Source organism: Zosterops lateralis, assembly GCF_965231275.1.
Source record: "Zosterops lateralis genome assembly, chromosome: 2".
Lineage (NCBI taxonomy): Eukaryota > Metazoa > Chordata > Aves > Passeriformes > Zosteropidae > Zosterops > Zosterops lateralis.
In genome coordinates, this window is record NC_139763.1 from 73,311,057 (window position 1) to 73,451,619 (window position 140,563).

The 140,563-nt window shown below is 38.6% G+C and overlaps 1 protein-coding gene across 7 annotated transcripts; it reads right to left on the reverse strand.

The window, feature by feature from the left end:
- Nucleotides 1-15,431: 15,431 nt before the first annotated feature.
- ZMYM2 (zinc finger MYM-type containing 2) lies at nucleotides 15,432-107,629 on the reverse strand. Of its 7 annotated transcripts, XM_083854710.1 has the most exons (26): nucleotides 107,507-107,629; nucleotides 90,332-90,393; nucleotides 87,950-88,070; nucleotides 86,326-86,827; nucleotides 85,965-86,058; nucleotides 81,299-81,584; nucleotides 78,337-78,502; nucleotides 77,315-77,527; nucleotides 63,503-63,653; nucleotides 62,628-62,743; nucleotides 56,248-56,364; nucleotides 55,515-55,665; nucleotides 45,613-45,785; nucleotides 39,436-39,601; nucleotides 38,606-38,640; nucleotides 35,770-35,899; nucleotides 35,487-35,602; nucleotides 34,579-34,750; nucleotides 32,977-33,078; nucleotides 30,931-31,025; nucleotides 29,782-29,950; nucleotides 28,715-28,866; nucleotides 24,656-24,770; nucleotides 23,342-23,593; nucleotides 22,857-22,977; nucleotides 15,432-20,431 (listed from the first exon to the last, which is right to left on the reverse strand). In XM_083854710.1, exons 4-26 carry the CDS (start codon nucleotides 86,815-86,817, stop codon nucleotides 20,239-20,241), a joined length of 3,777 nt encoding a protein of 1,258 aa, XP_083710836.1. In that variant the 5' UTR covers nucleotides 86,818-86,827; nucleotides 87,950-88,070; nucleotides 90,332-90,393; nucleotides 107,507-107,629; the 3' UTR covers nucleotides 15,432-20,238. The 7 variants fall into 7 exon arrangements, with proteins under 7 accessions (XP_083710836.1, XP_083710833.1, XP_083710834.1 ...); XM_083854707.1 differs by having other exon boundaries at nucleotides 85,965-86,824; nucleotides 87,980-88,070; XM_083854708.1 differs by having other exon boundaries at nucleotides 85,965-86,827; nucleotides 87,980-88,070.
- Nucleotides 107,630-140,563: the final 32,934 nt, after the last annotated feature.

The following is a 140,563-nucleotide window of genomic DNA, read 5'->3' on the forward strand; positions in this document are numbered from 1 at the left end:
CATTTTCCCCCTCACTCATTATGGAACTGATCAGTGGGTATCTTACTGCCTCCATGGACCAAAAGGGGCAGACTTACAGAATACATCCCTGCTTGACTTGCAAACATTTTGTACTAGAAAAATAACAAATTACTGTCTGTGATATGCACAGGGAACTTGCTTGTATTTAACTGTTTTCAGCTACTGGCAAAGAATGAAAACTTTTTCTTACGGGGAGTTCCAGCCACTCTCCTAACCAGGATTTTATTCCTCTTTGATGTTGCAGACAGACCCCTCCATCCAGCATTTGGCAAGTGGGATGGTCTTTTGACCACTAGTGGTCAACTGAATTTTTAAGCTCTGCTTTCCAGGCTAAAATCCCTAATTTTTACATGTAAGAAATTAAATTCTGTCTATTAGTGTCAAAATGCAATTTATCAGCTGTCCTTATGTGTGCATCAAACCTGGATAACTCCAAAGAGGAGAGCTAAAGGGTTAAATATAACACAGAGTGGTCACCGAGCAGCTATTTTCCCTTCTGCATGGAGTGCTGTGTTATCACTGCTGCCCAGAGATAGGCATGAGTGACACAGTGAAGTGGGCCCAGGAAACATAATCAGCTTCATGTCCCTTCCTCCTGCAAGCTCAGCTGCTCTGTTTAAAGAAAGACTGCAAAGTACAGGACACCAAGTCAGAAAAGCACATTCTGAGTATCAAAAATCCAACTGATTGTTGACTTGACTGAACATTTTCCTGTATGTCTGGATTCATGTCCTATGGAAAGGAGTTACAAACTGTTGGTGTTTGTCAGCCCAAGGTTTCTGAAGGTTACTGCTCTGGCTGGATTAACCTTTTCTAGAAATGACCTCCCGCCAAGACTAGATTCACACTGCAGGCAAGCTTTGGTGCTCACTGCCCTTCTTATGAAGTAAGTGTAGTACCTTTCTTTTGTACTGACTTTCCTCCAAAATGATTCCCTAGCATTTTAGTGCTTTGTGCTCAGTGTTAATCCAGCAGCTATGAAGCCTCACTTCTCTTAGCAATGCCTTCATGTTAACCTTGAGGAAGTCCTGTCACTGCCCAGTACCTCCCTTACGTCATCTGCAAAAGGGACCCATGACATTCATCTACCTTAAGAAGTGCTTTCACATCTGTAGATGAGAAGCTTTATGTTGTACAGAGATACTTTCAGTCACGGGAAAAGACGCTGAACTTTTAAGAATGGACTATGGTAATTAGTATAAGCTTTCTTTTATATGCAAACGTACAACAACATTTCAAATTAAGCAAATGTGATTTAGCAAATTGAATATGATGGGCAAAATACAAGTCTTGCAGAAAACAGCCTATGAAAAAATATATTTCTAATCATAACACTGCTGATTCTGTATATCACTTCATCCCTTACTACAGCTCTAAAAATGTCTGCCACGTGTCTGTAGCTTCACTAACTAGCTAAAGACATCTTGAAGTGTGCCATATCATTCCATGACAATTAACATAGTCATCTCTCTTATGAATTATGTGTCAACAAGTCCCTAAGACATAAGCCAGGGTAATTTTGGAGAAAAGACCCAAACTGAGGAAGAATTTGAAGACCTGCCATGAGCAATGGATGTTCAATGTAACCAAGAAAGCACCAAAATGTGGCTGAGGGAGACAGTGCCACATGGCAAAAGGAGCTGACAGGCAAACTTGTGCTTCTCCAGGCTTTTTTTGTCCATCCTGAGAAGGAAACTCAGTGTGTTACTGGTTATCTGTATTAACTGTTGTCTCATGCACCAGAAAACAGCAAGAAACTTCTCACATTTTGAAAGACTGCATTTTGTGGGATCTGTCGAGAAGGGAGGTCTTATTTTTGAGGAATCCCTATGTCTGGCATAAAATCCAAGCACAATGGCTTCATGAGACTGGGACAACTAACACAGGCAAAAGGAGCTTATGGTCATGTCTCAGGGGGTTACTGCTGAAAATGTATTTCAAGATGAAGACAACTATTTTTATAATGTTTAATTTTTTCTGCATTCTTAGCCTATCTTTTAGATCCTATTAACACTGCCCCAGAATCTTTCAGTGGGAAATATCTTCCTATAGTTGGTTTCAGAAAGCAATTGCAGATGGTCATCTGTTTTTGGAGGATCTCAGAAAGTGGAGAACAAGTGCTTTGGGTAGTCTTGGACAGGAACTAGACCTTGGACAGGATGGCACTTGGGGGACTGGCACCTCTGGGCTGTGGAAGTGACTCTCTCTAGCCTGCAGCAACAGAAATGGTGCCCAGCTGTTCATCTCCCCAGTCCTGTGCAGATGTTGACAACTTGTTGACAGTGCTAGCGATGAGGTCAAGCACTGAAAGTGCAGCAACACTCAGTCCTTCACTCATTCTCCTCCATTATGCTGACACTTGAGAGGGAGTACTCTGAACTGGTGTGGATGGAAGAGGATGCTTCTGCCCTGTGAAAGAAGGCCTCAGCATCATCAAATTGCTGTTCCCAGTAGACAGCAATTTTCAGCTTTGACAGAGCACTAGAGGGAAAATGATAAACATAAAGAGAGAGATGAAATGTTTTAGATCTTCTTGGGAAGTTATTTTAGCATTGGATTCAGATGGTAAAATATGTTTCCTTTGATGCTGTGCCACATAGAGAGGATTGGAGATGATTTGTCCCAGATCAAACTAGTAGATGCTGCACAGATCTGACTGGTGTGCTGCAGCCACAGGCTGATGTTAAACTAGAACACCAAGAGAGGCTGAGGGATGCAAGGATGAATAATGCAAAGACCAAGAGATGCAAAGACACTGAAAAGATGCAGTGATGAGAGATGTAAAGACAGCACAGATGACAAGTTGGATGCCAGCACATGAGGTTTGGGAGTTATATTGTGGCTACAGTCCAGAAAAGAAGCTGTTTCTTTCAACTTTACTTTTGGAGAAAGAAAAAAAAATCTAATGAGATAAAAAGTAGGCTGTTGTACCATTTTATAATTTTCATACCTAAATATCATTTAACACTATTGTGACTACTATATTGGCCTCAGGCAGGTTTTAAAATAAATGTCTAAAACTGCTAGAGACAAAACAAACAACATCATTAGGGCAATTAGCACGAGCTGTCCTGGCATTTTAGCACTGATTTACTTAAACATTGACACCGCAATCTTTTTGTTCGTGTCCTGTACACAGGGTCTCTGCTGCTAGGAAGATACTTTTACTGTTGTTCCACTATAAATGGGCTTCAAGTTGTTCAGGGAAATTTTTTTGTCCTTGACTGATCTTCCCTTTAGCTCCTTGAGGCCTTTCCAATTTTGTGTTTTCAAACACAAAAAAATTTCCATGTTGACCATTTAGATGGGGCACTGTATTGCAATGTTCTAGCAGAATTGTCTTTAGTTCAGTAGTAAATCATGTAACTCCAGGATGTGGGAAACTGCGGATGTCATTTCTGGTAACACACAGTAGTATCCCTTTCTTCTTGACCTTAATTTCCCTTTCCTTCTAGCACAGTTGTGTGAAAATGTTTCTGATCTGAAGCCACCTTTTGAACTCCTGTTGCTGTCATCACTATAAAGGAGGCACAAATCAGTGAAGCAGAGAAAGTACTGTGGGCACAGCAATCAGCAGCCACATTCTTCATCCCACCCATGCTTTTTGCAGGCTTGTCCCTCAAGCACGAAATGTTGCACCATGCTCTTGCCAGGTATTCATGAAATAATGGTAGAAAGGGGCCTCCATCAAGAAAAAGCCTATATGGAAAAGGCGAATATAGCTGATGTGTGAACCGTATTTCCTGGCTGCAGAGCTACAGATTTTCTGATGTGCAGCCAGGTCCATGTCCATCTTCTCTGTAATTCCTGTTTCATCACAGACATCCTGTCTACAGTTTCCTATCTCCAGGCAAGACAGTAGTACTCTTGGATTTCAGAGATATCATGTGCTAACTTGACATAATGGTTTTCTCTCTGAATTCTGGCACGCATGAATGTTAATTCGTTGCAAAGTTTGTAAATATACTCTTAAAAGTATTTGATTGTAGTTAGCATAAAAGACAGCAAGAACTTAGGGGAAATTTTCCATATATAATCAACAAAAGAATGATTTTATGGTTGTGGAACTAGAGAAAGGATAAGACACAGGTTTAGACTCCAGCTTTGCTGCTGGCTCCCTGTCCAACTTGAACTGAGTAATTCATTGTCTTTCACTGCAGAATTACTGCGTTTTTCTTTCCTTTTCCTTCTCCTGTTTTGTCCTGATTTCTCATATTAGAAAAGTCTCAACTTTGTAATTCTCTTAATGTGCATTTATAAAGATTGAATGTGAGAGGACACTGAGGTGCAGTTGTGTTACTCGTAATTACTTTGTCAGTCTTATGCTTCACTTGACAAGAAAGACCGTGCTGCAGAACACCCAGTTATACTCTGGTTTGATTTGGTTTATTTATAGTTCTTTAACAGGCTTGGAATAGCAAGAGTCAGCAAAAGCATGTAAGCAAGAAAAAATAAACTTTTTCTGAGGATGTCTGCCCACCTTGTCCACTGCAGCAGAAAGGTCATAGCTTCAGAAGGAAGTTGTGTTTGACCATTTGACAAACTTCTGTGATGAGTGGTTTGTAAGGAGGGGCACGGAGCAGTGGATGTTGCCTACCTTGACTTCAGTAGGGTTTCCAACACTGTCTGGATCTGCAGACAGGGAGGTGGATTGAAAATTGCCTGAACTGCTCTGGCTGGACCCAGAGTGGGGTGACCAGTGGGAGAAAATCTAGTTGGAGGCAAATAACTAGTGGTGTGACCCAGAGAACAACAGCAAGGTGTATCTTCTTAACATTTCCATTAGTGAGCTGGATGGTGGAGCAGAGTGTACTCTTAGGTTTGCAGATTACACCAAACTTGGAGAAGTGGCTGATAAACCACTGGTTTTTCTGCCATCCAGGGGAACCTTGATAGGCTGGAAAACCAGGCCAGCAAAAACTTCATGAAGTCCAACAAGGAGTGCCAAGTACTGCCCCTGGGGAGGGACAACCCCAGGTACCAACATATGCTGGGGAACAGAAAGCTGGAAAGCTGGAAAGTTTGGGAGAAAAAGACGTGGAGATGCTGGTAGACACTAGGCTGAACATGAGCCAGCAGTGAGCCCTCTCAGCAAGGAAATCTGATGCTATCCTGGGCTGCATTGGCAGAGCACTGACAGCAGGTGACAGGAGGAGATCCCTTCCCTCCACTCAGTCCTTGTGAGGCCACACCTGGAGTGCTGAGTTAGTACTGGACACCCCAGTACAAGAGAGACATGGAGTTACTGGAGAGAGCCCAACAAGAGGCCACAAAGATGATGATGGGATGGAAGCATCTGAGAGAGCTGGGACTGCTCAGCCCGGAGAAGACTCTGAGGGATTTTATCAATATATATGAATATCATATGCAGAAGTACAAAGGAGGTGGAGCCACAGTCTTCCCAGGGACAAAAGAGGCAACAGGCACAAATTGAAACACAGGAGGTTTTCTCTGAAAATTGGGAAACACTTTTTTTACTGTGAGGGTGATTGAGCACTGACACAGGCTGCTGGGAGGGGTTATGAGGTTTCCATCATGTGGAGATTTTCAACAGTCACCTGGGCATGGTTTTGGCAATCAGGTCTAGATGGCTCTGCTGGAGGAGGAAGTTGAACTAGGTGGTCTCTGGAGGTCACTTCAAGCCTTTCTGTGACTCTGTGAAAGGCTGTGAAACAGAACAATCTCTGACAATGCTTATATCATCAGCAAAGATCCTGTAACAGCAAAGCCAGACAATAGTAGGCAGAACTTTCTTTCAAAAACCAAAAATGTAGTCACATGCAAGCAAGGGTTAGTGCAAGAATGGTGACATGTTCTTATTTATGAACCTGAAGCTCTGGAAATAGAAGAAACTTATACTTTGTCACTGCAGTGTTGTTCCCCATAAGACACTCCACTATGGTACATCTGTTCCAAATTTAAATCTCCTGGTTCATACACTTCTAAACCATTTCTTACAAAACCATTTTACAGCACAAGTCACAAAGATTTTTTTTTTGCCACTTTTTGTCTTAATCAATGCACTTTAAACCTGTGAAACCAATAATGTCCTGGTGCTGAGGTTCCAGTGATACACAAGGTCATTGGGAACAATCAGTAACTTTATAGCAACATTCAGGTAAATTCTGAATATTAGGGAGCAGGGTGAGGAGATGAGGAGTGCAGATTCCTGCTCCAGAAAGCTGAGGAATCAGGGCTGTGCAGTACAGAGGGGAGGCACAACAGTGTGGTTTGGGGTGGCAGAAAGCAGAGGAAATTATAGCAATGCTTTTGTGCTTCCAATCAAGTCTTCTAAACAATTTGAAAGGCCATCCAGAGAGATTCTGTCCCCAATCTTATCATCAAATAAGCTTACCTGGCTGCTGGGTATTTGAGTTAAATGAGTGCTTCCCACTGATACTCCCACTACCCCCTGCCAGGAGCTACTGACCTTTCCTAGTCCTATGAATTAAACTAGGTAAGAAATGAACCGAATTAGTCAGGTAAAGCAGGGTATATTCAGCAAATCAGCTCTGTGGTCTGGGGCAAGAGTTCTGGGGTGGCTGGACAAACTGGCCTCCACTTTGGTAACCATGATTTCTGAGTGATGATAAGGCCCTTAATGCCTCACCATGTTCTATTCAGGTACAATTCTTTTGACTGTCTTGAACACCAGAAATATTTTGTAATATATGTACCTAGAATACTAGATGGACAGTTGAAGATACACCAAAATTTATAGTATTTTCACACTTTTCCTCTGACATTTTGGCATGAAACAAAGTCTATCACTTAAGAAAATTATATTTAAATAACCATTAGAAATCATTTTAGAACAGAACTGCAGTTAACTTTTGTATTTGCATTTTTAAAAACACATCTTGAATTAACTTTTAATATTTTTTTAGCATAATAACCAAGTATAGTTTTCACTTGAACTCAGAGATGCAGGTGGATACTGACTGCATACCCCCATTTCAGGGGATAAATCTTCATGTCCTGAAAAGACACTTGTTCTAACCAAAACCATCTGGAAACACTTGCACTTATTTTAACTTCAGTTTTTCCTGGTTGTCTAAAAAGATCACACTGTACTTGCTTAAACAAAACATTGAAAAATGCAGTTGTCATCCATTCTATTCCTCCTGTAGCTGAACACTTTGTTGTTTTATAATAAATGGTGACATTAGTTCATATCATGTGATTAAAAAGGATTCATCACACATTAGAGCCCATAATCGCAGCCTATAGTCTCATTTTAACATTTCTCACTGGCATATCCTACTTGACCCTGCTTACTGCAGCACTTCTATTATGCTGTCTAAAAGGACAAGAGGACTGAACAGAAACAAAAATGCAGGGGTGAACATTGCTTTCACACTCACAGCTATGTGTTCAGTACTGTTATAGCTCTCAATGAATAGAAGAAATCTGGAGTCTGGCCAACGCCGCTCGATAGAAATCTCCATCTTCCAAAAAAAATGCCCTGATGTGTTTAAAACATAGTGACCAGCTAAACCAGTGAGCAAGAATTTTCTGTCACAGAACTGCAGGACACCACTGAAGACAACCTGATTTAATACAGTATCAGCTTCATGCTTTATACACTATTCCTGTTAAGTAGTGTTTATTTTTTCTTGGCACACTGGTAAAGTGTGATGAGGATAAATATCAAAAGGTTGAAGGTTACTGATTAGATCGTTTTGTCTAGGTTTGTAATAGGTATGCAGCATTGATGTATTGCTTAGGAAACTAATCAAGATGTAATACAAAAATGCACCTTCATGGGTCAATTTTGTTACAGATGGTATGCTGATAACAACATGAAAATGGTTTTCATGTCTTTATTGAGTGATCTGAACAACTCAACCAATCTTTCTTGGTTTAGCTCTTCCTTTTGCTAACTTTCAAGAGATCTGCATATCAAACCAACGTGAAAATAAGAGGTAGTGAGCTGTCTGAAGCTGAGAAAACACTTTAGCTAGAGATGAACCATGGGCAGGTCTGTGCCAAAGGCTCCTGGGGAGGGGCAGGGAGGCTGCTGCTGGCACTGCAGGGCAGGCAGCTCTCCCTGCTGTGGGACAGGGAAGGAGGGTTTCACCTCCAGCCCACGAGATTGGAGCCACAAAACACCTGTTTGCCTTGTGTTGCACCAAGAGCTTGGACATTTCTGCTTCTCTGCTACTTTCACTTAATTATCATAATTAGTCATGTCCACACTGCTTTGCTATGGCACCCACCTGTCCATGGCAAACCTGCATGAGACGGGGCTGGCTTCAGGGTACTGTGGGCAGTGTTTTCCTGGTGCCTCAGGGCTGGGGATTTTGTCTTGATTTTTTTTTTTATTTAGCATGTTTAGAATAGCCTTACAGCAACAGGTCCAAATGAAAGGCTGAGTACATGGTGTGGCACAGTGGTGAGGCAGCAAACATCTCCCTGCCCTTGTACCCTGCTTCTGGGCATCCATCTACACCTTTCTGAGCTACACCTCTGGCTCAGCCAATTTAATTCATCTTCTGAACCAAATCTTCTCCAGCTTTGCCATAATTCAGGTGCTCACTGATGGCCAGTGTCTACCCAATGGCATTTCTCCTTCCTCAGGGAAAAAAAATCCCAATCAATCTGAATCACAGCACCTCAGTTTCTTAATTTTAAAACTCTGCTCCATGGCCTATTGCTCCTCTCTCAATTGCTCGTGTTTTCTTCTGTGATGAAGAGACAGTCTGTCCTAGTGGCCTCTTTTTCACTTGGCAAAAGCAAGGTAGCCTCAGGCTTTCCCCAAATCTCTCCTAGCCCTTAAAAAATGTTGTGTACAAACTCCCTTGCACAGAAAAACCGCACAAGACATTCCAAAGTTTTATGTCTCCGATGGGGGACATTGCTCAGTTTTTCAAATTTAAACAAAATCTTCTCTGCTCATTTTGTTTTCCTGCCAAGGACTTTTTTTTGACATTGTTTGACATATTTTTCATTGTATCTTCTAAAGTTCATTTTTCAGGACTGCCTTATAGTGGATTTCTTTTAATCTTCCAGCATGGCTGATGATATGCTGCCTTTGCACAGTTTTCACAGTCCTCTTTCATCTCAGCTCTCCTCCTATCCAGATCCAGTCCCTTTGGCTGGTCAGCTGCTGTCCTATTTTGCTCACACCTAGGCCATGGAGCATGCATAGGGTAACGTGAATAGGATCTGGTGTGGGAATCAGTGTGTCCATTCCTGCACCTATCAGAGGTTCCCTTCCATGGGAAAGCAACCTGCCCATCAAACCCAGATCCTTTTGCTGGCTGCCACAGAGATCAGCTGTTTCTTCCAGAATCCACTCCCACTGGTGCTATTTTACCACTGAATTGGCATTTATTCAGCAAAAGTAATAATTAAATAGTTAAATTATCATTTCCAGCACTTACAGAGAGATATTTACTGTACTATCCAGCCTCCTCATACTCTGTAGCAGCCAGGTGACAAAGGGAAATTTGGTTAGTTTGGTTTTCTGGTTTTGATTTTGTTTGCACACAGTCATACAGGAAAGCCACAATGCGGCCAGCTCAGGAAACTCAAGCTCATATGGGCTATGACAACAACCAGATGAGATATGGCCATCAACACAGAAATAATCCTCTAACAACCCTCCATGATAGTGGTACCAAACAAGTCAGATTTCTTTAAAAAGGAGATTTCTCTTCTTCTATGCAGCAGTGGGGGAAGATGTTGGAAAACTCTTTTAAAAACTAGCACAATAGTGCTTGATCTCTATATCCGTGGTTAATGCTTATTTTTGCACCATATGTGTTTAGTACAAATGCCAGAGATTAATGTGGTTTTGTATTAACTCCCTACCTCTGTGACTAATAAATCCTGTGCCAGTTAGAGCTTCCTTATTTACCTATATCAGTCATTAATATGTACTGGCAGATGACTTAATTTTGAAAACAAGCATAGCGTGCCAAAGCAAAAAATGATAAGAAAAGTGCATAATGACCTGACACATATTTGAGATACTCTTAAGGAGAAAAGATTAATTTGAAGATCTGGAACCATGAAAAGGAAACTTAGGGAATGGGATGTTCCCAAACAACCACCAAAGACCCTCAAGGGACTCCTACTTGTATCCAAATAAGTCCACAGACATAATTAGCATATATGGACGTATTCAGGAAATGTAATGAATGGAAAATGTGATAGAAATGTAGAGAATATGTACTGGTTTCGTGAATATAACCTGGTCTGTTAGGCTGCTGGGTGCATGTTAAGTGGAGTGATTCCCATACACCCAGTGGTCTCCAAGTGGACGTGGTCTCCCAACACCTCTCCTTCCATGCTGAGGGATTCCGTGATGAAATCATCGCTGCTTAGTTCAGTCCTCCTCCACACCAGGTACCCACATGCCCTGTGGCTGGGGGTGGCTGCAGGCCTCCTGCAGTGCTCTGCTGCTTGACTTAATTTCTCTCTTGTCTGTCAAATTAGAAAGAAAAAGGTGCAGTGTAAAATTCCCACCCTCTCTGACTGCTTTTAATCGTGTATTTTTGTTTGAATTTATCTGGTTAACGCTGGCTTTGTTTTATCCTGCTTTATTATAGTACATTGACGTGCCTGGAAACCAGCTGCACTGAAAATAAAGTCCAGAAAAGTAACAGAGCTGAAATTAGATAATTATTGTCCCTATCATTCTTAAATGAAATAGATGTTTTTCTTAAAATCTTTTGCTTGTTAACAGCACTACATAATGATTGTATCTCGTTTCACTTTAATATGAAACCCTCTGGGATGTGCATTGTCCATGTTCCTGAGTTTTCACAGAGTTAACAAAAATGTGGTTACACCAGGCTTTCATTGTATGTGGTGTCAGGGATGTGCTGTGGGCTTTGTTGGGCACTGGCTGTGCACGTGACCGTCTCAGACACCTCACACAATGGCAGAAAAAGGCTCTCCTCTTGTCAGCAACACCAAATTTGTCAAAAATAGAGAAAGGAAAAAACTTCAAACCATTGTCTTCTGTTGGAAGAGCATATATTTTACTAAAAGATCTGATATATCATTTGTCTTTTAATGCTTTTTTGCCTCAGTGAGGAACATGCAATGGCTGCACTGTGGTCTGCTTTCTCTCATGCATCAACAGCTAATTCAGCTGGCACTGCCACTGAGAGTCTTTTACAGCACCCAGAACACTAAACAACTAAAAATTAGGATGAAAATTACTACGAACTATGGAGTAGCATTATATAAGCTACCTGCCTGCTGACATACATTGTTTCTTCTGTGAAGATGACATACAGACTTCTAACTTGACATATGGAAGTCAAACCTGGCAGAGACTACAGTAGTATAAGGCAAAGTGTTAATGTTCCCTTTTACAGGGAAAAAACTGATTTAATTCTTACTGTAACTGAGAATCACCGTAATATGCCTGCAGATCTATGTACAAAGCTTATGGAAGTCATTGTCATTGCTCTCCTTTCCTGTGGCCACTGGGTCAGGACCTTTCAGCAGCAGGTAATACAGTTTAAGAAGGCTAAAAGACAGGTAGCATTTTTGTATTTAAGAAATACTATTTGGCACTGGGGAAATATGTAATTATTACGCAAAATGCTTAGTTTGAAAATACTACTTTTTGTCAAAAGAAAAAAGTTGATTTGTCTCAGGTGTGCTATATGTGCTCAGAATTCACTAACAATTGTAATCCCACTGGGAGAAACTGCTTAGAATCATGGAATAGTTTGGTTGCTCAGAGCCCCACCTCACCTGACTGTGAATCTTTTCAGCAATGAGCTATCCACCACCTCTCTGGGTAACCTGTTCCAGTGTTTCACCACCCTCATCATAAAAAATGTCTTCCTTACACCTAGTCTGAATCTACTCTCTCTTAAATTAAAAACATTACCCTTTTCCTATCACTACAGGATCTGCTAATTCCCCCCCTGCCCTCTTTTTTATAAGCCCCCTTATGCTCTCCTTAAGAGCTTTCTCTTCTCCAGGCTGAACAACATCAGCTCTCTGTGTCTTTCCTCAAAGGAGAAGTGGTCCAGCCCTGAGCATCTTTGTAGTTCTCCTCTGGACTTGCTTCAACAGGTCCATGCCATTCCTATGCTGAGGACCCCAGAGATGGATGCAAACCCAGATGCTCATGGGCTGAAAATGATGCATGAAAAGATTTTCTGTGCCTGATCTTCCTGTTATATCTAAAAAAGGTTTTTCTTAATAGTTGAAATACCATCTTGATGAAAACTTTGCGTTTTCTTGAATTGGACCCAATTACCAGGTACCTTGCTGGGCATCCTGGGCTAAGTCCTCCCTTTTGACCCTGGCAATTCTTCACCGGTCCTAATCACACAGAGAGAAATGACAGGACCTTTTATAGAGTCCAAACCAGGACTTGCTGTAGTCACGGTCTCAATTTCCAGAGCCAGTAAAGCTGTTTCAAAGGCCTTCACCCCTGTTTTGGTTACCTTCATCAAACAGGAAGTTTGGATCTACTGATTCCTCTAGCAACAGTCCAGCAGTGACTTTCATGAACTAGAAATGACAAATGCTCATCTTTAAAACCTTTCCAAAGAAAAAGCAACCCCAGCCCTTAAAGGTTTCCTAGAACTGTCCCTGGTTACCTGAATTTTCTGAAAGATACAGTTTGGGAAGTTGAATGCTGATTCCGCCTGGGAAGCTGAGAATCCCACAAAAACAGGTTGCAGCAGAGCTTCCAGAGCTGCATTCGGATGAGCCAGCTTATGCAAATTCCCTGTCCCTCCCAGTACTCCTAGACTCTGCCAGGACCACCATAGTTAGGGAAACTGACAGGGTTCTGCCAGAGGCATGATCAGGAGTTCTTAGGCATGACTGGTGCAGCTGCCACTGCTTCACCCCTTGCGACTGGGGCATTTCCCAGCAGGACATGGGAATTACTCTGCTAGTGAGAAGCAACAGGAGCAGCCAAACACCAGAGCAAACACTAAACTGGGCTAGTGTTTCCCAGGAGGGGCACATCTGGCATCAGCAGCAGCACCTCAGCCCCCAGCCTCCTCCACCAGACCAACTGCAGCTCCCATTAGTGCATCTCTAGTATGTGGTGGCAGTGAGAATGACAAGAGCAATGAGAAATCTTTCTCCTGATAATTTTCACCTCAGAAGACAACAGCAGTGAGACACAACTCCCACTTAACTCAAGAACCTCCTTCCTTATGCTGGTAACAACTGTGCCTTTGGGAAGGCAGAGCATGAAACAACTCATAGATGATCTTGTTTCCACAAGGCTCTTTTTGCTCCCCTGTTTCTCCCTGCCCTGCAGCAATCTGTCCCAGGATGCTGCTGAAGGAGTAGGAGGCAGAATACTTGCTTAAAACAAACAAACAAGCAAACCAACAAGAAGTGTCACTTTCTTGCATTAGAAAAAAAACCCAAAACAAACAAACAAACAAACAAAAAAACCCAAAAAAACCCCAAAAAAACCCCAACAACAACAACAACAAACAACTCTACAATATTTCTGTGACGGTGCAAATTCTGATGCATAAATACATCCACCCTTACATAGAAGCAGTGTTCCTCCTCTCTTGAGATCCCATCCCAATGGATTTCTGCACAGTAACAAAATACTGTGAAGGAGAAATTGCTCTTTTTATTTCTTTTGCTCAACAGTTTGTTTTAACATCCCTTGCTATTCACTTCCCCCCTACTGAGCTCAACCAGTTCAAACTGTTCAGCCTTGCTCGCAGAAAATCCTTTTCACATCTTTGCTCTGCTCAGTAAGTTCAATAACTGCAGCACTAAATCTGGTCCCTTGTGAAACTGACTGCAGAGCCACCAAAGAATTTCAGAATCACACAATATTCTGAGTTGGAAAGGACCCACAAAGATCATCGAGTCCAGCTCTTAAGTGAATAGCCCATACAGAGACCAAACACATGACCTCAGCATTATTAGCACCATTCTCTAACCAACTGAGCTAATCCCTGGTATTTCACAGGATTCTCTCCTGTTCTGGCAATATATTGAGACTCACCACTATATATATATCTCACCACTGGCCTGTGATTCTAGATTTAGTTGATGCTCTCCCTTGAGGGTGAGGTGGAATTTTATTATAAGAGATACTTTCTCCCTGAAGGTTCACAGAGATGACTGCTTCAGTAGAAGCTGTCCAAGATACAAGAACATGTTTATGAACAAATCTGTCCATTGCTAAAGGTGCCTGGGCTCCTGTCCTCCAACCCACCTGAACCAAATGGACACACTGGCAGAGAATTTAAAGGCCTTTTCACTTCCATCAGCTGACATTAGGACCAAAGACTGCTCTTCCTCCTGTTCTCTTTCAAACTTGTCTTTCCTTATTTCTTATGTTTTACAACTTTTACCTTTAATCCCTGCTGGTCACTGATACAGCCGGAATTCATCAGAAGGGGAAAAAAAGGAACAAAAAAAGCTTTATTTCTTAAGTTAACAGAAAACAGATTATAAATCCTCCTGTATTTATTATTTTTATTACCACAATAGAATTGTTACATACTAGTGTGGATATCACATATAGGGCTGGAGAAAAGACAAGCAAAAAATATTTTAAGATATAATGAGGGGGGAAGACTTTTGGAATTTTTTTTTCCAGAGGTACTGCTGATGATTTTGCAATGATAGTGAGCCTCTTCTTTTGTCTTAGTGACACAGCTTTATCCTGAGCTGAAAAGCTCTCTCTTCACTTCCAAGTACAGTATTTAAAGAATATTAATTAAAGACTAGAAATGCAAATACTTACACATATTGCCTCGTATAATGCATACTGAAAGCAGAAATAACATTAATGACTGGAAGTAATCTTCACAACTTACTCAGTTAACATACTAAGAAATAATTTTTCGTATTTTAAACTGGTAAAGCACTTCCAGTGTTTCCTCACAAATGAAATGTCAGCAGTTTAAATTACACATATGACATTGATGCTCCCATTCCTTTACCTAAAAGGACACAGAGGTTTCATGTTTTATGAACCAGAATTTTTGTATAAAAACAAAATAAGAGTAGGTACTCTCAAGTACCTAAGCACATTGTACATGACTCAACCCATTAATGCTTTGAGCACTTCTACAGTTCTAGGAAGCTTTCAGCTCTCACATCAGGAAGGAAAGCAGCAGCATTGTCCCCTGCCCCAAGGCGGGGTGGCAGCCAGAAATGGCCCTCACCAAGAGCCACACGCCACCTTCTCCAGGAAATGCCACATTTCAGAGAAAGAAAAACTCAGATCACGTTCATGTCTCATTCATACTCACATAGCTGGAATTCGAAGAAGTTGAGTAAGAAACCAAGGTTGAGTTTGATCTTCTCATTTTCTATTTGCTTTTTGTGAACATCTGTAGAAATTGCTCTGCTCAGAAGTGTTTCCAAGACTGGCACTGACACTTGTTTGCCTGGGTAAAACCATGCTTCATGAGGGGAGCAGCAGAGTCCAGGCACTCATGCCATAGCTCTTCCTAGCTATGACAAAAAAAGGGCTACCTTATGGCTCCTTGCCAGTAGCCACCTCTCACATTCTCCTGCCAGCAACAGAGGAAATGGCTGATGCTGTCCTTGAAGGATTTTTCCAAGAACTGTTATCTTCAAAGATTTTCTTCTTTTAATTTCACATACCAAGCAAAACAAAACAAAACAAAACGGCAACCACAAATAAAGCAGGATGGTGGGGGGAAGGACACTGAAGATAGAAAAACATGTTACGAAACAATCAGAAGTGCTGTAGTACACCTCACCAGTACTTGGGACACAACACAGAGAGTTAACTGCATCCTGCCCTACTCAAATTATGCACTTGCAAATGTGCCATGCATGACTGCTGTATCAGTAGCTTTATTCCATAAAGATAACCAGTTCTTGGGTGAGGAAACAATTTTTCAGATATATGTATTTGGAAACACCAACACACCAATTTCCTGAAAATAAAATTCGTCAGACTAAACCCTTTTAAACCCTTTAAACCTCTTCCACATCCACCACAAGTACAGGAATTGTTGGCTGAAAAGCTTTGAGCGAGGCTACATGGGAAGTTGTAACAGGTGTCAGAAGCTCAGAAGGCCTCACCAGAAAGTACACACCAAACATGCACCTTTTAAACTCTGCTAGTTGTTCAAAGTGGACATGGTCAATCTTTTCTGTCCTGTGTCAGACACAAACACCAGCCTGAGTTACAAAGCATGTGCCCCATCACATGCTGGTCCCAAGTGCTGTGGCTCATGTGCTGAGGCTTTTGGGTTCCAACACTTCAAATTCAAAAGCTGCCAGAGGAAAGCTTTATTTCTCACTTGATAAATGGGAAATTGCCACACATAACTGAGCCCCTGGGGACAGCAGGCCACACTCACAACCCTCACGAGATACACAAACCCTATGCTTTAGTTCTAACCCTAAACAAAAGGTAGCTCAAATGTCAATGCTTCCAAAACATCATTAACCTTTGGCATCATAATCCAGAGACACGTTTCACTTATGATGGCCAAACATCCTCTTACATCTCAGTAACCTAAACTCCCACTCCCCTTACTCTGCAACACACTCAGTCCTGCACATAACGTGTATTATATAATGCACAACATGAGTGCAATGAACGGAAACGTGTTTTAAAAAAATGGAAATGAAAAAAGTTAACTGCCGCTCCTAACAGTAACAAAATGGGAAAGTAGAACAGAAAAAACTCCTCCTATATAATAAAAAAGGTCAGCAAAAATGGGTATGGGATGAGTTCCTACCACTACTCGTGCCTTTTTCTCTTCCATCTCACACACCACCTCCTTGTGAGACTGGAATGTTTATAGACTACCTCTTCTCTTTGCCCCACTGATTTATACAGCTTCTCATGGGACAGTCAGAGATACTAAGAAAACAAAGTTTACTGCACTGTAGAGTCCCACTGTGAGCACTTTAAAGGTAATTAATATTGTACACATTGAAATTATTTCAAAACCACAATCTTTTGTTCAATAAAAATCAACTGTTGTAATTTATGCTTAGTTCCCTAATTACAAAAAGCTGCATTATTCTCATTGACCAAACACAGTCACAGATAAAAAAAGATGAGCAACAAAGTAAATTTATTTTCTGAAAACTGCATGAATTTTTCACTTTCTCACACTGAACTGTATTCTCTGTGTAATTCTCTTACTCCTGCTAACTTTCTTAGTGTATTAAGGCCACTACTTCACCTGGGAATTGTTCAAAACTTGATCTGACAGCAAGGAGATGCAGAGCACGTGTTGGGACGACTGGAGAAGTTCAGAAAACCTCACCAGGACTGGAGTGCAGGGCTGTGTGTGGACAGAGCGGTGTAGTCCCCACACTACATTTCTCAGGTAAACTCTGCCAGAGCTCACAGGAATGCCCTCAACAGCCAGGGTGCCACTACACACCCTCTTAAGGGGGAAAGTGAGGGCAGGTTTCTTTGACACCTCACTACCTGAAAGCTGTGTGCCTGTGTAGAACCAAGCATCATATTTTGTCCTGCACAGCATATAATTCCTTGACTTCAACTTTATTCTACTCCAGCTGCTGACCGTTCTGCCAAAGGAAAAAAAAAACAACCCAAATGATTTGCCCTGAACTCCTAATTATTATAAAATTGCATATCTTTATTTTTTTCAGAACTAAGGTATTTTATTGCATTTTGCATCACCATTCAAATTTAGGAATAAAATGCATACATTGAACCATGATGCAGACTTGACTGCAATATCTCTGCAGTTTACAACGTTCAATCTGAACACATGAACCACTCGAAAAACATTATTGCTGATGATGGAATAGCTCCATCTTCTGGAGCAAGTTATTTTCTTGACAACCATCTTTGTATTTCCAACATGGATCTGTATGTAAAAATGTCTATTTCAAAACCCAACTTGTATATTTTTACTGATGGTAGATGAATTTTGGGTAGAAAATTGAAAGAATTTACAACTATAATGTGGGTTCTGATAAAATTTAAGAAGCATTATTTCTTTCTGGTGCTGAAAATGCCTACAGATTGTTGAACATGCCATACTAAAGACGGACCTTACTATTTAAGAAATAGCTGTAATCTGATGTTGAGACCAAGAATTTAAAACTCTTGCTTAAGACAAAACACTCAACACATATACTTAACTTTCGGTTTCACATTAAAGGTTTGCAGTTTTACAAATGTGTGTTCGTGATTAAACACTCTTATCATCAGGGAACAATTGAAGCCTCTGCTGAAGTCCCTGAAGTCTGAACTATAGACAAGGGGCTGCAAGTGATCCTTACTGCTATTTATCAAAACACTTAAAAGTTACGTTTGAACAAAATATTTCAAATTTCATTTTTCGCAGGTAATTAGTAATGATCCCCATATGTAAATTTAACTTATGGTCAAACTAGGTGTTAAAAAAGCTGGAGAGACCAAAACAAAACAATGACTACAATTCCTGATTTCATCCCTTTTATGTATAATGGGCATATTCTATAGCTGCTGCTTGAAAAAAACAAGTGTTAATGAACTAAGTTTTTAAATATTCACTCACAAAGGGAAAGGTGCATTGAAGCTGTTGGTGATCTACTCACTGGTGCTGTGTTGTATTTCTTGATTTCACAGGAAGGCTAATGCCACCAAAAAGAAATGAAAAATTAAACAGGTACATTTCCATCTCCATTTGAAATAGTGGTATATCTAAAATCAATACATACTCACAGACACGCCAGAATAGCAGAAATTTAAATAAACTTGTTTAACAAAACAAAGCAACTGAAGCTTTATTTATCTATATAGAAAGATGCATCCTTATGTGCATTCTTTTAAGCTAAGAAAAATGAACAAGCCATGCAGCCCTTGCAAGAAATAAATCCTCAGGTGGTAATATATATACATAGAAAATGTCTACTTTAGTAGATGATTCCTCTCAACAGATAATTAATGCCATTTCGGAGAGACTTAAGCTTATGAGTACTTTATAGTAGAATATTCTACTACATTTTTTTCAGTACAATAGCAAAACCATTGCTTGAACCACCTTATTGTTTTCATCATTTAAATAAGAGCAGGAAATAAAACTTTAGTTTTAGCAGTTAAACATGTGTCTGGAAATCAGATTACTTAAGTAAAGTAAGCACAAGGAAAGGACTTAGAGCAAATGAAAGAATTTTTCTTCAAGAAAAATTATCTTTCAACTTGTTGCAACTTCACATCTCATATGGCTTTTCAACGGAGGCATTAGTTAAAGAATCTTCCCACCCATAGTCAAGTATTGACTGTATTGAAATACAGCAATGCAAAGACAAACGGAAGTTAAAAATTTAGCATACCATATTACTTCATGTAATATGGCACAGAATCCCTTTCTATAAGGCTTAAAAGGACAAATTTATATTAATATGAGGTACTGGCATTTATGATTGAAAAAGTAAAGATGAAAAAAGGATTATACAGCATTGTCATCAGACATCTCTTTTTTCCTTTTCCTTTTTTTTTCACTTTCTTTTTGATGGGCTTTTGGTTTTAGTTTTCTTTTTTACAAAATACATGTCTTGATGACCACATGCTCTAAGCTTATATTCATTTATTTTTACATATATATTTTATTTGTAGGGGCAATTGAGAGAGAGTCACAAGTAACGAAAGGACACTAGTTTTTAATAAGGGCAACAAAAAAATGTTTTCACCAGAATAGATTCACATTACAGTACACCAATATTGACAGCATTCTCTTTTGTCTATTTTTGGTACATAAGATGGAATCTCTCTACATAACCTTATAAGGCTTCAGTAACTAAAAAGTAAAAAACCTATTAGTTTACAATTCATTTAAAAATTCTGAAAGACACAGCAAGTTCTAAACTTTAGTAGTGCTACCCATACACAAGCATCCGGTTTAAGAAGCCATTAAAAGAGCCTCCTCCAAAGGAGCTTCCAACAGCAGAGTTGTGCAACATGGATGTATTTTACTACAAGGGGAAAAAAAAATTACACATGGCACATTCTCATTCATATTTTGCAATGTAAAAAGTTACAAACATACCTAATCAAATAAATAATAAAAAAAGAATCTGAAATGTGTTTGTTATGTATCCTAAAACCACTACGCAGGATAATGGAGACTTTCACTCACAAACTATTTACATGGTAATACCCGGGTGAGGGTACACACTGCTACAAAACTCATAAAACAAAGGGTAAACTTGAAATGTTTTCCATAGTAAAGGTCTAGCAGCATGACTATATCTAATGCTGTTTGTTGCCTTGACAGTTTTTGGAAGTTTGTTTTAATCTATGTCTTCATCCAGTTCATAATTGTCTTTATCATAAATATCTTTTACTAAAAGAACCCGTACAAGCATATTTTCCAAAGTGTTGCGGTCCAGTGAAGTGGCAGTGTACCAGATGGGGCTCTCCGCAGACACAGAGCAATCCGGCTGCAGGTAGAACATGTCTGTCCTCTGATTCAGATTCTGTGGGCTGCAAGGAGGAAAACACAGGGGCTTAGAAGCACAGCCTCATAGGACAAAACTGTATGTCAGCAGTTTCAACAGATTGCTCAAACACCTGCAGATCCAGGTCTTGCTAAACCAGAAAGTGCTTTCCATGACTTGCAAAGACGCCCAACACTAATTATAACACCAATTAAATCAGTAATTGCTCACACAATTGTTGGCTGATGGAGATACCTCTGAATGTAGAGCCTGTAGACTTGAAAAGTCAAGGATGGTAGCTCTGAGATGCACAGAAATCTAAGCAGCTAAAATCCTTCCTCCTCCTACTTTATTTAAAAGGTTGGTTGTTACAAACTTAATCCCATAACTCCTTACCCACTATATTAAGGAGTTATATGCAGCTCAGAAACATCCTCTAAGACACTAGAGAAGACTCCTTTCAGGAAATTCTAGCAGTTCACCCATTTAGGCAAGTCTTAGAAGAGAATTTTCAATTCTGGATGAGCAAGTAATCATTCAAGCTCCCCCCTTCACAAATATTGCAGCCTTCAGGAGTCAACCTTATTTCATGTTTCTTCAGTAAAAATAAGGATTTTTACCAGCTCGCCTTCCAGAATTGGTTGATAAGCTTTCAGGTGTTGCTCTTCACCTGCTGGAATGATGGTTGGAATGTTTTCCTCTCATGTAAATCAGATTAAGGGCCAGATAAGAAGTAAAATATGGTTGTTTAAAATAGTCTAATAATTTAAGTATTTTAATCTCCTCCCTACTTTCTTGAAACAACAGTATTTTTATAGGACTAATCAATCACAGAATCATGGAATCAATTAGGTTGGAAAAGACTTCTGGGATCATCAAGTCCAATCTGTGGCCCGACACTCCCATGTCAACCAGACCATGGCACTGAGTGCCAAGTCCAGTCTTTCCTTATAGGATGGTTACTCCACCACCTCCATGGGCAGCCCATTCCAATGTCTAATCACCCTATATCGTGGAGAAATTCTTCCCTAATGTTCAACCTAAACCCCTCATGTGCAGTTTGAGACTATAATGAGACAGTAATAGTGTTTCATAGCTGTGAATGAAAATATCCTGAAATTTCAGCTACAGCTGTCCACTAGTTGCCAAGTACATTTCAAACATCTGGCATTACCTAAAATTTTACAAATATTTTTACAGTGTTAAGTATTCCACTAAAATTATTTCAACAAAATTAGAATGAGGAGAAACAGTCTGCTGCTTTAGTTAACAATGGTGACCAGCATCTGCAGGACAGCATGGCTTGAAACCACATCCTAACTGATGCTCCAAATGGGTTTAAGAGCACTCTTTTTCTCAAAGAAGAGATGTTCCTCCTAAAGAAAAAAAAAAATTACATGGTCTCTCCCGCAGTGACTGTGTAACTCAGTCCAAAAATCCAACATTGACTTTTTAATGACAAATTCTTTCCAATTCATGAAAGTAAAGAAAGTAAAGGCGAAATCTCGCTGCAACAACCAGGATCAACTGAGTTTATGAAAAACAGGTGGTTGCATTATCAGACTATAAGCTACTCTTCACTTGTTTCTCTGTAATATCACATGCTCATGCTTCTGCTGATGCTGTGTGTGAACTCTTTCTGCACCTTTAAGACCAAGATGCCATTTCCTAACACACATGGAGTCTCATGCCTAATTTATTGTGCTGTATATACCAGGTTATTTTATTTCTTTGGTATCACTTGCCCACATTTCCCTTAGTGTTACATAAAATCTGCATTAAAATCAGTCACTTGAACAGCTGTTACAATTAAGGAAATGTACTTTCCAAGAAATCTTGTTTTCAAGCTTCCAAAGCTCTTAGCTAGTAAATTAATTTTTTTAAGAGTTGCCTAAGCTTTTTTTTAATGTCATAATTTCTGCTTCCTTTCTTCCTGCACAATTACTTGTGGAGATTGGAAGGAAACAAGCTATTTCTAAATACTGAGTTACCACCAGTAGTAGTTTTCCTACTACGAAATATTTTAAACATGCTTCCACACTGGGTACCTCAAAAGCATCTCCATTTCAGATGCCTGGTAACTTATAATGAAGCAAGTCCATTGTCTTAATCCAATTTTTAGTGAAGAGATGGCGACCTCACAAACAAAACCTCCAGCAAAACCCACCAGATCCCTTGTTGGCAATTCTCTGCAGAGATACTTGGTATTCCCAGGTAAGAAAACTGAATTGTATTGTCATTCCCAGATGGAGCCCTTGATAATTAACACTGAAGTACTCCACTGCTCCCACACTTTATGCACATCTTGTCCAGATACTGAACTGGAGCTTTCAATACTTTTATTCAGGTATTTTTCAGAAGATTTCAGTTCATTCCCTTTGCTTGAGCACATTTCATGTTACATCAGAACGGTTCCTTTCTGGACCTGGTTTACTCCAGACCCTGTCTGTATTATCCTGTATCACACTTACCTTTTAGACAGATAGCACTCAAACATTTTCACAGGGCATCTGGCTGGATCAGATGTGTTTTCAATTTGTTCAAATACTGGCACATCATCTTCATGTTTTCTTTTTCCAGTAGCAATTTTATCTTTAAGAAAAAAATCAACAACATCTAAGCTGTAACCTGAAATTATTTTACATTTTTCAGTAAAATTCCTATAAGCAACCCACCAAATATCACAAGGCTGACACCAGAACTGTGCAAATCTGCAAACTGGAAATGCCAGCCACGGCAAAGTCACAGCATTTCACATGGAGACAAGTGGGCTCAAATTAACTCAGACACCCTACAGTCCCCATGGACCACACACTCCAATTAAAGTTCTGGGAGCTGAGAGCTGCTAGACTTTGTATGCAAAGGCAGAGCTCTGGCTCTTGGCCAGGTGCCCAGGTGTCCCTCACCAGTGCCATGTGGATGCTCCTGCAATACTAATTTTGAACTGCCATAGTACCTTCATTATCCGCTCTGCACAGGGAAGACACTTGATATCGAAGACAAGCTTTGCTTTCCATTGTTAGAGGGTTTTTCTTCCACTGTCTAAAAACAGTGCCAAAAGAAAGTCTTAAGTGCTGCTCCACTGTTTTCAGGCCAAAATATTTAGTGTTGAAGTAGAACAGAGTATTCAAAAGAGCAACAGGTGAATGTGATCCTAGCTGCTTAATCCTCCAAAGGTAATCTTCTTCAACTCGAGAGAATATTGATCCTTGGAAAAAAAGAACAGTAGAGAAATTACAGTGGGTTAGCCCATGAATTGTCAAGGTGCAACAAAACAAAACAAAACAATCACTTTTTTTTTTACTGTGAAATATAACAAAATGGTCATGACAGAAACCACTGATAAACTTACTTATTTACATGTCCACGCTCCCCAAACCCACCTGTTAAAGACACTCACTGTGAGAGTCAATGGGAAATACCAGTACAGGCAGTTTCAGAGAGAACACATTTCTGTTTAGTTACAAGAGCATTGCTGACATGCAGCTCTCTCATGCTATTTCACAGAAATTAATGTTCAGTGGAGTAACCTTAATTCCATCATAAAAGGCATATTCTTTTTAAGGCTGCCAAACATTGTACCTTCTTCTTATTGCTAAAGGATATCTCACTTGGAAAGCAGTCCTGGACCATAACAGGATACAGGAAGGATATGGAGGCTCTCTGGGCTGTACTGAGAGAAGCCAATATTGAGAAGAGAAAGCAAAGAGTCTGGCAAGGACAAGCCCTCACTCTCGAGAGGATTGTGAAAAAGACTGAAGAACAGTTGATTCTGCAGCTCAGCATCACCACTGGTCTGCTGGGAAAAATTTGCTTTCTCCATGAACTGATTATCTTTCTGAGCAGAAGACTCCCAGCAAAGAGTCCTAATCCAGGTGAGAAATTCTAAAATACATCACTTGTTAGCCCAACCTATATATAGTGCAGTGCCTGCCTGCCTTCTTCCAGCTGGGAAAGAAATGGGGTAAAAAGTAAGTTCAGCTCAGGTAAAAACTACAGGTCAAAGGGCTTTATTTAACTTTCTCTCCTAAAAATGGATAGTCAATTTTAACAGTCAGTGGCAAAAACAACTCTCGTAGCATGGATTACCCAGAAACAAGACAAATAAAAACAGCTACAGTTTTAAATTAAATCTTAGAAGACATCTGTGTAATTCTTCATCAACTACTATTGCAATGCATAACATACATACATACATGCATATACATATATATGCACACTTAAGAATACATAACTATTAAAAGATGAAAAACATACAAAAGGAAATTACCATCTGGAAGTATGCTTGGTTGCCAGCTTCGAAGGATTTTATTTAATTCCTGTTCAAACGTCTGGTATATTGGATCAATAAATATATTGTCTTTTCGATTACTTCTATACAAATACTACAGAAAAGAGAGAGACACAGTATTTACAATTCCAGATTAGAACAACTCCCATGCTATAGGATTATTTTTTTTTTGTAACTGTGCAAGCATTGTACTGAAAAACAGTATCTAAAGATAAAGCTATGCCACTTTTCCAATATCTAACAGGTAACAGTTACTTTCAATATAATTGTATGTTGTAAATTTCTAACTGGGTAGGAATCATAGTTTAATTACAACTAACATTTTTTCTCTAATGTATCCTGTGTGCAACATTGTATCAGTGAACAGAGAGTAATTAAAAAACCCACAAACCACAAAGAGCTAATTTACCTTTTGCTCCACCTAAGCCTTCAAAAAATCCCAAAACAAACCCACATTTAGCAAGAGTCTGCCCTTCTAAATGAGAACCCCAGACAGTAACAAAACCATCTTCAATACAGAAGTGGGAAAGAAAACCCAAAACAACCACCCATATTATTTGTAGCAATAATACATAGCAGTGCAAGAAAGATGACAGGATGGTGCAAGGCACTGGCCTATTCTGCAGTCTAATTATCTTACCCCTCTTGACCTTACAGACAGAAATTATTTTGCACCTTTACCAAGAATTAATGGCTGAGGACTAATATTTGACATTATTCCCTCTGGAGACATTTCTAAGAAAGGGAGGACTGGCTCCTTAAACTTTCCACTTCAGCATTATCTTTCCAAGAACATGCCTGTTAGTGAACACAATAGAAGTGACAGACAAAAACTGCATTTGCTTCTAGAAATGGCATCTATTTCTGTACCCATGCTTGAAATCACATTAAATACAACACTTATTTGTAATAGGTGATCACGGTTCAGTACTTCCTGGTTTCCTTATCTTTGCAGTTAATTTTGTAATAAGGGAAAAGGAATGAACACGCTTCCGACTGGTTTTCAAAAATATTTTCCTTTAGGTAACTATTTTATATGATAAGTTTAACTAATTCCTCAAAGCACAATATTCCCCCACATGTGCTTGTTTCTACATACACCAGTTTTGATTTTACAAAGCAATCCTAAGCCAGATTATACAGTTTACTACAAGCTTCATGGCATTCACCCCTCCATTCCCTGGCACATTTTTCCTCCATGTATTTTCCTCTGGTTCGCGCTAAACACTCACACTGAATGCTAGCAGTGAAAATGAAAACTGAAAACTGGTTCAAAACCAATCCACAGACAAGCCTGTAAGAACTCAACTTCTTCTTCCTGGTTCACAGTAAGTGTTGACTAACCCCTGGCATCCCCAGTAGAAGCCTGGATCCCCCTGGACCACCAGCACCGCAGAGTCTACAGAATGATGAGGTTGGGTAGTAGGGCAGACTCCAACCTATTGCCCAAACCCTAAACCTTCATTCCCAAACACAATGCCATGCTCTGCTGCTCTACAAACCTTACAGGTGCAGGATGAGCACAAGCCATTCCCACCTGAGATGAGCAGTACTGCAACTGCAGCGCATAGGAAGGAACTGGATGTGCCTCTGAATCCCACAGCAGAGAACAGGCTGATTCACTGTCCACAGCGATTTTGTTTGTCTGACTTTCAGACAAATATCTGCCAAACTCTATCAGCCTGCTCAAACAACCCCATTACCAGACATAAAAAACAAGAAAAAAAACCCAAACCAAATCCCAATAATCCCAATTAGCGACAAAGAATGAAGGCCATGATGCAACAAAGGAGCACTTCAGGCTAACATCTTCCTCTACATGAGCCCTCTCCACCAGATGACTGCCTGATCATGCAGCAGCCTTTATTTCTAAGTGTGATATTCCTCAGGATCACTACTTCAGAGTTATCAAAACCATTATTGAACCACTTCTGTCTGAAAGCAGAACAATTTCATCAGCAAATGAACCTGAACTGAGAAACTGCACCATCTGACTCGGGGACAGTTTTATGGTGCTTCCCTTAGGAAAAAGTTATTTTACAAAATTAAAAAAAAAAAACCAACCAAACAAGAAAACAACAAGCTTAGGACTTGACAACTCCTGGTCTCAAACCACACTCTATCCATGAGGAAAAGCTCCCGAGTGTGTATTTAGCCACAATGAGTGAGTGCAGTAATGCAAGTGAAAGAAGAACATGCTTTCTTACTAGCCTACACTCCACTAGTTCCTACATTCTCTTCCTTTGAAGAGAAACTTACTCTAAGATAGCAAAATATTAATGATCTTTGGCCCAACTTTAAATGGCATAATTTAATCTCCTCTGACCCATTCCAAGTTCAACAAAGCCAACACCTTCTATGCAGTAGCAGACAATTTATTGTCTTTCAGGGTTGGGGTTGTGAGATGGAAAGGAATAAGCAAACTCTAGAAGGCAATGGAGTTTTATTGTACATTGTGACAACTACATTGCATTTACTGTACCACTAGCTTGCTTAAACACGTTTCTTCAGAAGAGTGGTACACCCCCAAATATTTGCCAGTAGCACACAGATGATGGCTGCAGCCCTTCACAGCTCATGTTTCTGTCCCTCACTTGCTGTCTGCCTTTGTGGAATGCAAACTCATCAGAACACAGCACATCTTCCTATCAGTCTGGCCAGCCAACGAATCGGGGGGCTGTTCATGTTGCCTGAATTAAATACTAGACACTAAGTATAAGCAATAAAATTACTTTTAAGTGACCACATGTTGTTCCACTAACGTTCCAGCATTGTGTAATATGTCTTAGGCCTCCTGATAATTGTGGTTGCCACATAAACTTTGGTTATGAAGAGCTGAAAAAAGGCACTTTATACACAACTAGCTTTCATGACTGACAAAATAGACTACATCAAAGGTAAGAAGAAAAAGATTTAAAAAAATATTATTTGAGGTCCATTTTATAAACACATACTTCCCTCTGTGGACTGTTTATCTGCTTAACATGAGCATTTTCAATTCAACAGAAAGGTACAGAGAGACAGTGTATCATGCAAGTGCAGAAGCAGAAAGCTAGCTCAATTTGAAATACACCTTGTAGCAATATTGACTAAAGAGCCACTGACTAAAATCAGTGTTTGCCTCTCAAGTTTCAATGAGGAGGCAAAGGTAGCAACTTACTCTTTATTTTTGCATACTTGCAACACAGGAAAATTACTACTGTACTATTTATTTTTAAAATATTTCAACCAAAAATTTTGTTAATTGATAAAAGTCCTCTGCCTCAAGTATGGAACAGTTTAAGTAGAACTGCAAACCCTGTGAGCAGCTTGCTTTCCACAACATACACATCTTTTATTGCCTTTTAACTTGAATGAAATTTTCTGTGCTCTCAGCTCTGAACACTGCTTACTTTACCTATGTTTTGGCTTATGTAGCAAAAATTAAGACAGCTCTCTCTGCTTAAAAGATAAGCTGTGGAACAGCTTCTCTAATTAGCTAGTGACAGGTTATTGCTTTCACATACATTACATCTAACCTGACTCCTTCCTATCTTAACTGTGTGTAATAGTCAATACAGCAGAGTTTCCTGCACTCTATCCTGCCTGCCCACAGTCCGCAGTACTCAGTAAAGTAGACCCTCTCCAAAAGACATTTAATTTAGGTTGCTTCCTGTATGTGCTAAGGAACTGAATTAGTAAAATGCTTAGAGATCATGCCTTGTTTAATTCTGTTTTCATACTGGACATCTTTAGCAAACAAAATGAAGCACAGAATTTGAAAAGACTATGTAGTTTTTGACTGGGTTAATTATTTGCTTTAACCCAGCAAGAAGCTTAAAAGTATTACAATACACCAATCTGAGTTTTCAGGATGGGTCTGCAAACTCATTTCCTACACAGACAGCTTTCTACAATGTGATTACCCAGCAGCCTGATCACAGCCATGTATTAAGGGTAGCTCCTAGCCAGTAAATCCATGTTATCTCCACTCTTCTACTGAAATGGGTTACAGTCAAATCAGCAGCTCCATTTCCCATCTCTACAGCCTCTACTAACCTCCTGAATTCCAAGACACAGATAATAGATGCTGTCAGGTGCATAGTTCTCTCCATTAGGCCTTCGAATTTCATTGACAAAATGTGTCAACCCATAGTTTAACTCAGCTGAAGTATGTGATAATAGATCTTCCTTTAATTTCACAGACTTTACTGTAAAATAGAGAAAAAATGCTACATTATACAACAGAATTGTCACACAGTGAAGGACGGGGTATTTTTAGTCTGAGAACTGGGAAACTGGCTTGATGTCCTCTCCATTAACCAATGAATGAGACTAAAATGTACTAAGCAGTTAAAATGTTAGGTCTGTATTAAAATAATCAAGGCTCCCACAGGAAAGTCTAGTTAACAAAATACAGTAACACCTGCTAACAAATATACTGTCATGCACAGCTCAGGATGACACAGAGGCAGCCCAAGATGCTGAAGTGAAGCCAGTGGTGTAGAGGGGCACCTTCAGGGGAAAGGGCAGTTTCCAAAGGTACAAGAGCACAGCAGAAGGGTGCTGAGATCCATGTGGGAGTTGAAAAGCAGCAGGAGTAGCAGCAATTCCCCTTTTCCCTCACAGAACAAACGTGTACAGAGAGGAGAGCTGCAGAAAGAGCAGCATGGTTCCTGGGGATTGAAGGCCACCTTGTGCCAGATCTCCACAGCCAGGTAATGCCAGTCTCAGAGGAAAATCTCCTTACAGGACAAAGACTAGGGGGATGTCCCTCCCTTGCCATTTGAAAGCCCAGAAATGGTGTGAACTCTGAAGTGAGTTAGAATATGAGGAAAAATAGGATGCAAACAAAAGATCAAAATGGTCACAGAAAATCAGAATAGCCAAGAAGGTGCTGTCCCCTAGCTTTCACGAGAATTGTGAGAGCCAGCATTTTGAACCAAATATGAAAAAACTAGAAAAAAAAAAAGTTTGGCAACGCTGTGGTAAAAGAATCTCAGTCATGCTGGGACCATTAAGGACATGAGAAGAATTCTATCAAAAATTCCAGCTGACAATCACACATGTGCAGCAATTTTCCCTACCAGGTAGAATCTGGATGGCAGATTTTTGGAGTTACTTACTTGATTTCAGCTCCTCTAACTCTGGAAGCCCATCGTCTAAATAGCGAGACTTTACCCAGTGCTTCCACGCATTTACCCCGTACGCGTATTTGAACGGGAAGCTGCACTCGGAGTTTTCCGAGCTGTCATCATGCGACTGGTACTCCGACACGGCTTTCCTCTTCACGCCCTGCCATGGGAACACAGGGGTTAATGCCACCAGCAGTGCCACCAGCAGGGACATAGAACCTGGCACAGCCAGCTGCAGGTAAAGTGCACACTGAACCTCAGGGCACCCACAGGATTTCACTGCGTTAACGCACAGGGAGCTAAAGATGAGACAAATCTGTGTCGCAGGCTCGACTTGTAGGCTCAAATAAACCCATCAATGGAAAAGCCTGCACTGGTTCCAGATTAAAGCATGCCCAGCAGTGGATATGGGGATAATGTCCAGTGGATAACAGCAAAAGCTCAGACTCCAGATTTGATACTAGGAAGACTCATTTATTATTAGAAAGCCTTAGTAGAAGTTGGCTGGTTCTTTTAAAGCTGCAACATCTACTTCAGTTACTGGAACAAGACCATTTCAGCTTTGTGCCTGGCATAGGAAACTATTTCTTGGTGGTGTCTGGCTAAATAAAAGACTATGGTTCATTCATATCCAATGTGTAAACTAAGATTGACTAAAATAAAATCTGAGAAAATTACAAGCAATAAAAGATTTATTTTTAAACTCTTTTATAAAGGAAATGCTATGGCTCCCATTATAAACCATGGTTATGTCAATGTTTTTCCATCTTACTATCAATTAAACCAAGACACCTTTGTTCAAAGTAGAAGGTAAAACAGCATTGCTAAGAAAGAATACAGTAGGTATATACACAGTGGCACATTTCATCAACAGTTCTGCCACTGTGCAGCAAAAACAGGACCAAAATTAACAAATCACACTCCTATCAAATCCAACAGTCATCTGCAACAGACATACTACTGAAATAATTTTATTACTTGAAATGTATCAGTTTATGTCATGAAGACAGGACATTAGGTATGAGTAGAGAGTAACAAACTGTAAATCAATATGAGAACTAGAAAAAAGAACCCTGGATATTTTTTCCTACATAAATTTTGTGTTTTTCTTTATATGTTTAATAGCATGAAAAAAATCACCTTCTTTTTGGACCGAGGCCTTGGCTGTTCCTCATATTCTTCACCAAAAACAGGAGGTAACAAAAACTCATTTTCCGTATCAAGCTCCTCAGTTGCTGAAAATACATTAACAGAAACTTATTTCTAAGTGTCTTACAAGTAACACTGCTTTGAAAAAAAACCCAATTAACTATATTGCTTTGCCTTAACAGAAGGTGTCCACAAAGGCACACACATAAATACAACTAAACACTGGAATTTGTTCACAGAGGAAACAAACCCTTTTTTATATTCAAACCAAGGCAAAGCTGTCAAAAAGTTTATTTCTAAGTAAGTTTCAGAGGACACAATGCTCAACATTTCAGGTATTATCTTAAGCTGCTAAGGCAGAATTCCTTATCATAGACTCTTACATAATGTTTTCTGGCCAGGCTTTCTTTGGTACTAAAAATTCTTAGGTATGGTGAGAATGAGCAGCTATGGTTGGAAAAAATACAAATTAACTTAGTACACGCAGCTTTCTTCGTGTATTTAGATTATTTCTATTCATGTTTTGTTATTTCTTGTAGCACGTTACACTTGGTTAAAAATATTAATATCAGAAGGCAAACTCCTTCAGTGAAACTGGTTTTAGTCTATATTTATACAAGTGGTGGAGGTTTAGCTCATGAAGGATATTACAGGTAAGTTTGGTAAGCAAATGTATGGCAATATGTGAAAATGCTGTTTATTTAACATTTCAGGGGTACTACTGAGGACTCTACTTCAGGCAATGTTGAGGAATGAGACAACATTTGAATGCATTTACTGTTGCAAGTCCCACCTTTATTTACTTTATTGAAGATAATTCATCCCTCATTTAGCCATCAAAGAATGTTTTCAGTCAAAATTGAATGCTCTTCTGACAACCTGATTTCACCACCTTATTCCTTACAACAGCTTTCCAAGCGGTGCAGATGAAATAAGCACTTACATGCAGAGATTTCAGAACTCTGCTCCAGACTCAAAAGCAGTCCTTCTCCTGATACCACAAAGAATCTTATCTCAGAAGCATTTCAGTATAATCAATGCCTCTTACAGACTGCTTCTACTTAGTACTCCAGCTTGCTCCTTTCTTTTCTTCTATGTTTTTTCTAGCTCATGTACCCAGCTTTGCTTATAAAGAGGGTTAAAAATCTAGTATGCATCTGACTAGTAAACATCCCAAGATTAAGGTCAGACTAACCCTCAGGCTCTGTCTATAAATTAGGCATAGAGCAAACTGGGCATCTACTGCAGATATCTACAACACAGCACAAAAGAAGTCTGTCAGCTCCTACAGAACCTGCCCAGGTGAGGTATGAAGATTATGTCTCTAAGAGAACTTACGTAAGAGGGACTACATGTAGTTACATGTAGTAACTACATGTATGTAACTACAGCCAGAGGCTTTCTTAGATCTTGGATTGACTGGGGTATGGTGTAAGGAAACAGACATTGTTCCCTGCATTCTGTGGAGTGGTAGAAAGTGTACTCTATAGCATCGAGAGTTTCTTTCAAGAAAGGTCTCAAAGCAGTGATGTTTTTCCCTGCTAATTCAAATAATGCTACTGTTTCAAATGCAGATATGGACATTACCAAGATATTAAAAGGTAACACAAGTGGTGTGCAGCATGCCAAGTTGCAATTATCTAAAAAACTTGAGTGGGAAGTTGACCCTTTAGTAATTTCTTCTCTAAACCATGAAAACACCTGGTGATTGAAGAATGCATTCATTACATTTTCCATGACACATGCCAACTGAGTCCTTGAGCCTTCAAAATAACTTTCCTAATTCCATGTTCAAAACAAATGATGCAGCCGAGTTCTTTGCAAATTATTAACTTCCCCTTTTCTTTGCATTATTTCAATTACTTTATTTAGAACTAATTCAGAAGTCCCTCAGCTTACAAAGGCATGGCAAAGTTTTACCTAACTGTCAGTCAGGTGGATCCTGCAATCAAAAAAAGCTCCTCTGAAAGGTGATTAAACAAGGTGCAATAGCTGCCCAAAGTGTCACAGTACTTATTAAAATCACAGAAGAATTACCTCTTGGAAAGTCTATTTCAATATCAAGGTCTGGCTCATATGGAACATCAGGCAAGCTTGTCCGTGACTCTGAGTTTAGGATATTTGAGTCAACTATCACGCCTGTTTAAAAGAAAAGGAAAAAAATCTCATTATTTTAACCAACACATGGATTAGCCAAATGGTGCAGATCTATAATTTTAGAAGCTGAGTTGTTCTAAAACTGATTGTTCTGCTCATTAACATCTTATGCTTTCTTGTTCTTGGGAGCTCAGATTTACTTCTCCAACCTGATTTCCTTCAAACATAACAGATACTTACTAGCTCATTGTTCTTCTCCACGAAGGGGAGTCAGCAAAGAACACATATAGAAAATCAAATACTGGTGAATCTGGGTCATATCAACCAATTCCAGAGCTCAAACAATCTTGACAAACCTAACTATCTATTTTCCTACCTGATTGTGTCACAACAGAACAGACTTTTAAGTCTACTTTTTTAGGATCTGTTTCTCAAATAAGGCTGCAGGCAGGGAGAAACAAAGCTTGAACTCTCTCCAACGTCTGGCAAACACCAATTGCTCCAAATTCAGTCCTCTGCAAGTGAGCAAGCTCTGATCCCATACATCTGCTCATTTAGCTAGATGTGCTTCACAAGAGAGAGCAAGAAACTAAAAATGACAACTTCGCAGTGCTACCAGAAATGTGCAGTTTCGGTAGAAGAATGGCAATAGATTGGAATACAGTAAGCCTCCTGGGACTGCAGCTCCACTCATTTCCTATATAATGAGGTGCAAAGTGTAAGTTTATGTAATTTGTTAACAACCTTTCAGATCTCTGTTGAAAGAGCTTGGGAAAAACCTTCAAAATTTCATCTGAGTGAAGGCAAATTTTCCTGGAAAGATACAGAAAAGACTTGAAGATTTGGGCAAGCAGAGCCAGGAAAGAAGAGCAAAGAAACATAGGCACTGAGAAACTAAAACTACAAAGTATGTAGGACTTTTTGATCTTCAGATATAAATTTTTATTATGAGAATAATGTGTTGGTTGTTGCCCAGTAGTGCTTACTCTAAATCATGGGCTTTTCAGTTTCCCATGCTTTGCCAGAGTGCACGACTGAGAGGAAGCATGTCCAGAAGAGCTGAGCTGCAGTGTCCAAAGGAGTATCCCTTAGCACACAATGTTCAGTAGATAACTGGGAGAAGTTGGCTGGGAACCACCAATTGCTGCTCAGGAACAGGCTGGGCATGGGTCAGTGGGTGCTGAGCACCTTTACAGTGCATCACTTAGTTTTCTTGTCTTTTATTCCTTTCTTCCCTCTTTTAATTGTATTTACTAGTATAGTTAGTATTTTATTTTGTTTTGTTTCAATTATTAAAGTGTTCTTGACTCACAAAGTTTACTTTTTTTCCCAAGTCTCTTCCCCACCAGGTGCGAGGGGAGTAAGGAAATGGCTGTGTGGCACTCGGTTGCCACCTGACTTAAAAGTACAATGGTACTTAATATAAGACCTCAATGCCAGCACTGTTGTACTCAAACTTTCCCTAAAATAAAAAACCAAACCCAATCCAATCCTTCCTGTCACGCACATCCCCCAGCACTCCAAACTCATCAGGAAACTCACTGGTCAAATCAGAAGCTTCAGCTTTTCCAACATGTTCAGGTACAACCCCCGACAAGTTCAGTAGCTCAGCTTCCAGAGGATCTGAGGGCACTTTTCCCCTCAGCTCTTCTATTGCTGCAAGGATTTTCTCAGTGCTATCCAGAGTAGTGGGCAAAAAAACTGGAACTGGCACCTGTGCGGACAGGGAGGTAGAGGTAATTAGAAAAGAAAAAAATGCCACAACAAAGCAATCAACAACCAAAAAAAATTTCTATACTCTTCTGAAAGACAGAGTTGATACAGATTAGAAACAAGTCACTCTAGTGTGAGCTAAGGGAAAATGCTGAGAAGTTAAAAACCCAATATGAAGGAGCTATGAACAGAAGGGAAAGCAGGAAAGGACACAGGAAAAAAAAAAAAAAGACAAAATATAGCTGGTCAAAGAAAGAACAGAAGAGTCTTCAGAACTTCAAAACTGCCTGATTATAACCTCAGACTAACAACAATTTGTCCAGACTAACAGTTTTGACAAATCAGCATCTTGTTTTAGTGGCTTGTTTTTTCCTGCTGTTTATCCAACACTCTGCCATCCTTTCACAACCTTTTCAGCTTCCTTATTACAAGAACAAATCTTGCTGTTAAAGGCTTAGTCAGCATATTCAGCAAAAGCAGACAAATCACTCAGAACTGTTCCTAAAAAGCTCAGTGGCACAAGATTTTCACATGGAAGCAGGAAGACATGTCCTAGAGAACAACCCAGGAATCAAGTGCCACTGTCAGATTCTAATGCTTTTTCAATAAATAGTCCTGCAGTACCCAGTAATCCTTTATTAGATGGACCAGAAGGAGAACAACCAGTAACACAAGGTGGTCCCACACATGCATGTGAATGGATGCCAATTTTAAAATGAAGCTGAAGTCTCACTTACAGGAACAGGAACCATGGTAGGAACAGGAACATTTTGACTATACATGTTCATAGGCACCGGAACATAGACTGGTACAGGAATAGGCACTGGGACATACTCTTTTTTCCACTCATTTTCTGTTAAAAGAAAAAGGAAAAAGGCAAATACTGCCAGGTATTTAAATATATTTTATGCCTGCCATTTAGTGGAAAAAAAAATCAGAATATTTGCAATATGTTAAAAGACACTAATAGTAAGGAAAAAGCTACAATAAGGAAGTAAGTTCAAGCAGTTCAGGAGTTACCTGTCTGACAAGATTTCATCTGCATATGAGGTTTACAGTATGTGGCTTTTGTCATTGTCAAAGGCTTGCAAAGAACTGCTTTGTTCTTCATTTCTCTGTTAGGTGTTGGAGAAGGTGGTGGAGCTGAGCCCTGCAGACAAGCAAATAAGAGAGTGTTGTACCACACTGATTCCAACACAAATTCCTGACTTAAGGTAGTAGCTGATACTTCTTATAAATGAGATACTGAACAGGAAGCTCACAGAAGCACAACACAGAAGCACCAACTACTATTCTCTAACTGCAAGCTGTTCTATGTTCCTAGAATTGAGCTGCCACTGCCAGGATCATAACAGCAGTTTTACTTCACTCGGGGCTAGCACTTCTGGCTCATTTTCCTTTTTTTAAATGTCCTTGTTTAGGTGAAAGCATCATTTAAGCAATTTTATAAAATATAAAATAATTTTAGCTGTAAAAAGAGTTCATTATGAGCAGCATGAACAAACTTTAGGCTCAAGATCTAACCTTCTTGAATTATGCCACAGTTCAAAGATCACTTTAAAAAAAAAAAGTATTTCTGAATGAAAATTCTCTAAACACTTTTTTAGTACCTGAAGTATGAACTTCGTGCTCCCCCTGCTGGCACTAAAACAGTGTCAACAAATACCGGGGAACATCCCAGAATGTTTAAACTGTGTCCTTACAGTCAAGACGTAAAAAATCCTGTTCCAGATGTAGTTTTTGTACCCTAGTACCTCTTTTAGAACCTGATTTGAGAAAAAAATTCTCAGTTCTATTTGGTCATATGTAGCAAGACTAGTCCCATATGTCCTTTTGGATATGGAAGGAAAGCCCAGTCCCAAGAAAAGCCCTACCACGTGTACACTCCCTAAAATGCATTAAAAAATACTGTGTTACACATAGCTTTGACACAATCTTTACAAATTTATGGACTGAATTAACATCACTAAACATAAAAACCTAAAAGACAAAGCCTAGCTTGTCTGATGTCTCTAGTGACCTAAGCAATTTCCTGTTTTTTTCATAAATATATTTATATTGTCATCAAAAACTAACTAAAATCTAAGATTTCTCTTTTATGCCCATCTGCATTTAAAAGTCAAGTCTCTCAGACCTTCCATGTGACAAACAAATCAAAACAAAACTGTGTTTCTGTGGCAGTTTGACATTAGGGAAGTGATTTTTTCAGGAAGTTATAGTTAAATCAATTAGTGACCGGTTTTGAAAGTGATAGCTACTCTAGCCAATAGAGGAATTATACATCTCTGTGAACACACAGGATTAACAACCAGGAGATCCTGGGAAACTTCCCTTCTCCTTCCTGCCTTGGAAGAGGTAACAGGCCCTGTGGCAGGGGGAAGCCAGCCCTGGCCAGCTGCCCGCGGGGTAAACAGGAGCCTATAGATTAAAATCCAGCTAACTTTAAAGCCTACCCATATAAATGCTGCTAGGGGGAATGCAGAAATCTAGTTATAGTTGTAGACTGATATAACTGAGATTTAACAGAAAACTTTGAACAGAGGAAGACAGAAAGTGATGTGAAACCCTTTGCTCCCAAAGAAAAGGGAAGCCTCTGTTCCTTAAGATGAAGATGATTTTTGGAAATAGAAAAAGAGAACCTTTATTTTATTCTAAAAAAGGCATCCTTAAACAGTACCCTAAAATAAGCAAGCATAACCCATATGCAGTGTCAGAAAAGCTGCTAATGGGAGGGACTTCACAAAAGCAGTTTCCCAAGCAGCTGTTTTTGTGATAGTTAAGACCCACAAGAAAATTGTTCTATGTTGTCAGTGGAGAAATTCCATAAAAGTTCTAAGAGAGACTCCTTTCCTAAAGAACTGATGAAAGATTATTTTTAAATAGTGAAACTAACTAAAAATCACAGGTTTTGTCTCTTTATATTGGGAATATACACAGTTCACAGTGGGAAAGTGAACATTTGTGGTGGAGGAAAAATGTTTTAAAAGTTACATTTTAATTCTCATTTTCTTCTTTTAATGTGTGTTAATAAAATCTTTCTTTATACCTTTAAGATCTAAACCTGCTTTTGCTTCCCTCCTAATCCTAACTCAGAAAAAAAAGGAGAGTAAACACTCAAACCACTGCACTAAATTCAGCAAATAGAAATCAGCAAACATGAAACCATTACAGTTTCAAACAAAATACACTAAGCTAACTGAAAACAATATTAATAGTAGTATTTCTGACAAGCTGAGACAAATGGAAACTCAGAATGAAGGCTGCTGCTCCATTGATGATCCCTGCCCTTCCAGACAGCAATTCTGCAAAAGGTTATGCTTCCCTACTCTGCAGCCAAGTCAATCAGACCATGAGCACCTAGAGAATTCAGCTCTTGGGAAGGATAAAATTTAAGAACTGAAGATTTGTTTTCAGCTTTTTAAAGCTGAGCTACCACCTTAATATCCCAGCAGTGAAATTCTCTTCCCTTTCTATACTCAATAAATACAGCTGATCAGTCTAAACATATGAAGAAGGCACATGGCTTATTGATTAACTTTTAAGCAACATTTATATGCACTATAGATGTAAAACACATGGTAGATGATGTAGTTTCCCAGAAGACACTGAAAAGAAAGTATGAGTATTTGAAATTTTTATTTCACCTACAGATGCGGAAGAGACTAACAAGCTTCATAAATTTAGCTTAGAATCATTCAAAGACACCAATCTTTGGGTTTTAATAGCATCCCTCTAATTCACTGGGATCTCTCATTTTAAGTACATCTAATTATGTTTTAGAGAGGGAGAGAGAGAGAGAGAGAGAGAGAGCAAGAGAGCGAGTTAGATATGTGAGTGGTTAAATATATATACTTACTGTTATTTTTGTCCGGGGGGTTTGACAGCCCTGATCTAAAAGTACAAGGAAACACTTTTAGAATTTTTCCCTTTTTCAAAATCAAAGCAAATTTCAATAAGCAATTCAAGGTAACACCAATATAACATTACGTCAAGAGAACTGCACACAAGACTTTTCCTTCATGGACATCTCCCTACTGATCTCCCTCAATACTCCAGTATTGAGCCTTACACAAAGGAAAATGATAAATCAATGCTTTAGTCAGACGTGAATACAGCCTCTTTCAGAAAAGTAAACACAAAACCATTCAAGTATGAAAATGGCTATACAAAGAAGCTGAGTTACCATACTTGCATTAATTTAAAAGCTAGTTTGCCTGACATCGCATTTAAACCACACAAACATATATTCGGTGCCCATCAGAAAATTTACACGGTATCTATTGCCAACAGAAAGGAAAAAAAAGGCTATGTATTCCCCTTATCTAGAATCTTTCACTGTATTCTCATTTCCATTTCACTTATTTCCTTTAATTTCATTTAATTTTTTTTTTTTCATTCCTAGTGCATCTGTTCTCTGTGACCAAAAGGCATTTTGAGAGGTGTTTCCACAGAGTAATGACAAACTGGAACACAACAAAAGAGGAAAACATTTTCTGTTCCCGTGATGATACAGCACTAAAATGACACTTAACCCAGAACAGCTCAATGCCACCTCTGATGATAACACAGAAAAGGATAATCTCTAATGCAGTTTATTACAACAAATAAATAATTCATGTAGCTTTCAATTTTTCATTGAAAGGAAGCATCTGGCTTGACACTTCCCAGCCCTGAAGCAGCACCTACCATAGTGCATGTTCTCGGGTCCTTTCTGGGTGGCCAGGTTGGGCTCGTTCTGTTGACAGTAGAAGCGGAGCAAACAGTGTTGATCGCAGAAATGCTTCATCTCGCCGCGCCACTGCACCTTCTCTTTCAGGGCTCCTTGAGACTTACAACAGTCACACCGTACAGCCTTAATGCAAAGAAGATTGGCATATTTTTAAGGAGGCCTTGGGAAAAAATTACTTCTACATTTTAAAAGGCTACACTTTCAAGAGTACTGAAGATTCAGTACCACTATACAGTTAAGTCTCGTTTACGTACAATAGTTAAGCTACCTTCTTTTTCAATTGTTTGCTGAGGGTTAGCACCCAGAATAAATCTGCTTTATTAATTTGTCACTATGTAAATAAAAAAAATTGCTCACTTCTAAACAGTCATCAAAAAAAGAATTTTGTGCATCAATTCAAATTAATTTCATTGAAGGATTCTGCAAAATAACAGCAGAAAGTGACAGACTTTTTAATTATATTACTGAACTGAGGACAATACAAGTAGTTTTTTCCAACTCCAAACTCTGGCAGTTTTTTTTTGTTTTAAAACAGAATAAAAAGTTTTAAGAAGTTTTTAAAACTCATTAAAAAATCACTTCTCTAGGTATTAAATCCACTTTTTTTTTAATATTTCCATTATTTTAGTAGTTTGGCAACAGTTTTATATTCCAATTCTTTAGTTCATCCAAGTTTCTCTATGATTTATAAACAACAATTTCTCTCAAAGAAAGAGGACTCTCCCAAAATTTAGTTCACATGTAACTTGGAAACTCAAACATTAACATAATTTATCTTTCATGAACCTGCATGTTATTTTCAAGAGGCATCACTAAGACAGACAATGCTTTTCTCCAGAATACATTCTACTGCATTTTATCTGCCATGCTATAAATTATCTGAACAGTGGCAGCCACAATTTCACATCTTCAAGTAAGCAAATAATTGTTTGCACTACAGCTTGCCTTGATATTGTTAGCAACCTCCATCCTAAAGAGCTTAAAAATGAAAAATTTTAAAGATGCTCAGGAATCCAAAGTAAGTCAACCTAATAATATAGCCGGAAGAGGGAAGTTATAATATATGCAACATAAAACATTAATACATAAAACCATACAAAACATTGCAGTTATGCACAAGGCTCTGATGGCTTAAAAAAACAAAACAAAATGAAGTCCAACTGCAGTTTTTGTGACTCCAAAAAAATATGAACAGGCCACTTAGTTCAAATTTTAAAAATAATAAAATTTTTAGTTTCTTCCCTGTATTTGAACAGTTCGGCACCATTCTCTGGCAGTGTAAGAACTTAAGCTCTCTGTTGTAATTTTCAAGTATTTAAATATGATACATACAAAGACTTGTTTCTAACAGTATAACCAGCTTGAAATTGGGAACAATTAAACTGCAGCTTCAAGAGCACCTCACACTGAGCAGCAGGTGGCTCTGGAAGAGCAGATATTTCTCTTCCTTCCTCTCTGTGAAGGTAGCAGCAACAGTGCTTATTCACCTGTAGGGCACACAAGGTCAGAGACCTTACAGCACTGGATTATCCCCATCCTCCCTCAATTTTTGTTGTATTTGTCAGTTGGACTTGCAACTGATGCTGATCCGCAGTTTCTTTAGCAGATCACCTCAGTGGGACAAAAGAGCAAGTAAATTGTATTCTTAGAAGGGAGTGGGGAAGAAGATAAAATGTAGAGTGTTGCCAAAATAGTGTAGATTTAATCAGTTCAGGAAAGCTGTGAATTCACACCTTTAAGGCAAATGCAACTTCCAAAGCCACCAAAAGACTGAAATACCAGTAGGGGAAAAAAAAAAGTGTAATTCACTCTAAATTTAAATCTCAAACCCACCTAACACTGATTAAGAATGGCAGCTGACTCACGTACAGAAAAGCCCATCTATTCTGACCTGCTGCACGCTGCTTGACTATCAAAGCACCACTTTCTGCTCATTTTTCTCTCCTTCAGAGAAAGAAAAAGGGGTCAAAACTTGTCAAATCCAGCAACTACAGCCTTCCTACAGCAGGGCCTGTTGTGATAGGACAAGAAGAAATGGTTGTAAATTGGAGGGTCAACTTAGATTAGATAGAAGAAAGAAGTTTTTTAGAATGAGGGTGAAACACTGGAACATGTTGCCCAGAGAGGTTATAGACAGGGAAACTTTAAGGTCAGGTTGGATAGGACTCCAAGCAACTTTATCTCATTGAAGAAGTCCCTGCCCATTGCAGAGGTGTTGGGATTAGGCAGCCTTTTAAAGGTCCCTTCCAACCCAACTATTCTGTCATTCTCTCATTCCTGCATTCTCAAGCCTCTCCCGGTCTCCTTTTTCATTTAGGCTTTAGAATAACTATATTGTTGTCTCTCCTGAGCTTCTACTAAATTATTTAGGTTTGAAAAAAATAAATAAAAAATTGGTTTGCTTGCGCATGGAAATTATCATTCCGCAGGAAACCTGGGACTCTTTTATAGTGACACTTCATTTCCTATCTCTACATTTGCTATACTTTAATTCTACTATTTCCATAATTCTACTTCCAGTCAGTGTTATACACCATTCCATGTACTCAAGTTTCCTGCTAACTGCTTGCTCACCCACTTCCCTAACCATCAAATTTTATTTAAAGTGAACACAAATTAATGATTTTCAAGACATTTTATGATCCTTCCTTCCCCTCCTTTTCATTTCTTTTAACCTGGGATACTGGCACTAAATGTTAACTAAGCTCCAAAATAGCTTCTTCGAGTCTGCTTATTCCTGTGTTCCAAAAAAGCCCATCTCTGCTTGCTGTGCTTGCACTGCACAAGTCCTTTGCCACTCAGGACTTCTTTTTGGTACATTACTTTTCCCATTATTTCAACATGTTCAAATGGGCACGGTGGTAAGTATAAATCACTAATATTTGCCCCAATTTTGGGTTAAAGAATAAAATTTTCATATGCAGGGCATTTATTTACATTTTTAATCCCTCCATCACCTGTTCCTAATGCTCTCCCAACAGTTTGGACTACTATTAACTTGACCTAATCTTAGCTGTCTATTCCAGCTTCAATTGCAGTAAATAGAAAGCAAAAGATGTTCCCAGAGAGTGAGTGATTATAAGAAAAAGAAGATCAACTGTTCTGAAAGAGTACTTACTGGAGTTTGAGATGTCTAACTAGAGAATGGCTGAATTCCGACAAGAGAAATTCCACACGGCTGTCTTGCTGTCTTTACCACTTTGATTAATGCTGGCTCCACTTTCAAATTTTACCACTGCTGACAATCATTGCTGAGTTCACTAGCAACAGTAATTTTTCTTTGTCTTGGACTGTAGTTCCCTACTTCCTACTTACTCTTTGCTGCAGACTCCTGACCCCCACTGAATACAGAGTCATCATTGCACATGCTGAGTCTAATCAATTCTCCACTGTAGCCTCGCATGACCTGTGTGCACTTCAGCTGTAGTACTGTCATCAGTGTTTCTCAGTGTGTATTTAAAGAAACAGGTTTCTGTGCTGTTCTCAGAACTGTATACTCTTTTCCAAGGTAATTTCAATGCTCTAATATAACACCAAATTATTGAAACTGTCATCAGACATCAGGCTACTAAATAATTTATACTGACATTTCCAGGCATTTCCTGGATTAACATCCAAACCACTGCAAGCAAATTTACAGGAGGAGCCCTAAAAACTTACGGAGCTAACCTCAAGATCCAAAATTTTGCCTCTTGTCTCAGAGGTGCATAGAACCCATAGGGTAGAAATTTCCTCAGAACTTGGCACCAATTGGTAACTGCAGCTGCTGCCCAACAGATGATCAAGATTAAAACTATTCTTTTATATTTCACTGCCTCATATTAGGTTTAAAGGACTCTTATCTAGCTAAGTCTAATGAACTGTTAATACTTCTAAATAAGCTGTTGTGCTTCTACCATTGCTAACTTCTTTTGGCTTTCTGAGAAGAGAATTTTGGCATTCAGGGAAGTGCTCCTGAAACAGCTGATTACTTTAAAAGGTTACAATGTTTTCCAGGTAATACTACATGAGAAAGATGTGTCCATAAAAAAAAAGTAGACAAAGAAGATGGAGACAAACACTTGTTTAATGAACACAATGATGGTGTTAAAACATTACTAGGTTATTACTACTTATTTCTCTTCATGTATACATTCACTGAAACTCCAAAAATAACACTGAACATCGTATAAATGAGACAAAGCTCATACATACGTAACTATTCTTTTAAGAAGCTAACAGACAAAACAGCTAATGAAGTACAAATTCAGAGAACGGTCCTTATCTATTCTGCCTTCCTATGTTTTGATCATTGTCTATTTTGGCTAGGTAAGAATACGAGCTAACAATGCACTACCAAATCTAAGGTATCTGGAGTGACTTCCATAAAGTAGGAGAAGTTACCAGAAAGGATGTAAAGAAAAAAAAAGAGAATTCTAGCAACAGACACAATTTCCCCAAAACCTATGATATGTCTTTCCCATGTAATAAATCTCAAGCTTTTTAATCCAAACCTCAATTGTATTAAGGCTTTAAGAAGCACTTGAAAAAAATTACCATCAACAGTTCTTCATAACGGAACCCTAGTTCCACTAGCAAGTGTAAGATTCAAAAAGTAGAAATATGTAACACTTCAACATGATCAAAAGTATCAAAAGGCACTAATTACCAGCCAATCTGCTTAAAACTGCCTTTTTATAACATCAGATCTAACATTCCTTTAACACAGTACCAACAGCATTTAAGCAGACTTCATGGGCCTGTTATTACCTCATCCCATGAATCAGGATAATCTGAAGTCTGAGTTTTCAAGTGGTTCTCAAAGCTGAATCACAAAACAAGCTTCCACAGAAGCTAAGGTACATGAAAGTACTTTGGTATGCACACCTCCAGACTATATGCTTAGCTGAAAAGATTTCTAAAGCACACCGAAGATTTAAGTTTTCTAACAGAAGGCACTTTTTTCACAGGGACAAATTTCATCCCATGCCCCGAGTTTTAAGGCATATAGACAGATTAAGTATTACTGTATGAAGTTAATATTTCTGTTAAGAACTCTGCAGCCAAGCTTTGTCACCCTATTTTCATATGAGACAAAAGAAACACATTGTGGTGTTCAGTAGTTTTCTTTTAGGGATGACTAACACGACCCTACATACATTACTCAAAATAAAGAATTTACAATGTTTGGCTGTAACATTTCTGGAATCAGACATTCCAAAATATCAGATATGTCTTCACATTCAGTTCTTTTATGGTAGGTAGATCGTCTTGAATTACAGGACTTGTATCTAGCCCTCTAACATTTCAAGTTTTTTACTGCCTTCCAAGCTGTGTGCAGAGTTTTGGTACGGTGATGGATTCTGTACTGTCTTTTTTGCAACTGCATCCACAGTGTAGTTCTTGTTTTGAAATTATCAGTGTAGCTTTCCAGGGCGTTCACACCAGAGATCAAATATTTTATCCATGGATTTAATCGCAGGTTAAACCCAGTCCAATTTCATCTTTTCCTTTCAAAAAATGTAAACAAAAACCTCTTATTGTGAAGTCTGTGCTGGTTGTGCTTCACAAGGCAGTTAAGCTTCCAGATACATACAAATAGATGCCATCTGTTTGATTAAAACTTTTATTAGAAATCCATTTGGTCTTGCTTTTTCCTTTGGCATCCTTTCCACTGGGGAATACTGAACAATCAAAGCCTCTGCAGTTCAAACTGTGAGAGAAGGGAAAAGGCAAAAAAGGAGGCAAAAACAGGAACAAGAAAAACTCTGCTAATGTCAGTGAACTCAAGGTATCCTGCTGCTACTAACAGTGTTTTCAACATTCTGAATAAACATCTAAGAAGTTTTGACAAGAAAATGTGGTATTAACTGAGAAAAAAATTGGAATTTTAAAGTAACAAATATATATATTAATTTTTTTTTGTTTTCTGTAACTCAAGACTTCTTTGCCAAACGAATTAATAAAATCAGATAGAAATACTGCTCTAAGTTCTACAAAAACTCAAATTATGAACTTAATACATTTGCTTATTCTAAAGCAAATGCTTTGCTGAAGTAAGCCATATTTGCTGCACAGTCCTTGAGATATCCTCACATGTGCATTTTTGGTTTTTTTAACTGTGGAGCTCTCGTCAAAAATTCTGAGTTACTTGCCTTGTAGTACCAGTCCTGAAATTTTTTACAGCACTCTTCACTGCAGAAATCTCTCACTACACCATCAAGTTCCTTAGTTGCTCCCTTTTTGCACAGCTGTGAGCAGTAATTACAAGTAACACATCTCAGTCCTAACCGTCTTGCAAAGTCTTGTTTATATAGCAGCTTGCAGCCTGGAAACAGATTTTAAACATTAGGAACAAAGTAATTTTTACAAAGAGATATCACAGTTAAGAGTTAAATATCGAAAATTAAGTGAATACAACAACAGCTAAAAACTGGGGCTTCAGACAAATTCAGGTTGCACAGTAAGGCTATTATTTCAAGACATTTTTACCCAAATATCCTTCCTATAAAACTCTATGGTTTCCTGTGATGCCTGCATCTTTTTCAAAACCCTATGCTGAATCTTTGTTTATCAAATCCCAGAATGAACAGTCAGAAAAAACCCACAATTTTCTTTTAATACAGACCCACCCAAAAGCATTGACTTGGATTTATATTGCTGACTTACACATACTCAAAATGCCAGAGGTCTATACAATGCTATCTACTACAGAAATACCTATCTTCATGGATAAACTTAATTTTATTACTACCTTTACTTATATTAATAGAACAAACCACTTAAGATAATTCATTCATATTTAAGAACGATAATATGTACAAGATGACCTAAAAACTGCGGAATTTCTTAAAAAAATGTAACTGTAAAGCAAGTGATGGTCAGTAGCAAGAATTATGCAATGACAGGAAATTACAAATGAAATTTATGAAGAGTTTGCATGTAATTATTATTTTAAATTCCTTTTCACTTTGGGGTAGAGGTGTTGGCTGTTGTTTTGTGTTTGGGTGGGTTTTTGGTGGGTTGTGTTTGTGAGGTTTTTTGTTTGGTTGGTTGGTTTGTTTTGGGGTGAGGGTTTTTTGGTTTTGTTTTCTTTTACTATGCAGTCATAATTTCAAGGTTGCCATAATGACAGCTATACTCTTCCATTATCTGATCTTCCCTCAAGCAAACTAGAAAAGACATTCTAATATATTAAATGCATTAAAAGATGAATACTGTAGCTATTATATAGGCTATTTTCACAATATATTGTCTTTAAATGACCTCAAATCCCGTGTCTGTTCAGCTGAAGCCTAAATCATATACTGTATAACTCTGTAATTGTCCTAATTTTATGGGAGAGAACAGAATGAGAAGATGAAGTAACTGTCCATATTGAACACTGGAGGGACAAGATAACATTTACAAAGACCTTTAATCTAAGGTACTGCACCTGTTTTTATGATCTACCAAATATCACAGTACCACTAAAGACCAGAACTCAAGTCTCCCAAGTGTCCACTCTGCTAGGACACAGATATAACCTAACAGATGCAGACTTCTGTATTTCTGATAAGTTATGAAACTCAGTATGTAACATACATGCTGTACTTCCTCTGCCATACAGAATATAAAAATACTATAATGTATTCAGTGATTTCAATTATGTGACTTCTGCTGTTGTTTATTAGGATAGAATTCATATGTGAGAAACTGAGATACTATTTTTAAATCACTAAAAGCACAAGAATGCAAATGGAAGATGCAGCAGACTGAATCGTCCAAAAACAAAAGGTTATTGAGGAACTTTATCTCGCAATGCAGCAAGCTTTGCTAACAAATTAAATTTGCTAGTAATGTCAAAACAAGACATTTATAGAATATTGTACAAATAAGACACTGTAGGCTTAAAGTGGTTTTTTGAGGTGGTCTTTTTCTTTGGGGCTTTTTCTTTTAAGTTCTTTAACAACAGAATAAAGAAAATTACTTGCACAGATGGAAAGTGCCATATCCAGCAACCATCCTTACAGTGCAACTGATTTGGACTTTAAATACATTGCTTTGAAGGAAATAACAATCCTAAAGATAACAGTGTGTGCAAGCTATTGGTTAAAAAAACCAATTAAAAGCAAAATTTCTTGCCAGTATTTTTTCCTGCTGGCTGCATCTCTCATTATTACATGGAGCATCATATTCTTTCCACTTCTTTAAAATTCTAGAGATATCTTAGTACCACAATGTAACCTCCTCTTCAGCTATCTCTTAGAAAAGCCACCCAATGCTGTATAACCCTTTCAAAACTATAGACTAGTAGTACTACTCTACTACCAACCAAGCAACCTATGTCCACCTGGCTAAATAGTTTACAAAAAAGAATGGACAAAATTGACTTTTTTTTTGGCTGCAAAACTACAGGAAGTAAAGTAGAAGACAATGCTGCTGTTTTCTTTAAAAAGTTATCAGGTAAAAAGTTTTCCACAGACAAACATCTCCCACATCTCTGTGACTCATAAAAAATAATGGTCAGTGAACAGTAAGGGGAAACAAAAATTCAAAATTCCAGCCCTTAAGACCTAAGAGCCTGGAACACATGGGGGTTTTTACAGATCACTGACTGCAGGGCTTCTTGCTGAAGGAAGTCTCTACAGAAGATAAAAAGCCCATTTTTATAAAATTTTAGATATTGACAGTAGATTTTTACAACCCTAAAGACTGCTAAAGCAGAATCTTTACAAAGCCTTTCTTTTGCAGCATCATGAGTAAAACTCCACAGATTTGTCTGAAACTCTTTATGTGTTTGTAATAGGTGACTTAATCTACAGAGCCAGGAAAAATTTGGTTTAGCTTCAAGACCTTGTGACTTCAAACAAAGAGAACCCAAAATGCCTTTCTTAGGTCCTTGGCATTCTGCAATCCATTACATTCTCATTAAAATGCTATGGTTTTGACTAGAAGAGTAAGACTTTGCATGGGAAAAGGTACTTGCCTTTGGCAAAACACAACTTGGTCTCCTGTTGCACAAGAGAAATCCTGAATCAGCATAACTGTAACACCCATGCTGGCTGTGTAGATGTGACCATAACATGAAGTGAGCTTTGATTTACAACACATTGTGGATGAGTAACACAAAAAGCACTGAACGTCTGACCTTTCTAATATCAACACTAAAATCTTGAGGGGTTATTCAGCCTAATTCCACTGGGGACTTGGGATTCATGAGTATAAGCACTGCCTAAAACAGACAGCTAACAGTTCCAACATTTTGAACAAAAAAAAAGAGAGAAAAATCTCAGTTCCTCAAGATACCTACTACAACATCAGACCCACAAGTTACAGTGTGATTAGATGGAAAGCTCTAGTGCTTCGAAGTGCCTCAGAGAAAACAGCTCTTACTTAGAAAGAAATTATAAGAACAGGTTACTTGGCTCAACCTACACCAGTCATTAATTATAGTCTTTATTAAAGTTCTAACACCATCTCACAAGCTGGCTGTCTCAGAAAGACCACTAAGGACCATCTTCAGAAGTATCTTCAACTCAAAATCTGAAGCTAACAAAAACCAAGTAGGTGAGTATCTGATAACTTAACATATCCTTAATTATGCTGTTAGTATTCTGGCTTCCAAGCAAATCCCAACACAAAACCTATCTCTTAAGAGCTCTGAATTTTGGTTCCCCACATAAATGGTAGAGAGAAGAAAACGACTTGAACATACAAGAGAAGATTGCTGACAAGACAATACCCAGGCAGTTCCTCAAAACCTTTACCTCAGGGAAGTTCCAAGAGAGACTCCTTTCTCTTTACAGATCCAGGAATTGCCAGGTTCAGCCCTGCAGAGTTGCCCACGGCAGAAAATCTGCTTCACTTGACTGACTGCAGACTTAGTGCAACTAAGCTACTAAAAACATGATCTTATTCTACCAGCAGCACCCACTTGAATTACAGGAAGTTCAATACATTTCTAAATCAAGTAGCTGTGTAAAAAGGAATGCTGAACCAGAAATAATCTTGAGTCCTCAACACCAGTCAGTCCCTTTTTACCACAGGGCCTCATATCTTTTATAGAAAGTAATTGTTCCATCCTGAAAGAATTAGTTTTTTACCTCTGAAAGGCCCTCCTTACTAAACTACCTTTATCTTTCAAGTAACATGCAAGATGTGTTCTCTCATCTTGTAATAACTTCAACTGTTATCTGTTCTAGAGAAGAATAACAGGCCTGTAGCATCACAAGCTACATCTTGGAAGCTTTCTGGAGCTACATTCCATCCAGACCTTTCTGCTCTATCTCCCTCTGTACTGACTCACATGCAAAACCTCTTCCATAAGTACCCACACTGCTATCACCTGCTGTCTCTAGATTCATAATAAACATTATTATTTTTAGGAAAACAGATGCAGTGCATCCAAATTCTGGGTCCTGCTTGGATTACTGTTAAATAGAGCCTACCCTCTTCTGTGTAAAGAGAAGTTGCATAACCCCTTCCTTGTCTTCACTTTAAGAACCTTTTATAATTATTCAATCCAACTTGCATACAACCTTAGTTTATCCTACTATTTCCTGATATTAGGTACTATTTCCTTCCATTCTCCTCCCTCCTACTCCAATCCACTTACTCATGTTTTGCTTATTCTTTTCAGGTTGATAATTCTTTCACATTAGTAGGAAGCCTCTTTTTAAGCCTTCTTCTTCTTCTTGTGCCATAATCTCAGCACATTAAATTGCATCACCCCTCATCTGCAACAGTCAGTGATGCCTTTGCTCAAAGAACTATCTCAAACCTTCTCTTTAAAAGACACAACAGTGGAATTAACATTGAAGAATGAAAATCTAACAAGGACCACTGACTAGTGTTGAACAACGCACAGCGTTTCACTTGATATTCTTTGCCATGTTACAAATTATCTCTCCACAAAGAAAAACAAAAATTTCAAAACTCAATACATGTGCAGAAAATTTAAATTATACTACTTGAACACTATCAATGTTCTCCATCTAAAAATGGAAAGGAAGATAAACAATCTCTTCCACAGCATAGTTCTCTCTTTCCATTTCTCAACTGAAGACTGTCAGAAATACCAAAATCCAGGTTAACAAGTTAAAACTGTCAAGCAATTTCAGAAGAGATGAGTCCAAGAAGCACCATTTGGAAACTACATCTACAATGAGACTCTTCCACAAGTGGAATACCACAAGAATCAACTGTTCACCTGTTCCATGTGCATTTGTCTAGGAAGTGCAGAATTATGTTTTCCTTCAGTATAGCCAAGGGCTTTCTCTTGGTGCTTCTACAGCAAGGGAGCCTGTTAAATACGTCCTAAGTGACTTGTCAGAATTGACTATGTGGTATCTTTTACCTTAACTCATTTTTATAAGCAAAAAGTATTATTTTAGCTTTACAGTAACAAAACATGTTTGGAACAGGCAACTGTGTCTCAAAGCTTAAACATCAGACTACGTCATCAGATTACATGGCCTGAACAGCCATGGCCATGCCCACACCCTCTGTGCCATCAGAGTTCCCTAAAGAAAACTGCCATGGCTCAAAGAGATGCCAGGAATGTCCCATTCTAACTTCTGTCCACAGCAGTCAAAGGAGGTCACAATGTCTCAGAATAGCCCAGGCATCTCTAAATACTCCAATATTTCACTTCTACTTTTCTACTAACTCAGTTTGTAGGAAAGGAGTATCCTGCAGTAACAACACGACTCTCACAATTGTGAACAAATTTTTTTATGGATCATGCATTTTGAAGTATTTAAGACATGTTCTGCTTTTCACTTGTCCCTTTTTGCTAGGATATCCTATGCCAGTACTGAATAAAGCTTCAAATGCAAGTGACAAGTAAACTGACTTTTCAGATTAGAATTCACCTCAGGAAGAACACTGCCAAAAGAAGTGGCCATGACCAAACCAAAGTAGGCACCATAGCAAGATCACATTATCTCAAAAGGCAGGCCTCTATCAAGAGCTGTAGAAAGGGACCAAGCAGCTCTGTGAAGCACAAATCCAAAAGTGTGTAAAAGGGTGATTTCTTACTGTCTTCAAAAATTTCTGTATGCTAGCCCAAATTCTGTACATTTTATTTTAAAAAGCGGTATCAGTGCCTCTAAAAAAAGATAGTTGCTAACGTAAACTATTAAAAAAGCTGTGTTTGAACAGTTTCTGTAGCTGTCACTTTAAAAATTATGAGACGAAACATCAGGAGTAAGAGATTCATGCAGGGTTGATGGCAACTCCCCTTGTCTAGGGGGACAACAGCAGCTCAGCACAGCAGAGCCAGTTCAACTCTTCCTTGGCCCATCCAGCACAGAAGCCCAGTAACTCTAAGTCTTAGCAACACTTCACATCACACATTAGATTTTACATAATTTTTTTGCTGTTTCTAATAACAACAGGAATTGCTATAAATATCAGGCAGTATCCTAATTGAAACACTGTTATGTAAGCACCTGTACAAAACTTAACACCTGTGTTTAGGTTCTCTCATTATCTGTAATATTTTCATATAAATCTAAAAATTAATCAACTACTCATTTAATAGTATACTTTACCAAACAATCCACTGTGCAGTACTGGTTGGGAAAATCCACAATGCTTTAACTAAAAAAATCTTCAATGCTTTAACTGAATATACACCTTTCCTAGAGGAAGGTACAGTTACTTAATTTCCTAAATTTATTTTTCCACTTGTCTATTCTACAGTATTTTAAGAGGTTATCTCTACTTAGACGTAACATCAGAGACTTTTTCAGAGAAAACTCAATGTCTGCATTGAGTTTCATTTGCAGAAACCATAATTTCCAGAAATTTATTAGCAGGCTATCAGTGTGACAGCTGTCTTTTATCTGCATTATCCATTTGAAAAGAATTCCCAACCATCAGATAACTGAGTTACTCCAACATCTTAATGACCTTCTCCTTCCTAGAAGGAGACTACCAGACATGAATCAGTGTTATTAATATTTGCATTATAAAATAATTAACCCTATGTTGTTTAAGTCATAGTATTTAGTTCTACTGGAAAGATGAATTAAGTAAATCTGCAAATAAAATAAAATAAAATTATGGTGATACTCATCATAAAACACTTTCATTGCTGGATTGCCGAAGACTAATTTGTTCTCCCAACCTCAGAAGGAATATATATTAACAAAAATAAAAACACACCCACTCCCAAAGTACCCCAAATCCAGTAACTTGAAGATTTCCTCATGATTAGAAACTTGTACAGTCTATCCTCGATTGTCACTCACGCAACTAGACATACAAAAAAAATCCACAAGCTACTTCTTACTTTAGCATATATATCTTATTTAATTTAGATACAGATATTTTGGAATGCAGCATTCTAGTGGCAAAACACCAGGACAGCCTCAGCACCAGTGGAACAGATTAAACTCTTTCATCTATTCCATTCAGGTTGTTCATCCTCTCCATATAGCATCCAATTTTTAGACAAGAACAGAAAAAGCATCCTATACTGCATGAAAGAATTAATAAGCATCTTTAGCACAAAATCTAGGTCAGTTCTAATCACACCTTATTGTAATGGAGGTTTCAACTACATATTTTTAAGTGTCTCAAGAGAAACGCATAAAAAACCAGAGCTTGAATAAAACCACACAGAAATACTGACCCAAGAGACTTTAATGTGGGTGCTGGGGATTGTGTGTAAATATACACATATGTACAAGTGTGAAAAAAACCCTCAGGTATGAAGAATGGGAAGAGCAATGACAACATCCTCAGTACTCCAGCTGGGCAGCTGTAAGCAGTCCAGAGATATTTGTGGCTGATCCTATATATGCTTTCAGATCAGTTTGCACAAAGATGAACTAGGAAATACCATTGTAGAAATTTCAACATGTGTTTAACTTCTGATTTTATCTAGGAGCCTTTTATAAACACTCCCCTGAAAATTCCCCACGTTTTCCCTTGAGAGTTCAATTTCTTCTAAAAATGCCAGCAGCTTTTGTGACTGTGTATGTCTGGCTATTCCTTCTCAAACTATGATACACTGTCTTCTGTTGAAGAATAATTGCATGCTCAAAAAAAAATAATCTGTGTTGGTGAGGTTCCTTGAACAATCTGCAATATCAAAACCAGGATGCCCTCTACATCCAACAAGTATTTGGTACACGTACTGGTTTTGTTATTTCATGAACAGTTGGACATATATCTGGAACGAGGCTTTGAAATGAATGACAAACCAGTGTTGTTTAGGTGCCTGGAAAAGAGGGAAGAAAAATCTACCATGTCTGATGATGCAACTTCAATTTATGAACTTCCAAAAGTCCACCAAAAGTCCTGGCCCTGTCCTTCCCACATCAGAGCTAAGCACTATTAATTCTTCAATTGCACTATTTCTGCAGCCATTGATGACAACTGATGGTTTTCCTTGAAAATAAATGGTCCAGTTTTCCTTCAGAATTCATGTCCAGGTCACTGGTTTATTTGCAACAGGAACACATATAGCTCCTTGTCATATGCACCACAAAGTAGACCTCAGCTACAGCTGGCAGGTATGTACTGTTCTTATTCAAATTATGATCTACTCAGTGGTGCTTTTGACCATCCTCTCTCTACTACAGTGGTTCAGATCATCATAGTAAGCTGATAAACATTGTCTTTACAGTAACATTTTGCACATTCACCCTCATAAACACAGTATTTGCTCTTAAGCTGGCAGTCCAGCACCTGCAAACTCAAGACCCACACTAAGACATCTGGGCAACAGATTCCCCCCATTTAGTATCTATATTTACACAGGAGAGACTGGTTTGATTTCTTTTCTTCCTCAGATTTTCCAACAGGAAACAAAAGTCCTCACTTCAAGCCTCCTCATACAGAACTAGTAATGGCATAGCTGGCATTATGAATCCAACTCATTTAATTGTGACAGCCACCCGGCTTTAAAATGAGTGAGTCAAAAATATGGGCAGCAATAGAAGCAAATATTTTAATCTCCAGAAAAGTATCTTGCTCTTGTTTGAATGCATCCTGTGGAATTGTTTCATTCACAGAAACAATTTCCAGCTAGAGTTTGCTGAGGTATGCGATGATACATTGTAAGGCTGGGCCTTAATTTGTCTGTTTTTTACTCTCCAGCTATCAATTTGCAGTCCAGAACACCACATTCCATTCTTCAGAAACTTAAGACTGCAGAGTCCCGAGCTGTAAGGGAAAGGCATGGAAGGAAGACTACCTTCAGCCCTGCATTCCAACCCTCTCCAGCTTAACAGGCTCCTCCTACAAGTAAACTCCCATACGTACTATTTAATCTGCCCGAAGGCAGAGATCTTCCAAAGATCTTATCAAATGATATTGGAAGTGTTGTTGTTATAACTAAAGAAAAAAATATTCAGCATATTTGTGAATGACAGGTCATCCAAACTTGTAGGTAAACTTCTAAGATCACAATTAAATACCAGTATCAAAGGAGAGCTCACCAGAAGTGGAAAGGATAGGTCCTTGTTAAAAATCAATTTTGCTATTTCTATTAAAACCATGCTTTAATGCAACTTAAAAGAATCCTAGGCTCACAGGGTTCCCTTTTAGCTTGTTTTCTTTTTGAAAATTCAAGTAATTACTCAAGCAAATTGTAGTGACAGTAATCAACACACAGCAACAGGCATCATTCAAGTTATTGCTTAAGTAACCAATCTAAACCAACACAGAACTACTGCTTCAAAGAGAAAGCTTGGTGTTCATCAGTGCAGTTAATGTTGTATATGCACTACTGCATACATTTAAAAAAAGAATGTATAATTTTTTGTGCATGTGTATATATGCATATGTATATATATATTTATATACACACACATAATGTTAACCTTAACCTGGACTAAGTGGTGAAAAGCTCTAGAGGCAGCTCAGATAAATTTAAAAGTACCTGCACTAATAACAACAGGTACAAACTCTTCAATAATAGTAACGAAGAGACTCCTTGTTTAGCCTCAAGTACAACAGAATGAGTTGTTACCTTAAATTTTAACATTATATATAAGCAAATAAAGCCAACTGCAGTAGAACAATGACCAGTACCACAGGAAAAAACCAAATACATACATACCTTCACTGCAAAAGGGTCTTTTGATACCAGAGAAATTCACTGTTTCATGGAGCGTTTTCTCTTCCTGACAGTATTCACAGTATGTAACTATGCAGTGCAGTTTCTTATAATCATCAGAACATGCTCTGCTGCAGAACTGATACACTTTGTTCTAAATGCAAAGTTGCAAAGCATCGTGAATAAGGTTAACAGATAAAATCTTACAGTCTAACTAGTGCAACTTGAAATAATAGTTGCCATTAAGACAACTTACAAAGTAAACTGAAGTGTGAACACGATTAATATACGACTTCTAATGCTAAAAATTAACAGATCCCAGTTAAACTGACAGTGCTACAAATACTCACAATTTCACATGAAAACACTGAACAGAAAATATGCCACTCAATCTCAGCATACCCTCTTTAGATACTTCCCTCAGTTCACTTCTCAGTTTCAGAAGTGTAATTATGGTCTATCATGTCTACAATAACTGAAGATGAAAGCAGATTTCAGACCTACAGCTGATCTGAGAAAATACATTTTTTTAAAATTCCACAGATACTATTTATGAATAAAGATTTTGCTTTTATCCATACTGAAATTAAATTATATTCTACAGAACCAGGTAGATGTTTCTGAACTTTTTACAAGAAATTTCAGTACCTTATAGCTAGAAAAACTGTATTAAAGTTCTAAGTTTAAACTTTTAAACACATCATCATTTAAGAATAACACCAACATCCCCGCTTACCTCCCATTCCAGTACTTCTGGTTTTGAACAGAAAGAACTTTTGCAATAATTACATTTCAATTGAATATCACTGGGAGAGATGAACTGACCATTTGTTGAAGACTGAACACTGAAAGTCTGAAAAACATAAATACATATACATACATCACAAAAAAAAAAAATCAAAGTTACTTTTAAAATACGTTTTTTTTTCAATTAAGCTTACATTGACTGACAATTTAGGAGTTTATTTAGACTCAAGAGCATTTCTGGCAAAAGAACAGCAGGTTGGTTCTTTACCTTAATTCCTTTTCCCTTGTCATCTCAGGTTTTTCAATTTTGACTCTACCCTTACTTCCACCGTGATTACTTTAAGTCACATGTTTTTTACCTTACCTTTCTTATGCCTTTTATTTAAGGGTGAACACATTTTTTCGTAAAAATGAACAAAAAGTATCCCCAAACTGAACACTTTTGTTAATCACAAAACATGTATTTTCAGATAGATATACTTCACAGCTTGTATTATTTTGGTGACAGAGAGATAAGACCAACAAACAAGTATTTCCAAAGCTCAACCTCACCAAGGCAGATTATCAACATCTTATGTAAGCATACGACATAAAAATACAACTACCAAAGTAAAAAGCTTTTAGCAAGAAACCTCACATCTACTCAGATTAAGAAAAAACTAGCTAACAGTCCTAAGTACCCTCAATCCCATGGCAGGAAGATACAATTATCCACATAGTCAGCCCCTAAACAATCCGGTAGTTGAAAATTGAGAAAAATACTAAAGACTGCACGTGTAGGTATGAGAACTTAATTCTGTAACTGAGTAATTTCTTTAATGCATTTCTGTGGCAATCATTAGGTAAGAGAACTCAATTATACAATACCTGTATCTTTCAGTATGTCTTACACGTACCAACAGAACACAGAATATGGTTTTGTATATTCCCTAATTAAGCAAGAACTACTGGTGTGTTACAGTTGTGATGTTCAAGACAAAAATCTGAAGTACTAATCATAGACACTTGAAGAATCCAGGACAAACTTCTTAAATCTGTCTTCTCAACAAACTTTCCCATACAATTTACAACAAAACTAATATATTTAAAGACAAATTCTCTTCAGACAGATTTGTTACTACCTCTCCACTGTGTAACAGTGAAAATCCAGAACATTTCTGTTACAAGACACTTTTCTTCAGACTCTCATGTTAGTAAGGGTTCGCCTACACTAAAAAATAAATAAAAAATTATGCTGAGACTTATTGGTGATATAAACCCTGATCTGTGTGGGCTGGTACTGTTGAGTGCTAGCTGGCAGCGCAAACAGTATCATTTTATGCAGCTGCATTAATTCTGTATCAAGAGTTTGCAGACATTAAGTTGTCTGCAATGCATATTTCTCAATCGCAGGCAGGACATGAGAACCAAATGCCAGGCAGCAGAAAGATGACACCTGTACCTCAATGGCTCACTGGCCTATAACAACTTATATATAACTTCTACAACAACTTTTATCTGATGCCTACACACAATATTATCATATTTCTCCCATGATATCCAGCAGATGTCCCTGTGGCTGAGCAACATTTGCTTCACTTTGGCTGCTCAAAATAGGTGAAGATTTGCACAAACATGAGAACCATAAATGCATTTTTAAGTGCAAGGTCCAACCTGAACACTTCTGCATTTGCAGGTGTCTTCATAGAGCAAACACCATGCTTGACACATGCTGCTCTGGGGCTTATGGAAGCCCCGGAAGCTCTCACTGAAAATGAAAAGTAATCAAGAATATCGAGCACCTCCAGCTCAGGAATTACAGAGGTGTAAAGAACTAGCAGATGTGACAACTTGTACAGAAACACTGAAGACAGAGGGAGGAATGAAGATGAAATACACTGAGTGATCATCAAATGAAAAGCAACTCTTATCTTTCACATATGTAGCTACCTTCAAATATGGGATCCAAACACCCTATTGTGAAGACTGTAAGTTAAAAGTAAAACGTGAATTTTTGTTGTTTTCTGAAGTATGCCACAGTTACCTTCTTTTATTTCTTTCCATTACTGTTTACTGGGGTAGAAATTCAGACTCACAAAATCTAGAGGGCTGGTAATAAAAAATAACAAAAAGCTAGAGAAGTGAGAAGAGCAGTTTGAGACTATTTAAAATTAGAATTTGTTTTAAAGGAAATTTACCCACAACTATAGATTAAACAAATCTAAGCTATTAAGCATTATTGCTTCAAAAAAAAAAACCTCAAAAGTTATGTTTTTTTATCATGAGCTCTTCTGGTTAATTAAATATTTTTCCAGAAAAATCTGTAAAAAACTGAATTCATATTACTGAATGTTTCAAACCAAGCAGAAGATGGTTTTTAAATGAAGTTAATCAGAACATTATTTTGTATGCCCCTTTAAAGTTTCAATTATCCTGCCTACAATTAATAACTGCTTCTGCATAATAATTTGAGCCAAGATGACATGCTTGTAGTGTTTTCCCCATCTTGCTTTGCTTCTAACTTAAAAGGTACTTAAAGTACCTTTAGGAATTATTTGGGACCATAATTATACACAAAGAATAATAAAAGAAAAAAAAAATCATACATTCATTAAAATCTTTCACCAGTCACGCTGAACACGAAGTTTTATCTATGCTATGTTGTATCAAAGACATCTTTGAAGTCATTTACCTATGTTTGTTCCTCTGAGAGTCTGCCTTGAATAACAAGAGCATGGGAAGTGTAAGCAAAGCAAAAAAACCTATGTCAAGCCCTTTTCAGGCTTCAATGCAACCAGCTCAAACTGCTGTAAGTTGCCAGCTTAATAATGAACACTAGGCAGGCCGAGCCCATGATCTTCTGAAAAGACCACCACAGCAGCACAGCTTCTGGCCTGCCCCTGCCATGGCAGCATATGTGACAGAGGGTTACCCTTGCTCACAGCAACATGAAATCAAATTGTGGAAACATTTCTGTACATAAGTGTACATGTGGAAGAGCTAGTAGGCAGTCAGACTAAGGTCAGTTGTTTTTTCCAGCTGAGAAAAAAAACCACCACCTTTGGAAGAATCAAGCTGTCCTTAATGCACATGAGAGAAGCACTTATGAGGAACCTTCTACATGTTCTCATTCACTAGGACTGTTCCACAAGCAAAATCAAGGGCACTAAATCAAACAGGGAAAGAAACAAACATTTCCCTTGCACTCATGCACACACAGACCCTCCAGTCTGGGCATGGAAGCTTCAAGTATTTTTATTATTATCAAATTTAGAAGAGTATTTTTCTGCATACACACATGTGTGTACAAGAAAGAGATGTAATGTATATAGCCAAGAACACTTCAAGGCACCATCACAATGGCGAAAGAGAACAGCATTAGTGAATAATCAGAGAGAGAGTCCTGCTAAAAACCACTGTACTTTTAATTCTTACCCATACTGGTCCAACAATTCTCCAGATACATCCATAAATTGGAAGCAAAACCCAAACCAATTAAAGCTTTAGCACAAATTTTTGCACGGATTTGTGTTTTGCCACATAGCTTGTACTGTCGGACACTTACACAGCTGCTAAATTTAGGAAGAAACTTGTATTACAGCCTCCACGCTCACAATAAATAATCAGTAGTTTATTTTTCTCTTAACAGCAAGATCTTCAACTGATCCAGTAAAAGTACCAGTACCAACAGTGATTTAAAACAGTACACCTTGGGAACAGTTCCATCTTCAACTCTGCAGTAACATCCTCCAAGACGGAGTGTGGAAGACGAGATCCAGTCCCATCATTTTACCACCAACTACTAAACAAAAACCACATAAAGCAGGCTGTTCTCTCTCTATCACTCTCTTTCTTACAAGATCAAATGCTCTTAAAGACTGGCTGCTCAAAGGAGAATGTAGATATGGACATAAACTATATAACATGCAGCTCAGCTAAATCTTTCCAATATTTCAACATATTAAAAAACAACTAGCTAGAAACAAAAGGTTATTTGGAAGACACAATTATAATCAATCCTGAAGTTCTGTAAAACAAACTTATCCAGTTGTAAACCAAAGAGACTAAAATACTTGCAGAAAGGAGGAAACACAGCCCTGAAATAGCAATTATTCTGTTCCAAGAAGGATAACCCATGAAGAAAAATGTCTAGTAAGAACCAGCACAGTAGGAAAAAGGGATGAATATGAAGTCAGAAAATTAAAGCAAGAGTTATCTCCATTAGTAAACACTGAAAAATATGGAGCACCATAGTAAATGGACCATTTTTTCAATTTAGGTTCAATACATTACGTGTCACTTAGGTACAAAAGAAGTCTCAAGGGATCACCTACAGCCAGTGCTCACATTGTGGTATACCATCCTTTCCACGTAAATACTAAATGAACAGAACAAAGAAGCTGTTCTCATATATTCAAATCCAGCCTTATGGTGAACACATTTTATTTTTCTACACAGTGACTATACAAAAGCTATCAAAAGTTAAAATCCAACAGTGCTGGTTGAGCAAACTACTTGTAAGCAACCCTTACAAGGTGTAACCTACCCACTCTTGGTCTTTACTGATAACTCACAGACTGCAAGGCTGCTTCAACTAAACTCCACTGCAACACTGAGAAGAGATCTACGTGCAGCACTGAGACTGCCACAGAAGCATGAGCACAAGGACTCAGTAAGACCACAACCCCACAACCAGCATCAAATGATCTGGCAGTTCTATTCAATACTGTTGCTCAATGTTGACTTATGTGCAAATCCAAGAAGGCTGAAGTTGAATTCATCATTCCCTGGCTGTATTTGTTCCAAGAGTTCTTGGGGATGCAATTAATTGTAAAATCACATACAATAAAATAGATATTAAATGAGTTTGCAAGAAGTACTACAGGTCTGTCATTACATACTAACCATACACAGGTATTCTGTTAATCAGTTCCACTGACAGACACCTGCCTATTTGGTTATGATGATGTCCTGGGTTGTAGTGTAGAATGTACACAAAGTATTTATTCTATCACCATCTTCATGAACTGTTAAACCAAGTGGGGCAGTGCTCTAGTGTTTCCAGGCCCCCTTCCTTTGGGCTGTGTTCTGTTAATGGCCCATCAACACCTTGCCCATGAGTCACAGGTAACTCCCTCCAGGAGTTATCTCTGTTTAATGGGCCATCAAGGACCCACTTCACACTCATCATCCCATTGTGAGATGCTCTGCCCAGGGGGAGGAGCCAAGCATTCTCACCTGGATATAAGCTGGGATTTGGGACAGTACAAGCAGCCCTTACCTACTGGATTCCCAGAGGACCAGAGCTACCAGACCTTTCTACAGGATCACTGCTTCAGGAAGAGCACCTCATCTGGACTGTTTCCACCATCCTGCTCAGGTTGTATTCTGACTCTGTCAGTGGTCCTTTGTGTTACTGCATTTATTTTATTTTTACCTTTTTACCTTTCTTCTTATTAAATTGTATTTCTGACTGGGAGCCTCTCACTCGTTTGGCTTTTCAAGCCACAACAGATGGAAAAATGGAACATGGCTGCATGACAGAGGTCCTACCCAGGGTATATTAAAGAAGCAATTAAAAGATCAATTTGCTGTCCAGTCCATAGAAAACAGAAATATTCAATGACAAACGGGAAAACCTGGTGTGGGTGTAACTCTTCGACAGACATGAGGAAGCAATTATCAATTATCCAGTGTGAATCTGGGAAAAATGTTTTTACATACAAAAATTGAAACATTCTTTAAAAATATCCTTTGATCACCAAGAGATTAATGGCTATAACACATTTCATTTAAGCTTGAACCTTAATTCATACTGAAAATATGATACGTTCAACAAGCAGAGCAGCCTCATCCAGAGTGCATGTCATTAGCCTTGCAACCCCCCAGTTTCTGGCCACAATTTAAACAGCTAGTTTTGTCCATAAATGAAATGGCTGAGGCTCTAACCTTACATTTCAGAACTAATCACTCTTCTCCATGGCAGACCTTTGTTAGTTCTACATTCAACATGAGAATTTAGTTACTGTGTTTAGTACAAAAGAGGCTAAACTTGTTGATCTTCAATGCAAAACAGCAAGGCTCACATCCATGAAGAGGCTAAGGTGGTAAAAATAAGATGAGCAGTGATACAGCTTTGTGTTTTCTAACAATATAAAGCAGAAATTGGTTGTTATTATCCAATTTCGTAAGTTTAAGACAGCAGCTAGTGTTATCATTATGAAACAGCACTTTGATCAAAGAAGTTATGAGCCAGGTGCACCTACTACGTAAACTGTAACTCTCAAGTATGTATATATATGCAAGCAAGTTAGTTAAATATTCAAATACTTAACATAAACACAGGCACACAAAAATTTAGGGAGGAAAAGATTTAAGACAACAGCTAACCTGAAATTTAGCTACACAACTGGAACTGCAAAAGTTGTACAGTTTTCCATCAGGCATTGTGGCTTGATATTGAGGTAAAGAGTTTCGCTTACAAAAGTGGCAAATAATTTCCATACCTAAAAGAAAAACGTAGTTTACAAACAAAATAAACAGAAAAAATAGGGGGGAAAAAAGGAGTGTTATAGGTGAGCCCTTTTTAGTTTTTCAGTGTAGAAAACTAAGATTAGTCTGTTTTCCAGTCAGCTTCTACAAGTCACACAAAACAAAAGAAATTACAGAAGTCTGGACAAATACTTTCACTAAACATCAGTACTAAATATGAAAACACCTTCTTCCATAAAATTCACTGGCGCATTTTCAACTTTGAGTTGAGATCTGCTTTGCATACTGAAGAACGCACGTTTTGAGTTATTTACCCAATCAAAAACTTTACCTAGAGATTATCTATATGCATTGTAACTACCTCCCTTCTTATCCATCTCCTGTTTTACTGGAAAAAAAAAAATCCAGGGTGGGATTCATATGAGAATTCAGAGAATATTAATTCATATGCAAAAAACCTGCACTATCATCTTGTGACACATCGGAGCACATTATGCTTCAGCATTTTTTCACAGAAAGCCTTAAGACAGTTGAAAATTCTTTCCAATATCTCAAAAAAAAGAGGCCAGTGAGGAAAATTAATCCTCATGGGTCCATTTACTGGTGTTCAACAGAAGATGTTTTTTGGGATTTTTTTTTAAGGAAGTTAAAAACGGTGAAGTAACATCCGCATAGACTAATTGTAAAACAAATGCACCCACCCCCCCAGTGTTCAAACTTCTAAAAAAGTCTACTCTTAGTAGTGATGAAAAGCCATGATCCTTTTCACTTACTTTGTGATTTTGCATATTTTGATTTGTGTGTGTTCATGCATACAGTTGAGCAGTATGGCTCCATATATCCATTAGGTCCTATGCACTGAGTCATGTCAAAAAACCTGCACTGAGCTCTGCAGCCAGTACAAGATGTTAATTGGCCACATTTCTAAAACATAAAACAAAGCAAAACAATCAGTTAGTTAAAACTATGCTTGGCTTTTGACTTAAATTATGGTCTTAAAAAGAAAAAAACAAAACAAAAAAACAGGTTTTGTTTCTGTCACCTGCTCCCTCATCAGATCCTTCCTATATTAATTCTCCTGATCATTCTCTCAAGAGCATTCAGCATTATGGTTGGGTCTTCTGCTCCTAGGGAAAAGCCAGCTAAAACTAACCTTCTGTGTAAAGGCACTCACATACATACACATCCCCTTCAAAAAACTCAAACCAACCAAACCATCTCAGTCCCATTCCAAACCCTACCTTCTGCAAACTGAACTGTGGTAAGAGTATGCAACAAGTAGTGCTGAGTTGAAGAGTTTGAAAGAACTCTACTCCTCTCTCCTTGATGGGACAATAGTTTGTAAGGAAAGGAACAGGAATCTCACATGGCTAATACGATTCACAGAATGGGTAAGCTTAGAAAAGACCTTTGGCTCAACCTTTCTGTTCAAGCAGGGTCTTCCTAGAGCACATTGCACAGCATTGCATCCCAGATGGTTCATGAATATCTCCAGTGAGGGAGACTCCATGACTTCTCTGGGCAATCTGTTCCATTGTGCAGTCACCTGCACAGCAAAGAAGTTACAAATATGAAGAATAAATAAACTTTTGGGAGAAGAAAACTGTATCTCCAATCCTCCAGGCTGGAGGAACACAATCCAGAGTTTCTAGACTCGATTTTGACATCTCTCAACACAGCAGTCAGTCCATCAACAGTTTTCCACAGAATGGAACAAATGTTCTATAAAAAACACAGAAAAAGCTGCACAGAGCAGAACTACCAATGACACAGTCAACATCTAAAATCAGTAATTCTGATGTGCTACATATATTACATATACCAATGTCAGGCAAGTATCTCACGCACGATAAAACAAGTTTCAGAAAAAAATATGTAGACACCTTCTCTGCCCATAGAAATAGTATCATGGTCTTGATGGTGACAGACAAAAATTCCTCGCCAAAAATGACGGGCCTCCTACTAGACAGACTCTCGCCTTATTATGTATTAGAAAATCATCACTTAGGCACTTAAGATCTCTTCCCTTCTAAAGAAATTATTCTGGCACTCTCTTCCTCTTTCCCTGTTCTCAAGGATGGAAAGGGGAAGGAAAGGCAAAGCACGTTTCGTAAGTGCTTCACTTCATTCAGAGTGAGAGAAGCTTCAGAGGATATCTTCGCTCTTCCTATTTTTCAGTACTCAAATTTGAAAACTAGTTATATCCAGTCTTACATACAGCTAGGGATCACATTCATGGGTTTATAATGTCATCTTTCCTACACTAAGAGCATCCACATAAAAAACATACAAATCCACATGCCTGTGACACAAATTGGATGTAGCACTTTGCAGAGACCAGCAAAATTTCCACACAACTTCACAATTTCCACATGCTGTTTTGATGAAACCTTTGCTGGGGATTTTCTCTAAAAAGCAGTACCAAGTACCTGTCAAGATATCAAGCTCCTACCTAGAGAGGGTATAAAACAGGACTCTAGGGTACTTCCTTCCTGTTTTAGCTTTTTTTCCATTTACCTTTAAACATGCTACTCATTATCTTATCAACATCATCTTCCTAATCAGCCACAATATTGACAAAATTCACACTTAGTACCAAGACCAAAATGTAGCAGTTATGTTGTTCTGTGAGTTGCAGCTATTCTGCTGAATCATTCATCTCATCTGACAGGCTAAGAAATAAAAGCAGGCCATCCAGAAAACTCTGAGTTGGACTACTAATAATACAGGAGGCTACAATTTTAAAAGGGCTTGATTTTTTGGAATGTGTTAAATGGACAACCACCATAAAAACTGGTTTCCACAAATAACCTTTGTGGCTCCAGAATAAACCAAAATGTAAATCTAGAAGCACTGATGCAAATATACTGACAAACAACTTTACTAAGAGCATTCAGCAATATAATCAGCAAACAATGCACAGGCAAATTAAACTTTCACAACTTCCATATGCAAAAGAGAAATTCAACAGAGGTTACAGTGACTTCGAGAAACAGCAAGACAAAAGTGTAAGTTTTAATAAATGTAATAAATACAAGTTTTATAGTAAACAGATTGGGGCATAATTGGAAAAAAAATTGTGTCAGCAAACTACACGTTTCAACAAAAATTCCTTGAAAGCAGAAATAGGTTTTGCTAATCAGCATCTCAAATACCTCATCATTTAGGCGATATCAAGAAAGGATCATGCACACTAAGGACAGTGCAACAGCATGTCAATCACTTCTGAATTTCATGTCTTCAAAACTGTTTACTGACTTCACCCCATCTCTTTCAGATTTAAAAACAATAAAGCTTTTTATTCCTATCTAATAATAATCTAGCAAACCTAGATCTAATTTATCAAGACTACAAAGGATAAGAATTTCCAAAAAACATGCCAATTATGCAGCAGATTCGGTGGGTAGGAGCAAAACTGCAATAACAAAGCTCTCATTTTATTCTCGTAGTAACAACTAAAAAGAATATTTGAGCATTTCTGCAATATTAGAAATTCAAACATCTTGTTACACAAGTGAAGATGACAGGGCATGGTGGAAAAAAAGAAAATTAGAAGGCCCAAATGTTCCTTAAATGTATTGCTCCTAAAATGTTGTAATCATCATCTCCCTCACATTAAACATTTTTCTTGCATTTTTATTACTCTTTCCAGCACTCCCTCAACTTCCAAGTTCAAATAATAAAGCCATTTTAAAAAAATTCCAAAGAGTACCACAGTATTGTTAAAAAAAGACTAAGGCATACCTCAAAGTATTTAGTAAGTATTACACATCTCAGACATTTATTTTAGAGTCTAACTCAACAACTTCCTCCACTGACAACATCAACAGAGAGCCTCACTAAATCTCTAGTTTTTGAATACCCATAATGCAAACCGAGAGTGTTTTTCTGTTCGTAAGTATGAAACTTCCAGATGAGACTATCAAGTTTCTCAGCTAACTTGTATTTCTACTCTAAACTTCTTCCCAACATAATCTCTTTCATCTCTAAGAATCTGCAATATTAACTTCACTCTGCAGAAAAAGTAACATTTGAGAATCCTTTCTCTCGAAGTACCCTCCTCGTTGCCATAAAGAAAGAGAAGATTCACTAAAATAAAGGAGAGCTACTGTAAAACAGAGGGTCAAAGAGCATTCTTCTGAGGTAAAGATTTTTGGCCTGGAAACAAGATAGCTTAGGAGAATAATGATAGAACCAAAAATGGTATTATGTAGGGCACTATGGATCAACTGCTCAGTGTATTTTCTAATATAAACAACTATAACAAATCACATTAATATCAACAGAAATTTGAAAATAAACAGGAGACAGCTCTTCATGCAACAAATGCCAGGGAAGCAGAACCTCTTACCAAAGAGAGTCATGGATGGAAACACTGTACGCATTCACAAGGAGACTGGACAAGCACTAATTAAAGATTTGCCAATAACAGCATACAGGAACATTGCATCAAGTTCAAGGGGTGGCCTGACCTCTAGAGAGTCAGAAGTTAAGTGAATGCTTAGAGGAAAATATCCTGAGCTCTTTCTGAGGTCTTACTCTCTTCCACGTATACCCACTCACATCAGTGCAGGAGCTTCAATCCCTGATGTGAACCATGATGACAGCTTTCTCAGGTTCTTACTACAGTACATATTTAATTTAATATTTTAACCATCCTCAAGGTAAAGTGGGTGTTTAGAAAAGAAATTAAGCAAAACATTAAAGCTGTGCCAATGCTGTTGATATTTCATGGCAGGACACAAAAGATCTTTTCTGGTAGAGGAAAACCAGAACAAAATACCAAAATCTTCACTAGCGACTAAGTAAAAAGGGAACACAAAATGCAAAAATTTTCGAGTCTTTATTTTAAAAATCATTGCTTCCTTCTTTGTTTCAGAATAACAAAATCACAGAATCATATGGACTAGAGGAGACCACCTGAAGTCAAGTGCAGCCTCCTGCTCAAAGCAGGTCCAGAGGTGTTTGCTAAGGATCTTGTCCAGTCAAATCTGAGCATCCCCAAGGACAAGCACTCCAAAACCTCTCAGGAGGATTTCACCATCCTTATAGGAGAGAAAAAAACCCAAACAAAACATACAAAAAAAAAAAAAAAAAAAAAAAAAAAAAAAAAAAAAAAAAAAAAAAAAAAAAAATTTAAAAAAAAAAAAAAATCAATCTACCAACCAACCAAAACACAACAACAAAAAACAAGACCAAACCACCTTTTTCTTTATGTAAATAAGTTTCCTCTTGTTTTCAAGTTGTGTCTCTTGCCTTTTTTCCTCCCACTGCCCAACTGGTTTTAGAATTCACGTTTGTCTTCTTCAGTCTCCTCCCATTAGCTAACTCATCCCTCTTTATGCTTCTCAGAGTTGAACAAAGTAACCTCTCCTGAGCCTGTCCTACTGTATCAGGTACTCCAGGCATCTAAGCAAAGTGGTAGCTCTCCACTGAACTTCCGTCAGTATGACAATGCCTTTCATTCTGTCAAATCCAAAACTGGCCATTGTACTCCAGGTGCACTCTCAGGAACAGAAGGATGGGGGCACCATGGGGGCACAAAATCACCTCCCCTGTCCTGCTGGCTGTACTCTTGCTAATATAGCAACAGGTTGCCCACATGAGCTAGGGAGTTTGCATCCTTGGAGATACTCAAAACCTCAAATGGATGTGGTCCTGGAGGACCTGCTTCAGGTGACACTGTTTGAGCTGGGAGTGCACAAGATGACCTCCAGAGGTCAGACATTTTATGAGACAACCCAGGACCCAGCTGGCCATCTTTGCTTCAAGGGCACACACCTAACCCCAGTTCAGCTTCTCCACCAGGACACCCAAGCCTTTTTCTCTAAAGCTGCTTTCTTGGCAATTATCTTCCATTTCAGACCTAGTATTAGCTTCATCTTGTGCTTCCCCATGGTATTTCAACAGTAGAAAAATATGCCTCTTGACAAAACCTGCACAGTCAAACTAGCTGCAGCTTCAAGTTTCCTTCAAAGATGAAATTAACACAAAACCAATCTGCAAGAGAAAATATCAAGCATTTTCCTCCCATGTGCCAACTCACATTTACAGCATCCTATAAAAACATGTGCATTTGAATACTGTAATTTCAAGTAAAACTGAAGTTAAAACACAATCAAATTAGTAAAGAAACTGTATCAATTACCAAGTGTGGGAACTGACAGTGGTCAGAACATGGATTCTTCGGCTCCAGGCAAGAAGCTTGAAGCCTGTGGGAAAGTCAAATACAGAACTCTCTCAGTTTGGCCTGGGAAATCATAAGGAGGAACCCAAAACAACTTTGTAGATATCCTCCTCCTGACGACCTGGTATTTTTCCAACTTGTTTACTGGTAGAGATGTTTACAAAAAGGTGGTGCCCTAAAGGACCAATCCTATTCATTGTACTGAAACTGTATTAAAAGGATCTGTCTTTCAATAAACTTTGCTACAAGCCCTCAGAAGAACTGGAGTTCTACGTGTTGTTACATGAGCCATCCTGAATCCTAACGATAACCAAATATAAATAAACTAAGCTAATCCAGAAATAAAATTCCAAGAGAATAAAGGCCTAGCGCCCTCTGAGGAGAAGCTTGATGCACAGCAGTCTCACTAAAACTCCCCTTCACTACTCCATCTAGAATCTGCATTGAGATGACCTAATTTTGGCTAGATTCTATTGCATATCTGACCTCTTCCAAAGAACAATGTCTGTAGTGGATGAAAAAGCCTGAATACTCTTCTCACTTTGTTTAATTCTAAACTCACTCATTCTTTCATGACCCTTTGTATATCCTTGGAGACTTAATTCTAGAAGGTCTAATTTATTTCATGATAGGTATCTCATGACAGGTAACAGACATTAAACCATGTGATATGAAAATTCTTCCAAGTCACTAGTTCTAAACATATTTCAAATATTTCTCCTGCTCACTAGGATAGTGTTCAACTCAAATGGGCAACTACAAAAGCAGCTACCAAAATGTAAGACTAAACAGACGAATGTGACATATTCCAGAACTGAAGGAATTGTTTCAACAAAAATACTAATTCCTGGAAATAAAATTCACTTAGAGGGTTTTTGAGGAATTTTTATTCTTGCCACTATAAGCAACTATGACTTTAGAAGGAATCTTGACCTTCCTTTACATCTTACTGAAAGGATCACGTAAGCTGAAGTCTACAGCTCCTGTTGGATGTACCCTACAAAGAATAAAGATCAAACTCCAAAATTAATTATCAGAGCAATACCACAACTTCATGGCATATTAGAAGCCTCATTTCTGTTCACAACTGAAACTAATGAAAGCCTCTGTTCTTCAACCTCCTGACTGCATTAGTACTTCAATAAAGCTATTACTGCCTTGAATCTAGACATCTGTGCTAGACACTTTTATTCTTAACTGAAGAGAAAGGATTATCATCTGCTTCATAGGCCTTGACAAGCCTAAGAGAGCATAATGAAGGACATGCCAGCAGTGTAAGAGAGCATTCTTGCTACAGCTTCTCCCATGCAAGGGCCAGTCAACAGAAAATATCAGAACAGCAGCTGATTGCTACAATGCTATGTAGCAGCCCTAAGATTTGCCTCCAGTTAAAGGAAATGCTTTGTAGTTACAACTCCATGGTAAAACAGATGTTAATACCTCTCAATCCAGGCAACCTCCCTGGTAACTTCACGGAATTAAGAGGTTTGGACTAGAATTAAGAAAAACACCAGGAAATTCCAGGACAGAAACATAGCACGCCTATATTCAAACAGAAGAGAAGAAGAAAACATTTTCTCTAAGCAGAAAAGCAGATCCACTTGCTACATGGAATTCTATGATAACAGAGATCCCTCAGAAAGGTGATCAACAAAATAGCAGCTAAACTACTTCAGATCCATTTAAATGAATGGTCTGATGGATCCAGAGGCAACACACATGTCTAAAAAAAGAATCAGCAGAATCTGTAACAGCAAACAAAGAAAAACGTGTATAATTTATTTTCTCCTAAAATATTGCATCCAAATCATCTCTCCCCCAATAATAACAACTGTAAACTCTTCCTCTAAAGCATTTGCCCAAGTCTCAAGAGCAAAAGATGAAGCAATTACTTCTCTGGGCCTTGAACACCCAGTGATGTATGTCTACATTCCACCAGCTGAACTCTGCAAACAACTAGATCAATAACTTGTCCAGTACTTTTCCTTGGCATCTCCAACTGCCAGTATTCTGTCTTTTTGCTGGTTTTGTTCCCGCTCTCAAGACATTTATCTTCCTGTCTCTGAGAAAAGCAGAGCTGAAAACATCTGCCTCAAAAAGCAAGTTACTTCTAAATTAACTGAATGTTTCATCTGTTTCTGTTCTGCCTTTTCTCTCTTCCCCTCAATCCCAACCAAGTAATTACTCCAGGTACACCAGTGTATGAATGTGGTTATATGCATCATAATTATGACACCTAGTCATGCCACCTCCTTCCTTCCTCTTTCCAAGAAGCTCCTGTGCTCCCACACAAACCAAACCTCACATTTGACTGCCTTATGTAGTTTTCTTCAGAATTACAAAGTCATTTTAACATTTCTGATGGACCCACCTAATTTCATCTTCTAAAATATCTACATAATAGTATTCCGAATAGTTATGATAAACTATATTCAGATGTCTAAAGAATCTGGTAACAGTTTTTATTGAAGAGTTGCGAATTCTACAGTTGGAAGACAGACATTTGAAGAAGAAATGGCAAAATAAATGGTTCCAGAAAGCAGGAGTAAATAAACAATAATAGAAAAGGTAGAACAGGATAGTTTCTAGGACTCAATTTGCATCAGAGATGCAAGAAACTTGGGGTCGTAAATACCAAGAGGCCTCAAAAAACCTCCCCATATCACTAAGCAGGAAGAAAGAGGAAATTATTATTCCTTGGTTAATAAAGATTTCTGTCTTTTAACCATGTTAGATGGGATGAAAAACATCTAGCTATCTGCATTTGTATAAGTGTGCATAGTATGAGACAACAGTATTACCAGAGATTACTTAATACCAAACTGAGTATTACCTGAACTAAACAGAAGTGGTTTACTATATGAGGAAGAAATTCCACTATTAAACCACAGTTTGATCTGGCTGAAACCACAGAACTTCTCTTTAAAAGTGACCAGAATTAAAAAAAAAAAAAATCAAATCAATACTTTTCACATTTTAATGTAAGTGGGCTGTTCAACTCTAGCAATTACTGACTTTGTCAAGAGTACTTACTCCTGAAACTTGGAAATGAGTTTATAAAACAGTAACAACAGCAGGAAGTGGTAGATTTTGTAGTTCATTGTAATATCAAGATAAAAAGGAAGACTGGAAGGACACCCTGTCTTACTAGCAAAGAAGCACAGAAAAAAAACCCCAGACACTGCATGGCAAAAGACACAAGACAAAGCTGAAAGCCCTACACACTTCCACTGAAGTGCCAAGTGACAGGACATTCTATCACAGCATTTGGTGATATTTAAACCAGTAGATAACAACACACTTTACAAGGCTAAGTACAAACTCTATGCAAGCAATTAATTGCTACCTGCAGAAATGATATGCATATTGTGTACAGTGAAGGCTCTTAAACCCCTGCACAGGATAAAATAGACAAATGAGTTTAGAGTGTTTCACAAAAGCAGTTCCTGGGCAAAGAGCAGAAACTGAAGAAGGAAGCACAACTGCCTAGGGTGCTGTTTTCTATTGCTTGTAAGTGAACAGCTTAGGGACATGGCATAGCACTGTTAGTCTTGAAGCACGTTGAGTAGTAAGTCTTCATCTAATCAAGATGTAACCACATGCACTTTTAGTCAGTATTGAAAATTTTTCCATTAGATGGAAAGACACTGCAAGCATCCTCTCCAACTAGAAAAACTCCCATTTGGCTTGCATTCATTCAGTATCACTTCCATCCAGAGGTATCAAAAAGGCTATGAAGAAATAACTAGAGCTCCTTTCTCATCCCTTCACCCCCTCATCTCCTTTATGGCAGCAGATGAAGACCATTACTTCAAGAAGTCCCCAAAGGAAACAAATCCCAGGTCACATTCTAAGAAAGATTTTAGTTACAGAAGCAAAGTAAAAAAAGTAAAGGAACATTTTTAATGAGGAAGGCATTAAATACTTCCTTGGTAGAATCAAGAGCACCACAGACTGATCAGGCAAGGAAGCAAAATATTTTTAAAAGCAGACGCAGATGCTGCTTTAGCTTAGTTGAAAAAGCTCAAAATTAAAAGGTATAGTCGGTTACACAAGTTAAGTCATAAAGTCACAGGATATTCCACTTGCTTCTTATAACAAGGTTGTCAAGCCTGTACCAAAATCCAGCAAACCAAGACACAAACATGGGAAGTATTTTGAAAAGGAAGTTAACTAATTTTGTGGAGACAGAAAACATGCAATAGTAGCAGAAACAAAAATACTGAAACAACCTAGGTATGTGCTGCATGTGGTTAACATCTTTATGGCAGGCACATTTGAGGTTACTTCCAATTTACTGCACAAATAATTTTCAAATGAATCACTAAACTAATTTTTTTTAATGCTTACATTTTCTTTTTAACTATACAAAATACCTGCTCAAAGAAATAAGGAATTTCAGTATTTGTACAATAACAGACAATTTTAGTCAGCTCCCGTTCAGATATAATTTCATTCTCTTCTAGTGTGGTTTGTTTGGGTTTTTTCCATTTTGTTTAGGGTCATTCTTTAAGTTTATCTTGACCCTCTACATGTGAAGAGTTTGAACCTCAGTGCAACAGCTGGAGTGCATAATCTAGCAATAATAGTCATCTTCAGATTTTAAAAAATTTAAACACTTCAATTAGTTTTTTCTCACAATTTATCTAAATTGTCACAGCTGCTTTATTTTTTTGAGAAGTTATTTTATCATTGTTTTATCTTTTTTTTTTAAAAAGCTTGACTTGCACAGCTGTCTTGACAAATGGCTGTTGTGTCATAGAGAAATTAACTTGCTCTTGCATATAAATACAGTGAACATCAGTTATGTTACGCCTATTTATTATTTCAGAAATAATTATTTATATTTTGTACCATTTTAATACTAAAAGACACCTAATCTTGGCAATCACTTTTAGGAATGAAAAAACAACAATGACCTCTCAGAAAATCAAGACACATGATGCAATATTAAAAATTATGTATGCCTCATTTTTAAAGCAGGTTCTAAAACTGATACATAAGAAGCTAAGTGCATCCCATCACCTTGAAAGGTGACTTTTGACATTTTGAGAAAAAAAACTACTCTTCATCCCAGGAGCAACAATGTTTCTTACTCCCAGGAACAGTCTAAAGCAGATGAAAGGCACACTTTTCAGCAGATGGATTACTTGCAGTAATCCAATTACCTGTCATTCTGAGTGCCACTGTAATTTTTATTACCCACAAGTTTAATTTTTTCATTCCAAGAAAATAAGAAAAAGAAGTCCATAATGAGTTATGGAAAAATTGTGTTTAAATCAGTGTAATATTTATTTTTAGAAACTGTGATTAGGTATATAGATAGGTACAAGTAATAAGGAGTTTTCATTTATTACTACTACAAATGTATAGCTGTATGACATTACAATATAAACTGCTTAATACAAAGCTCATACCAATAAGACCTATTTATTTTACAACTGTTTGTAAGAAAACATTTGCTAAAACTCTTTAGGTGACACACAATCATTAGTTGTACAACACAATGCTGGAATCAAATGACATTAACTTTTCTGTATTATTTCTTTCATTATGTTTATTTCAGTATACAATAATGACTCTACCCAAAAATCTCTCCTTCCGCAGTTCTCCTTTAAAGCAAGATCTAGTAATTTTCAAGGAAACACTGTTACAACTGAACAGAACAATCCATAATTTACCAATTGTGCCCCAGTGGGTTGTCAGTGGCTTTTTCCAGTCTAAACTTCTTTTCTAGAATACCAGAACTCCTTGAACATACTCAGCTCAAAAAACTCTAATAAACTTCAAACCTAAATATTGTATCAACAAAATATTCTCAACCATTTGTGCCCTGAGCAACTTTGGACACCTATAGCATACACTAGAAGAACTTCCACTTCTGTAGTTTGACTTTCATACACTCACAGAATGGTCTGGATTGGAAGATGACCTAATTCCAATTCCCTCTGCCACAGTCAGAGACACCTTCCACAAGACCAGGCTGCTCAGGGCCCCATTCAATCTCACCTTGAACACTTTCAAGTACAGGGCATGCACAACTTCCCTGAGCAATCTGTTCCAGTGCCTCACTACCCTGTACAGTAAAGATTTTTTTACCTTAAGATCTAATGTAAACCTACTCTCTTTAAATCTAAACCCATTTCCCCTTGTCCTATCACTAAACAGTAATAGTACTATTGTACTATTATTTGTAAATAGCCTTGTCCCATCATTCCTGTACGCTCCCTTCAGTTACTGGAAGCTCAAAATTAGGTCACTCTGAAGCCTCCTCTCTCCCAGACTGAACAACCCCAACTCCCTCAGTTCTTCCTCAAAGAAGAAGTTTTCCCTCCCTCTGATCATCTCGGTGTCCCTCCTCTGGACCCACTCCAACAAGTCCTCCCTCTGTGCTGGGAGCCCAGAGCTGGATACAGCACTACAGCTGGATCCACCACTTTCCAATTTGGAGGGAAGAACATTGTGGGGAACAATGTCAAAAGTTTTACAAAAGTTCAGATAAACAACATCTACAGTCCTTCCCTTATCCACTGCTGTAGTTACTCCATAACAGAAAGCTACTTGGTTGGTCCCACAGGATTTCCCCTTAAAAGCTTCTCTTAATAATAATACCCCAAACTCCTCACACTCAGTGAATATCTGAAATCTATCAGTTAAGAACTACACTTAATCAGTATTCTTGAACAGATGCACACAAGCACTCAAATTAAGCTTCTCACAGCCTAGTATAGTTGCACAGTACCACATATTTTGATAAAGGAATTAAGAACTTGCTTGTATAAAATCTGCTGTTAGAAGCGAATGAACCAAAACATTGTGTCTCAATTTTAAAGGTTCTCACAGTAATGCACCAACTTGACACTACTTGTGAAGATTCTTTGTACTGCAAACTGCTCCTCCCCTCCAAATCAAACCAGAACATACAACTTGCTACCCATATTCTTCTCAAACACCTATCTAAACATAAAATACAACAATATGTAAGCAAATACAGTATGCTCTGACAAAGTACAAATTTTATCATTCAACCTCAAAATTCCATGTTCACTTCATAATTCCATGTGCAGTGTAAGTTATACTGGTTGTATGGGAATGTCTCATTTCAAAGTTAATCTCCTGTACTTTTGTTTCTTCAAGAGACAGTATTCAACGTTTCTTCAAGTCTTTCCATGGCTTCTGGGCATGCCTATATTTTTAGTAGCTTGAAAACCTATCCTGTCCCTTTTGGTACAGCTGTGGCAAAAAAATAATGCTCATGTTACGTTTCCAGTTAGGCTGTTTACATACGCATGTTTCCAGCTTTGCTCTTCACACACACAACAGCCATCCCCAAAAGCATCAGAGCTCAGCATCCAGTGAGACAATATAAGCACACATGATGTACATTAAAGAACTTTACAACACAGCACTTCAGTGTCTCTTCTCTTGGACCACTGGTTTCTTAAAAAGAGAAGAGATGAAGAATGAGCCCTGAGCAATGTGCAGCACTGGGGCCACTCACATATTCAAGTGCACATCTCAAAACCAGAAACGTAAATTTCTTGCTAGTAAAACAGCACTGTCAGAATACTACCCCTATAAACTCAAAGCAGAACATACCAAGCAAAAGAACACAAATAATAAAGCCCCCAAAATCCCCATATTACATATTTTCCCCTGAAATATTTAATATTTCAGCGCTATCCTATTATACTATAAATACTGCGGTTAATATCTAAACCTTCTAGCCAGCATTAGCAACAGTTCAGAGCTAAGCTGGCTCCGCAAAATGTAAAAGACTTTAGCATCAAGTTTCTTAATTTGAAATGATTTTTAAACATAACTACTATCTAACAGTCTTAAAAATAAACAAAAAACAAACTAATAAAATGAAAGTATAAAATTTAACACATGGAAGGATTAAAGTAATTTTTTGAATCCTGTGCTGTACAATGGAGGTGAGACATCATGCAAGTACACAGCCAAACTGTCACCAATTAGAGCCTTCTCACAGCAATGTCCTGTCTGTATGTTCTGCACACTTTTTAAAGTTTCAACTGCATACAAGTGAGCTTTTATATAAAAAACCCCCATAACTTAAGGACCAGTAATGCCTTAGTGGTGTGCTTGTTATTAATATACTTCAGATACAACCGACAGAAAAAATAGACATTATTAACAATTTAATTATACTTTTGTTAGTAATAAATAGATATTTCTATTACAGCAGCATCAAAAAGAGACAGTAGTAAAAGGTCCACCGCAGATGGTTTTTTCTCACTGGCATTAATTTTGTTTTTCAAAGTCTTTGTTACTTATGTGTTCTTAGGAGAAGTAAACCCATGCTATTAGTAACAGCATAAACTTAGGAACTATTAATGCTTATTTAATTCTGATTTATAGGTAAAGAAGTCGTTACCTGCTTGTATTCACCAAGGCAGTTCTGACAGCAGAATCTTTTCTGCTGACCATCAATAGTAAGGACATTGTTTCCAGCTCCTTTACTGGGCAAATACTCCCCACAATGCTCACAGCAATTCATTATTAAACCATTTGCCATCCTGTATCTATTGAAGCAATGGTCACTGCACAGCTTATGAGTCATATTCTTAAAGCTAACTTCGTGACGAATCTAAAAAATAGAAAAAAAAGTATTTTATCACTAGACAAGCAAAGTTGCCTGGAACTAGTAGACCAACTCCAAGTCTTACATTCAAATAACTATCTCACTATCTCAAAAAGACCATGAAACATACAAGTGGAAAGGGATGTTTCTGTTGTCTCTAAAGTTCTAAGGAAAACACTCTTATACTCATCTACCCTTTAGCCTGGAAGGAAAGACCAGAGGGAAGGATGTGGTAACTGCACACAACAGCAGAATGCCAATTTATGCAATTTGATAAAATGGCCAATTTACAGGTGAAGAACCTGGCATATGAAGATTGGTCAGATAATATGCTGTGTGAAGCAGCAGCCTGAAACAGCTGTAGCCTGAGCTCAGTCATCAAGAAAGCATCAAGAACAAACACATGAGAATAAATAAATTTATGAGAATTTGAAATTACACATATTCTACCAATCTCTAAAACCATCTGCATTACCTTTAAAAACCAAACAGTAAAAAAAATAGGTAATACACTGAATCTTGGCATTTTTTCATCAGCAATTCTTTTATGTGAGAGATCTAGGTTACAATTACAAGATTCTATGCCTCATAGAATGTATTATCAGCAAAAGGCACTTCAAGTTTCTGAAACAAATTTCAACCTATCAACTTTCTCCCTTCAGCTGCTCAGCTGCTCTTTGTGAATATTAGGCCTCCATATTTTAATATCTCAAAATACTGAAGATTTGACATTTTCTTCTTTTCAGTTCTCTTATTTCAGTATATAAGCTATTAATATGTAATTATTGAGAAAGACAAAAAACAGTCAACCAGACCTCAGTTAGTTTACCACAGATTGTACATCTTGATTTATTCAAGGCTCCTTTTGAGGGATTCTGTTTATCTTCATAGAAAGATAAACATGACGTACTGCAAAACTCCTGGAAAGACTCACTTGAATCTACTTGAGCAACAATGGTACCTTTCATTGTTGTTATATCTCTGAAATAAAAAATAATAATAGTTTTTAAAAGCTTATATATAAATAAATATATAAACAAGAACACTTCACATGTTATAAGATTCATTCTTCCTCTCCAGGCTTACATTTCAAAACAGTTTTTTGATTGTAAAGTTGTTAATCACAGGATGAATACTAAGTTTGATAATATTTTTACAACTACTGTAAGTCAGTTTTTACTGGGCAAACCCCTTCTTTTTTCCATTAGCTTTGAGTTATTTTTTCCCATTAAGTTATTCTAGAACTAAGCAGTACTAATGCAGCATTAGATGTCATTATGGCAAACTCAATTTTATAGAAAAAAACTAGCACAGCAAATTTGAACTAGCCATTTTGTAATGGATTTTCCTTTTAGACAAAAGATATATGTAAATTTCATATGAAAAATTCAGATTTTTAATAAAAAGCACTAAATGGGCTCGTTTGTCGGTACCTCCATCATTTCCAGTATTAATGTCAGGACAGGCCGAGAGGAAGAGACAAAGTAGTTTTCTCATTTCTCAAACTTCTAAACAACCAAAAAACTTAGAAGTCTAACATACCTAGAAGTTGTATCATCCAAAATTTACAAGTTAATTCCATCATCCCTTTAAAAAGTTTCAAAGCATCTGAGCAGTTTACGCAGTTGCCCATGGAATTGTGCCAATTTGACACAAACCAGAAACCCAATCATCAATAAAAGTAATTTGAAATCAAATAAACCTGGTTCTAACCAAACAGACTAACTCAGTCCCAACCTAATACATACCATATATCAGCAGAAGTAAGGAGAAGAAATAGAAGCCTCCTCCTTTGCCTTCTAAGCAAAAAACCCCACAAAAATCTAAAACCTATTACTGACATACAGGAAATGCTATTGGGCAGAATATATAAAAAATTTGATTAGGCACATCTGGATCACCAGTTGGAAAACACATGCCTCACACACACATACCTGTAAGTTTTAAAACTAAGACAGGTAAAAAACACTAGGAAAACAGGGAAAATGCAAGCAGACATACTTCTTTGAAAATAAACTTGTCCAGTCCTGATATGAACACTTGCAAGCTTGCCTTCTTCCATCAAGGGCAAGTCAGCAGAGCTTGGCTTCCCTTTGGGGAACTACTAAGATTTGTGTCAGGGAGTGCTATCATTCCTGTTCTGCAAAACAAAGGCAGAGCTCCCGCCCTGAGGAGCTTGCTATTTATGTAGTTACAGAGGAGTCCAGAGGAATGCAAGAAAAGGGATTTATAATAAAATGCCCACGAATTTTGAGTTTTCCTGTTGGGTTATACAGAGGAATAGTGCCACAGAGGAACAATTTAGTGCATATACTATCTTCTATTTAACTGTGATTGAGTAAAAACATCTTAGAGGTGGAAAAGCAAAGACTAACAGCACCTCAATAACTGTCAAAGGTGACTTCACAAAGATTCTCTTTAACCTTAAAAGCTACAAATAAGGTGCTTTCCTCATCATTCAAAAATAAAGCCTCTTCATTTAGGGCAGTTTTGTATGTAGCCTCTTGCAACACAGCTCAAGTATCTCCAAAGTGGCTAGAGAACATGCATTTAGCCACGATTTCAGTCAGGCAAGATTTGTCAAATCTTCATCTTTATAGATCATGCAGGTAGCTGAATATGGTAGTCACCATGTTATGTCTAAAAAAAGTAATAGTGTATAAACACAAGCCAAAAGAAAAAGCAAGGATTACTTTTAACTAGCCCTGTAGAGGGAACGGTTCAGAGAATTTGAGCTTTTAAACCTATTTTAGAAGAGCTAGAATATTTTACATTTTCTAGGTTTTCAGGGTACCAAGATATGAATTTGTCAATGTTTTCCATAGCTTATTTTTACTGAGTGCCAAGGAAAAAAAAAAAGATCAATGGTTTGCATTTGAATACTAGTCATTAATCCAGCACACTGGACAGTGATGTAAAAGGTTTTTTCCACTAGTTTAAATCTGTGATTGAGCAAAGACTGCGCTCTCTGGAGCACACACTAACAAAGGCAGTCTTTATTGCAAGCCTTCTTTAGTTCAGAAAAAATCCATCCTTTACCCAGTGTCACTGCAGCATGTACCAGACTGAGAATAAAAAAAAAGTGCAAAAAACAGTAAACAGTACACTGAAAGAAAAAGATAGTAAATCCAGTGTGTACACTTTACACTACAAAAACACAATTACAGAAGACTTATCTTTGGCAATTTCAAGTCTGGCAAATCATGAAAAACTACAAGTCAAACCTAACCAGTAATTTAGAATTAGCCACTTCTAGCTATGCTTTTTACTCCCTCTGTACTGCCAACTTATGGTATCTTCAGCTACAAAACTGCCAGTTGCCCCACTTGTGGGGAAAACCTAAGGCTATTCCTATCCCTGTATGACCAAGAGTGGAAGAACTCCAAAGTTTCTTCCGGATTCTTGCAAGTATTACTTTCTCATCCTTTTAAAGCCTCTTGATTTTACATCTTCATCTATTGAAATGAGTGCTTTATAAGTGAAGTATATCTTGTCACAAGGTATGCCACAACTTGGACACATTGTCTAAAAAAAAAAATCATTGATTTTTTAGTGTACTGGCTTTCAATAAAACAATATCCTCTACTCTGAATTCAAGAGTGAGTATTATTTTGTTAGACACAGTGAAGTCAACATTTCCAAACACTAAAGCAACACTATAAAAAGTACTTATATAATCAGATTTTATATCATTAATGGAGCAACTCTGATGCATGCATAAGAATCTTAAGTAATATCAGATTTAGGTGCCAAAGTAAAACAAAATACAAAACTCACTTTCTGCACATGACACAAAGTTTCTTTGGAGTGGGTTTGTGTGAAAATGATGAGAGGCAGGTAGTGGAACAGAAAAGGTGAGCAGATCCTTTCCGCTGATATGCAGTCTGTCCCTTTTGTAAAGGCTTTTTGCAGTTTGCACATGTGACTTTAACCTGCTTAGAAGGCTGTTGCTGGGCAGAAGGCTGGAAAATTTGCTTAGGAAGTGATGCTACAGGTGACAAGGAATCCACACCTGGTTGCTTCTGATTCCTAGGAAAGGAAGCTGACTGGGATATCCATGAATCTTCAAGACAAAAAACCCAAACATAAAAGTAAATAAAGAGACAGATATATGTATACAGAATAATATTCATAGATGTATGATCATAAAATTAATTTTCCTGTGGGAATGACCACAGAATAAACGTATTTTAAATTCAGGTTTAATGTAAAATATCCTGTTTGATGGTAGCACTCTCCATTGCTACAAAGCTTCAGAACATGAACAAATTTCTTGATGGTCCCATACTACATCTAGTGACAGGTTTTGCAGACTTCAATTCACTTGCACTGAGTTTGAAAGCTGGCAATCTTATCCTCAGAAAAACAAAACTGTGATTTAAAAAAAAAGAGACCAACAGGAAACATGGAATTTCTAAACTAATGCTTGAGAAAAACTCTGCAAATTTAGATCTGGAATTTTCATTAGTTATTTTGTTCTAAAGCTTTAACAAGCATCATGTGTATACTCTCAGTGATAAACGCCAGAACTGGCTCCTAGTCCAGCCTGCAGGCCGAGATCTATACTGCATAGCACTGAACTTGCAAAGTCATGAGAGATAATGCCTTCCTCAGTAGAAATCAATAAACATAGAAAATAATATTTCGTTAAATTCTAGCAATACACAGATCCATGTCCCCATGTCTCAGACTCCACTAGTTTTCTATCTGTATTTTTGGAAAATAAACTACCATGGAACAAAGTAATCTTTGCCCTTTTGTAGCATAATCTGCTACAAAACAGGAATGTAATGTAACAGGAATGTAAGCAAAACACTTTTTTCTCCAAGAAATACATCTATAAAGATCATATGTTAGATTATATGCTCCATATCTTGGTCTGGACCAGAAGATACAGATCTGGGGAGGAAAAGAAATCCCCCAACAAAATGTCATTTCTAGTCTTTTCTCTGGAATTCAAGCTTTTATTTTAAGTGATTATCATCAGAATTTAGAAACGTTTACCTTCTGAGGGCTGCCTCTAGTAATACATTACTTAAGCATGAATTAAAACTGAATAGAACCAATTTTGCATTATAAAAAACATTTGCACAATTTTTCAATAGTGTGCCAGTTACACCAAATACTGCTACAGCACCTGAGACTTACCTAGCCTTGAATATCTTACTGCAGTGGTTCAGAGTATTTCTGGAGTGTTACCACAACTAATACTCAAATATAAGAAAGATTATTTTAAATTCTATGACTTCAGATAACAACAATAACCTACAGACATGAAGAACCACCCATACCTTATTCTTAAGGGTCATTATTTTGGTTCATAATCATTCATTAAAATAGAAGGAACCTTTTCCTCCTATTTTCTGCATTCCTTTATTTCCTAAAGGACTTTATTAACAACATATTCTTATGGATAGCTTTAAAAATCCATTTAGGGACAAAGAATACTTAGTGCAAGAAACAACATACATTCCTTAGCAGATAAAAGATAATTTTCTGGTGTGACATTTTAGCTGTCAAGGATTTCCGACTACTCAAGACAAGCTAGAAATTTACCTGTTGTAGTGCTTGAAAGTAAACAGAAGACCTGGAATGAAGAGGTGAAGGGAAAAAGACACAAAACAAAACACATTTTTCTTTAAAGCATTGAAGATGTTTACCTTTGAGGGCATGAATATCCTTACTGACAAACTAAGAAGCTACAGAGTGCTTAGAATTAAAATTAACTTTAAGTGCCCACCTCAAGTTTTTCCATACTTCAACTGCTTCAAATATATAATATCCTGGTAACACCTTAACATCTCAAAACATTTGAGATACTCTTTTCTCTTAGATTTCAAGTGAAAGCACACTGCCTCTCTTATCAGGAACGCACAGCATATAAAATAAAGCTACATCTGTTCGTAATTCCAGTAGCTCTCAACTGCCACTCAGGAAAACTTGAGTTTGCTTGCTACTCATTTGGGTGTGAAACTTTCAGCAGGACTAACACCTAATTAAGGTAGATATTTTTATCTCATTAAGGTTATTTCCATTATTCCTTATTTTCTTAAGGCCTCAGATAGCCTCCCTCAATATTTTGTTGCATTTCTCCTGCCACAAACATACCAGAAGAACATCTAAAGATCTTGACTTTTTTTTTTACTTTCTCCATATTCCAGCTTCATAGATACCCATTTTTATATTATGCCCTTTCTTCACATCTCACTTCTCAGCCATGCTACCTCCTTTGCTTGAAGTTCTCTACAAAGGATCTGTAAAATCCAGTTTTCATGTCCTTGAACTGAGGTGTATCACACTTCCTTAGTTAATTCCTGGCGAGTTTTTATACATCACTACATTATGTCTTCATCCTTCAAGTTTCTACCTGCAATTCTGTAATGGCCAAGTTTATGAGACTACGCAGTTTTAAGTTCAACTGCTTCTCACTGTTATGGCTTTTCTGGTTGTTCCCCTTCTTTCTTGCTCATTCCTGCTCCAAAGTGCTGTAAGATTATCCTTTCCTATCATTTCTACTATTTATTTGCAATCTTATCTTGCAAAAATTATATCTTTTTTTAAGAGCTGAAAAAGATGTGTCAGTACAACTTGGGGCAGAGGTGGGGAAGAAGGTAGTACTGAAGTTCTATGGAGGTATGCAGCTCCTGAAATACACTGAGCTACACATATGTTTGCATTAATAACCTGGTTCAGATCAGGGAAACTGTAAACTGCATCCTCAATTTAGTTGTTTGCTCTTTCTCTAGAGAATTTTTGAAGCACAAAAACTAGATTCCATTGAGAGAAACAAAACCTAAGTTCCACTCCAAAGCACACCTACATGGACTTCATCTATCTGGATGTCTCCTGAGACCTTTGATATGCTCCCCCACAATGTTCTTGCTGCTGAATTGGAGACAGGTATTTGATGGATAAGGAATTGGCTGGATGACTGCGCCTCAAGAATTACAGTTCATGGCACAATGTCCAAGTGGAAACCAGTAACAAGCTGTGTCCCTCAAGGGTGTGTACTAGGACCAATATTACGCAGTATTTTTTTTCAACAACACAGAGAGCGAGATTAAGCAGACCCTCAGCAAGTTTACTGGTAACACCAAGCTCAGTGGTGCAATTGAAAAAACCAGAGGGGGATAGTATGCCATCCAGAGGGAGCTTGATATCCTGAATGAATGAGCCCACGGAAACCTCAGAGCTCAACAAGGCCAAGTGCAAGGTCACTCAGGGCAACCCTCAGTATCAATACAAACTGGAGGCTGAATGGTTTGAGGGCAGCCCTGTGGAGGACCGTGGGGGTAGATGGAAAATTGGACATGAGCCAGCAACCTGTGCTTACAGACCAAAAAGTCACTTGTATGCTGCTCTGTGGTGATTCTGTCTCTCTCTCTTCTCTGGTGAGACCCCACCTGGAATACTGCATTTAGCTCTGAGGTCCCCCGTACAAGACAGAAATGGGCTTATTAAAGCAGGCACAGAAGAGGGTTACAAAAAGTGACAGAAGGCTTGAACATCTCTTCTGTGAAGAAAAGTGAAGAGAGTTGGGAGTTGCTCTGTCTGGAGAAGGCTGTGGAGACCATATTGCAGTCTTTCAACGTAAAAAGGGGGTGTTACAGAAAAAGATGCAGTGAGATTTGTTAACAAGACCTGTAGTAACAGTACAATAGGCAGTACTTTAAATTGAATGAGAGTAGGTTTACATTGGACATGAGGCATAATTCTTTTATGATGGAAGTGGAACAGGAACAGGTTACCCAGAGAAGCTATGGATGCCCCTCTGTGAGTGTTCCAGGTCAGCTTGGTGGGGCTTTGAGCAATTTCATCCAGTGGAAGATTGTCCCTGCCATTGCAGGGTGGTTGGATGAGGTGATCTTTAAATGCCCTTTCCCATCCAAATCATTCTATCATAGGCACTCCAATGCTTACTGGGGACATCAGACTCTAAATAAATGTGCTGGACCGAAGTTTCTCTGTTACGCATCTACTCCTTCATATAGAGAAGGGATACCCACACAAGGAGAACAGACTAACACTGCTCCAGAAGAAATCTTCCGAACATATATGTAAACACAGAATCATCTAGGTTGAAAAAGATGCTTAAGATCATCAAATGCAATCATCAACCTGCCACTAAATCATGTCCCTCAGTGCCACATCTACATCCCTTTAAAATACCTCCAGGGTTGGAGACCACTTTCTTGGGCAGCCTGTTCCAATACTTAATTATCCTTTTGGTGAAGATACGTTTCCTAATGTATTATGCCACTGAGCGTATTTTATTCTAGTCACAGATAAGGTAGTGCTGGTCATGAAGAGAATCAAGATCTTTCATACATACTAAGCTATAAGACTAAGCAGTGCCACTAACAAAAATACTCTACCAAAAATTCTATAATCAATTTATTTCACATTTTCAGCCTTTAAGGAAACATTCAAAATTGCAACTTACCCGGATTATGATGGGTCACAGATTCTCCATTTTGAAATACATCTCCAGCCGCGTTCATTCTACCAGGATTGAAAGGTCCTACACCAGTCTTGGTCTGTGAAGTCAAAGATGGGGTGTATGTTTGCAAATTAACACCAAAATTATCTGCCTGCAGTCCGTTAGATACATCTCCCGAGCTGGCATTCTGCAGTGACGTTACATGTGTAATCATTAGGTTCATGTCACGCCCGTCAGCATCATTTTCTAAATGACCACAACTGACAGAGCTCATAGCACCTCTTTCTAATGTAGTAACATTAGCAATCTGAATCTCAGAGTCTGGTTCTGTGGTTATACCACTATTACCTATTCCTGAATTTACCTTACTTCTTGAAAAACTGGAAGGTGAGAATTCCATCTCGTTGGTTCTGTTTTTACACTCTGGAAGTCTTCGATCGTTAAAACTGGAAGCATTCTTCTCTTGCCCTTGATTTGTTTCAATGTCTTCTTCATCATCAATAATAATAGTTTCACTTATACTCCCCTTTCGAGAATTTAAGTCTTTTGGAGAAGGAAGCATTTTGCAATCATTTCCTTTAAGTTCTTCATTTTTAGATGATGTAAATGCAGTGTTCCTTTGGTCTCCTACCAGCGACGTAGAGTTTTGTGGAGGTTGTATAGGTTCGATAAAAACTACATCATCATCATCTTCTATGGGCAAGTTTTGGAATTTATTAGGTCTAGAAACTAAAGAACTTGGTGGCCCTCCAAATGTATTTCCTACATTTGCAAGACCTGCTGCCATGGTGGTACTCCCTAGCAGACTAGGAGTATGTTCAGACAAGTCTAATCCTCCCAGAGGACTCGTGTCCATTCCAGATCTGCTGTTTGAAGAAAAACATAAATCAAGAAAAAAAACACATCCAATTTCAGAGTAAGACACAACTTTCAAGTAACAGTTCTTTAAAATAACTACAGAATTAATAGTTCCAGCTCTTACTTTATTCTCTTCCAGAGGTAACATGAGAAAAAAATTCAGTTTTTCTATGCTTTTCTTTGAATGTCTTAACATCTGTTTACTTTCTAATCCTATACTAGCAAAAAATGCACCATCACTACACATCACAATGTTTTATCAATACATACACATGCAGGAAACTGAATTTTCAGTGCTATTTATTACATGATCCTCATCTCTCAGTCCCTTTCCCACCCCACATATGCGAGCAATGATCTTCTAACACTGCTTTTGTTAGACTGCAAAGCAAGATCAAGAGTTAGGCACACAGAAAAAAACCCTGAATTCCTACTAAAATTTGGACCTATTAGGAATGTTAACAACTTTGAAATTCAACTGATTTTCCCCCAACTTCACACTGCCAGAGCTCCTTAGGTAGCCAAAAGACGACTGGAACAAAGAAGTAAGGAAGAGACATATAGGAAACCCCTGGACATGACAGGAATATATATATTATTGAGCAGCAAAGAGTGGACAGCAACCTCTCATTTGTAACCACTACAGACTGGCAGCTCATTTGAAGTCCTGACTTATTACCTCATGCTCCTGCAACTTTCAGTGACTTTGCCTTATTTCTTTTAAGAGCAAGCAGTGTTTATTCAGGCTACTTCCCAACAGCTACTTTGCCTAGAGAGATCTGTTTGCTTTTAGTAATTGTTCAGTTTGGGAATCTGTTCTTTGTAACTGTCAATTCAACCATGAATTAAAAATTATAAAAGTCAACCTGGATATAATCAAAGCTAAAAGACCTAAGATGGCTTTAAAAACATCTCTACTAAAGATCAGCAAGTTAAGCTGATCTTGGTATAATACTACAAGAAAAACAGAGACATAATTATAATTTGGGTATGTCTTTGAGTGTACACTTATGTGTGACATTACTGAGTTTGTGTGGAAGGTTAAAAGTAGCTATCTGTGCTTTTATATAAAATCGTCATACAGGAAAGTAAATACAAGAAGTAGAAATACCCTGCTCATCTATACTTACCCATCCAGAAATCCACTGCAATCTGTTTACCTTAATAAGTTGCTCCAAGCACTTTTATTTTCTTTTCTGTGGGGAAACTGCTCTTGTACCAACTTGCTGCCTTTCACAAAAGTACTGTGGTCTGAAACAGGGTTAAAACAAACATTAGCTACCAAAAACTATTTCCTCATCTCAAGCATCATCCGCCAGCTATGTTCCTTAAACCAACTTTATTCTAAATTTACAGTTTAAGTTCAAACCTGACTTTCAGCACTCATACAGTAAGAGAGAATGTGAGTCTATTTGATCCCTGCTGTGAATAAACCAGCAACAGTAGTAATACTGTTTGAGATCTTCTGCTCTGTCACATCACATTTCCAGAAGGCTTTATAGAGAGGAAAAATATGCCACATTTGGTAAGAAACAGACATACATAACTGCAATTAAGTAATCAAACAGTAGAATTAAGAAGTATATCTGTAATAGAATATTAAGGAAATAAATAATTCAAGTAAATTGAGTAATCGAGAAGAAAAATTTTAGCAGCTACATTTTCTTCTTTTTTATCAAGTCAACCTCCTTGCTGCCTGTAGCAGAACACACTATGCTAGAATTAAAAAATAAAAGGAAAACTACAGGACAAAATCAGACCCACAATGCAATATAAACCTTACACTGGTAGTATTTTTCCACTTGTATATATGCACTGCAGTGATACTTAGCACAGATTCAGGCATCCATAGCCTGTATTAACACATGTGATCCCTCACAAGAGACTAAAAATGTTTAAAGTTCAAGCATCTGTTTATTCTTCAGGTTTTATAACAGCCATTAGGTTTTCCAGACTTGGCAGGTTTTTTAAGAGAGACCATCAACTTATGTAGTTATCTACTGTTTGAGGACAGCCCTTAAAATCCCCAGACAGTAAAGATGCCCAGAGAATAAAGCTTAAATAGTCTTCTACACATTTATACTATTCCAGCCCTGCTGTCCATTAACTGAGCAGGAGCAGGGAGGGCAGGACAAGGACCAAACAGTAAAGCTGTGAACCACCTTAATCCTAGAAGAGAGGCGACCACCTTTTAATTCCTTCCTATGTTGGCCTTAGAGTCAAATGCCATTATGTAACAGCATTAGAACCACAATAAAGGTAACACTGAATTGAAATGAAAGAAGGCTTCTTACAAAAAAAAAATTGTATTGTCAATGTAGTTGGCTAGTACCTCCCTGGAAATCAGTCAGTTACACTGAAGATTAATTTAATCCAATATTCTCTTTTACTTTTTCCTCTAGGGCCGAAAAAGTTAAGATTTTTCTGCATCTCAGATTTTGCTGAAAAGAATTAATTCCATTTTTAAAGTTTCATAGGTTTATTCTATGTATTTTCTTTCTCTACGAGAACAAAAGCATCACAAGCACATAAAGCTTTTAATGAAGTTTTAAATATACTTGAACAGATGTCAGCAGAGAAAAAATGAGGCTATGCCAAGACTACACCCCAGGCCGGATTCAAAAACTTTATGATTCCTATTTTCACAAATCCTTACTAGAAAGACAGACTTGGGCTGTATTACAGTACATGCACATAACATGTAGCAAAGTTAAGACCCAGAACACGTATCTTTTTGCCTAAATCTATTTACTTTTTCCACAAAGCTCTTAGGTTTTAATGAGCTGTACCGTTAAGTATTAAAAAAACAAGAAAATTTTGTGTTTAACTACTAGTGCAAAGTCATAAGCATAACCTGCATATATTTCCCTGCAAATAGCTCCTACCTCTCAACAACAAAATTACCCATAAAATGAGCAAAATGAAGTAGCTTGTTTTCTAGAGGTAGGAACAGCAAGGAGAAACAAAAGCCACGTAGGCATTGTCACAGTCAGTATTTCTATATTAAAAAAAAACAACAAAAAAAAGTGATTTAGCAAAGAAATAGGTTTAGAATGGAAAACTAGGAAAAAACATCTCAAAACTGGTGACAGCAAAAGATGCTTTACAATAGAAATACAATTGGTAGAAAACCATGAGATTGATTAGACTGATCACTGGATGAACTGCTGAGATTTGGGGGGGAAAAGCTAAACTGAAACAGAAGAAAAGCCCTAATCAACTAATAAAACAAACCCCAACTTAATAAAAACAAAACCAAGCAATAATAAAAAAAACACCTCAAACAAAAAATTCCATCTAACAACAACAACAAAAAACAACCCACAAACTAGTGGGACCTAGTTTGCAGAAAATGCAATGTTCAAAACTGCTGAAGAATAAGCTCAAGGCTTTGTGGTGGTACACAGACACCAAAATCCCAGCTGGATGGAAAGAGAAGCACTACCAATATTCAACAGCCCTTCCTGAACCAGGTCTTGTGTGTCCCTCTTAACTTATGCTACATCACTCACCTATTAAAAGCCTTCACGCTGAAATAAATTACAATCCCATTGCTTTGCTCAAGGCTTAATTCCTGGAAGAAGAAAGACAAAATGCAGGCACTACTTTAGAATGATGACAACTACTACAGCTCTTAAAACAGCTAAGTAATACCTGCAGCATCAACTCCACTGATGAATGATAAGAGAGTTAAATTTATCATGAATTGCAGAAACCCAGGTGAGGTGTATGACTACCGCAAAAAATAAATAAAAAATCAATTGTGCTTTAACAAAAGCAGAAACTGGAATTTAAATGCCTTTACCAAGTGCCATTAATAACATGTGGAATGAATGTGACAAAATATCAAAGTCACAGTTATGTACACAGGGAGCAAAACCACAAAAATCAAAAAGTCACAGAAATCTCACTAATACTACAGAGTTCCACCAAAACAGGGCATTGGAAACAGACATCCAAACTGGGGCCAGCACGTACAGATGCTTCCATATAAAGGCTGTAAGCCTAACAGCAAAAAGAAAAAACTTTAAAGACTATTTTAGAGATACTGCATAACTGAGACATCTCCAAATGTGAAGAGATAAAATTTAGGAGACAGTATCCTAAGACACAAATATAGGAACAAAAAGAAAGGGGCTTATTTGCCTCAGCAAAAGAATACTACTGTCTGCTAGAGAAGGACAGTAACATAACTAACTTATTTACCTCAAGAGTTACTGGGCTACATTTCAATTGCACATCCCAAGCAGAAGAAACAGCCCATTAATGGTATACTATCAATCACTTCCACTCAACAGTGACACCATAGGTGAGATAATGGCAACGAGACTCCAATGTAGTAACTGAAGATTTAACTACTGTTGTGCAGACTAGGGGGGGAAAAGCAAAATCAGCCCGCCACCAAATGATGGGAAAAATTTTTACAACACAACCAACTTCAACCATCTAGAGAACTCTCTGAAGAGCAAGCAAATCCCAGTCTAACTCTGAGCCACACAACACAGTTCAAGACGGAATTATCCAGATAGCACTCCAGAAAAGCATATTTAAATTTCCAGGGGAATAAAAAAATTAAAATACAAAAAAAACCTCATTATTTCAACATCTGGCTTCAGAAAGAACAACCTCAGTGGGAGGAAAATAAATGGAGCAGCCACAACAAAAGCCTTGAAAACATGAAGGCCATTTAAAAACTCACTGTATTATACACACAACCACCCCAAAAAGACTCCAAACACCCCCTAAAGACTACTATCAGAAAGTCTCTGACCTACAAAGGTGCTGGAATTGTACTGAGGGGACATTTTATCTACATTTCATATACCTTTTGGTTAGAAATAGGCTACTGATGTACATCACAGCAATTCTTGTCAATTTTACAATCATTAACATTTTCCTGAAGTAAAAGAATATCCAAGACACTTGAACCAGAAAACACAGAATAAATTCTTTGCACTGATGTTCAGTAAGAAAAAGATCAGGGAAGATCACATCTAAGCTCTCTTTCTACGGGTCAGGTCAGAGGAAAAATGTTGCATCAAAGTGCTAACACAAGAGGATTTTAGAACAAATCACTAGGGCCATGTGGCAGTCACTTAAGATTTCTAAAGGCAGTCAGCAATTTTTTATTTCAGTATCTGCAACCAATTACTTACGCAGAAGGTAAGAACAATTACTCAGACTACAGTCTTATCTCTATCACTAAATAAATGGATGGAAACTACCGCTGAATAAATACACAAAAAAAGAAGTGGGGGAGGGGATTAACACAAACTTTGCAATGAAAAGGTAATGTCTCACAGGACCACTGCCAAAATCTTTTTACTTCATAGTCAAATTTTTGAACTTCATAGTTCAAACGTTTGACCAACCCTGATTAAACTGGTATATCCACAAAAGTCTTCCAAAAGGCATTCAAACACCGTACTCAGTGAAGACTGTGGAAATTATCTATAACAAAGATTTTGAGAAGAGGTTCTCTGGGGAATTTGTAATTATTTGAAGAGAAAAATATCACATGTTGTTTGTTGTTATCACAATAAAGACAAGTTACTACAGGGGTTCCAAAATAAAATAACACAGATCAACACATATATGTAAGTCAGCCAAAGAGATAGTGGCTCCCAAAATGAGTGCTTCCTCATCATACAAACTTATTCACAGCAGCTGAAAACACAAGCTGATTGTAAAGCAGTGTGGCAGGCAAAATCACTAGTGATAAATGCAAGATAATGAACAGGGGAAGGAATACACACCATTTACGATCCAAGTTGTAACTCTCCCACTCTTCCAAATCAAAGCTACTCAATAATCAACAACCAAAGAGGAAAAAAATAAAAGAATCAAATAAAATAGAACACATTTGTTACTACAAAAAAAACCATACTTCACCACCACCTCTCTTATCATGAAATGTTCATATCACTCACTTTTCAGAGAAAGGGAAAAAATGAGTTACATGAACAATTTATACTCATGGAAAACACCTCTCATTGAAAGGAAAACAACTCAAAGAAGATTCTAAATTTGAAAGAATAAAAAAATGCATAGATGGTAAGAGTTGCCCAGTGCCTTACGAGAACAAAAAGGTGACAAATTAAATAATTAAGAAGCTTTAATAATCTATTGTGCATGAAAACATTTTCTTCTTAATTGGGAGAATCACTCCTGTAGAAGCTACAGAGGTTAGAAACACAATCAGTTCAAAGAGTGACTGGGCAAACATGAAATAAATGCATTGATGACTTAAATATAGTAGTTCAAAGTAAACTCTACAGAATTCTTTGCCAGCCAGCTGAAAACCAGAATGCACCTGCAGAAAAATCAGGCTATAACTTAAAAGCTTCTATTCCTAGACATCCCTCTACTGCAAACAAGCTACCCAATTATCTATTTGCATAGTACAGCAATTACCTTAACTGTCTTGGTTTAGGGCAAATTTGGGAGAAAACCCCCAAATAGAATCCCTCCAGGAAGCAGACTCAAATGGCGAGGGCCACAGCCAGCCTAGGAAAAGAACTCCTTCATGGAAAAGTGGAAAAAACTATTTATTTAACAAACAAAGTGCTCACAATCGTAAAGAATGAATAATATGAAACAATAAAACCTGTAATTCTGGAGTGAGATGGCAAACTGAGAAAGCCTTTGCTGTGGGTGTAGCTTGACTTGGTCAGTCTCTTATCTGTCCCTCCAGAGGTTCAGGCCCCAGTGGGACACAGGTTCAAGTTCTCCGGTGCTCTTCTGGGTTTTTCAGTCCAGAGCAGGTTTAAACAGTCTCAGAAGAAGGCAAAAAAAAAAAAAAAAAACCCAGTCTAGGAAGCTTCTTTGCCTCAGCTAGCTAAACTAACTAAAAGCGAAAGATTTCTGTCCCACTGCTGTCTGTGCTTCAGCCGAACAACACCCTCTGGAGAAAAAATGCACAGGAGTGAACCCTGTTTTTCCAAACAAACTGCACACTTCTTTCTCTGCTTTGCTCTCAGAACTAGTCTTAAAGGCACAGAACTCAATATACACCACACACAGAACAGACAACTGGGGATACAAACATCATAAAGTCACCCTAGGACACCAACCCAGGAGTAATAATAATTTTACATACAAAAGAAATATCACCAGCCTCATGGAAGCTCTACCCATTTACCCAAAAAAACCTAAATTTCAGCCTATGGCTCTCAAGCTGACTTCAGCTGAGGGATGGGTGCCAACATTTTGGTAAAAGGTTTGAGACTATCTGAACATGTGAGGCTATTCAGTTCTAATGATCACTTCTGACCCTGACATTCATTTATTTGACTGTAACATCAATTAATTCCTTAATTCAGCTACTTTCTGAAGTTCCTATTTTTTTTTTACAGAAAATCACTTGTTATCGCTTGACTTTCATTTTGTCTGATGATCACAAGCTCAGTAAAGACTATCTGCAAAGCAGCTATCAAGAAGCTCTTTAGCTTAATGTCTTGCTACAGCTCAGGAACACTCATTCCCTACACAACCAGATGCAACGCACATACCACAGCTTTCTTGGGGTATGAACCACCAAACCAGTGGCTGGCTGAATGTGTGCCACAGCTCACCCCAAAAACAATGAAAACCACTCCAATTAAAATCACCCAAATGTAGCACTTTTTTACTGCGAGTGAAGCCAACTAGTAACGCAACTATAACCACATATAAGAAGTGAAAAGTGCTAGAAAAATACAAGTAGCCCAACATTTTTAAAGGGTTGTAATTTAAGCCAGCTTTAAGCTAAATCTGCACGCTACTACTACTGCAGTCCCAGTTTGGGCATAGTGAACAATATATAGTGTGTATGGAGAGACTCCTACCCATGTGAACAGAACTCCAAGTTAGAGACAAAGCAGTTGCAGGGCTCTTCTGAGTCACCACACATAAAACTCTTAACACTGGCAACCACATAAAGCTGTTTTGGTTTGTGGTTTTTTTCCTCCTTATATCCTTCCTGAGGGGTATTCAGTCAGCAGCCTCAGCTTTTTATGTTCAGATATGCCTTGGATGCATGGTAGCTCTGATTTACTGTTAACTTTTACATCTCTAATGGAAGTTTTAACACTTCTGAAGGTCTGCCTCGTTACCAGGTCCACAGTCTCACTGCTATGCCATCATGTGGCACAGCTGTTTCTGCAACCACACACATAAACCAGACGAAGGAGACTTTTCTGCTGGAATCCTTTCCAGCCTCATCAATCCCCAAATGAAAAATTTGGTGCAAGAACACTACAGCTGTGCCTGAACATATCAGGATTGGTGCCACAGCTCTGAACTTCAGCACAGAGATCACTTCAGCACACAGGACAGCCACGACAAACTGACAGCCATAGATGGAAATGCTCTACCCTGATGGCAACCACCACGTAACACTCCAACGTGCACAGACCCACTGACAGCACAGCAAGCAGTGACAGGCTGAATATTAAAATGGGTCAGACTGAATTTTACAACATGTATATCCACTGGTCACACTGGGGAGTGTATCTGAAGCAAGCAAGGCTTTAAGCAAGCCTCAGATATTACATTAATGCCACAATGACTCAACTATTTCATCTGCCAGTTTCACACACAAATCATGTTAATGAGTTCAACAGGAATACTTGCATATTTTGGGCTAACCTCAAGTGCAAGTATGTATTCACAACACAAAAGTAAAACAAGAGTCTTAAATTACTACACACAATAATTTAAGAATCTGAATAATATTTAACACAAACCCATCAACATTGCTGGTGTTTCAGAACATGGATAAAAGCTTTCAGGAACAGAATACTATGTTTAGGTTCACAAATCTAATTTATCCGTTTATCTGAATACAATCATTACAAAAGCCTGGTATATCTCATTACTTCAGTTTTGAGACACTACTTCAGAATTTATTTCCAGTAGGTTTGGAGCTACTTCAAATTTAATTATTTTCTCTGATTTTGAAAGTTGTATGAAGAAATTAGCTTACTAAAAGTCATTATGTAAGACTCAAAATGTGTTTGTCACACAGATTTCAGAGAATTCAACAAAAAAGCATATGAAAAGACCTGTAATCCAGCAGAGACTGCAACTAAGAACAGTAAAATAGCAAGATCTACTTAGTGGAATATTTTGAAGCAAGTCAGTAAATTTTGGTTTTATTCACAAGAGTAACTATTGGCACACAGCTAAAGCTTACCAAAAACTTTGATATCTTCTGAGCATCTTAACTGAACTGCAGCCACCACTGTTACATGTGAATACTGACATCTGTTTTCCAACTGATGCTTCCAGGAATATTTTAGTAATTTTATTTAACACCATCCCTGCCTTGAATCTTCCTACGCAATCAATGCAAAGAAATGCTTCCTTGCATGCACAAACAGAATCAAAATACAGAGTCAATCTCAAACTTAATTATATGAAGGGGTATTTAAACCAAGCACCAGTTAATTCTCCAGGCTACTCATCAAAGAATGAGCAGCACTCGGCACAGGAATTCATGGCAAATCAAAATCATAATGTTGACCAACACTGTTTTAGGGCAGCCATACTGACACGTCTCTCCTCCTCATCCACACACTTTCTATGTACTTCATGGCTGTTTAATCTTGAAAAGACACTGATCAGCAAGAACACAGCACCATTTCTAGCCTTAAAAGCCATTATGTGTAATGCGTTAGACAGTCAATTTTATCTACTACTCAAGAGCAAGATGATGCTTAAGGATGTCCTTTATTATAAACTGACTAGAAAGGTGAAACAAAACAGAGAAACAAAGGACCTGCAATAAATGTTTATCTATTATTTATATCCAAATTCCAGAAAACAGGCAACACTAGACCACAGCAACAGACTTGAAAGATGGCTAAGTGGAAAGGGAATATAGAGACAGAAGAGAAACACTATGCTCAAGATATGAAAACAGGAAAAGGACATGTAAAACCCCAAAAAATAAACAGGAAGTGGCATTAATACAACATGAAAAGAGGCCAAGTTGTCATTTTATGGATCTTAACTTTAAAAAATGCAACACTTAATAGGAAAAGCAAATACTGAATGGCTAGATCAGAAACAGACCTGGGAACAATAAATTTATTTAGATGTCAGGCCTGGGCAATAGAACACAGGCCGTTGGTGTCAGTGGGTCACAGCACACACTTCAAAAACATGCCTTACTCTTGCTCCACAGGGAGCAATGAAGATTAACAGAGAATTCAAATCTATGAACTCTCTAGCTTTTGCTGGCATTTCAAAAAACCCTGGTACACACTAATAGCAGACAATCTTTCAAAATTGTCAAGTTACAAGCCAATCGTACATAAACCGAGCAAATATGAACATGCAACTAGAGACAGGAAAAAACAGAAATCTCAAGAGCAAGAACTTTCCAGTTTTTGATTATCTGAGCTATTCACAATTGTTTCCCCTGTTGCTACTTATGCCTATCACCTGCCACTCTACCTAATAGGTAACTTGGAGAAGGGATTGGCTTTCTCTTTTCTGTATCCTCCCATTAGGAAGTTGAAGACAGCAGTAACCTGTCCCTTCAGCCTTCTCTTTAGACTGAACACATCCCTCTTTCTCAGCTTTGCCTTCTTTGTTATGTGTTCAAACACTCTGGTCTTACAATGGGCTTACTCCAGAATATCTGTATCTAACCAAACCCAGACTAAACACTGCAGATGTGCTCTCCCGTATAAGACAGCGCAGAACAATCACTTTCCTTAAACTGCTGGCTACCACCTTGCTTCTTTCAATCCAGTATGCTGTTCACATTCATCCTGCTAGGGTGCACTATTCGTGTTCTACCTGCTGTTCACCTGGACTAGCCAAAGCTGTCTTCTATCCTTTTAGTGCCAAGATTGTACTACTCCCAAACATTCTGGAAATGAAAACACTTTTAAACTAACAATACGGACTTTTAACATTATTATTCATTAGTGCTTCTTCTTAACTGGTTGGGATTTTTTAATTTTTATTTTAAACTAGCATTCAGTCTACATTCATATATGCACAACCTATGAACAAGTAGCTCTGCATGGGTAAGTGGTACCCACCATGCCGAATGGCACATCACTTCTCAGTGCCTGACTGCAAAAATCTTTTTGACTAATGCATCTAAAATATTTTATTTTTGCATATGCTTAGAAAGAGGAGAACTGTCATACCAGAGTCTGTAAATGAACAAGTTTACAGACAGACCATTTTCTCTGCCTTTATTGTAACTAACATCAGCTAATAGCCTCAACCAGATTTTTCATCCCTAAGAAATAATCAAGTATTGGCTAACAACCTAGTATTTTGGATCTGGCATGGAGAAGCTTCTTACAATTTATTTGCAGTGATGAGTACTCAATGCATCAAGTAATTCAGATCAAAGAAAACTGAATTTAAAAGAGCAAGTTAATATTGTGCTATATGTAGGAAGGAAATCCATGTAGACTAAGACCAAGTAAACAGACAGTGAAGCTACAGTATAACAAAGGAAAGAAAAACTTATCACCATAAACAAAATGAGATAGAAAAGGAAGTGGGAGAAAATAAAAAGAAAAAAACAGCCACAAAATAGTTGAAGTTCTATATGAGGTAAGGTTGACAGGAAACGGGATCCAAGGCAAGAATAGATCTGGTCAGCAAGGCAAGTATGATAGGTTTTCACAGCTGCACTGGCTGGCTGGCTGCAAGTTACATTATGCAATCAGGGCTCCAGGTTATCCAACTGTTTTTAAAACGTAAAAGGTAGTCTTATTTTTAAATAAAATGCATACTGTATTTGTTAAGGCCACAGTTCCACAACTACAAACCACATCCAGTCCTGGACAGGACTACTGTGGTTTTGAATTCCTACTCCCTTTCTTTCCCCTTTCTCTCTAGCTGTTTAAGGATTCCAACAGCCAGTCCATCATGGGAGCTAAGATGGTAGAAAGCTGAAACACAAAAAAACAAGAACAAGAACTCTACATCTACATAGTTCCTCATCCCCAAATTTTATTGTGATGATTCATGGACCTAAATTGACTCCCAAAATTAAAAACATAAAACAGTCAAAAAAAGCCAGAAAAGGCTGATGTTGGTACAAACAGAAAAGGACAATGTCAGACCTAAGTTAGTCTGGTTTAAATGGTCATGCAGCCATTATATACATTAATATATACAGTCAATACATATACATTAAATTTAAACCCATGAAAAATATACAAGGTAGTATTTGTTTTAAGCCAGTATTTTGTCTTTTGAATCCATGTATGCAACTGGAAGTATATTCTGAGCCTTAAATTAAAAAAAAATCCATTAACTTTCCTAGCAGGGGAGCTTTTTAAACCCTCCATAATGGGGATGGAAAGGGAGATGGAAGAAGCCCATCCTATTATCTAATATTATTGAGTGCACAGTCTCTCCTAGATCAGGATTAAGTCACACCCTAATCTATTCTCTTTTAATTGAGGAGTAGATGGAGTTTCTGAAGTCTGTTAATAGAAAGCATGTTTTCTACTCCCTCTTAAGTAATTCTTGTGTATCTTCTCCAAACTTTCTAGTCCTTTTAAACTACTAAAAAAAGCTGAGTTTAGTTCAGGTCATTACTGCACTATACCCAATATTAGTCAGACCATCTCACTATTTCTATTTGTTAATTCTTTGGATAGGAGCATACATAACGATGGTCAAACACAGCGATGATGGCAAATATCCAATGTTTGCTTCTGGTAAAAAACAAATCACCTTTGCTGTGCTCTCCATTTTCCTTCATTTCTAAATTGTGATTTTCTTTTTTTTTAATTACCTGGATTACAAAGGACTTCTTACCTGGCCTCTCTAGATACTACTTGGCTTCCTTAATGGGGCATCACCTACCAGAACAAAACATCATTTCCTGAATGAACTTTTTTTTTTTTTTTTTTTTCAAAAAAACATAATCCTTACAAGCAAAACTACTACTACTACTAATTACTATTATAATAAATGAAATCCCAAACATGCACACATGCAAGCACAAGTTGTAAACTCAGAAGATGTCTTATAAATTCTGTCAGCTTAATAAGAATTCTTGAACTTTTATAGATTGGTATATTAACAATCAATAGTTGCTCAAAGAAAATTACATTATTTCAGGTTATAAGAGAACACTAGGTCGTCTTCCCCTTTCCACACACACACATTAAAAAAAAAAAAAGACACCAATACCACACCCATAGATCACAACTGTTATCACAGACTCACAGGAGCCAAAGCTGTAGACCACATCATGCTAGCCACTGTGCAAACACAGAGTACAACTGTTCAAAGAGCAAACAATCTAAACATAAGGGGCAGCAGATGGAGAGAGACAAAAATGAGAATACAAGGAAACAGCACCACCATAAACAACAGTTACAATTAGCTCTTGTTCTAAGGATGGTGTGTTTGAATCCAAGGGTGACAGGAAAGGTAGTGGTTTGGGTTTGTTTTCAGCAGGTTCTATTTCCTAAAGACAGCTTCTTTTGCATTAACAGGCTGAACTGACTTGCTTGCAAGGGTACACATGCAGAACTTCTCCAAGCACGAGAAGCATCATAGCAGAATGAACGAAATTGTTCACATGCCCATGATGTCACTTCCTAAACAGTCCTTACAACCTCATTAACAACAAAAAACAGATAGCACCCATCACAATTAAATCCCAACATTAGATTAAAGGTAAGTAAAACCTGTTGGTTTTGCCACTATAAAATGCAAAAGGACCAGACAATCAAAAGAGATGTCCAGGAAAGCACTCTAGTACAGGACTCTGAACCCATATCAACAGGATCATTCTTACCACAGCTGTTAAGAAAAACTGTTACCACAGGATATAGAGATCAAAGGCACACTATGAGATGTACTCATGTGATTTACTAACACAACTAAATAACAAACACTTAATTGCTGATTAACAGTTAAGACACCACTTACTATGCAGGAGAAATCGACAGTCTTTTTTAGAGGAGTCTGTGGTATGTGTAAAACCAGAGCTAGATTATGGGCTTGAACCAAAGATCTCATGACGCTGCTTTCTACAAGCAATAGCACAGAGTTTTCCTTTGCAATAGTAGCCTCAGCTAAAGGTCAGACAATCCACAAAGACAAGTCAAAAGCACACACAGATTTAGCTGGTTTAGAGGGCAGCAATTCTAGAAGAGAGAGACTTGAAGGTCATCCATACAGGCATGACAGCTGACTTTATGAATGAGATGAAAAAAATTACTTTTAGAGAAATTTGATGTAGTACTAGGAGTAAATACCAAGCTGGAAAGATCTTACACAGATCTAAGGAAAAAGAACTCAAAAAAGAAGTAAGGTTTTCACCAAGGTTACTTTCAAGGAGAGGGGAAAATGAAAAGGAAAAAAAAGCACTATGAGTTAACTGAAATCAATTAACTTTTTTAATGTTCAGTATAGTTGCATTGCACAGAAGAGCCTAAAGATAAGTTGCCAATACACTTCAACAAAAGCCTGCAGGAGGAAAATAAATGTTTCTTGGACTGACTGTGAGCTGTAAGCAGCCCTCAATTACTAAAATTTGGCATAACCCATACAATTCATGCATGATTTTCTATCTTCTTCCATGCCATCTTTCACAGCAAAAGACTGGAGAAAACTAAATGTAGAAACCAACACAAACTCTTCCATAATGCCACTGATCTCTCCTAATGATCTGGCCCAGCAAAAGTCATATCAGTAACTCTGGTTCCAATATCTAAGCAGCAAGTATCTAAGTTAGCCATCAGTGCCCAACTGGCAGCTTGTGCCCAAGCACACATGGTTACTTTGTACCGACTATTCCATGGGGGAAAGGTGGAACTGAGATGACATCCTGCTCAAGACTGTGTTAGGGGTAAAACTGATGAGCAGGGACTATGCCTGAACAGATTCCTGTACAGCACTAGGTACACAAATGTCAGTATTACAGCCTTTGGAAGCTACAGTGATGCCAACTGAAGGATTTTGATTGTCTTGGAAGGGTTAAAGAAGTTGTATAATAAACTTCATAAACCTTTTAAATAAAGAAGTAACACATTACACGTTATATTTTTTAGAGACCCAAACACAAAGCTTTGCACAACACAAACACCATCAAGTAGCCTCATCTCAAACAAACTTACAAAAACCAAACAAACCCATCGAAATCCTCCCGTGCTAGTGACACTCAGTACAGCTGGCTAGAGGACTGACAACCCCTGAGTGTTTCAAACCCGTATTGCAGCTACTCTGTTCAGATCATTGAACATTTGCTTCTGCACCCCACCTCTGTGATGAGTCCATGCTATCCCTATAAGATTATTCCCTAATAGCTGATGGTGAGAAAGGGGCAGAGAAAGAAGTCAAAGTAAAGTAATCTCAAAAAATTTAGGAAACACAGACAAAAATTAAGCATTTAAGAATAAGGACAAATAGCCTCTGAATCAAGAGCAAATCGAAAAATATGTTGGTGGCAATCTTATCACTGGAAACTGTCACTTGAACACAAAAACTACCAATCTCTGTAGATTTTACTTACACTGGACTAATAAAATCTGCATTATAATGATTGATTGAAATAATTTTGTTCTGACAGGAAACTGGAGCAAGAAAACAACTTTCATCATTGGCATATCTAGTCCATGAGATACTTCAGGAGAAGACAGGAGAAACCCTCTGTGGACCCTGTCCATAAAGGACAGTCACTGATCTCATCTATTGCAACTGCTGATATTCTCATACACACATACATGTCATCAAACTCTCTGTGTGTGCACGTCCCATTGAACTCCAGTGGCACTGAGTTTCACAGAATACATATAAAATTGATAATTTCTGGAAGTTCATGGAAAAGAAAAGCTTTAAATCGTCAAAATCATTTAAGTATAAATAAGTGGCATTGAAATAACAGAATCATTTAGGTTGGAAAACACACTTAAGATCAAGTCCAACCATTAAACTGGCATCACCACGTCCACCACTAAACGATGTCCCTAAGCTTCACACCTACACATCTTTTAATTACTTCCAGAGATGGCAACTCCACAACTTTCCTGGGCAGCATGTTTCTATGCCTGACAACCCTTCCAGTGAAAAACTTTATCAACACCTCCCCTGGTGCAACTTGATGCCATCTTGTTCTGTCATCTGGGAGAAGATGCTGACCTCCGTCCGGCTTCCCCCTCCTGTCAGGCAGTTACACAGAGTGATGAGGTTCCCCTGAGCCTCCTTTTCTCCAGGCTGAACACCCCCAGCTCCCTCAGCTGCTCCTCACAGCACTTGTGCTCCAGACCCTTCCCCAGCTCCGCTGCCCTTCTCTGGACACGCTCCAGCCCCTCAATGTCTTTCCTGCAGGGAGGGGCCCAGAACTGAGCACAGGATTTGAGGTGTGGCCTCAGCAGTGCCCAGGACAGGGGGACGGTCACTGCCCTGGTCCTGCTGGCCACACCATGGCTGATCCAGGCCAGGATGCCATCGGCCTTCTTGGCCACCTGGGCACACACAGGATTGTATTCAATCAGGCCAACCACAGCAGCAATGAATGCTGCTTAACCATCTGAGCAGGGGTAAGGGATGGAGACCCACATGACAGCAAAGACACAAACCACAGAAACCACAGAAACACCTGAGAACAGTCACAAATGAATCAGCACTTCTCTCCCAAAATAGGTGGCAGGATGAACAGTCCCAATGAAGTGCATTTAAACCAATACACACAGCATGGGCAACAAACAGGAGGTGCTGGAATCCACTGGGCAGCTGGAAAACTATGATATAAAAATCAATATAGTGAAAATCCTAACTGAAGAGGCTATAACATACAACTGCATTCCAGAAGTCTCACACTTCTTCCTTCTACCAAAAATTTCTCTTAGAAGTACAAAATGCTATCAGACAAACTTGCAAATCTTGGTCCAAAATGAAGAATGTAAATAGTAGCATCTAAATTTAATCGTTCATACATCAAGTTGGCATCTACTGCCAGCCATATCTGCCAGCATCACATAGGGCAAGCTACAAATATGGAATATAAGCTAAGCTTCATCTGAACTCTAATGTGTAAAGCAACCCAGTTAGCCACACAAGAGCATTCACCTACTAAGATTAAATCACTGAAACAAATTTAAGAAGCTGAAAAGAGCTGTGGAGATAAACACAATTTCAGTGGACACAAAACTCCACTGCAACACAGGGGGCTTTTAAGGCCCTCGTAAGGCAAACATAACCTCGAACTTCTCAGACAGGACACCTGACTCTTGAACTCTTGTGAACTCAAATTTCAATCCCTTCCCACAAATCAGTTGAGTTCATTGTTAATTGTGATGGAAAAAATAAAAAGCTCCCCACGAACAGTGAATTTTCCAGTAGTAACACTTCTTGCTATACGTTCTCAACAGAACTCCCCAATACTGCTTTTGTTGCAGGGTCTATCAATTGAGTGCAAAGTCAAATAATGTGACAGAACTTCAGTAATTCTGTCCTTAGTCCTCAAAACCAAAATGAAAACTTCTCAAACAACACAAGACAATTCAGGACGCTGCAGGACCAAAAAAAAGCCAAACCCCAAACAACCCCAGAAAAATCTGAAAGACATTGTACCAGCTTTGTACTAAATCCCTCTGAATACTTGAACAAGCTCTATAAAAGACAAAGAAACTTACTTTCACTTTTTCACTGCCACTTTGACATTCTTGCTGATGCAAATCCCTCTTAGCATGTTATTACAGGGCAAGCAAGAGTAGAATGCAATCACATATTTGAGGTCTAAGAGGATTAATAACAATAATACAAAGCAAATTTAGTAGATAATACAGTGAATTTATTGCTCTAATTAAGACACTCTTCTATTGAAACAAGTTACTTAGTTTAACCACCTAATAACACAGCTGATGAGTTTGGTTCCTAGAGATGACCTTGCAGCACTGAGCACCAAATACATTCCCTCCCAGAACAGCATGGTCCTATCACATGCCATAAGAAGGCTGCACCACCATCGCTGCAGCTGGAGGAGCACAATGTGCCACCTACCAGGATGTTTTTGTGCAAGACGTTTACTGAGTCTTAGTAAGGTTTACTGAATCTTAGCCATACAGCTGTTCTGGGCAGTGTTCTCATCTTATCATAAGCAACCACACAAAGCTGCAATAATTTTGGTCAAACCAGCTCCAGTACGCAACAGTCCCCTCCTTCCAAAGCATTATTTGCCTTGATTGCTTCTAGAATTAACTTTTTTTGACATTAAAGATCTTCAGAAAAAAACAGAACTGTTAGACTGGAATGCATAATGAATCAGAAGTAAAATTAGATGGTAGCCTTGCATCCAAGATATGGTAAGAATTCAAAAATTACTATTAAAAATTTTAAACTGTTGTAGCAAGTCAAGGGTTGGAACAGACCACTTTATTAACGATAACATGCCATGCAAACTCTTACAAGTCTTTGATGTGGTTCATAATTTTAGATGCTCAAAATAAATCCAGATCTGATGTTCTCATCCTAAGCAGTGAGGTTTTGCAGCGAAGTGCTCATTCTTTGTATGTGTAAGCCACCAAAAAGCGACAAAGAAAGTTGCAACCTTTGCGTATCTGGAAAACCTACCACGTAACACGGCAAGGGACAGAAATAAAAATGGGGGGAAAAGATCGAGATACGAGTGTTGGAAAAGACGGCGACACCTGAACGCGTGCTGCAGCCAAGCGAGGGACCCAGCAGGCAAGAGAGGCGCTGCCTTTTTGTTTTGTTCTCGGGCTGCACGTTCCCAGCGGGGCCGCGGCGCTGCCCGCGGGCGCCCCTGGCGGCACAGCCCGCGCACCGCACCCGGGCCCCCGCGGCAGCGCCCCGGCCTCTCCCCAGCGCTCCGGCCTCACTTGCTCCTTCGCGGCACTGCTTGGCGATTGCGGGATGCAGCTGAAACACAGCCACAACATTAACAAGGGCAGAATCTAGAGTCAAGTTACATCCCAGCCCTACCCAGAGGGATTGGGAACGAGCCTCTCCTTAGCCAACCTAGCACCCAACAGAGATCACAATCTGCACTCAAAATCCCACACTGACTAAAGACCAAAAATGCTTGCTTTTGAGAACCTGTGGGTTTCCCCTGTGTCCTCCAGCTTTTTGGGGAAGGGGCAAAGCAGATGGCTCAGAAGCCCAGCCAAGGAACCCAACAAAACCACCGAAACAAATCTGTGGGTGCAGAGAACCAGTCCAAATGCACAAAGAGATGATGGAGTGCGCTTCTCTATGGCACACTGCTGGGTGATTTTAAACCTCCCATGCCTCTTCCCAGCTTCGAGATAACCCGCGGGACATGCGATTCGAGCAATGGGGGGAGAAAAAAAAATTCAAGATGGCTGAAGGTGTCTTGTCACGGATTTTCATGCCCGCTCCAGAACTCTAGAGGGCACCCGAAATATGCCCTCCTCCTCCTCCCTCCCGAGCCGGGTAACGTGAGCAGCAGCAGCAGCCCGTCGTCTGCCTGCCGGAGTTGGTATTGCAGGAGCGATGTCTGCAGCAGCAGCGCCCACCCCGAGGAGGAGCCGCCTCACAGCCATTACCGGGGCTTCGCCCCAGGGCAGCAGCTGCTGGACACAGAAATTTCCCCACCCAGCGCTGGAGGGACCTCATTCCACCCCCGCCCCCGGAGAATACAGGGCGGGGGGAATGGCTCAGGCCCGCTGTAAGCAGAAACAGATATACAAGTAACACTCACAATGGAGCTCCCTCTCCTTGCTGGCGGCTGCCAAGGCTGCACCAAACTGGGCTGGAGCCTGAGGGAAAGGCGCGGGGTTAACAGGGGGCAGCGAGGATCAGGCAGCGCCCCCGAGGAGCGTTTCCACCGCCTGGCCAGGGCAGGTACTGCCTGCATCACTCACCACTTCCCTTTAATCCCGGTCCTTCAAATAAATAAATAAATAAACAAACAAACAAATAAATTCGCTGCCCTCCCCGGAGGCGGTGGGGTACTCCTCACGGCACACCCACGCCGCTGAAGGAAGGAGGAATAAGGAGTCCTCCCCGGCCGCCGCCGCACCGGGGGCTTCTACCTCCAGTGTGGGGGAGAGAGGCAGCGGTGGCAGCGGGAGCAGCGAGTGTTACCTGCGAACTTGCCCTATCAGCCCCGAGCCGCGGCCGCGGGGCCCTCAGCAGCAGCGCCCCCCGCCCGGGAGTTGCCCCCGGTGTCGGGTTTGCCCCCCTGCAGTCGGCCGGCAGCACTACCGCCTCCTGTCCGCCATTAGAGGGACCCAGCCGAACAATACGGGAGGGGAGCAGCGGCGGCGGCAGGAGCCGCGGAGCGCCGGGCAGGGAAGGGGAGAGAAGGGGAGGGAGGCACCCGCGGGGAGGCGGCGAGGGCGGTGGGTGGGGGAGGCACCGGGGCAGAACAACAGCCGAGGGCCCGGCGGCGAAGGGAGGGAGAGAGTTAAAATAGGAGGCGCTAGAGCAGACCTGGCCCTTCCCCCAAATGCCCCTGCCCCCCCTCCGAGGCTGCCCCCGGGCGCCCCCATTTACCCCACCGCCCCCTCCGCGGCGCGATGGCTGTGGCGGGACTGCCCCCGGTGCCTCCCGCAGCCCCGCTGCCAGAGGTGGCGGCGCGGCAGCGGCACCGCGGGGCACTTCGCCCGGGTAGCTGGGAGGCACGGCGGCTGCTCTCCCATCCCCGCCCTGGGGGCAGCTGAGCGCCGCCAGCCCCCCGCCTTGCCAGCCCGCCCCGGTGAGGCGCGGCGCCCCCGCCTTACCCGGCTCCCCTCGGCCCGCGGGCACAGACCCCCCCGCGGCGGCCGCACGCACTCTGCGCTACTCCTCCGGCGCCTCAACTCTAACTCGGTCCAGTCCCGGGCGAAGCGCAGCTGCTGGAGAAGGGGAGGAGGAACCGGGCCAAGGGAGCTCAGGGAGATCCGCCTCCCTGCCCCGGCATTGGCTTTCCCAGAGGGCGGGCCCTGGCGCTGGGCTAGCCGAGTGGGTGCGCCGCCCATCCATCAGAGCCGCCCGCAGCCGGTTGACCCTATAAACTGCCAATCTTCCTCCTGGCCATGCTTGGGGTTCTTCCCACTTTGATCCATCAGGTTTGATGGAACCCGGATCGGTGCCCACCGTCCGGGGGGTTACCCGTGCCCGAGGGTCGCGCTGGCGCTCCTCACGCCGCCCTGTGACAGCGGCAAGTTGCACAAGTTCCCGGTGCGGCCGAGGCGCTGCGCCCCGCGGGCCGCGGGCAGGGTGCGCTGCCCGTCCCGCCGCTCCCACCGTGGGGCGCGGGCTCGCCTCTCCCGCTCCGTCGCCGAGCCATAGGGGCTGGCAGTGCTCCTCCGAGGGGTCCCGCTCCGCTCCTTTCCTCCCCTCACCAGGGTTTTGAACCTAGGGCCATTCCCATGATGGACAGAGCATGGCTAATGGGAGCGTTCCCAGAGGGAAAAGAGAGTTCACGTCTCGTAGGGAGGGCGCCTGGCCCGCAGCCTGCCCCACCGAGCAGCGCCTCCTCAGCCGAGGCCGCCCTGCTGCCCCCGCCCGCCGCGGGGGAGGGCGCCATATCAGCCGCCGCCATGGCTCCTGGTGGTGGTGCTGGTGGTGGTGGCACTGGTGGTGACGTCCTCCATTTTGTCGGAAGCCGCCGCGGGGAGCTTGGTACCAATTGGAACCAACATGAGGCGCAGCGGGGCGTCCATTTGAAGAGCCTCCGTCCGGCTTTCCCGCGGGAAAAGGAGCCGGGTGCCCTGCGGGGTGGGGACGGGAGCTCCGGCCAGGCGCCGGGAGCCAACTCTCCGCCCGCCCTTCGCCAAAATGGAGGATGCGCGCCTCCCTTGCGCGGCTCCTTCCCCCGCGCTGGCCATGGCACCAGCGCCCGCGCCTTCGAGGACCAGCGGAGCGCGGCCGCCCTTGTGGCGCGGTGGTCCCGCTCTGCTCCATCCACCCATTCTTCTCTGCCCAGAAGAGGGAGAGAGAGAGCGCAATGCCCGCCCTGCCTCCTCTAGCCGGGATCAGTCCGTGTCAACCGCGCGGAGCAGCGTCCCCCGGGCAGAGCGAGCCCCTTGTGTGCGCAGGGAGCTGGTTCCAGCGGCGGGCGCCATTTCCAGTCGGGGTCAGCCTGAGGGAGGAAGAGCCTTCCTCACCGCGGGCAGGGCTCGTGGAAGGGATGGCTGCTCTCTCCACCACCTTTGATGTGTTTGCCGAATAATTTTCACGTGTAGGGGAGACGAGAAATTTTCATTTATTGTCACAACAATACATCTAATTTCTTCCTAATGATAGCACCCGGAGACACAGGCTCCAGTCAACAACTCAAGCCAAAAGCTCATCTGGCGCTGTTACTGTATGTTGTTGAGTAGAATTAATGCGGGTTTGGTTTTGTTGGTTTTTAAGGCTTTTTTTCTCAAGATACTGCTCATCAGATGACGCTTGGAAGGGCTGCTTGGTGTGGAGGGACAGAATTCCCTCAGGGCTGGCAGCAGCTTGCTCAGGCCTGCAAAAATATATGTGAGCTGATGGTCTAATGCAGATCTAATACAACCAAGGAGGAAAGTGCCATGAAGATGCATCCTCACCCATTTTGAAGGTCTCAATGTTGCCCTATAAATTGAATTATATTTGATCTGCAGTATCACGCTAATTACATAACCAGAAAGCTGTTGAAATTTCAACATTGGATCCCATTCCCTCCATCAAGTTAGCTGGCTCCTGACCATCTTCATCATTAACCTGGAATATCTTCTAGGTTGGTAAAACTCAAAGCCATTTTGAGTTGTCCTCAATATTACATATTTGCCAGCTTTCCTAGTCATATGTCTCGGGAAGATGTCTTTTGCTTTACAACAATGCTTATCCATAAGCATTTAAGTTCTCATGGAGAAATTCAAGAGGACTTAAGCACTAGCAATGGATGGTAGAAAACAAGTGTTTTTCTAATCAAGAACACATTAAGAGAAACCTGTCACTCTTAGTAGTCATTAAAAAAAGTAACTGAAGAATACTTTTCATCTTAACACTGCCCTAGCAAGAGACATTACCTAACAGTGTTACTAGGACTATTCTGTAGGAATAGAACATTTTCATTAATGTTTTAGATTATACAGCTCCAACAAAATTTAATGGTTTTGCTTGCACTTTTGGAACAATATGAAATGTGTTTATAACTCCGTAACTCCATATATTAAAGTTTATAGCTCCAGAGAACTGTTGTCCCCTTATAGACATGTGACTTTAGTTTTAAATTCGTATGTTGAAATAAAGCCAAAAATAATTAGATACACCATGATTTTCCCTTAATTTTTTCAACTGATGTCAGAAAAAAAGGACAAAAAGTTCAGACACCCATGTAAATTCCTCTTCCTCTAGAACCATGTATAATTCAGATTACTTTTAAGAAGAATTCATATAAAGTAATTCTTTTTATGGTTTGAAAGAGTTAGCATTAGCTCAAATGCTAAGCAGCAAAATATCTTCATGAACACCAGAGAACTGAAACATACGTATTTATAGGCTCCACGCCGCTGCTTTCATGGACAGGCCTGATGTCAGTAACCTTACTAGAAAATGTCAAATATCTACTGGGAGTAGATAAATTCAACAAAGCTGAGCCAACGGTTTGTTCATCAACTTACAAAAGGAGTGACGTTCTTCTGTCATGGAAGAATATTTTCTCAAAAAAGCAGTCAACTGTATTCGAACTGAGAAGGAGTAATCTGATATATTTTGTAAAGTTTATGTTTGAGCAGAAATCTTAAAAGCGCTTACCAAGCCAGCCTTCAAGTGATGCATATTGTATTGTAAGAACAGGATGAACACAGTTTAGAGCTACCTCCTGCTGCCAGCATTACTTATCCGTAATAAAGAATAGTGACATTTGTTCCAGACTTAGAACAACTTTTCTTTATTCCTCTACCATTTCCCCCAGTATTTCTCTTTCTTTTCTGTCCTTAATCTCACTCCTTTATCTACTTATCCTCGGTTTCTCTTGGCCATCACAAAGGAGAAGGATGTGAACAAACTGTCTAGGTTGATGGAACCTGTGTTCTCATAGTCATGGCATAATGGAATCCTGGTCTACTAGTGTTTGTTCAACACAACTTCAAGAAATAGTAGTGGATGGAAAAGAAATTAAAAAGACAAAATCAAACAAAGCAAAAGAAAGCAGAATCTTAAAACACCTATGATCAGTAACGACTTCATCATTTTGGTTTTATTATCTAAGACTTCTTCTGTCAGTGTTCTGATTTTTGAGTTTCATCAGGCATAGCAGCTGTTCTTTGCAGACTAAAGCTCTTAATGAAAAGATACTTAGGAAAAAACTCTGCAGTAGGACAGTGGTGAGGCTCTGGAACAGGCTGCCCAGGGAAGCTGTGGATGCCCCACCTATGGCCATGTTCAAGGCCGGGTTCAATGGGGCTTTGGACAACTTGGTCTACTGGAAGGTGTTCCTGTCCGTGGCAGGGGGGTTGGAACCAGATGGCCTTCAAGGTTCCCTTCCAACCCAAATCAATCTATGATACCATATCTGTGTGTTTGTACTCAGTACTCAGCATAAGAGAAGCCATTGAGTTTTTTTAAATTACAAAAAAAAAAAAAAAAAAAAAAAAAAAAAAAAAAAAAACCACCCCAAACCTTTGTACAGAATGTTATCTGTGGTTTTCATTATGGTTGTTGAACTACAGATACATTTTGTAAGATTTATAAATAGATCAGTATGTATATATAAGCAGATTGCATTCAGCTGTTTAAGTTGCAGTTTATTTAACCAAAAGTGATCTATTAAACGTTAAATAAGGAGACAATATATCCTATCCTATTAGATATGATTCATTCATTGCATAATATAATGTGCCTTCAAATGACCTTTATGTAACATCCCATATTTAAGTTTTGGAACAGTAAATAGCAACTTACGTTTCGATCTGGGCAACTTCCCCACAGAAGACATTCCCATACTGAAAGAATAATAATATAATACCTACCAATTGTTCTTCTGAAGTAATTTAATAGGGTTTACAATAATCAACATAATCTTTACTTGCAAAGCAATTTTTATTAATTTTTAAACATTTGAGGATTTTAGTTGGATAAATCTTTTGTCTTAATGGAAAAATGGTATTAGAAAACAGAAGATAGGATCTTAAAACTGAAAGAGATTTCCTAGGTCACTGAGTCCACTATCTTGCTATTAGAGGAAACTGTGTCATATAATCCTGTGCAGAAACTTTTCAAGCCTCATCTTAATGGTAGCCTGATATGTTTACCCCCTACTTCTGTTGCAAATCTGTTCCAGAACTTCATTGTTTTGGTGGTCAGAAACCTCCTTCTAATTTTCAGACTAAATTTATTCAAGAATCCATTTGTTTTTGTGCCAATATTCATCCTTTGGCTTAAAGAGCTCTTCTCCCTCCCTGGTGTTTAGCCCTGATATATTTATAGCCATCATATTCCCTCTCAGCCTTCCTTTTGCTAGACGAAATACAGATTTTTTAGTCTCTTCTAGCTCAACACATCTTCAGTCCACTGGTCATTCTACTAGACTTTATTGCTACCCATCCCAGTCTGAACACCTCTGTCTGAATATGAGTTCAAATTCCCATAATAATCCATTTTAGGTTAAATTACTACATAGTATAGTAGATCAGGATTTCCATGAAATATTACAGTCTTGGGAGTGTAGTTGCCTTTTTGCGTAAGTACATTAGATAACCACCATCTATTCTACTGGTACCTATGTTCTTTTCTACCACTCAGTTACTAGGAAAGTTCTCCATTAACAGCAAATTTTTTGTTAGCTTCCAAGTGCATGACCTTGCATTTTGTATTATAGCAGTTTGTTTTGTTTCCATTAGTTCAATCATCAAGGTCACTCATTGTTTTTCCATATGACATCCCACTGCAGCTCTGCCTAGTTTTGAAACCAGCCACTGCAATAAATTTATTTTCTCTTCTTTGCCAAACAATAAGATCAATCTCAAGAATAACTCCCGAAGAAATCTACTAGAAGACACCATTCATTTTGATACTCTCCTTTTTAATACTGCCTGCTGCCATTTCCTTCATTCTGCTCTGGAAATATCACCTTCTCTGATTCTCAATGTGTAGCAAAACTCTTCTGTGACTCAGTCCCTCTTTCCCTAAAATCACTCTACTTCATGATCCTTTTTATGAACTGTCTTAGCACTTGCCCCTTTAAGAAAGGGCAAATAATTTTCATTTCAGACTTCTGAGCTCCTCCATTCAGTTCACTTGATTAACTAGGTCATAATTTACCAAAATTTGCCTTATGAAATCAAGGGATTTAGATACAGACCTGCTTTTGTCTTCTTTCCATACAATTTACACAACATCAGCTTTTAGGATCATTTTCTTCAAGTACTTTTTCTGTACTGTCCTGTCCTCAACTGTAAGTCCAAGTCTAAAATAGCATGATTTCATGTTGGTTTAGTGACATTTTGCTGAGGAAAGCTGTCAGCTATGACATTCAGCTATTTTTGGGGCCCTGCCACCATTAATAACATTTGTTCTCCAACCTACTAAATCAATTAAGTAAAAAAAAAAGCGAATAGCTTTTTGCCACCTTAGTGAGTTGAAGTGACTTATGTGTCAGCCAGGTACCAAAGCCCCCACAAAGATAGCACAGAAGAGTGTGCAGCCTGAAGGAGGAGAGAATGACTCCATTTCAGCAGGAGGGAGTTGTTGCATGAACCTAGCTTCTCATCTTACCATAACCTATCTTTGGAGCAGCATCTGTGTATGTATTCCTATATATAAAGAAAATTCCCCATTCTTTCTAAATCCTATTTCTTTCTAGATTTTCACTTGTGAATTTCAAAAACTATTTGATCACAAGTACTAATCAAGTACTGGCTTTGGTAAGTTAAACCTTTTCTTGTTTCCTAAACAAGATCTTTCTACTTAAGAGGTTGAAAATCTCCTATGGGATGTATAACAACATCCCATAGTGCTGAATGAAATAACTTCTGTATACCTTCACCTTTGTTTCTTTCCATTAAATCTGGCTTATGATATTCCTTTTTTTATCCTGGTATTTCTCATACTGAAGAACTTGAATAAGATCAGGCTTCGTGGTTTCACCACAGGCAAGTTGCTGCATGATAAAGCTGCTGCCAAAAGTAGCAATCCTGTCCTCTCCTCAGCGACTAGCTATAAATTTATGTCACCTTTCTATGGTGACATGAGCATTCTTGCAGCTAAAAATTGGCCAATTTTCAGTGGGACCAACATGTTGATCTTTCTGCATGTGCAATCAGATGAATGATAGTGCCTGATAAGGGGGGCAATGGGGAGCACAGGGGAATAATGTATATCCCAGTTTTGAAACAGCACTACTAGCCTGCAGAAATTGAAGTGGTACTACATATATATATGAGTAGTCTTTGGCTGATGACCTGGCTTCTGCTTTATCTCAGCAAGAGCCACAATGTAGTTTTTAACTGGTAATAATTAGCATTATTTAGAGCTGTCTGAGAAAAAAAACAACAAACTTGCAAAATATGGAATTGTCAGGTGAATTTTATTTCATAATGCTTAAATTTAGTCAGTTTAAAAAACATTCTTTAATATATTCCTTGTAATAAATTTAATTTTAAAATCAAATTATTACAAATCATAGTAAGATTCTCTTACTGCAAATCACTGTGATGATAGTTTGGCAATATTTTGACATGTGCTTCAAAGACAAAAACCTGGAAAAACCAATAATTTTTTGGTGAATGTTTTCATTTTCAAAGCAAACCCATTTTTCTCCAGTTTCATTTAATGTGTGATCCTGTTCTAGCAAAATTGCTTTTTTAGGCAACTTGTCCTTTCCTGTTGGATGAGAACTGTGCCACAGTCAACAGGACCATCAGGTTGGATTTTAATGCACTGCTCTTTTATATTCTAAAAGGCCATTTGGTAAACTCAGAGCAATCAGGGCATTTACTAGAGCACCTTTCCACGATGGCTTTGTTAAACTGTAAGGTGGATGGGAGAGTATTCTAAACAGCAGAGGCCCTTCCTTGCCATGAAACTCAGAATATGTCCTGCACAGAGCCTTGCAAATGGGAAGACTCCAGCCCTACTTCCCACAAAGAGAAGATTTTGTGATGACACTCTCAAAGACTCCTGACTGACCCAACCATTTCTTCCTTTAAAAGAACTATAGACTTGGACTTGTGATCCGAAAACCGAAATTCTTGCTCTTTAAACATCTGTCATCATGGTGCAGTCTCTTTCACGTAAACAGTTTTTTCATCTTTCTTTGTATTAACAGTGCTTTATCCTCAATTTCAGACCCCTCACTAGTGCACCGTCACCCCCAAAGCTGAATCTGTTGTGGTCTTTTTATTTTTGTGGTGTTTCAAAGGTCCATCATTTCCTTTTGGCTTCCTAGTGTCTCTTAAGGTACCTTCCCTTTAATCTCTTGCTCTTACTCTAAAACTATAATTTCTTTCACAAACTTTTCTTCATTTAGTTCTAAACTATTCTTGCTCATCATAAATAAGTGTGTTATACATGAAAAAGTAATCGAAGTAATAGAAACTTTGCAAAGTCTAATGCCTACAGGTTAGAAGTGCAACATTCCCTACATCCCCATGCATCATCAGTTCTAAAAGGCCAACAATGAAAATCACAATGAATTTGTGACATGGCTTTTAAGGATGTCTTCCATACTCTCTGCCCTCTGGAGCTGCTGTCTCCTATCCTTGTGCTTCACTGCCTATGCTCAGCTCAACAGGCAGCTCCTTGTTCCACTTTGTCAGCTTAGAGTGATTCAGACTCAAAAATCCCCACCCTGTGTTCCCACCTTCAAGCTGCATTGGTATAAATTCAGATTGGATTTGTTCTTCACTGAGAGGGTGGCCAAACATTGGAATAAGCTCTGGCCCCAAGCCTATAGGTGTTCAAGAAGAGTTTGAACAATACTCTTAGATATATGATTTAACTTTTAAGTTGTCCTGTGTGCAGTCAGGAGTTGAACTTTATGGTCCTCATGGGTCCATTCCAGCTCAGGGTATTTTATGATTCCATGGTTCCTTTGACATTTATCACTAGCACGTTATTACAGCTTCACAAACATTAATGCATTTGTGCCCATGTTATACACAGAGAGCATACAATTAGTGTCAAAAATATGTGTTATTTGGCTGCCTGTTTTGGATGCCTACATTTCTCAAGGATATAGTATTTATTTCTACACTTTATTTGGCAATCACATCTAACATCAACTTTGTTTGCAGTTGAGAAGCCTTCACAGCATGAGGCTGCGTGCCCAGAAAGTGAAAAATACCTATTTCTCATCGCCTGTCCCAAAACTGAATTAAATGAGATTCAGCCTCACACAGGATCCATTGAAACAAGACAAGAAGATAATCCAGTTGTTCAGGAGATATTCTTCTGTCCAAAGAATACACTTTTTCTTCGTGAAACCAGGTACCTCAGTCATGTACTGTGTAGCTTTTGTACTAGAAAAGGTAAATGCAGAGAGTAATACAATCAGCAGGCTGCTTTGCATCTTCTTATTCTGAACACTAGATGTCTTATGTACTGAGATAAGTAAGGAATGGCCTGTGGTCCAAACAGAATGTGATCTCTCACAGACTGTATCTTCCAGGAGTTTGAATTAAGTTTTCACAAGTAACCTGAGTTTGAGTGCTCTCTATTTTTTGAATATTTTAATGTCTGTACTCTCAAGACTTCCCAAATTACTTTTAGGAGTTAACTAATCCAGAAAAACAACCATCAGAAATTCTGTCTTGTTAAAGCAAATTTACATCCCTGGGGCTCATCCAAAAAGTTCAAAATTCGCAAGTTTATAGAACAAATTCTGGTGACATAAGCCAATAGCAAATGAAAATGGGAGAAAAATATAATCCAAAATATAATCATTTGGGAGAGACAAGCTAAAATGTTAGGTTGTCTTTTTACCAGCTAACTCAGGAATCCTGCATCCTGAGCTGTGTTCGAAAGGACTATACATTCCCTTTTCTTCTGCACCACAATCTGCCTTGCAGCCTATGTCTAAGTCTTCCATTTTCTCATGTCTTAACTTCCAGTTTGAAGATGCACATCCTGCCACATTCGAGGCTTATATCCTAGTCCCCTATTTGTTTGAAATGTTGTTCCAGATCCTGTTCTTTCCTTATGTCAGTAATCATTCAGTCCCTTTGAGCATATCTTCTCACATTTATGTATTCCAGCACTGTTTCCTGCTCTCAGTTCTTGGCATTGTAGCAAGTTGTTTAGGAATAATGACAGTTTGGACCTCAGACTGGAGCATATCGCATGTATCTAATCAAGAATTTATCAATCACAATCTAACTTGTGCAGAGAATTTTCAAACTTACAGGAACATAAAAACCTATAAGCAGTACAACCAAAGGTTTGTTTAGCCCAAGATCCCATCTCTCACAGTGGCCAGTAGTGGACATCTAGAGAACAGCAGAAGACAGCAGTACAGTGATACCTCCCAAATATTCTCTTAGCCTCCATCTTATCACTTTTGCAAATATAGGTCAGTGAATAGAAATCAGCAGGGAGAGAGGTAGAAAACAACAGGTTGCATATATTGCCATGGATCATAGTTGCTAAATACATTGTTTCAAGGTTTCTTTTGGAACAAACAGGATATTTTTGTGGATTTCAATGAGCTCTGCCCCATGGCTTTTTGTTAAGATTATGTCACATTTTAAAGATTTGGGATTTCAAGATGCCTAACCTTGACCATACTATCAAAACAACCCACCCAGCCCAAAGTCACTGTTCTGCAGGAGAACAGTTGATCCACTGAGGTAAGTGGCTTGTTTTTCTACTCAATCAGATACCAGTTAATTGCTAGACAAGGGATCATAGAATCATAGAATAGAATAATAAATATCTTGAGTTGGAAGGGAGCCACAAGAATCATCTAGTCCAACTCCAGGCCATTGTGGAAAATGGACTGGCTGGTTATGTCAAAATAGAGAGATGCTGTGGTGAGACAGTAGAGAATTGATAAGGCTGATTGAGCAAAACCACAAGCTAGGCCAGTTGATCATCCTGCACCTGGGTTTGGGCAAGGCTTAGTACTAAATGGTGCCTGGGCTGAAGCCGAGGCCCCACAGCCCAGTGTGGTCTCAGTGAAGAGCAGCAGAGCACCCAAGTCCCTGTGCCAGCCCTCAGCCCCTTCCCTGTGCACAGCAAGCCTTGGTTTGGATCTGTTCCTCTGAGGAGACAATGATGGGAGTAAAGACCTGGCAAAGGTCTGATGGCCACCACTGACGTACCACAGGTCTGTGCTGTCTTTTTTTAGCCACAAGGTAGCTCGGTTTGATGAAGGTAACCAAAGGTTTACCTCAGATGAGGTAAACCTCATTAACCTCTTGTTTGTATATTAAAAACCACATCCACCAATATGAAAATGAGAAAACAGATGTCCCCCCACCCCACATCTACAATGGCAGCAACAGGCAGCCAATGATTTTTAATTACAGTCATTCATCCTTTTGTCCGAGGAGTATAAAATTGATACTTGAAATCCTCCACTATGGAAGGACAAGAATACAACCCCACTCTGCAGACAAGTCAATGGGCTTCCTCCTCTCCCCAAAGAAGGGACAATTCTGTGGTAAGATTTGTGTCTCTGGCTGCATTGGAACTTACCTGGGAACACTTGTACACAGAGTTATGCACTTATATTTTGTAGCTCTAGTGCATTTATCAGCAATCTAACAAGAATCCATAACCAACAAGAATCCATAACCTCTTATTTCAGTAAACTACACTATTCATGAAGCTATGATTGTAAAATTTCTCATTTAATGTGACCAGACTTACAGTGTTGAATTGGTAAACTACATTATTCTTGAATCTGTGATTTGTGCATGTTCTTACTGAATACAACCAGACTTTAGTGCCTAATTGGTCATAAATCAGAAACTAAGCTCAGCCGCAGCAAGCCTCTCTGATCTCTAAGGACTAGTTGGAATGCAAGGGGATTTATTTTCTGCCAAATTTCAGATACTTACTGCAATAACTCTGCACAGGACAACCCCAAAAATCGTACCATGTGCCTGGGAGCATTGTTCAAACAGTTCTTGAACTCTGTCAGGCTTGGTGCTGTGGCCGCTTCCCTGGGGAGCCTGTTCCAGTGCCCAGCCACCCTCTGGGTGAAGAACCCTTTCCTAATGTCCAATTCATACCTCCCCTGACACAGCTTCATGCTGTTCCCTTCATTTCTATCACTGGTCACCAGAGAGGAGAGATTGGCACCATGAAAGGTCTCCCCCCAGTCTCAAGAAGGGTAGAACTTTGATGTAGCACATTAAAAAGGAAGCTTAAAATCACATAACCTACAGGAGAAAGTTTCACCTGAACTTAAAATATAATTTCTGATACATCCCTTTATAATGATGTCAAATGCCACAGATTTTAACTCTCTGCAGTATAGGCATCTTTAATATAATGGAAGAGTGTCAACAGTTAGATTTTGCTGTTTGAAAAAACTGAGTATGAGACACTCTCTAATTATGTTGGTAAAACAGAAATAAAAGCGTGGAACAAGTAAAACTGTGAACACACCTATGAGGAAAGATCCTGGGCTGGAAACTACTCTACAAAGACACTCTTCAACATACACAGCATAAAATGAGTGGAGATAATTAGTGGAAAATCCTCACTATGCAGACCATGACTAGGGAATCAGAGAGCATAAATAAATGTGGTCATGTATTTCATACAATCTGAGAATAGGAAAGAAATGAGTTTCAGAGTTTTCTTGTGTTATACCTGATTGGCTACTGATAATAGCAGCAAAATTTATGATGGCATAATTTACAGAAAGTCTTGCTTTAACTTTTGTGGGGACCCAAACATGGGAGATGAGAAGTCACTTTGCACTGTATACAGGAGCAGCACATGTGATCCAGTAAGACATTTATAAAATGCAATTGTAAGTCTTCCTTGGTTTTGATTGTAAGCCACTTCGCTAATGCTGTTAATCTGTAGGCACGTCACTCTCGTAAAATGATACAATCATTTAGTAAGAGAGTGCAAGGAACAAGTAGATATTTCAATATTTCTACATGCAAACTCATCAGCTGGGAAGAAATTTTACCATCTTTAGAGTCCAGGTGCACTGTTCTGGCCAGTGCTAACTGGGTCACAGTGAAATATGATGCTTCAGCACAGTCTTGTAGGCAAGAGGACCATTATAATCCTTAAATGTTTAAAGAATAACATATTAAGAGGTTGTGGGGAAGTTATATTACAGCTGTACTTGCCAAAGTTGTGGACTAGTACTGAAGTGACCACTAAGCGTTTAGGGTAGCTGGTTTTATTAATTGTAAACACCCAACTTTTGGATGTCATGAAGCCAATCTGTAGTGACAGACATCATTGTACTGAGAATCTCGGGTGATTTTAGCTTTGTATGAACCCTAACTTCACTTAACATTTCTCTCATGGGAAACTTAGGTTTGGTAGAACCAGAGCACCTTGCTCCTTGCCTAAATGTGGAGGTCAGATAGAAAAAAAAAAAAAAAAAAAAAGAAAAAAAAAAAAGAAAAAAAAAAAAGCCAAACAAAATACCCAAAACAACAGCAACAAAACAACAACAACAAAAAGACACAGGCTGCACTGGAACTACTTATCAGGCCTTGGTATGGATTCTTCATCACTACAGATGTTTTAATACTTTTTTCCCCTAAAAGTGGTACTATAACTCACATGGGAAATAATTCTGAGAAAGTCTTTCATTCTATATTGTTTAGGCACCCAAAGGTCTATTCTAGAATCAATCAGCAGAGGAGAGACAACAGCCCTTCCTGGCCTTCTATCAGTAAAGCCATCCTGGATATCCTTTTTTTTCAATAATAGGGTCCAGATAGTTTAGCTAGAATTAAGAAGACAAATGGAAAAATGTCCTATGACACTTAAAATATGTGTGGTCTAATCAGTTCTTCAGAGGAAGACTGATGAGTATCGTGTTACTGTTTATTTAGATGTGGTTATCATAAGTAGGTGGCACATGAAGGAACAGTAGAAAAATTCAGAATGTAGAACTGCTAAAGAAGATTTACAATCACTTTCTTGTTCTTTTGCTATAACAGAAAAATTAAGGTTTTTGTATATTCCTCAGAATGTGTATCTTTTTATTTCTTTGGAAATAAGTGGGATTGTGTCAAGAAATAACTGACTGTGTTACCAGTTTTTCTTCTGGAGGAAACAAATCGACACCTAAAGTTGTTGGGAAACCCACTGACTAAACAGAGTTATTGTATTGTCCTCTAAGCAGCTTTGTGTTGCTGGTTTTGTTGTTTGTAGCAATTATGTATTTTGGTGAGTTTTTCAAGCATGATGAAATTCTAAGAGAAAGACAGCAAGAAAAAACTTGTGTTTTATTTACAAAGAGCGGTTAATAACAGTTGACCAGTTATTTCTCCTGAATTGGGTTGCATTTCTTAATTCTAATTTTCCTCCAACAACAAACAGAAAGGGGCTTAATTTTCTTTACAGTTACCTAGATGCAAGTTCAGATAGATATTTTAAATTAATAATTAGATTGTTGTCAATGTCTATATTTGCTAGACAAAATAATCTGATTCAGACATTTTTGTGTGCATTAATGTTTGTATTACAAATTCACTGAAGTTCTGTATCGAGTCTGTCACTGCTGTGAATATCATAATCACAGTAACCGTATAAATCCAATGTGATGCTTTCAGAATTAAAATGAAACTATTTTACTAGAACTAGAAGCAAAACTTTTGACAAGCTTTATTCCAAGATGAGTCTAGCCAAACTCAGTGAATGCTGAAAGCAGAATTTTGACATTAAAACACTTAAAATCATATATATATTAATAGCTGAAAATATTTCCACCTACTATTTCTCAACAAGAAGTAGAATATGAAAGAGGCCACAGCAAAACCCACAGGTTCTCATAGTAAATAAAGAAGACACTGAACTCAGGAAGACAGAACGATCAAAGGACTTAACACATTAAGTAGTCAAAGCTAAAAAGAAACAAAGAAAGTTCTAGTGCATGCAGAGGGCTGGTGTGAATTGGTCAAAAAGGAGTGCCACTAAGGGAGTGGCAAGGAAACAATACAGGAGCATAAAGGAGATCTCAAGAGTACCAGTAAGTGCTCAAGAACAAAAGCCAGGAGCACGATTACAACCTAAATGCAAAGAGCAGCAAAGAATTACAGTGCTCAATGTATGGGGTGGAGCTCCTGGAAAAAGAGAGACAAAGCTCTAGGATCAGCCTCTAACTTGTCAGGATTCGATGTGATCAGCTAGGGAGCTGTTAGCCGAGAAAGTCACTCCCAGAGCAATCTGACTGGAGGGCACAACAGGATGTGAGCATTAACACATCGATGCTACTTGGATTTCTCAGTGGCACAAGTGAGCAACAGCACCTCCCAGCTCCACAGTGTGTTTTGCAGCTGAGCATGGTTTTAGCGGGAACAGAGTAGAGTTTGAAGCCAAACAGAGTAAAAATTCTAGTGTGGTCCCGTGAAAATATTTCCACTTGAATATGGAGGTAATATCTACAAATTTTAATTTTCATTGTTGGAGACAGTTCCTTTGTTGAGTGACAGCTGCATCCAGATGAGCTATTTTATCCACCAAGTGACAGAAAGAGTGCACCTCAGCAGGGGTGTGACTGTGAGACTGGGTGGGAAGTTGGGAAGGGTTCAACATTCTACCCTACTTTGTAATTGACAAAAGGGATACCTGGAATCGCAAGTGTCCCATTAGAGAAACAAATGTTTTCAAAGACTTGATGATAAAGACATAAAAAGTAATGACCAGCAGAGTAGTGGGTTCTCACATTTCTATCAGTTGGCAGGTTAGATTGTCAAGACACACAACTGGAAGTGGCTCATCTCTTGTGTATGGCACAAACGGAATCCTGTGGAAACAAAGAGATGCAACATGAAATCAAAAGTGTTATAGTGCTGGCTATGATGTTATTATATTGAGCAAAAGGACTTGCTTAAGTGAAGGACTTATCTTAACTCCATCTTTATTTTCTTAAAATTACAGTTTAGAGTGTACCAAAGATAGTGTCAAGTACCAGAACAGTTACTCCTGGCAAACTTACCAGTAGTGAGTAGTAAAAATGACAGTCATTATGGAGGTAGTGTAGTATCTTCTGCAAATAGAAATTATAAAGTCGAGGAGAATGAAATCAGCAATAAGTGTAAAAGAAACTGTCTGGCACCTTTGGGAATGGCTAATTACTCTGCAGCAGTTTGTGCAATTGAGTGATCAGCATGTTACAGTGTGCCATACCAGCTCTGTTTAGAGCATCAGACAAATATTCTGGGACTTTTCAGATACTGATCAGAGAATGAATAATTAATTCCATTTCAACTACTGTGCTGTATCTTTAAATGCAAAATGTCTAAAATAATCTTTATGTATTCTATGCAATGAACTGTAAATTGTGAAAGTAATAAGGCCCACAAAGAAGAATTCCCTGAAGAGACAAAAAGTTCCAGTGGCTCAGTTCACATATGAATAGTTCCAGCTGCTTTTTGAGGAAATGGTATCAAAATGACACATCAGCCTCTTACCTTCCTGCCATGAATGGAATAGTGAAATGATTCATTCAGTCATTTGAGAAAGCAATCTGTGCTCCATTCCTGCATGGTATTAAGCTAGCTAGCTCAAGCTAGTTAGCAACACAATAATCTCCTGTCTGTAGAAAGACACTCGCGCACTACCCTTTGTAGAATTTAATTTAAGACCTCGCCAGGATGTCCTAATCCTTAATGTACAGAGGGATGCTGAAAATAAATATTATGACTGAATAGTTACAGCTAAAAACATCAGAGCATCAGAGCTTTCATGCTACCAAAAAAAAAAAAAAAAAAAAAAAAAAAAAAAAAAAAAAAAAATTTGGAACCATTTGGAAAGGTGGAGTAATTAGAACAGAGAATGACCCCATCCTCTTCTTCACTAAGCTAAAATCTGATAGAACTAATTAGGTTGTGAAGAAGACATGGAATGTTAAGGCTGAAAGAGATCTCTCAAGGTCATGTAGCCCATTGCTTTGGCCCAATGCAAAATGAATTCTCTTTATCATTCCCAACCCACTCATTAAAACTTTAGTTAATTTGGTTTTAAACAAGCTCTACAGCCTCATGAGTTTTAATCCAACACTTCAACACCTTCAACATTCAAACATTTTCTCTAATATCCAATTTGAATATTTCTGGCTTTTTCAGAACAAATATAAACAGACTATGTTCGTAATTTTTTTCAGTCCTTACTTTCTAGGACTCCAGTCATTCTTTTGGTTTTCTCTGGACTTTTGCTAGTTGATATATGACCTTATTCAGACCCACAGGTTGAACATGGCATTGCATTGGATGAGTCTTCAGAGCCATATAATGTGTGTCTATTTCCTGTGTCAAGTAGACTGTACTGTGCATCCACTCCATTATTGCTGGGGTGTTTGTAACACTACTGTGTGTCGGCAATACACCAGGAGTCTCATATCCTTCTTTGCAGAACAGTTACCTGAGCACTTTATTGTTCTCCGTCCTATATTTAATTATTTTTGCCAGAAGGTAGCATCTTTTCCCTGTTGAGTTTTATCTTTTTTTTTTTTCTTTAGATGGTTTCTCTGATTTATATTTTTGAATACTAATCCTGACTAAACACAGCTAAAATCTCCCATTTTTGTGCAAAGTTGAAGTTTCTATTTAACTACTCAGATACCTTTTGAAAGAGGGAAAAATACTGAACCCTGCCCTTGCAGGACTCTAGTTAATATGCTGTCTAAACAGTCAATAAAAGCTCTATTAATACAGTTTTGCTTTACAGTAGTTTCCATCCAGGTTGTTTATTAGGCTCTCAGGTACAGGAATATTGAATATCAAACCCATTAGTTAAGTCAGTATAAAAAACATCAACCAGTTCTTCATCTGTAAAACCAATTAATCTGACACAGAAAACAATTGAACTAGCTATGATTTGTTTTATGCTAGCTATAACTTTTGTTCTTTCTGATTCTTACCAACTGTTTGTTCCACCATTTTTACAAGAAAAGACCGATGAGTTTATCATTTTGTGATTAACCTTTCCCCATTTTAAATGTTTCCCTTTTCTAATCTCTCAATACTTTTTAGAATTTGTCAAAGCTAGTTGCTAACTAATTCACCCATATCCTAGACAGAGGTTTCTTAGGTTCAGACAGTTTGAAAGTTCACAATTCAAAGTATTTTCTAGTCTGCTCATGCCTATTCTTGGCTGAATACTTACTCCTTTAGCTATGGGTCTTGTGTTACCATCTGATTGCAACTGACCTTGATGGTAGAAGCTGAAGCAAAAAAAAAGGCATTAAATAATCAGATCTGTTAATAATTTTCTTTTGTATTGATCAGCGGGCAAATTATTTTCTTAGCATGGTTTTGCTAATGTATTTCAATATTTTTGTGGGTCTTGACCTCTTTGATTTTTGTACCTTTATATTTATGCTATATATTTTTATTTCTTCCTTGATAATTTGACCTATTTTGCACTTTCTCTGTGTTTCCTTGTTGTTTAAGAAGAACTCATGTTTTAACCTGGTTGGTTTCTTTGTACATTTACTGTCCTTCCCACACAATGAAACAGTTCACATTTGAGGACACGCATTATTGAGGAACTGGTATCTTGCCCCCAATTTCTGCCTGCTTTTACTTCCTAAAAATCTGGAATTCCTATTTTCAATTCCCTCCTTCCAAGGTGTTCTCCTAACTTCACATTTTTGACCAGTTCCTCAATTGGTTATAAGTATCTTGTAGAAGATTCCTTCAAGGTACTTTCTCCTGCTGCATCAAAAAATTTTCAGACTGCACAATCTGTGTCCCATTGTGTTCTTTTCCAACAGATAACAAGCCTAATTTAATAATCTACATTATTATCAAATAGTTGCTCTTAACCACTTGTCTACATGACCACAATTAGTTACAGCTTTTGGTTTGCTGGTCTGCGACAAGTTCCCACAGTGGTAACACCCATACATATTTCCTTTATTCTTTGTCCAGAGATCTTCAGCATAAGATGTCCCTCTACCATCTGCAGCTCATAGCAAAGATAAATCTTTGCTTATTTCATTATGTCATTTTACAACAGGTTTTACACCATTCTAGTTCCCCGAAAAATATAGTATCTGTTACTTCAATGATCATTTGAATTATGTATTAGGATTTAAAAGTCTGTAGACATAGTTGTATTTAAGTGGAGAAGTGAAAAAGGGAGTGTTCATCTTTTAAACATCAGATGGAGACTGAAGATTCACAACTTATACTAAGCATGAACTGTCAGGGGTTCTGTTTATTTTAAGATATCCTCATCATCCTGTAAATTTTTATCCTGCAAAGACTCAAGAGGATTCCCTAATCTTTCTAATGCTGTAGTGGGATTCCACTAGTTCTCAGTTTAAAAGACCTGTCTGACTAACCCCCGTGCACCATCCCTGAATTTGTGCAGCATCATCTCCTAGCCTTTGAAGCAGTCTATAGATTCAGGTATAAAATGGCAGGGGATTCCAGCTTTGCTGTGGGTTCTCTGCTGGAGTAGTGGTGGCAGGAGCTGCCTTCTTCACTATCCTGGCAAGAGCAGTATCACAGAATCATCGAATATCCTGAGCTGGAAGGGACACACAAGGATCATTGAAGTCTTACTGCTGGAGCCAACAGGTCACACCCAAGGATCACACACGGGTCTGAGCACCCTCTCTTATCTACTGCCAGAGAGGCCTCAGGGGATGACTTCACTCAGGAACAGTGAAGTGACTACAGGAATCCCCATCTCCCTTAAGAGCAGAAGCAGAAGCAGGAAGAGGTATGCATAGATAGTACTCCGGTGTAGCCAAGCTATTCATGTGCCTTAGTCTGGAAGAAATCATCTGTGAATTCTTTTGTTCTCATAGTTCTTTCACTAAGTGGTGGTTTCCGCTCACAGCTCACATTTCTTGTTTAGGCTTAGAGATTACACATCCTCAGTCAGTCACACCTAATTTATGATTGCAGTATTTCCTTCAGACACACATGACTGGAAATCTGCTTTTTAAGTTTTAAATACAAGTTCGAGGGTTTTTTAAAGAACATTTTTGCAGGAGGTATACAGCAGGCATTGGGATATAATAGCTATGCTTTAATCCTACCCTAGATAAAGTTAGCTCTCAATATCCCAGAAAAACTCTGAAATGCTTAATTCAGATCAGGTAGATTTTCTGTCATGTTGTAAGGCTAAGAATGAGATTCTAAGATAGACTTTGAATAATCAACTGATTTTTAATGTGACACCTGGTAGTTCCTAATGAAGTTAGTGGCAGCTTTTAATTAGTGTTGCCAAAAATCAAACTATGCATTTAGGAAAATAAGCATGGATAGAAGATACTAATTGAAATTTCCATTAGAAAACCAACAGTTTTTAAGGAGCTATAAGACAAATATACAATCAGTTACCACACACCAAAAACTTGTCTTGCACCCTAAGATTACATAATGAACTTTCCATGTACCATGTCTATTATGAGAAGGAAAATTGACTTGAAACTGTCCCTATTTAAGTAATTTTCACAGTGCACTAGCTCAGAAGCATTCTGGTTTCTTAAATCTTTCTCAGTCTTTATATGGTGCTGGAATTGTTACTCAGGTGGCTTTAATTAAAACCAAACCACACTATGCAAATTTATTCTAATAGGTGATTTCTGAAGACATGCTTCCTCTGCTTGATTCTCAATGGATGCAGAGAGCCCAACTTCTGACCTTTAAAGACATTCTACAGAGAAGAAGGTGCTAGGCTTCTTGAAGTTAGCACCCCTCTATGCAGACTTTGCAGGCTTTTTTACAAGTGACAGCAAAGAAAAAGTTGCACAAAACTTGTTCATTGGTCACCTTGATCAATGCATTTCTGCACATGCTCCAGCTGTTCACTTCATAGAGGAGATCTGATATTAGCATGTCCGGTTCCTCTCAGGGGTGTAATTTTTATCAAGGCAATTAATCTTTAGTTATCTTTGGACAACCTTGCTCTCTTCTCCCCAGTCTCCCTAGAGAGTAGGTGATCCATCTTTGGTTTAACACACCTTTGTCATTCTTGTGGTACCTTACTGTGATTCTCCACTTTGAGGATCAAAGTATTGGATCACAAACATTGAAGCCAGGTGATGCAAAGTCCTGAGCTCACACAAACCTACTCAAACCTACTTGAAACTTCAAGTGTGTGTAAAAAAATGTGAAAGTGGACCCTGTCCTAGACGATTTGATATTGGATCAAGCTACTTTGACTTCTTGCTGAATCAACCATACTCTGGCCTCCTATAGAAAGTATGAAAAATGACAGCCATTATAAAAGAGGCTGTATCAAATGCTGTGGTGGTGTGATGGAAATGGAGTGCTTTGTTCATGCTTGATCTATATTAAATCTATATTAAATCACCAAAAAGTGATCCACTATGCACAAATTCGGAACCAGATCTGAGGCTTCTCCTGGTCAAGGGAAATACTCCAATGAATGACCAGTATGCTTATTACACTCATTATAATTACATACAGTTTTACTTAATTACAGCTCTGTTTAGGTAAAACATCCCTTTCATTATTTTTCCCAGGACTTTTAAGGGTAGAAGATAAGATAGAAATAGATCCTTCTGAACTAGTGAATCTAGACAAATACAAGGTATTTGGCTATCACACTATTGCGGCTATATAACTTGAATATTTTGTGTGGAAGCAATTTGAAACCATATATCAGTGCTGCGCAACATTAGGACTTTTTCTCCATCATCTGGAATTCAGAACTAGTCTGCCCAACTTTTTGAGTCAAACAAATTAACTAAAATAAAAAACCAGAGAATTTTGATGAAAGCTTAATTGTTCTGACAAGTTATGCAACAGTAGCACTACAGTTTCTATAGGTAAGATTGAACCAATTAGCTTGAATATTTAACTACATTAAAACCCAGTGTATTCTAGTGAAATAATCACGATATTAGGAGACATGCCCCAGCTTCTGCTGAGTAACAGTCAAATAAGTAATCACAGTTACTTTTTACTTTATAGTTACTCCCAGTCAGTATCTGGAAGGTGAATAGTAATAGATCTGTAATTTTGTAACTAAGAAGAAATGTGTAACTTTCAAAAATACATTGTCGGGAATACCTGGTATTTGGGATACTAGGTAGGGTTACCATGGTGTCTTTGTAGATAGATAGATAGTTTTGTGACCAGTTCCATACAGATCTTTAGACCTGCTGAGTTGGGACAAATGCAAAGGCAGGACATACACTCCTATAAAAACAACAGCTCCAGTCTCCAAGAAAAAAAACAAGCTGATGAATATTCTTCCTTCATCACTATTTCACTGTGCAGCACAACTGGCTGTATAGTGATGATCTCTGAACCAGTTTTTAATGTAATTTCTGTCATTCTACATCAAATAACTTTGCATATCAAGAAGGCCTCTGTAATCTTTGAAGGCATTTTTTCACTGAGACTTCATTCAAGCTTGATCTCTCTATGCCATTCACCCATTCATTTAAGCTACCCTAGAGAGCAAGTTTCTATTGCTTTCCATGAGTTTAGAGAAAGAATAAGAGTTGTCTTTGATGGCCTTACTGCATTTCTTTGTATAATGTAAGCTTTTTCCACACTTCTACAATGTGCTCAGTTTTCCTCTCTGTACTATTTATTCTTCTGATCCTCAAACATATGTTGGAAGAAGTAGCAGATTCATATCAGAATATGGAATATATATTTTTAATTCTTGATTAACCAAAAACTTTATCACACTCTCAAAATGATTTGCATCTGAGGATGCTGGGATAGGCTTCCCTGGAGTGATTCTGAAATACACAAAGAATGTTTTGTAACAGTAAATACAGTGCTTCTCACAGGCAACTCTTCTCTAGGTTAAACATTCACACCGTCTGGATGGACTGCAGTCTATGTTCACAGATTTATGTGTATTTTTCACCCATTTTGTACAGTATGGTCTTCTGAAAGTTCACTTGGCAAGAAACAGGTTTTGCTAAGTATAAAGTGTGAAATCTGGCAATAAAGTTTTAAATTAAACCCAGCATTTTTCAGCCTACATTCTGGCAACTGCTGTCTTACTAAACAGTATCAATTTCTAGCCAGTATTATGCACCATGTCCACCACCAATTTTTCAGAACAACATACAGCTACTGAGATACCAGGTATCACAAGGCAACAAGGATGGGCAGGGATGACAACACCTCTGGTGAAGATATGCTGAATGTGACTTAGAAGAAAGAATAAATTGAAAAAGAAAAAGTAAAATGATGTTATTGTCTTTCAAATGTATTGCCCATTGGATAAGTGTCATGTAAAAGTAAATACACCTAGGGGAGTCCTGGCCAAATGGCCATTAAGGTAAGTGATGCTCAGTCAGTTGGCAAAGGGATTCTGTCTTAGGAGACCTTTCTCAGTCCTGACATTTCCAGGCATTAACAGATGGATCAGTGTAGACTGAACCTCTTTACTATAGATATTAAAAAGATAATATACTTCTGAGTATTTAAATGCTTTCTTCTTGAGTACAAATCAGTTACAGGATTGTGTAAAACAATTAGTTGACAAGTTAAAACTGATTGTGTTGAAAGTTATTTATACTTTGTGTAGCCTTAGACTACTAACTTTTGTCCTAATGTGGAAATGAGGTGGATCATTTCAGACTCATGCACTCTTGAAAACCACTGGGACCTCCAGCACTGCATTCTTCCAGCATCACATATGGGCTGTGCTCCATCAATGACCATTTCCCAGTACTCCCAGAGGCAAAGACATGCCCTCCGCAGAGGGCAAAGCCACAGTGCACCAGCACACTCTTTAAAAATAGTGTCCAATTCCCTTGGTTCTCAAAGGGAATGAGGCCACTGTTGCCCTGTGGCCTCTATTTTGACAGTTTTGTGACCCTTGAGTGGGCTGGGCCTACCCCTGTGGCAGGGCGATGAGCTCAGTTCATCAGGGAAAACAGTAAGGACCTGGAAAATGGCAGAACAAAACAAATCAGCCTGCACTCTCAGGAAGAACAGGACATGCTGGCATTGTGGAAAGGATCAATTATTCATTAAGTTCCTCACAGGTGACTTTATGTACTGCCTCTGCTAAGCCTCCAGTTATAGTGGAAAATAAAGTAATTAAGCAAAGAATTTGACTATTGGTGCTATGTAAGTATTTTAAAAGGCAACCCATGGTAGCATATTTGCTAAAAGATAAGAGATTAGGATAAGAGAGATGCAATGCTATGTGAGGCTATAGGGATGTAGAATAAATGAGAGAATTGCCATATACATAACAAAAAATGTATGTTTTTCACACATGAAAGGAATTTCCACTTCAACCTGGCCACTTACTGCAAGTGCAGCTAGATCTCTTTCTGTTTGAGTAACCCAGCTCTTTCTCCCAGCTCAATCTGCTGCTCACTCAAATACAGCCAATTTTTGTGTTGGTTGAAGCATTTTTTCCTTTTGACACTGTTCATCCTTCTGCCTTTATGGGAACATTCACCGAAGTGAATGCTGTGGACGATATTAGTGTACAACCCATGCCAGAGATAATAGCTTCAGCCCTCAGTGTATTTTGGTATTTTGACCAGCCATCTCCCCATCATTCAAGCACTCTGTCTCAGGCATCTCCCACAAATAGCAGAAGCATGATGGTGATGTTGCCATGCTGTTGAATGAAGGCTTTGATCCTGCCAGTGCACTTGCTCTGCAGGTTGGGTCATCCTGGTTACCCATATTGCTCATGCATCTTCTTTCTTCTTTCCTTCCACATAAGAGCAGATTATGTTACTTTTTTTTTTTCTATCATCTGTGTTCTAGACTTGGCATTATTTGTCTTGATGGGTGGAATGTCACCGTTCTCCTGTTATTTTGCTTTTTGTTCCTATTATTAACCTGTATCTGTAGCTTCCTTATATTACCCATATATCGATGCAGCTTGGAAAGGTGTCTATTCTTCAGTGTAATAAAGTGATGGTTGTATTCACCAAATGCTTAATTGTGTGTCCCTAATATCAAGTCTTTTTCTCTTACTATAGCAGAACATCTCCTTTGCATTATCTTCTCTTAATTTAAACATAATATTCATAGTTCTTTTTCTATTCTTAATTGAAAACAGAGAATCTGTTCTCTAGTCAGTCAACTGGTTACCAAACCAAAGCTAATCAAAGCTAATCAGTTTAGTCCCTAAAACAATACACCTTGATGGTTCAAAATTGATTAACAGCACTCCAGGTCTCAACTTTTGATATTCAGTTTTGCAGCTGTCTGTATGGCAAATTTTACCTGTGCTCAAATTCTTTCCAGTGCAAAACTATTTACATTCCACTGCAATGCATGGTAGTACCATGATAAGTGTGGCCATCAGCCAAGTTTAGTTGACCTAGTTCAGGACCAAATCATATAAAAATCCCACTTGGTTAAATGAGAAAGCAAAAATAAACACAAGGAGATGATTATTTCTTTTTTTTTTTTTTTCGAGCCATGAGAAATACTGAGAAAGAATACATTTTTTGACAGAGACTCAGGCAAAAGCATCAGGTTATTGAGATATTATAAAGAAACTTCTCTCATCAGACCTATTTTCTATACACAGGCTCAGAGATAGCTCAGAGATCTTGACACACACACTTGGACCGTGGCCAGTCTGTTCTCTCCATCAAACAGGCCTCTCTATTTTAGGGCTTCACTGAAACCTGATGTGTCTTAGAAAGTGTGTGCACATGGCTGAGGATGCTGTCCTCATTGTGTTCTGCATTCATCACACTCTATATAGTGTGTCATGACTGGGATAGCTTGAGAAAAAGTATCTCAAGTGTTCTGGTTGCAGTTCTCCACTGGAGTTCATCTGCAAAAAGCTGAATTAGTGACTTTCTGTAACCTTGTAGTTCCAGGCTTGATTATGTCCAGTGGAACTGGACACAGAACTTAGGACATTCCGGGAGCCTGGGTTCCAGGTGCTCCTGCATCATCACAGTTTTTTCAAATATCATGCCATTTCCCATATATAAAGAAAATAGGAAAATACAGGAAATAACAGAGACATTCATCCCTAGCCCAGCTAAGCTTAGGCATGTGGGTCTCACTGTGCAAACACTGTAGGCTGCTGGGTTTGCTTATTGTCTGCTTTGTACACTGTACATGGCAAAGCAGGTTGCATGCAGGATGTGCCTGTGAGCACCAGGTGATCATGTGAGCAGATTTGCAGAGTTGTTGTGTGGGGGTCTGGCTTTAAGGTTGGGTTGGTTTTTTGTTTTGTTTTGGGTTTGGTTTTTTGTTTGGTTGGTTGGTTGGTTGGTTGGTTTTGTTTTGTTTTGTTTTGTTTTCTAGTCCTGTTCCTACAAGCAGTACATTTGGTCCTTTGCCTTATAAAGAAAAAATGACCACAGTGTCCCAATTTTTCTCAGAATTGGAACATCTAATGAACATCACTTGCTTTGGGATTTGTCCTGCTCGCATTTCTGCCATAGGATAACTGGGATTCTGTGTGTGATAGTACACTAGTAATCTTGGGAATTTATACTTGAAGAGTTTCCTTCATTTGAAAATTCAGAGTGCTTAGAAGTTAATTCATATTACATTACATTACCCATGTGAAGTAAGTAAACATTTTCCCCAGTGCAGAAACTGGGATATTACGAAGATCAAGACTTGGTAGGCTGTATGTCTCATACCAGTATAAAAAATGGCCTTATTTTTGAAGGTAGTAAGTACTTAAGGTTTCTACTGATTTTACCCTCAGGCTTTTTCACCTGCTTTGGAAAATACTGACTTAAATAAATTGCGCTGCATCACAGAATGATGTGTTAAATGTGTTCACATCGAGTATCTGCCTTTGGTCTGACATTCAAACAGAAACCTTTCTTCAATTCCCTTTACACTCCTTAATATTAGGAAAAAATATACCAGGAAAAAAACAAACAAACAAACAAACCACCACAACCCAAACCAAAAAGGATCTCATATGTGTGTCTCATCTAGAAGCAGATAAGATGTACTGTTGTCTTAAACTTCTCTATGGGAGAGTAAAATTTCTAACATTTCTTTATTGCTGGGCAACAAGGCAATCTTGCTATGCTACAGATTTACCGGTGACTTGCAGGAACTGTCACACAGTGTGAGGAGCACCACCAGGATCTGTGAGAACCAATTATTCTATAAGTGATCACTATAACTGATCAGTCACTGGTGCAGGGAAGCACTCAAGAGGGCAGTTCCCTGCTACTCGGCTCAAACAGGAATCCAACAGGAAGAGAAGCTGGCTGGCTGCAGGAGAGTTGTTTTTTAAGTGCAGGAAGTTTTCTCTGAGATCAGACTATCACTGCAAGGCTGCCTGACCTTCAGGCATGTACAGCAGTTTACAGTATTTGTTTGCTGAATGAGCCAAACTGCCCTTGCTTTTATTTTGGGATTAGATCTTGCTTGAGAGATTATTTGGGGAGCCTGTGGCCTTCTTTATTCTGGTCTGAAAAAAGATAAAATGGACTATACCACACAACTTTGGGGAAAAAAGTGGGTCTATATTTAAAGATTTTGCTCAAATTTTGTTGTTAATTTTATTATCATGGTTCGGTGTGTTACATTCATCAACTACCTGCTTGGTAGCTGAGCTATTTCCTTGACAAAGTAACTTTACCTTAATCTAAAGATGAGCTGGGAGCAAGAAATACATTCTTAGGTCTCATTTACTCCAGCCTACAATTTCAGCCCAAGTCCACTTTAATGAACAATGTACCGGATAGCTGGCAACACTTACCTGGTTGGCATAGGGATAGAAAAACTTTAAGCTGTAGTAGGATCTCCTCAAATGCCTAAAGTGGGGCTTTTACAGGGACACTCTTTGTCGTGCTCATGAAGGTGGATACCTCCAAATTCCAGACTTGGAAGGAGCTAGTACCCTAGGGAGGGCTTCTTTCCTCCCTTCAGATAACAGGAGCTTCTGTCAAGTGCTGTTTGAGATGAGGCTGGAATGGTAATACTACATTTATTAACTACCAGTGCTTGCCTAAACAACCTTTGACTTGCTCCTCTTCTCCCTCTCGCTTTATTCTTTCATCTGGATTAATTCCTCAATCCCATTTACATGTGGCTGTATAAGCAGCAGAGTAATTGTCAAAAAAACCTGCAGTAAGAAAAAAAACAGGGACAGTAGGAAATGTCAGGTGAAAGAATGGAGCAGAGAGTCTACAGAGCAGTATAAGTGGTGCTGCTGGGCATGGCCACACTCACAAAAACTAGATTCCCAGAGTTTTGTGGGGGGGGAAGTAAAAATGTTTAAAATCTGATCTATGTGTGGTACAATTTTACACATCCACCTGAATTAACAAATACTGAATAGCAACTAAGTTGCAAGTAAGTTAAAAACAGCTTAATGCCTTGTTACATAATGTGAAATTAGACTTAGTTTTCTGGTATCAATTTTAATTTATCAATTTAGAGATTATATATCTTGCATTATTTTTGTTGATTTTTTAAAATAGTAAAACTGTACATCTGCTTCCTACATTTACTTCCTAGACAGGTCAACACTTTTTCCTGAAACATTTGGCATCAACTATCAGTCAAAAATAGTATGATTAATAGGCCTTGAGGTTTCTCTAATACAGCAGTTCCTGAATTCCTGTGTGCTACATTACAGACAAACCACATTCCACCTTAAAAAAAAAAATCAAAGTTAACTATTTTTAAAAAAGTGTCAAAACAATATTCCACAAAACAATATTCCAATTCATTATTTCCTAATTTTTTGTCAGGTAAAATTTTCAAGTTTTTGAGTTTTCAGGATGGTAAAATATTTTCACTTGTAAAAAATGCTCAAAGATTGTAAAATACTGTTTCTTCTGTAGCTGTGAGAGTGATTGACAGATATGAGTGAAATCAAAGAGGTAAAGAGGTTTAGGTAAAAATATTAGATAAATTCCTGAAAATTGAGTTCACACATTCTTAATTCAGTTTAAATTTCTTCCCTTGACAAATACAAAATTCAATCTTGGAACTGGAAAGCAAAAATAAAGACCACAGAGAAATATACCTTTTCAGAGCACAGTCACTGTTCACATTACAGAACATTTTCAGTCCCAGTGGCACTGTGGAAGAGTAAATCAATTCACAGAGAATATTATATCCCAATTTGAATGGAAAACCAAAAGAAAAAATAGCGAACAAATAAAATCATGTAAGAAAATTTACAGAATACATTAGCTTAATTGCAGAGGATACAAATACTCAAATGCAAGAAATATATTTTGCTGTAAAAGAGATTATTTGGAGATGAAAAGAGAACAAAACTCCCAACTTTTGGGCATCTACCATATTCTACTGGATCCCCACACAAAGCTCTATTGCCTGATGTGCTGACAGGATACAAAATGATTGTTTCGATATAAAGTAAGAGCTGAATATATTAGGAAATGCTTCCTTAAGTCTCTAACTTCCTGCTTGCCTTAATTCTTTACTGCCACTCTTCTACAGAAAAGGGAAAGATGATACGCTGAAAAATATTCAAAAAGGAGTGCATTGTATGCATTTCCAAAGTTGCTTTGGAAAACTCAGGTAACATTTGTTGAGCCTATATGTCCATCTGACAAGTACCTTCTCAGACACATATATTTTCATATATTTTTAGTCCTTGTGTCGTTGAGACCAATGTTGTTTCAAAGAACAATACTGACTATTCAAACATGGATAATTCCAAAATACAGGAATTCATTCACATTAAAATATCTATTAAAATAGGGCATGAATTTAGGTGACTACTAACCATATTAGGTTAGGTTGTACAGATTTTATAAATGTGATTCATGTACATTTCAATCCATGTAAAAACAATGAAGGAATGTTGATGAATTCTGCTAGTGTTAAGAAAAGAAACAGAGAACGGCAGGTTTCCCACCAAGTTTAAAAATAGAAAATCCAAGTCGTGCTGTCCAATAATACCAGAGAGATGGTATTGTAGGTTTATCATGTTTAATTCCGCTTCAATTATTCTATTAAAGTGATAATTCCAGTGTTTGTCACCAGATGGCACTGCAACGACACGAGCCCCTAACCTTTCCTCATACTCCATTGGTGGCGTCATGAGGTCATCCCCAGGCAACTACAGAGAATGCATCGCTATTTCATTCAGATTGCATCAAGCCCCTCTTCCTCCACGCCCTTATGTTTACACCATTAGGCCTGCTGGCACTGCTATGACAGTTTTTAATATTCTTGGCCAACTGAGCTTGGTAAGAAAAGCTCAGTAGTGGAGACCAATACTTGTCTAAAGTTAATTTGCCCAGATACTGCCATGAGCAATACTGAAGGCAAATGCTCCCACTTGTGTCAGGTCATGCACAGAGGTTTGCCTCGGTTCCCTGGCCTTGCAGTTCTGAACAGGATCCCAGGCTCAGGCTGTCAACCTATCTACCTATCTCATTCCCTACATTTTCAGTGCAGAATTTTGTCTTTTCCCTTGTTTGCCTTCTCTCGAACGGAGAACCCTCTTCCATGCCCTAATTTGCTTCTCAGTTCTAGTGCTCTCTGATACATTCTGTCATGACCTACCACTGCAGCTTGAATTACAAGTACTGCTTCTAACTGTGACTCATTGCAGATTTTAGGAAGTAAAAGGAAATAAACCTGGGAGTCCAGAGATGTGTCGAGCACTAAGCTGCCTTTTGAGAAGTCAGTTTGTAAGGTATCACAGCTGCTATCACTGGTGCTGGCATCTGATCAATCACACTGAAGTTGTGCAAAGGTAGCTAAAAATAGTGTTAGATTTTTATTTGCAGACCAAGATGTGTAGCATCAAGATTTTGTAGCATAAAAAGCTCTTGTGCCTTTTAGAGATCTGATGAATTCCTGGTGTTCAGCAGGATGCTGATATTTGGTAATAAAGTAATGCTATGATATGGAAAATTAAAGGCTAGGACAGTTCCTTCTGACTATGTCGTATGGCACATGGCTGGATGGTGTGCATTTTGGTAATACAGCCAAATCTCTTGATAGCATGAACACTTTTGCATACACCAAACATAACCTGTCTCTGTAGCAGACAAAATGAAAAATATTGCTGATTTTCATGATTCTGTTCTCCCTTTTCTTTTTTTTTCCAATAAGTGTTCTTTTCAAGAGGACTATGTTGATTGTACATCATGATGTACATGATACTCATGCATATGCAGAATATTGTATTTATGCTAGTAAATCTAAATACAAAACCATCTGTGAGATGATAATCCAAAACAATACATGAGTAATAAAAGGGAGACTGGCAATACATGTAAAGACAGAAATGGAATGAAATGAAATTAAAAGACAAGGAAGGAAATAGAATGACATGAAATGAAATTGCAAAGCCCCAAAGTTCCTAAATGAAATTAAAACAATTAAATGGAATTGGAAAGACAGGAATGACAAGAATGAGAAACTTAACAAAATGATTTGTCATTGAAATCTTGAGATTTCATTTCTTTTCATGAAATTAAGGATTTTCATCATGGCAGGTACCAGAATGCTCTCTTTTCACTTTTTGGATCCAGGTGGATCTCAGCAGCAGAGACAAGCTGTGTTCAGGTTAGGGTTCAGGGAGCTGCAGAGCCTACAGCTCCTGGGACACTGGCACTCAAAAAGGCAGTGCAAGGGCATCACAGCAGGGTGACTCAATGCTTTTTAGTCTCTGCCCCTTACGGAGATGAGGACCTCTGCCACAGTGCCACCTCAGCTGCAGCCCCAAGCTTGTCAAAAGGTTTGTGTGGAAAAAAAAAAAAAAGAAAATTCTGAATTGAAAACAAATAAATAGAACACAATAAAATAAAGTGAAGTGAAATGAGCCAAAACTACATTAAATGGTATTGCTTGAAATCTTGCGATTTCATTCCTTTCATGAAATTAAGGATTTTCATTTCATGAAAAGAAAGGAAATGATAAATCAAGGAATGAAGGGAAATGAAAAGACATGAAAGGAAATATGACATGAAATGAAATGAAAAAAAAATTAAAATTCTGAAATTAAGTGAAAACAAACAATGGAAAAAAGTGAAAACAATGGAATGGAAGGAAAGGAAATGCAATGAAATGGGCTGAAACTTCACAAAATGATTTTCATTGAAATCTTGAGATTTCATTTCTCTTCATGAATAAGATCTTTAAAGAAATTCCAAGTCAAACTAAGTTTTGTTAGTCAAAATCAGGGCTGTCTGTTGAGGCCTTCTGAATACCAACTTGAATAAATTCAGACTTCCATAAAACCCCTCAAAAACGACAGAATGAGTGTAAATTGCCATGTGATTAGAACTGTTTCTCCCTCACTCTTCTGAAATCACTTTCATGTAGTTCAATTACATTCAAAATATTAAATATAACAATACCAAACAAAGGGAGAGTGGATATCTCTTTCAATGATATGAATTTGATTTAGTAAGCCATAAAAATTTCAGTGGATGTTTCTAGTTGAAGGAACATATTGGGACAAGAACTTAAAGGGACCCTTTTTTCTCCTTTCAAAATATTCCTTGGTTTAATGGTGTCAGCGGCAAGGCGTAGAAGTCATCAGGCCACCAAGACTCTGGTCACTTAGGGAGATAAATTGTTTGGGGGTCTTCTGATGAATAAGTAAATTATTGTGAAATGATGTGTAAATGAAGGTGAGGAAGTGACTGAACACAGCAGATATCAGGTTCTTTTTTTATGCTGCCTTTGAATGTTTGATGGTAGGGCATGTGCAAACAGCTCCTTCTCAAAAAAGCTAAAACAAGTGCAGGCATTATGGTTGTACTGTGAATCTGACTAATTAAGATAATGTATGGATCCATGAGCACATTTGAGTGCTCATATATACATTTTCAGACATATTTCCTTGTTTCTGGAAGGTGGTATTTTGTTGCTCTATTTTACTTAACTATATATTTTTTTTAAATTCAGATATTGCTATAATTAAGGAAAAGTAGGAATACTATGGAATTTGCAAACACTCCTTCCTCTTCCCATTGACATTTTTATAGTACACAGGAAATTGTGGATGCAATTTAAATGGTTGCAGCTTTTACTACTAATCTGATTTGGAAATCTCTGTTTGAGAACCATGACACTTTTATTACACCATACTGGTAAAAACTTAACAGCCAGGCTACTTTGCATCTCCTTTTACGCATCTACTGATGAGTATGCATCTACAGTGTATAGTCACATCATTTCTAACATATATTTCACTCCCTTTTCATGCTTAGCCATTTTAGAAAGTTATTGGTTTGGTGTCAGTTTGTTTCTTTTTTAAACACTTGTGTCTTAAGACTTGTTATTGAATCTAAATATACTTTAAAGTATTGTTTTTTGGACAGTCAAGATGGTCAGGCCTTAGGGATCCCATACTGCGACTCTAACGCCTTTATCACGTTCCTACACTGCCTGACATCCTGCCTTTTCTATGAGTAGATATCCGTCCCCTATCCTCTGTATTTTCTGAATTTCAGAGATTAAAATCTGCATTTAGCTTGATGCCCTACACACACAAGTCTGCTTCAGAAAGAGGTGGACTGATAAAGCTGGGAACTTGTGTCTTCTCAAGGTCCTTGAACCAGCTCAGAGACAGGAGGACAGGGACATATCTTTATGTTGTAAAGTGGTACAACAAGACAGAGGAACTTAAAATATTCTGCAATAGACAAAATAACCCCCAAGCAACACATTCACGCCTGTTGTAGAATTATTTTGTCATGTTGATATCCCTTTTTCTGAAGACCAGTATGTACCACACACTAGCTGAAGTGACTCCTGACCTCATAAGGCGGTCTGGAGCTCTTCAGTGCTAGAGTTGTATTAATGAAACAAATAATT

Excerpts from the sequence above, each read along its gene's own strand:
- ZMYM2 (XM_083854709.1), bottom strand. The coding sequence starts at position 86,817 with ATGGACACGAGTCCTCTGGGAGGATTAGACTTGTCTGAACATACTCCT. Across the intron at positions 77,528-78,336 it reads TCTGTGGTAAACTAACTGAG|ATTCGTCACGAAGTTAGCTT; the intron begins GTCTGGTTGACT and ends TCTATTTTTTAG. Across the intron at positions 35,900-38,605 it reads CCCCCCGGACAAAAATAACA|GGCTCAGCTCCACCACCTTC; the intron begins GTAAGTATATAT and ends GCTTGTCTGCAG.